Raw genomic sequence first — 101452 nt, 5'->3', positions numbered from 1 at the left:
TCATATATTCCCATACCTAACTTTAAATGAATTGTATGAGAAAATAAATCATAACTTTATTTTTTATGGATAGTAATAAATGAAATGGAAGTCAAAGCACTTTTTAATATGTGAAATATTTCATAGAATGTAAATTAAGTGGTGTTTTGGTTTTTTTTATTAGATCTTCAGTTATTTGGAACATCTCAGATCCAAAAGCCCCATCTCCATCACTATAGACAACTCCACTATCTTCCCTGCCAGTCAGGCTCACAACCTCGTTATAATAGTCTTCACACTCATTTCATATCCAAACTGTGGCCATAGCCTTTCATTGCTTCCTCTATATCCCTACAAATAACCTTCCTCACCACTCAGTCCATGCTACTCTCCTCTATGAATATCTTAATTAGCTTCTTGCCTTCCTCCTCCGTTTCAAACCTCCCACCATCGTCTTTAAGGCTCTGCATAACTCAGTGACAGTCTGCCCTTATTTCCTCCTATCTCCAACCATTTCCATATCACCTATGGTCTTTCTAAATGCCCCTTTTATCTCTTTCTTCCCCTTGTGTCTAAACCACCTTCTGAGCTTTGGGCGCCCTCCCTGTAAAGCCAATTCCTCTGAAAGATACTCCTTACACAATGCTTTTCAACAATGCTGAGTGGCTTTTTTTTTTCTTTAAGCAGCATTTAAAAAAATCTGCAACCTCTGTTATGTTCTTTACTATAATTTGTCTGAATCAGACTGTAAGCTCCATTGGGGCAGGGAGTGTCTTCATCCATACAGGGCTGAAGACACTGTCGGTGCTCAATAAATGCATTCATATTTAAGAAACTCCTACTACAGAATGATACCTTTTAAAATGAAAAATATCTGGGGTAGATAAGGTTATAGTTTCAGGTAACTGAGTATAACACACAACTAATACTTTTTGTCTTCAAAGTGATTTTAAACCCAGCTAATCCTCTCACTAATCCTGGGGAGTTACATATTATCCATGTTTTACAGATGGTGTAATTAAGGTAAAAGTTGGGTGACTTGCCCAAATCCACAGAATTTACAGTATTAACAGGCTACATATTATTTGTATTATTTATTAGATGCTGTTTTGCCTTGTGACATGAGGCAACTCAGTCTTTCCACTTCCATCTCTCTAGTGCCACATTTCTTGCTCCATTTTAGTCTTTTTCCACAACAGCAGTATTTTTCCTCATTGGTTTTGTTATATGTCATCTGTTATCCTCCTCTTTTCCATCTTCCACCAGGTAGTATCCAGTCAAGAATTTGACTAGGAGCACAGTTTTTTGACATCCATACATGTCCAAACCACGTCAGCCTTCTTTCTTCAATCATTGTCTGTACAGTATGCTGTTCAATCCTTCTTAACAGATCAGCGTTGTTTACTTTATCACACCAGCAGACACCAATTACTCTCTGCAAGCATCTCTGATGGAATGCCTTAAGTTTCCCGTTGTGGCTTTCTAGCATTTACGAAGTTTCAGAGGCATATAACAGTGTTGGTATCACAATGGCATTGTCTAAGTTTATCTTGGTTTGTGTGTGAATCTCATATTTTCCAGATATTTGCCGGTCTCAGGCTCCATCTACCTTCCCAATTCTTGCTTCCACCTTGTGGAGTTGGCCATGGGCGCTAATTGTATTTCCAAGAATGACAAACGTGTTAACCGTGATGTATTTATTCATTACTGATCACATACACACCGTCATTCCTGTCTCCTCTTTCAACAATCCTAACTTTTTGGGAGTGAGGGGAGAGAGTTCAGATCTCAAAGGGAAAGGCTTTCAAAAGCATCTAAGGGATTTAGGAACATAAGTCCTGGGCCTCGTGCTCCTATCCCATGTGTGCTTTTGAAAATCTCCCCCAAAGTTTCTAGATGGCAGGCTTATGCTCTATCATGGAACTATATATATTTTTTTCATGCATGGGAGGGACTTGAATGGACAAATATTAAAAACTTAATTTATGCCATAACTGATATATAATTCAGCATTTATTAATGGAAAAAATTAAGTATTAACATTCTGTTCTCAAAAGGGAGAAGCTTTCTGATTCTATCAAACACTTGGTAGGTGAAAGAGAAAAGTAGACAATTGGTTAATGAAAGCTTTTTAAATAAATGTCCGAAGAGCAAGAAACAAGGTAAAAAGAACTGTATTGATAAACATCAGTTAATAGTACACCTTGAATCAATGTCAAAACAATTGATTGTCTTCAACTGTCTGATTATGCAGCTATTTGAGGGTATAAATTTAAACATTAAATGGGAATGGCTGAAGAAGAACAATAGTTTTCTTTAAGAACATAATGTAAGAGCGAGCATATTGCATCAGACCAGTGGTCCATCTAGGCTAGTATCCTGTCTTCTAATAAAGGCTGGTGCCAGATACTTCAGAGGAAGTAAACAGAACAGGAATTTATCGAGTTATCCATCCCCTGTCCTCCAGTCCCAGCTTCTAGCAGACAGAGATTTAGGGAGAACCAGAGCATGAGGCTGTGTCCTAGACTCTCTTGGTTAATAGCCATTGATGGACCTATCCTCCATGAAATTATCTAATTCTTTTTTGAGAATCAGTTATACTTTTTCTTTTTCACAACATCCCGAAGTAACGAGTTCCACAGGTTGACTCTGTGTTGTGTAAAGGACTTCCTTCCTTACGTTTGTTTTAAACCCCGCTGCCTATTATTCTTGCCACTAGGGGGAGGTATTTCCTCAAAGTCTGATGCCACACACTTTAGTCTACTCAAAAAGAAGAGGAGTACTAGTGGCACCTTAGAGACTAACCAATTAATTTTAGTCTACTGTATATGTATTCCCCTAGTTTTTAAACCCCTTATCAGCAGTGGATTTTTTAAAAAGTGCCTCTCTCTCTCATTTTGGTATCTTGAAGCCATCTGCCATTAGCCACTCTAAAGTCTCCCCTTTCTAAACAGAATAAGCCCAGGTCCCTTAGCCCTGTCTTATATTTTCATACTGCCGATCATCTTTGGAGCGTCTGCTGCAGCCTTCCTGAGACAATAACCGCCCGAATATGTACAGCTGACCAACACTGCATAGAATATTCCAGATAAGTGCAACCTTGTTTGCCATTTTATATCCTTGCAGAGTATTGGAAAGGTTCCTATTGGCTTTAGTGACCTTTGGATCAGGCCCTTTTTGCTTTGCCAGTTTTATCACCTTCAGGTAAATAAATAATGATTCAAATACATAGCTCTGATGTAGCACTTGTCATCAGTAGATCTCAAAGTACGTTATAAAGGTTAGAAGGTTTATCCTCATTCATATCACTTATATGTATTATATTATGAGTAACAGAGGTCCTAAGACGGACCCCTGAGGCCCTGTACGCATAAGTCTTTTCTAGTTTGAAACACATCCATCGATGGTGTGTCTCTGTTCTTGCTTTTGAGTGAGGCCTGGTCTATACTACAGAAGTTATGTCAACGTAAGGCAGCCTTACATCGACCTAGCTAAGCATCTACACCAAAATGTAGCTCCCACTGACGTAACTCGCCCACTGCACCGACTTAATAACTCCACCTCCTCGAGAGGCGTAGCACTTAGGGCAACGTAGTTAGGGCAACACAGTGTAGTGTAACATTGCGTTACTTACGTTGAATTTAGTGGCCTCAAGGAGGTGTCCTACAATGCCTCACCATGACCACTCTGGTCAGCGTTTTGAACTCCATTGCCCAACGACTAGGTATGCAGGAACACACCCCCCCCCCTTTTAAAACCCCTTGCATTTTTGAATTTCCATTTCCTGTTTGTTCAGTGTGGAGAGCTCACCTAGCAATTCTTAAGCATACCTAGCAACCACCCAGCTGACCAGGCCGGCTCCAGGTTGTGGACAAGCTCCTGCCTTGAGTACACATGGGGTGGTGGATCTCCTGGGTCTGTGAGAAGAAAAGGATCTGCAGACACAGCTCTGATCCAGCTGTTGAAATGTTGATATTTCTGAGAGGATCGTTTGTGGCACGGCGGAGAAGGGCTACAAGAGGGACATGCAGCGGTGCCGTGTGAAAGCTAAGGAGCTGTGGCAGGCATACCAGAAGGCCAGGGAGACTAACAGTCACTCTGGTGCAGAGCCACAGACATGCCACTTTTATAAACAGCTGCATGCCATCCTTGGCATAGACCCTATGATCACCCCCAAGAGTCCTGGGGATACTTTGGGGGAGCTGGAGTCATAGGCCCCCACAGTGAACAGTGAGGAGTAGGTGTTGGACAAAGAAGAGGGGGAGGAATACGGGGGCCAGGAGACTGAGGCATCCAATGGCACAGCAAGCCAGGACCTGTTCTTGACTCTAGAGCAGTGGAGCCAGTCCCTACAGTCCAGCCCGGGGACAGCCTGATGCAGGGGAAGGAACCTCTGGTAAGTATGCAGTTTGCTTTGACATTGCAGGTGTAATTAAAGACATCTGTTCATTTGCTCTTTTTTAATCATTTAGTCTTTTTAATCATGAAGAGGTAGTGAAATAAACAAGTACAGTTAGGCAGAGGCAGGCACTGTTCAGGTGTGTTGTGCTTGCAATGTTAATCACAATAGTGCAGAACTGTGCAGGACCCATGCTTCTCACAGAGATGGCAGATGTGCGGGTTTGCAGGGCTTTTGAAAAGAGGCATGAAACATTATGGGATGCAGATGAAATTATGGGATGCAGAAAACTGCATCATGGGACATTGAAACCATGTTCCCAGTCACCCCGCGTGACTTGATTGCCCCTATCAGGCATTGAAAACCCTTTCCAAAACACCCTGCTGCTTGATGGTGGTGAGTTGCACAGTGGGATAGCTACTCATGGGACACTGCTCTCTGCATCACTGCAAGCACTGGTAGTGAGATTGTGCACTGCGAACACAAAGAGCGTAGTGTCGACATGCAAAAGTGATTTAATTACTGTGGCAGCTGTATGTTGACGTAACTTAGGTCAACTTATTTTTGTAGTGTAGACTTGCCCTCAGTTTCTTATCTAACATTCATTGGGCTTGTCTACATATAGATGTGCCACTGTAGTGCTTCAGTGTAGATCACTACTTACACCAGTGGCTAGGTGGATGGAATAATTCTACCATCAACCTTGCACTGTTTACACAGGGACTTAGGTCAGTTTAACAATACCACTCAGAGGGGTGGATTTTTCATCCCCCTGAGCAATGTAGTTATGCCAACCTAGTTTTCTAGTGTAGACCAGGCCAACAGTTCCTCTAACTCCAAGATTGTTTGAGACAGATTCTGATTTCAGGCCTGGTCTACACTAGAAAGTTAGGTTGGTTTAACTATGTCGGTCAGGAGTTCGAAAAATCCACACCCCTGAGCGGTGTAGTTAAGTCAACCTAAGTCCCTTTGTAGACAGTGCTACATTGACGGAAGAATTCTTCCATTGATCTAGCTACCGCCTTTCAGGGAAGTGATTACCTACACCGACAGGAGCATCCCTTTCATTGGAGTAGGTAGTGTCTACCCTGAAGGGCCATAGCAGTGCAGCTACAGCAGCACAGCCGTGCCACTGTAGTGTCTTAAGTGTAGACAAGCTTTCAGGTACCTCATTGTAAATCTAGAGTAATTCTGTGCACACATTCTGCCATAAGTATTTCACACACAGTTCCCAACATCACCACTGGATAGTTTTTGTTGAAAAAAGAACCACATACAAACTATAGCAGTGAGCTCACACTAACCATTGCACAGCTCTATTTCTTTATCCTTTGATCTAAATGCTCTGATTTCACTTGAAGATGCTCAGTGGTTTCTTTTCTCTTGCTGTTGATGGGTGTAATTAATAGTTTATTGTGTGTAACTTTGAAAAACTAATTATTTCAAATGTTTTCTGCAATTTGCTGCTACTCATCTTTCTGCTCCTGTTCTCCAATCTTCATAGCATCTTTGCTGCCTTTCTCTACTTCATCAATATCCCTTTCAAAATGAGAAAGAGCAGAAATGAAGTGAAAGAGAAGGACAGTCTTGTGGTTAAGGATCTGGACTGGGATTCAAGGAGATCTTCCTGCGTGACCTCAGGCAAATCATTTAAATTCTTGGTGCCACACCTGCCCCTATGTCAAATGGAGATCATACTATTTCCTCTTCCCCACCCTTTGTCTGTCTCATCTATTTAGATGGTAAGATCTTATATATAGTCCAGCCCTGATTTCTGCACCCTTTATTCAGTGTTTGCAGGGTAGGTGGCACCAGCTTGTTCAGTAAAGAGTCAGGACAGCAGCATCAGTCAGAGTCAGCAGAATCAGCTGCATTAGTGAGAGGGTCATTTCATGATGCTCCTCAATTGTCCATCCCTTGAAGTCCCTCTTCCATCTCAAGAGGGTCAGGAAGTTCCACTCCAGCCTCCTTCCTTCAACCAAGAAGAGATCCCGTATTGTAGTCCATAAGCTGAAGTCTGGGAAGGCATCAGGGATATGTTACATCACTTTTGAGTTGCTGAAGACAGGTGAGAGTATTGCTGTACCATAAGCTCTTCTAGGCCATTTGGCATATTAATATCATCCCTAATGACTGGAAGAAGGGGATTACTCTGTTCAGAAAAAGAGTGATAAGGTAAATGTAGCAACTGTAGTGGTATGACGCTGTTGTCTGTTCCAGGGAAAGTCTTTGCTTCCACGTTAATGTCTCAACTCAACAATATATGCTGTGGCAAAGCCCAAGATACTCAGGGCAGCTTTAGATCTGGTCAGTGCACTGTTAACCAGCTCTTTACCTTGAGACAGCTTTTTGAGAAGATGGCTGAATGTAATAAGCCATGCACAGCACTTTCTGTAGACTTCCATAAGGCCCTTGATTCAGTAGATCAAGCAAGTTTGTGGGATCCAGTGAGGTGACTTGGTGTCCCTGGGACAACAGCATCATTGATAGGAGAGCTCTATAATGGAATGGAAAGATGCATTTGAGTCAATGGCAGAAACACCACACGGTTTCCTGCCTCCATGGGAGTTCGGCAAGGTTGTGTTCTGTCACCATCATTCATCATTCAATATCAGCACTGACTGGATGATGGATAAACTTGAAGAGGCAGCGGTTGGTGGGGTAAAGCTGAATGCCATTCTGCTTTGAGATCTCTAATACGCCAAATGACATTGGCATATTAGCTCAGTCTAGTGAACCACTGCAGCTGATGGCCAGTCAAGTGAGGCAAGAAACAGTGCACGTTGGTCTGGTTATGAATCCAGAAAAAACCAAGTCCCTGGCCATTACCATCAAGCAGCCTCCAGTTCCAGGTTACAATCAGCTCAGTATTAAACTGTCTGGGTGAGGCACCATTAATAGACAGTGCCGGAGTGTGCTCAAAAAATGTGGACACTTGTCTACCAACAGCTGCTGCCATGTTTCAGCTCCTTTAGCGGCCTCCGTGGGGACACTGTGATATCAAGCTTGCTACGAAGTTCCAGATCCATAGAACCCCAGTTATCCCAACTCTATTGTGTACTGATGTGAAATGTGGGCACCGAGGAAGGCTGAAGAACACAGGATTGACGTTTTCAGTTCTCACCATTGTTGCCAGCTGCTCCTTATTAAGTGGCAAGCCAACAATAGAAATCAGGATATTTGATGCCAAATCCAGCAACTGCCTCCATCAGCACTGCCTCATGCACAGAACAGGGTGCTCAGCTCTGTACAAGACACAAAATGAAGACCGTCCCTGGGCTTACAGTCAGACCTAGAGGAGGCAGGATGTCTGGCCCAACCCCAGGTGGGAGTAAATTGAAAAAATGATCAGCTCAAAGTTCTTTAACCGATGATATTTGGTTGCCAGAGTCAGCCCTTCCACTGCAGCTGATGTTGTACAGCACGGCTAACAGGTGGAATAGCCTTGTCTTCCCCAGAGTTTAAAGCCAGAAGGGACCACTAGAACGAACACCTAGTCTGACCTCCTGCGGAATGTGGCCCGAGAGTCCTGTGATTCCTGACCAGCGCTTCCCTGGGCCCGGGGTCAAGGAGAGATGTTCTAAGGATTTGCTGGCCCAACTGGCTGGCTGTTGGGGAGTAACAAGGGGACAGTTAAGTCCCCTAGAAAGAATTAGATAGATATAGATAGATTCTATCTAATCTAATCTATCTAATGCCAATGGTCCCAACTTCCCCTCCCGGCAGAATGAGGGTGCAACAGCTCAGGGGAAGGGAGCTGAGGGATTCCCAAACCCCTGCCCCAGCCGGCTTCCCATGCCCCTCCCCTCCTTGCTGTCCACCCTCCCCGCCCTTCGCATCCTCTTCTGGCACTGCCCTCCATCCATCCTCCCCGGGGCTCCTCCTCTCCCCCGCCCCCTGGGCTCCCTCCTCGCCAGGACCCCGGGGCTGCAGCTGGGGCCGCTCCTGCTGCCCTTGGATTAAAAATAGCATCTTCCCCCCGCTCCTCCCCCGGGCCCGGCTGCGCTCGCTCTGCCTTCCCCTCGCTCGCTGGCGGTGCGGCCGGCCGGCGCGGGAGCATGCAGCGGGCTGCGCTGTTCGGGAGTGGCAGGGATGCGCCGATGGCTGCGGGGGACCTGGGGGAGCTGCTGGTCCCCTACATGCCCACGATCCGCGTGCCCAAGTCAGGGGACCGGGTCTACAAGACGGAATGTGCCTTCTCCTACGAGTCCCCGGTGAGTGCAGCAGCCCCGCCGGCTGCAAACCCGCCCCACTGCATCCCCCCCACCCCAGGCAGGCAGCAGACCTCCCCCCTAGGCAACAAACCTCCCCCCCCCCAACCTTCTCCCCTAGGCTACAAACCTCCCCCCTCCCGCCTTCCTCCCGGGCAGGCAGCAAACCTCCCCCTACCCCAGGCAGGCAACAGACCTCCCGCCTTCCCCCCCCACCCCACCCCCCGTCAGGCAGGCAGCAAACCTCCCCTCTCCCCCCAAGGCAGGCAACAGACCTTCCCCCCGCCCCAGACAGGCAACAAACCTCCCCTATTCCCTTCCTCCAACGCCCTCCCCTTTCACACTCACCCACCCTGCTTCATTTCCCTTCTGCTGCAACCTTCCTACTGCCTCAACCCCACCCGCAAATCTCCCCCTTTTCCCTGCTTCCTCTACCGCCCTCCCCCCCACCCGTAAATCTGTGCCAGCCCCTACTGCACCTTCCCCTAGGCTGGAAACTTGCCCCCTTCCCAGTTGCAACACCCCACCCACCCCCACTCTTTTCCAACTCCAGGCAGCAAACCTCCCACGGTTATATGGCTATCATCCCCCCTCCCCTTCTCCCACTCCACCTGCTGCATTTCCCCCTCTTAGACTGCAAGCCCCTTGGGTAGTCCCCCAGGCCTCCAGTGCTGTAATCCTGGCTCTCAGCCACCCCCTTGGGCTGTTAACTTCCTCCTCATCCCCAAGTGCAAATCTGCTTTCCCAACTGCCTGGAGGGGTGGGGGAAGGGATGGGGTTGTCTGTCTTGGGAGCAGCTGAGCTCACCAAGACCATTTGAATTGTGAGGGTGGGTGGGGAATAGATGGGAAGGTGCCAACTTGGGTCTCCCCACTGTATGATTTCAGAGGCATTGCAAAGTGCAAGGGGCTTTGAGATGCATATATTATTTTAAGTAGAAAATTAGTTTTAACCATCTCTTTTTCCAGACAAGGGTTTCTGGCTACTGAATGTGGGCTTCCTTCTTTGCAATCCAGCTTCCCTTAGTCCTTGTGCTTCCCAGGCTGGGGTTTGTTTTATTTTCCAATCACAGGCCTCTCCTGATTTATAACTGGTCTGTTGCAGCTGAATAGATCCTTCAGCACAAATCAGTAGCAGATTGTGTGTGGTGCTAGAATTTCTTTCCCTTCCACCCAAAGGGAATTTGACGTAATTTATTAGACCCAGATTTTTTTTTTCCTGGGCGATTTTGCTATTTTCTGGACGACCCAGTCTGTGCAGGTCACTTGCAGGGGTTATCTGGGTACATCTCATGTAATCAATTCACTCCTATTGTAGGGGCCGCAGGCTTTATTGTACTTCGGTCCTTCCTATTCATAACCTGTAGCACACAATCATTTAATCTTCTCTGGGCTGAAATACTTTGGTCTAATTTTTGTTGTTGGGCTTAGTGTGTCAGTGCTGGGGGGTGTTGGTGGCCTGTGATATACAGGAAGTCAGACAGATGATCTAGTGTTTCTTTCTGGCCTTAAACTTTGAGGCCCTCAACAATTTCCTAGGGTCTATGTGCTCTTTGCTGAGTTGTTTTAGCTTTCACACAGATAATGAAAGGGGCAACGAATGTTCTCATTCACATATGTTAGTTGGCAAATGCATGTGGATGGCTCTGTTTTCCTGCTGGATCTCTACTTATTCTACTGTTTAGGTCATCTTTAAGATCCCCTCAATGTAAAGGATCCCAGTCAACTTGAAAATCACAGTTTGGCCTGAAACTTGTTTACCGCCAATAGTTGCAATTAATCTAAAATCACTAAAACTGAAAGAAGTTAGTAAAGCGTTCCTCCCGTCCCCAGCTGGTTTCAGTTGGTGTCAAATGAACACTGGGTGTATGGTCACTTTCCCTCTTTACCATGTGTTAGTCAGGCCCTAATCCTGCAGTTGGATCCATGCAGGTGATGACTTGAGCCCTTGGAGAGCACCAGACTCTCAAAGGTGCAATTGTTCAATTGCAGGATGGGATCCTTAATCATTTTGGCCGATATCCCCAAATATATTTAGGGGTCTAACACCCATAGATTTCAATGGGAAATAGGTATCTAAATACCTTTTAAGGATCTGACCTTTCTCCCTTGTTGAAAAATAGCCTATAAACGTTAACAGTGGAGCAGAAAATCCCTTAATTCTCAGTACAGGCTGTATTTGAAATGAAACTTTTTTGAAATTGTCTGATATAAAAATAAATTCAAGTTGACTGTGTCCCTTTAAATGTCATTACCCATAGATGGAGTGAATACTAGATATTGAAATAAAGTTGAAGTCTATGATGAGAGAGAGAGAGAAATCTAAAGGACATATGGAATCTGAACTGCAGGGTTTTCAGTTTGTGCTGCTCTGATTTTTGGATGTTTAATCCTTCTCTCTTTGATATTTCTTTTTAATTTGGAAAATCAAAAGGGGCTTCAAAGGTGACTCAGCTGTCTGGTGTTCATCATGTCTAGTGGGAGGCAGGTTATTTTTACTCACATACTTCAGATCTCAAGTGTCACCCAGCAGCCTTCTCTGTGCTGGGATGTGTACTGCTTAAAGGGCCAAATCAGACTCTACAACAAAGATATTAAATATTATATGGTCATTGGGATGGAGTGAGGGGGAGAGAGACACAAAACCAATATGTTACACTATTCCCCTTAAAATTTACTGCTTGAGCTAGTATCTAACTAATGTTGAACCTCTGGGACATTATTGCTTGTAAGAAGTTTCTGTTAAATGAGAAAACCTGGCAAATATCATTATAAATTCAATGGAAAATTCAAATGCAACCTCATATTGCACAGCAAAAATATTTAATTATCACCTACAGGAGGGATTTACAAAGGTGCTGCACTCCCATTGACAGTGGGAACAGAGTTAGGCCCATGCTTTTGAAAATTTCACCTGATACCATTACAAGACTCCTTGTTTAAACAAGTTTGTTGGTATCCAGTGGGCCAAATTCTGTCATTGTCTGCACGCAGGCAACCCCAGTGATTGAAGAATCAAGCCCAATACCTGTTGTCCAATGTTCCAAAAGTTCTGGAAACCCTTTCAAATCATACCAGTCCTCAGACTTCTTTGGGTAGAAGATTTATTTCAGAATCCTATGCCTTACCTGTAAAATGACTAGCATGATGCTAACTGGGTGTAATTTCTAAGACAACTAATGAAGATACTATGAGAGATAAAGCAACCCAAATAGTCAATTACAAACTCTGAAAATGATAAAACTTCATTCTCCCTGTTTCCTTTTTGAAATAGGAGTGTAGGCGGTAATTGTAGCTCAGTGTACAAACAGGTTATTGTCTTGGTTAATGGAAGACATTTGCCATGGTGTGCTTTGTGTTAGGTTGGTTTGCTAACTTGTTTTTGTGTGTGGGAATGTATAAACTCCAGACGTCCAGCTTTTTGTTGATGTGTATATCTAGCTTAGAAAGAAGAATGTAGGGTTGCTTCTGTAGTATTAAAAAAAGATAAACATTAACAAAATATCCCTATCAGTTGTGTTACCTGCTGGCATTTTTGCTACTGGTTACATTTTCAACCCAAGAGACAACTATTTTCCCCTATGATTTTCAATCCCAGTTAATATTGCCACATGTCCTTGAATTTTTTTCTAACTCCATTTGCTCCATTTGTAACTGTTCAACAATTCACACACGTTCTATATGGAATCAGCTCTTTTGTAAGATTCCTTGTTCTGGCACTTTTCTTCAATACAAGATTTCATTCCCAGGGTTTGTCTCATTGTCACCATAAAACTGTCACTCATAAACTGCACCCTGGATTTTTTCTTTCCCAAGAAAGAAAATTTCCTGGCTATTATGGGACCTTGTCTTGCTGTGAATTTATTCATGGTTTCTGTCACTGGGAATAAGAATGGTCTAATGCAGTAGTTCCCTAACTGGGGTTTGTGAACGTCTGGGGGTTCGTGAAGTATTACAAGGGGTTCTCTGGAAAAAAATTCCCTAATGGCAGACAGAGCTGTCCCTACAGATCCCGGGCAGCACGGGGCCAGCAGCCTGGAGCCTTGGGGAAGTCCAAGAGCTAAGCAGATCAAAGCAAGCATATCTATCACACTGGGGAGATTTCGACTTCAAGACTCCTTATAAGAAATGGAAAGGGAGGTAGATATTTTTTGCTGTTTTTAAAATTAAATAGGCAGCTAGTATTGTTTTAAAAATTATTATGAAGAACAAGTTTAAGCTTTGTTGTAACGTGCGTTGTTTGCCTGGACTGCTCAAGACCTAAATGCTTGTGTAGAAGGAACTCTTTGAGTTGGCTTCTTAAATACCTTCATGCTGTTTCACATTTGATACTCCTTGATGAGACATAGGAGCCTTGTCTTATAATGGGCTTATTCAAAGCGATACAAGCTATGAAAGTGAGATCTTGGAAGATAATGTAATAAAAATACTGTAATGATGAATATTAATAATAAATAGTGTGTAATAAGTGTATCATAAAAACAAATTTTATATTTCCAAGATCACTGCTTTTATAATTTATACTCAGGTAAAGGAGAAAATCCCTGGAAATATTCATTTTTAGGAGGAGGTTCGCGAGACTTGACATTTTCGTGAAAGGGGTTCACAGGTTGTTAAAGTTTGGGAACCACTGGTCTAATGGTTGAAGCTCAGGACTGGGAGCCAGGAAGTAGCAGCTCTGCCACAGACATGCTGTGTGATGTTGGGCAGGTCACATAACTCTCTGACTCTGTTTCCCCATCTGTAAAATTGAAATAATATTGCCATACTTCACAGGGGATGATCTGAGGATTAACCTGCTGAAGTCTGCAAAGCACCATGAGCTCTAGAAGGTAGAAAGTATTATTCTAGTGGAGACAGGACACTGGTTAATTATTGGAAACAGCAGTAAGTTTTGCTAACACTCTCAAGAAATATGGAGCCTCATTCTCTTTTCTAGTTTTTAGTCTGATTTTCTGTGGTGAAAATCTGAGCATAGTTATTTTTTTTATTATTTTACAAAGAGTGCCGTTTCTCTCATGATTTCAGAGCTGCGAGCATATGAAAGATCCAAGGGGACATTTAAGATATTTTCCCATGCAGTATTAGCCCTAATCAAACAATTTGTCATACGGATGACGTTTTCAGGGGGGGTGATCAGATAGGATTCAGTGGTTCTGTTAAACAGCTCTGGGGTCTGAAATCTACAATCAGGGCCGGCTCTAGGTTTTTTGCCGCCCCAAGCTCCGAGGGCGCAACTGCCCAAGCGAAAAAAACAAGAGGGTGGCTGGAATGCCGCCCAAGCAAAAAAAAAAAAGGACGGCCGGAATGCCGCCCCTGGAATTGTGTTGCCCCAAGCACGTGCTTGCTTTGCTGGTGCCTGGAGCCGGTCCTGTCTACAATCTTCTTCCTTAAAGCAGGATCACATTCCAACAAAACCTGCTACGTTAGAACTGAAGAAACATTTCTACATTTTTGACAGCCATGGTGACATTCTCAAGGCACGTTAGCTGCAAAAGAAATCACTGGCTGCTCTCAAGATAACTAAATAGAAAAAGACCCTTGTCATGTCTTATTTTTTAACTAATATTTATCTGCTAACAAACTTCTGCTTTGCCTTGGCAAATCCACCTCTGATGCTTTGCCTTTCATTCTTTTCCCTGGAATTCTTAAGGAAAGGCATGCTATCTACAAAATGCTAGTTGCCTAGTGTGAGTATGTGTGATCATGTCTCCCTTTAGTGGCCAGCCCTGGCAAGTATAATAGCCTACTGCTTTGTCGTAGCCCAAACAGTAGCAGCCTGCAGTTTTCATTCTCAAGGTCTGATGTTGAGTCCACTCTAATGACTGTGGTCTCTGTATGCGTGCAGCTGTGCTGTGTTATGTTAGGTTTCCTACGTCCATCAATTTGTCAGTTGTGACTTCTCTTCCTTTGTTGGGAGCTGAACTTGATACTGCATTATTTAGGGGAGGAGGAAAAGCTATATTTAAATAATCTTTAATTCTCTGCAGCACGTCCAATGAGGCACCAGACCCTGCCATAACCAACGGATGCAAAACCTGCAGTCATATCTCCACTGCTATGATGATCAATATCCCTCACAATACACCTTTCAAGATCTATGAGTCCTTCACATGCCTATCACAACATGTAGTGAACCTCATCCCATGCACTAAATGCCCCAGAAATAACTATGTGGGTGAAATGAGACAATCACTACATGCTCAGGTGAACACTCATAAAAATGATAAAAGACAAAAACACCACATCACCCGTGAGCAAACACTTTTCACGCATAAGGGGGACATGTGGGATCAAGTGACCCCCCTCCCCCAACAGATTTCTGCTTGGCTTGCTGCGGGAGAGGGAGAAGGGCTCTGTCCTTCTCCTGCTGTGCCTGCTGCCCCCCCCGGCATGTTCAGCCCCTGTCCCTGGCAGCCGGGTGGGGAGCGAACGGGGTGGGACCAGTCACTTCTTATGCTGGCTGCTCCAGTCCCTGCTCTGTGCAGTGTGGTGGCTGCCTGCAAGAGCCCAAGTGGGGAGGCGGGGGCTTCCACTCCCCGCCCGGGCCTGGCTGCCAGAGACAGGGACCGAGCGAGCGAGCTGTCCCCTCTCCCCATGGCACGTTTCCGACTCACTCAGCCCCTGAGCCGAGCCAGGTGGGGAGTGGGAGCCAGGAGGGGAGCTCCCCAGCCAAGTTCTCTCAGACAGCCACCTTCAGTTGCATGAGAAGTGGCTCTTTCCTTCTCCCCATCCAGACCTGGCTGCCAGGGGACAGAGTCTGAACATGCTGTGAGGCAAGGTGGAGCAGGAGAAGGACAGAGTCCCCCCCTCCCCACAGGTAGCTGGTGGGGTGGGGAGAGCACAGCAGTCTCTGGCCTGGGCGCAGGGTGGGGAAGAACCCTTCTGGGGAAGGTTCTGGGAACAGGTTCCTTGGCCTCTGTTCAGCCACAGATGGCCCCAGCTGGACCCAGAGGCTCCCTGATCCTGGCTCTCAGCCCCCCCACCCCAAGAGCTGGTGGGATTTTCTGCCCTGACCCAGGGAAGTGGGGCTGGAAGTTCTTCCCAAAGGAGACGCGTGGGGTGGTCACATATCCTCCCCTATACATTGTGCCCCCCCTCGTATCAGGAGTCATGAGTTGTCAATCACTCCGTATCTGACCTCTCGGTGCTCATCCTGAAAGGAAACCTGCACACAACTCCTTCAAAAGGCCTGCCTGGGAGCTTAAATTCATAATTTTGCTAGACACTAAAAATCATGGACTCAATAAAGACACTGGATTTACGGCTCATGACAACAAACCTTCTTTGCCCTATGGCTACAGAAGTATTGCCCACTTAAACTTGAATGGTATCTTGCAACATGTGTTAACTCTTTATGCTTAACAATCTGTTTTACCTTAGCTGTAGCTCACGAAAGCTTATGCTCAAATAAATTGGTTAGTCTCTAAGGTGCCAAAAGTCCTCCTTTTCTAGTTGTAATACTCAGAGTACCTTTCCTAGACCTGAAGAAGAACTCTGTGTAGGCTTGGAAGCTAGTTTCTTTCACCAACAAAAGTTGGTCCAATAAAGATATTACTTTTTCTCTCTACATAAGTATTGTTATAAGCTGGGAGAAGCCTTGCTATGGGTTAGGTTAAAACCTGGTTCAAGCTGATGTGTGAATGAGTTCTCCATTTAAAATAGCTATAAGGGACAGTTATGGGACCACACCAAAACAAAACCCAAGGGCTTGTCTATACTGAAAAGGCTACAGGTGTGCCACCGTTGTGCTTAGGTGAAGGTGATACGTACACCGAGGGGAAGGCTTCTCACATCAGGGTAGGTACTCCACCTTCCCAAGAGGTGGTACCTATGTCAATGGGAAAAGCCCTTCCATTGATATGGTGCTGCCAACACCAGGATTTAGGTTGGTATAACTGTTGCTCAGGGGTGTGGATTTTCCACGCCCTTGAGCGACATAGTTATACCAACATAAGTTGCTAGGGTAGACCAAGCCTAACAGAGTCTGCCCAGAAACTAGCTGTAGGGCCTGCGGGGGTGGAGGGTTCGACTGGCTTTTGTGACCACCTTGGGACTGGGTGTAGATGTGTGAGAGAACACACAGAAAGAAACTGGGAAGAGAGAAGACTGTCTGGGAGTAGGGAAAAAGCAAGAAAGCCAAGCAGTAGCCTCTGCCTGTGAGCACAATTATGACCCTGGAAAAAGCTAGAGAGAGCCTTTGGTTCTGGTGTTGGCTAATAGGGCTTGGGGGTCTGTAAGCAAGAAACTTCTTTTTGTTCTTGGTTTCTTCTGCATTCAGAGGCACAGGACTTTGTACATTCTTTGTAAACAAACAAGATTGCATCAAAGAAGAATCTGGCTGCCACCAATTTCTGTTCCCAACTGGATCACCCACAGAGCGCTGAACTTTGATTAGCCATTCAGGTAAAAAAGGTTAACAGTGTTATTTATATAGAGCAGGGGTTCTCATGCCCCCTCAGGGTCATGCCCCCTCAGGGGGCTGCAAGGTGGTTTCATGGGTGTTGTGAGGTGTCAGCTCTGTGGGGCTGACAGCCCCGAGCTCCCATTAAATTAAATTACCCCCCATTTTTAACTTATAAGGGGGAGGTCACACTGAGATGCTTGCTGTGTGAAAAGAGTCACCAGTACAAAAAGTGTGAAAACCACTGATACAGAGCTATAGGTATGTCCTGTGCACTGCATAAAAGACAGGATCCCTGCCCTGAAGAACTTGCAAACTTGGATAGGCAAAACATGACACAGGGAGAGAGGACATCCAAAAAAGGGGTGGATATTGGAGTGTCAGTGTGTTATGTTCAGATTTTGCATATCTTAGACATATCTGCTCTGAACATTAGATCTTCGCATGTGAAGTATTGTAACTGCAGTGCAAGCTACCCGTCTGACATAGATTGTTAGTTTGGTCCTATAGCTCACTTCCACTGGTTGCAGAAAGGGATTTGTTTTAGCAGCACAAAGCTCAGCCTCATTGCAGCTGGAAAATCTTGCTGCTGATGACAGCTTCTAATGTAGATCTCGCTGACTTGGTTTTGGTAATGGCTATATTAGGAGAATTCCCAAAGGGCTAGACTGCCCTATGCTTTGCTGTTTATCAGACAGTACAATGCAGACTGAAGTCTTTTAGTGAGTGTGTAATTGGCATCAGTGATCCTGTTGCATGTAACTTTCTAGTAGTAACTGTTTTTCTAGTCACTGGCTGTCCCTTAGGTCAAAGTATCTCGACACAGATATGAAAACCATTGTCTGTTTTTAATGTTGGGGGGCAGTAAAGCAGAGCAAAAGGTGACAAGAATTTAATAAATCTGGACATTGCTCCAGACAGATGATTTTGGTTGAGCTGCAAGGTGGCTTCTTTTTCCTGTGCTGGAATTACTGATGTGGTGCATTGCTTGGTTGCATGAGTCAGATTGCAAAGTATGAGCAACGAACCTTGTTTAGGTATGGCTGAAGGTCTTTAGTTAGGTGGTGGGGCACATCAGGGACCACATTTTTATTTTCATTGCGCTCTAGGAAGATATTGTAGCTTACACCTGTCTGATGGATGAGTTCTTTGCTGCCTGGCAGTGCACTTTGATACTAAAGCTAACCAGATGGTCACTGTTACACCAAGTCTCTAAAATAGCCAAGTATGAGTAGAATTTGCAGGGATGACGCACGCAGCAGCTCCCATAAGAGAAACAGCCATGCTGCTTTGGCTATCCACCAGCCTGGGGTTTTCCTTACATAGCTACACAAGGACATTATAAACACAGGCAACGGTGTAAATCTGGGTATTACCAGCCATCAGCACCATCATTATTATTGATTGAACTGCAAGAGAGCTTCATGTACCACGTGGTTATTCAAAGGCCTTCAAATGTCCTTTGGACAGTGGTCCCCAAATTGTGGGGTGTGCCCCCCTAGCAGGGCCCGGCAGGGCCCGGGCCAACCCCACATGGGGGGCGGGGCGGGAGCGCTACCCAACCCTACTCTGCCCCCAGCTCTGCTCCGGCCCTGACCCAGCCTCTGGCTGCAGCTGTGGCCCCAGCTCTGCTCCAGGCCCCCGGCTGCGGCCTCACTCCTGACCACTGGCTTTGGCTCCAGCCCCTGGTTCTACTCCTGGCCCCCAGCCCCGGTTCTGGGCCCAGGGGAGCGTGGACACATTCCATTACTGGTAAGGGGGGGGGTGGGGAAGTGCAAGAGGAAAAGTTTGGGCACCATTGCCTTAGGAGGACTAATATCTGCTGGATCCCATGGCAGAATATAATTTCTGTTCCTGTGTCACAAGTCATGTGTGCTCCATGAGCCTCCTTTGTCTTGCCATCAGAACTACCCAATAATATAGAGGCCTGCTTGTGAACATGCCTAAACAAATTGCCTCAGAATGGTGAGTTCTCTAGTTCCGTGAGAGGAACTGCTTTGACTTACAGAAGCGAGCAATCTTTAGAATGGTGGTTTGGTTTCATTTCAATGTCTCTGTGTAGATGCCCTCTATCAAATGGAACACAGGAATTTCCACGCTGGATCTCACCCACTGTCCATCTAGCCCAGTATCATGTCTCCAATGGTGGCCAGTACCAGGTACATCAGAGGTGGTGCAAGAAACCCTCAATAGGCAGTTATGGGGTAATCTGTCTGAAGGGAAAGTTTCTTCCTAACCCATAATACCTAAAAGTTGATTTAAGCTGGAAACATAAGGGTTTATACCCTTTCCAAACCTCTTGTTTATGTTAGCAATATGTACCATTGTAACTGGATATTCTTATCAATAGAAATGTCTGATCCTTTGTTGAATCCTGCTAAAGTCTTAATCTTAAAGATCTTTCGTGGCAATGAGTTCCCCAGGCTAACTGTATTGTGAGTGGGAATGTATTTCCTTTTAACAGCTTTAAATTTGCCACCTTTCAAAGAGCTGAATGTCTTCTTGCTTCTGTGTTATGAGACCTGATGAACAGAAGTTCCTGATCTCCCTTCTCCCCAACATTTCTTATTTTGTATACACTGATCACAAGATATAATAAAATGTTCTGTGTATATATAAATCTCCTCACTGTATTTTCCACTGAATGCATCCGATGAAGTGAGCTGTAGCTCACAAAAGCTTATGCTCAAATAAATTGGTTTGTCTCTAAGGTGCCACTAGTACTTCTTTTCTTTTTGCGAATACAGACTAACACGGCAGCTACTCTGAAACCTAAAATAAAATAGTGACTCTGTTTAAAAAAAGCAGGTGGGAAGTTCTAGTTTGGACTAGTCCAGTTGCTAGTAGCCTTGCTCTTAGTCTCCTCCTGTCTTTCATCTTCCCCTTCCCCACTCATTTGTTCTTGTGTCCCTCTTGTCCTGCCTTTTATTTTTATCTCTTTTTTCCTGCCCCCCACTCCTGTAGTTTGCTTGTTTTCTTCTCACTCTGCATTTCCGTATGTTTTTCCTTTCATCCCTCATTTGTGTGTCGTGTTCTTTACTACTTCATTTGTTTGTGTCTGCATCTTGATTAATCAAGTGGCAGGCTTGTGTCTGTGTTCTTTCCCAATAGCACTTTGACGAGATTCCAGCACCCAATGCACAGTTTAAATACTGGTAAATTAATGCAAGTTACTGTATCTGGTATACTGGGGGGCTGGGATGCATGTTTTTTTAATTGTGCCAGGGGCAATCTTCATGTGCCGCTGTATTCATTCGCTTTGACATGATTTGCGTCTATTGTTCCACTGTCAGTAGCAATGGAGAATATGAGACACCTGCTTTCTTTTTGTTCCCCATTGTAAGCTATTATGCATTGTTCAGATGATTATTAAATGCTGAAGCTTCTGCTATCTTTTGACCTTTTAAACATTTATGAAATAAGAAGGCTATCACTTCATTAAGCTATTGTCAGGTTCCTACATTCTGGATATTATAGAACTGCTCTTTTAACCCTTCCAAATACAGTAACGGTTGTATTATAGCTGTACTCTTTTACAGCAGGAGATTTTTGGTTGGCCACAACCAGACTTGTAATGGAGATCACAGATGATCTCTCTCTCTCTCTCTCTCTCTCTCTCAGGAGGACCCTAAAATGTTCCACTGGCTTATCATTTCTGTAGGGATAAATCTTAGTTCCATTGAAGACTATGGCAAAACTCCCATTGATTCCATTGGCTTTAGGATTTGTCCCTTAATGCAAGAAATCTCAATTAGAGATTAGTTGTTGGTGGATAATCCCCTGGTAACTACTATTATCTCGTAACATCTGAGGTAATTATTGGGGATCGTGAGTATTAATGTATCCTTTTTCCTCTTTCCTGTGATATGTACTGGTATGTTTTACTATGTGACTGTTCACCATGTTAGCGGCTCTGTAACAGCCACATGTCCTTATACATTATTATCCTAGTCATGTCAGGAAATGAAAATGTTAAACCGTAGATTTCCCAAGGGGACTGGATGGCTCAGGGATTGGTAATAGGATACAGGTCACGGGTTCAAATCCGAAGCAGGTTGGTAGGGACTGAAAGCCATTAGCATCTGATAGCTGTTGGTATCCTGTGTGCTTGAAATGAGATGGTGATCTCATGCTGGTTCCTTGTGGATTAGTGTTTGTGTTCCCCAGCCCTCCCATCACCAGTGTTCTTGCTCCATCTCCCTTCTCTCTCCCCAAGGTTTGAAAGGAGGTGGACCCTATCATGGTTTGACTTTATATCTCCATGGATTCCCTTCCGTGAAAGCCTCTTCCAGCCTTTATTTTAACACAAAGTACTGTCTAAATGATGATATAAGATAATCTTTCTAGACTGTCTGCTTTTTGGAGCAGGGACCCTGCCTTCCTCTGAGTTTGGAAAGCACTTAGCACGCTGTGGTCACTCCTGCAATGTAAATGATGAAGAACAGTAAGCAGTGTTGTAAGGAAAACTTCCATTTACTCCCACTTTGTGGGTGCATGTTGTTAAAATCCTTCCCTGAATCTTTAAGGGAAGATTCTGCTTGTGAGAAGGCTGCACTAGTCTCTTACTAGAAGGTCCTTCTAGGTCAGGATCAAGGCCCATTGTCTGAGCAGTGGGTAGAAGCTTCCACCTTAGCACTGTCTTAGAACCAGGGCTGGCCTTACTGTGAGGCAAACTGAGGCGGCTGCCTCAGGTGCCAGACTGTGGGGGGGCACCACTAGGACCCAGAGTTTCAGAATTTTGGCCCAAGTGAGGGGGCATGGGGGGCATCATTTGAGCTCCCCTCCTCAGGTGCCAAAATGTTGTGGGCCGGCCCTGTTTAGGACTTTGAAAAAGTAAAAGAAAACACTGTCTTCAGATGCTCCATCCCAGAGTTTACACTGATCCCAGTGCATGTTGGGACAGGACTTTGGTTGTTTAGTTCAGGCTGAGAGGATACTACAGTAGCAGGCATGATCAATAAAACTCCTCTTTATGCACCTCACTACTGAACCGTCATGGTTTTGTTTGTAGAGAGCTCCTAGTCTCTGGGAACAGTGTATTGTTCTTGTTTGCAGATAGATAGTGTGCTTGAGTCTCTAGCACCTTTCACCAAAACAAAAATGCACTCACATTAAAAAAAAAAATCAGTGAAAAAGATTTTCCACCATAGCCACTTAGAAATCTAAGATGAATGTTGCCTACCTCCAGGACATATGGTATTCCCTATAGGTGAAATTCACCAGCACAAGGCCAAGGTCCCAGTTAGGCCTTCAGAATAGGGCTTGAATGGGCATTAAGTGGAGCAAGGCCCTGGCTGTCTGCACAGGGGTGAATTTCATATATCCAAGAGCTCTAGTCCTTACCACTAACACTGCTTTACCATGACTGTGTTAGACTTTTGAACACAGTGTCTTCTTCTGTTCAGGTTGTGTGAGAGAACAGCCTGCCTGCTTTTTCTAGGAGAAATAACTCTCCTGTTAGTAACCACCAGCTAACTTACGCAGCTTCCACATTTAGCATATGTCCTGAAAATGTCAAATAGTTGCCATAGCCTTCTTAGCAAAAGAGCTGAGTGCTCTCATGGAGTCGCTCCGGGGAAAAAAGAGAACGAAGTGTCTCAGAGAAAACAGAATTATAAACAAAGTTCCCGAAACACCTGTTAATTGACAATGGGATATATTTTTATTTAGGCTGAGCATCCACAGGCTTCTTTTAACTGGGATGCAGCCTTGACTTTTTGTGAGAATGCTTTAGCTGTGGAGATAATAAAGGATGTAAAAGAAAAAGGACAAGGAATGACTGCATATGTGAGGTGGCTTCCATGTTTCGCATACTAAAGATCTATGTGTGTGTTTGTCTGCAAAACTCTATGCCAGAGGTCAAATGAGGCTGTCATAATGGTCCCTTCTGACCTTAAACTGTGTGAATCTATGAAAACATATACTGGGGATGATTTTAAAATAAATAATTATTACTACTTTATGCATCAGTGATGTCCTGGGTGGTTCATAATGGTAGATGCAGCCCTTGCTTCAAAGGTCTTGATCGTTTAAAGTTCAGGGGGGGTTGATGTTAAATAGAATCAGGGCCGTCCTTTGGCATATGCGGATGTGTAGGGTACGTGAAAATTTGGGGCACCACCGGCACGATAGGCGCCGACATCTCATCTTGCCAGGGGGTGCTTGACCCCCACCACTCCGCTCTAGGCCCTGCCCCTACTCCACTCCTTCCCCCAAGTCCCGCTCCACCTCTTCCCACCCCTGCACCACCCCCGCCCTGCCTCTTCCCCACCTCTTCCCCCAAGTGCGCCCCATCCCCGATCCTCCCTCTCCATTCCGGAGCTTGAACCCCGCGAATCAGCTGTTTGTGGTGCTCTGGAAGTGCTGGGAGTGAGGGGGAGTTGTTGGTAAGTGCATGGCCACCGGCGCTTGAGAGGCGAGGGGGGCAGAGGAGGGGAGCTTGGCATTGGTGGGTGCTCCACACCCACTAAATTTTCCCTGTGAGTGCTCTCGCCCCAGAGCACCCACCCACGGAGTCCGCACCTATGACCGAGACAGCAGGTAAGAGCGGGTCGGCTCTTGCACACCCAGCACGCTCTGCAGTCGTCTACCTAGGCGGAAGGCAGGGGCCATATTCACATAGCCGAATGCACCAGCATAGGGGCACCAATATAGAGGCAGTATAGGGGCACCCCTATTCACAGAGCCGAATGTGCTGGCGTAGGGGTACCAGTTGTGCCGGCATAGGGGCACCAGTTTAATAATACTGCATAGGGCCCCATAAATCCTAAGTTTCAGAGTAGCAGCCGTGTTAGTCTGTATTCGCAAAAAGAAAAGGAGTACTTGTGGCACCTTAGAGACTAACCAATTTATAAATTTATAAATCCTAAGGAAGGCCATCGAGGCTGGAGTTTCTAATGCTTTAATAAACTTTATGGTAGAAATAGATTTCTCTTATCCCCATTTATTGCCAGTTATTTAGTGCCTGATACAGCAGATCTGGTATCAGGCACTAAATAACACAGGCAGGTTTAGCACCATCAGCCCTTCAGAGTGTTCTTCCAGCACCTCAGGTGACTTTGGATAAAACAATAACTCCAAATGTGGGAGAGTACATTTAGTCCTGTTTCCTGTCTATAGTTTTGATGTCTGGGTTTTTCACATACAAGAGATACAAGAACATACTTATCCCTGTAACAATTTATGATCAAGAATTAAGTGCATGTTCCTTATGTGTAACATTTTGAAGCCATTGGTGACTCTTGTTGCTTGATATACTAGCAGTATCTAAGCTAGCTATGGGTGACTTCAGCTAGTGGTGTTTCCAGAGATCAGAAGTGAGATGTTTTGCCATCCTGCAGTTCAGAATGCAAGCAAGATCAAAGTGCTTTTAAAAGACCGCCCTTTGTTCTGCACCACCTACATGGAACACTAGACTACTAGAAAGGGCTTAAAAAATGTGTCTGACGCCTACTAACCAGGTGACCAGACCTGTTAGCAGCACAGTTTGAATGATTTGGGACAGAGCTGGTGGCAGTGGGATTCTGGGGCAATTCCCTGGTCAGCGAGCCGTCCTCAACACCCAGCTACTGGGAAAGGGAAAGGTGCTGGGACTCCTACTGGGTTGCTTTACCTGGACCTCCCTTGGGGTTTAGTCTTTCTAAACAGTTTCAAGAGGGTGTAACTCATGATTCTTCTCTGCTATACTTGCTTTAAGTTTCCTTACTTTATGATTAGGGCCAGTGCCTGTGCCCGCCTCTGTTCATAGATGTCTCAAACAGAAGCAGAGCAAAACTGAGATGATTCTTACCAATTTCACTTTGCCCAGTGGGTTCTAGACAGGTTCTACTTGTGAAACAGACCAGAATCTTGTTAGTGACTCTTTTACAGCTTGGGAAAGCAATGAGCAAGAGAAGAAGCACTGAAGTGGTCAGCCAGTTTTCACCCTTAGGAGGACAGCTGTACACCAGTTCCCATTCAGAAGGTTATCTTTGTAGCCATAGGGCTAGACATGTTATTATTTAAAATGAAAGCTTAGATTCTGCTGGTATTGATGGCTTAGTAGCCTCCCCCATCCCCCAAAGGGCTCACATTCTCCAAGGGATACCTTCCTCTTGCAAAGGATGAATAGTTAAATGGATTTTTCAAGGCCTGCTACTAGACATCAGGTCTTGACACACTTAGGCTATGTCTACACTACCACTTACGTTGGTATAACTTACACCGCTTAGGGGTGTGAATAAGCCATCCCCCCTGAGCAACAAAAGTTACACCAACCTAACTGTTGGTATGGACAGCGCTATATTGGCCGGAGAACTTCTCCCGCTGAGGTGGCTGCTGCTGCTTGTTGGGGGCGGAGTAATTAAGTCAATGGAAGAGCTCTCTCCTGTCGGCTTAGAGTGGCTCCATTAGAGTGTTTACAGCTACATCGGTGCAGTTGCACCGCTGTAAACTCTTTAGTGGTGCAGTCACTGTGGTCCAATCGGCTGCTAGTATACATTGTCACATGGTGTGGAAGATTCTTAAAAGGAAGACAATTCTCTTTGCTCTATAACTTAATATGTAAGCGTGTGATGTGCTAATGTGGTAAGGGGAAGGTGCAAAAGGTTGCGGTTCCTAACTGTCTCTGCTTGCTGGTGTCTTTCTGTCCCATTCAGTTCCTTCTATATAGTAACTTTTTCCTATTATTCCTTTCAGGATTCAGAAGGAGGTCTCTATGTGTGCATGAACACGTTTCTGGGATTTGGAAGGGAACATGTTGAAAGGCACTATCGAAAAACAGGACAGAGTGTATATATGCATCTGAAACGACATGTGATAGAGGTGAGATTTCTAGCTTCCAGACCAGCTATTCAGATGGTTCTTATACCTCATATGCAACTTCAGATAAAGTATCTGAGAGATGGGCCAAACCTGAAATATCAAATCTGACTCCCTTTGAAATTTGGGCTGGGTAGAGGTCAGATTTAGATCCTTGGGTTCAAACTCAACTGTGCAATTTTTATTCAAACCACCAGGGGCCAGATTTTTAAAGGTATTTAGTTACCTAAAGATGCACATTGGTGCCTATGGTGATTTCCCATCATCCCCCCTCCCCACCCCCCCAAAAAAAGAAAAAAAGCACCTAGGTGTCTAATTCCCATTGATTTTACTGGGCACCTATGCTCATCTTTAGGTGCCTAAGTAGCTTTACAAATCTGGACCAAGAGGCCTGTACATTGGTTCTGGTTCAGATATATTTGGAATCTTCTGAGAACGAGGGTTTTCATGAGATTTTGGCTCAAGCTGGCAGAAATTTACTCAGAAGAGTGAACCTTAGTCCTCATTTGCGCTGTAATCCAAACTCTAGCCTGAAATGGACCCTAGATCCAAACACTGCTTCCCAGATCAATCTTTTATAATACAGACAAGCTTCCTATTAGATATACGTCCCTACTGTTACTGGGTTTACTATTGATATAAAATGTTAAGGCCAACTGTGTTTGTGTGCGCACATGCATAGATTTGTTTGGTGTTTGTATTCTAATACAATGGGCTGTTAATGAACTCTGACCCAAACAGAGTAGAAGGTGTGGTTTGGTTTGATGTGCCACTCAGTTTACTTTCCAATGTAGCTTTGAATCCTTGGGTGAATTACTGGGACTGAGATAGTTACTTAGGGTGGGACAAAGAGTGCTTCCTGTTGTTCTACAGCAGTGATCTCTTTGGCTGATCAAGGATCTCCCTTGAACTTGGAAAAAGATCCTGTCCATTCTTACTTTATCAGAAGAGTGGTGGCTGCAAGTTCAGGTGAGTCGGTGTATGCTAAAAATTAGGGAAATCCTCTTGCAGAAGATTCCATGTCCCTGGGCAGTTGGGAAATAGCTACATTTCCATCACACTGTTACTGTAAACTTGTGGTAGACTGGGCAGGTTCTAGCAAATGTTCTTTTGGTGAGTGGATTTAGTGCTTGTGAAAGGTAAATGCACTGACTAGAGCCAGGTGGGCAGAAGTCCTATTCAGGCTTACATATGAGTATCACCCCAAGCCTCCAATGTCCTTGTTATTCTTACAGACATATTGGAACATAAGATTTCATGGGTGACTTCCCACTTTGTCGGATGCATGCTTATGCTCCAATACGTCTGTTAGTCTATAAGGTGCCACAGGGCACTCTGCCGCTTTTACAGATCCAGACTAACACGGCTACCCCTCTGATACTTGTTATTCTTGTCGTGAGAGAGTCTGCTAGTCTTGCCAAAGTATGTGGGAGGTTTCAGTATAAAGCCAAATTGGGGTTAAAATGGGATCTCCAAAATCCCTTTGCCTGTTGTGTTGACAAGGATTTGAACCAAGATCTCTAGAGATGGAAAGCAAGTACACTGATGTTCAGCTCAGTGTCAAAGTAAACATAAGCGGCTAGATCACTGCAAAGACACTCTTCGGCTACTGAGGAATCTTGGGGCTTCTTTGTGGGTTGCATCTTGGTAGGACATTGGGAGAACTCACCTGCCAGGTTCAGCAAGATTGGGGCAGTACTTGGCGAGTGGATGATACAGTGGTAATTGATTAGGCAGTACTCTTCTGTCCACCTAGAGCCTGTTATGTAATGTTAATGGCTGCAGTGTTCCACCCCAGAGGTGGCTGAATATCCATAACTTCCAGAGTTTGTAACCTACATTGGGATTTTTCTGAATGAGAGGGGACCTATAAACTCACAATTCGATAATATTACTATTTCTCTGAGAAACAAGGGATGTCTAGCACAATGCCCCTATGTTAATTGTGTGTGTGTATGTACACGTGTTTAGATATGTCTCCAAAGGTTTAGATACAGTGGGGCGAAAATGAAAACTACTTCTCTGCTTCACTTTTGCTGGACAACATCATAAATTCATACATGTCTTCATGTTACCGTACTAGATGTTCGGCCTTAGGACATTAACATTAATTAAATGAGTTAATTGGAACTATAAAAATATAATTGAATGGGTCTGTGATCCACACAATTTTGCAAATGTGTTATCTCGAAGTCTGAAATGACCCCACATTTTGTCTACGTTCAGGAAGACCAATGTCCATGTTTCCTGATGAGTGCTTGTACCCTGGTGCAGATGGACAGGCATTTGTGTGTTGCTCCTGGAAAGAGTAGTTCAGGTCATTCAGGTACCCAGAGATATCAGCAAAGTTGGCTAAGCCTGCCACCCATACTGGATGATTGAAGGCATCATTAAGGAGAAACTTGCGATCCTTTGTGAGGACCTGAACTTCTCTGCTCTTAAAACAGCTTGTTGGGATATTGCTACCTTGTGGGAGCCACTTCCCTCCTGTGGAGTTGCTAGTGATGGGGCCCCATGTCATAGCAAAACAATGCCAAATGTTGAGAACCCGTTAGACTGCCTCTAATGAGGTTCACTTTCTTGACAGCTTCATGAAGGACCCAGCACAGGTTCTCGGATGCTTACTAAGCACTAGGGCTGTATGAGACCGAGAAGCCATGCGGCACTGTGTGCAGTGACATTGGATGGAGGTGACCAGGTTGCTATTCCTGTCTCTCATTGCCTTGGTATCAGCCCTGCAGAATGTGGAAGTCTTCGTCACTTCCTGAAGTGTCTGGGATAAGTATGTGTGTCCTGGCACAGCTTTACAGAAGAGCAAGGGGCAGGTCCTCCACTTGTGTAAATTGTCTTAGTTCCATTGGTTTCAGTGGAGCTATGGCAGCTTATAATAGTGAAGGATCTGTTCCCAGGTCATCTTTCATAGAATCAATGGGAAACGTATGTCACTGGCACTGCAAGCTGTGCAGCACCCCTATGGTAGCAACATCGGTTGACTCACCACATTGAATTTTTGCATAGTTATTTTTTTTCTGAGCTTTAAAAACCAGTTACTCTTCTGCAGCCTCAATGGCTGTGTTGCCAGTACTGTGCACAGCAGAGATATAACACAGGCAGTGTTCAGTTGGATGCTCTCTCTGCCTTAGCCCCCGTGACTTTTGAAACCATTGCGCTGCATTGGGAAGGGTAATACATGGCAGGTGCTCAGATACTAGATAGCGATGGGCCCTCTTGCGAGAACATAGATAACATGGAGGTTCATTACACAGATCTGCGATTCATAGAGCTGCCAAATAAGGTTCCTGACACTTAGTACAAGTAACATGGGGAGACCGACATAGCACTGCTATTACTACTTCACCCTGACTCTGCCTTTTGTTGGAGGATCTTAAAATGCTTTACAAATATTAATTAATGCTTGTAACAGCCTGTGAGGGAGGAAAGTTATCACCTCCGGCTTACAGATTGGCAAAGCAAGGCACAAACTCCCTGGGCCTGCTTCTTCAGAAGTGCTGAGCGTCCACCACTTCAGTTGAAGCCAGTGGGAGCGGCAGGTGTTTGGCACCTCTGAAAATCAGGCTGAGATATTTAAAGATAGGGAGCCAAAAATGGAGGCACCCAAAGTGAGTGGTCACTCTCGACAATGTTGGTCTTAATGTCTTGCTCCAGGTCTCACATGGAGTGGTGGGAGTTCAATCCCAGCTTTCCAGTGTGGTGGTTGAACCACTGAGATAATTTGGAGTGTGTGGGGTGAGGGGAGGAGGCAACCATCTGTTCTGTATGTTGCTGCTTATGGTAGTAGATCTGGGATATTTTTTAAGAGTGAGAAAATGTGTTTCTTTTCTGTTTGTCACTTACATTGCATTGAGAAAATGAGCTAGTTTTTAATACTAGTGGCCACTCCCTTTGCCTACAGGGTGAATAAATAAAAAATCAGTATGATAAATCTGAACGGTAGGTTTTGTTGTTTTGATAAGTGTAACCGAGAAACATTAGTTGGTGTCTGTTCTTTCTGATAATAGAAAACTTTTCTATGGGGTGTGAAAGCTTGTTGATGATTCTAGCCAATCTCTTTGGCCGAAGCTTTATTTACGTAGCAGAAAGAATCACCCAAAATATGTGAACTCTTCGCCTCCTTGTCAGCAGAGACAAACACATGAACTCTTCCTAGGCTGACAGATTCTGGGCCTGTCTCTTTCCACCTGTTGTATCCTAATTTTACTATTTAAAAAAAATAATAAAAAAGCAACAAACTTAAAGGAGCATGACATTATGTTACATGCTGTAAAACAGTGCATGGTTCTGAATAGCTTAGAAAGAGTTGTGCTTGCATTTGCTTTTATGCTTATGGTGCTGCCGGTATTAGAATCATAGAATCATAGAATATCAGGGTTGGAAGGGACCCCAGAAGGTCATCTAGTCCAACCCCCTGCTCAAAGCAGGACCAATTCCCAGTTAAATCATCCCAGCCAGGGCTTTGTCAAGCCTGACCTTAAAAACCTCTAAGGAAGGAGATTCTACCACCTCCCTAGGTAACGCATTCCAGTGTTTCACCACCCTCTTAGTGAAAAAGTTTTTCCTAATATCCAATCTAAACCTCCCCCACTGCAACTTGAGACCATTACTCCTCGTTCTGTCATCTGCTACCATTGAGAACAGTCTAGAGCCATCCTCTTCGGAACCCCCTTTCAGGTAGTTGAAAACAGCTATCAAATCCCCCCTCATTCTTCTCTTCTGCAGGCTAAACAATCCCAGCTCCCTCAGCCTCTCCTCATAACTCATGTGTTCCAGTCCCCTAATCATTTTTGTTGCCCTTCGCTGGACTCTCTCCAATTTATCCACATCCTTCTTGTAGTGTGGGGCCCAAAACTGGACACAGTACTCCAGATGAGGCCTCACCAATGTCGAATAGAGGGGAACGATCACGTCCCTCGATCTGCTCGCTATGCCCCTACTTATACATCCCAAAATGCCATTGGCCTTCTTGGCAACAAGGGCACACTGCTGACTCATATCCAGCTTCTCGTCCACTGTCACCCCTAGGTCCTTTTCTGCAGAACTGCTGCCTAGCCATTCGGTCCCTAGTCTGTAGCTGTGCATTGGGTTCTTCCGTCCTAAGTGCAGGACCCTGCACTTATCCTTATTGAACCTCATCAGATTCCTTTTGGCCCAATCTTCCAATTGGTCTAGGTCCTTCTGTATCCTATCCCTCCCCTCCAGCGTATCTACCACTCCTCCCAGTTTAGTATCATCCGCAAATTTGCTGAGAGTGCAATCCACACCATCCTCCAGATCATTTATGAAGATATTGAATAAAACCGGCCCCAGGACCGACCCTTGGGGCACTCCACTTGATACCGGCTGCCAACTAGACATGGAGCCATTGATCACTACCCGTTGAGCCCGACAATTTAGCCAGCTTTCTACCCACCTTATAGTGCATTCATCCAGCCCATACTTCCTTAACTTGCTGACAAGAATACTATGGGAGACCGTGTCAAAAGCTTTGCTAAAGTCAAGAAACAATACATCCACTGCTTTCCCTTCATCCACAGAACCAGTAATCTCATCATAAAAGGCGATTAGATTAGTCAGGCATGACCTTCCCTTGGTGAATCCATGCTGGCTGTTCCTGATCACTTTCCTCTCATGCAAGTGCTTCAGGATTGATTCTTTGAGGACCTGCTCCATGATTTTTCCAGGGACTGAGGTGAGGCTGACTGGCCTGTAGTTCCCAGGATCTTCCTTCTTCCCTTTTTTAAAGATTGGCACTACATTAGCCTTTTTCCAGTCATCCGGGACTTCCCCGGTTCGCCACGAGTTTTCAAAGATAATGGCCAGTGGCTCTGCAATCACAGCCGCCAATTCCTTCAGCACTCTCGGATGCAACTCGTCCGGCCCCATGGACTTGTGCACGTCCAGCTTTTCTAAATAGTCCCTAACCGCCTCTATCTCCACAGAGGGCTGGCCATCTCTTCCGCATTTTGTGATGCCCAGCGCAGCAGTCTGGGAGCTGACCTTGTTAGTGAAAACAGAGGCAAAAAAAGCATTGAGTACATTAGCTTTTTCCACATCCTCTGTCACTAGGTTGCCTCCCTCATTCAGTAAGGGGCCCACACATTCCTTGGCTTTCTTCTTGTTGCCAACATACCTGAAGAAACCCTTCTTGTTACTCTTGACATCTCTGGCTAGCTGCAGCTCCAGGTGCGATTTGGCCCTCCTGATAACATTCCTACATGCCCGAGCAATATTTTTATACTCTTCCCTGGTCATATGTCCAACCTTCCACTTCTTGTAAGCTTCTTTTTTATGTTTAAGATCCGCTAGGATTTCACTGTTAAGCCAAGTTGGTCGCCTGCCATATTTACTATTCTTTCGACTCATCGGGATGGTTTGTCCCTGTAACCTCAACAGGGATTCCTTGAAATACAGCCAGCTCTCCTGGACTCCTTTCCCCTTCAAGTTAGTCCCCCAGGGGATCCTGGCCATCCGTTCCCTGAGGGAGTCGAAGTCTGCTTTCCTGAAGTCCAGGGTCCGTATCCTGCTGCTTACCTTTGTTCCCTGCGTCAGGATCCTGAACTCAACCAACTCATGGTCACTGCCTCCCAGATTCCCATCCACTTTTGCTTCCCCCACTAATTCTACCCGGTTTGTGAGCAGCAGGTCAAGAAAAGCACCCCCCCTAGTTGGCTCCTCTAGCACTTGCGCCAGGAAATTGTCCCCTACGCTTTCCAAAAACTTCCTGGATTGTCTATGCACCGCTGTATTGCTCCCCCAGCAGATATCAGGAAAATTAAAGTCACCCATGAGAATCAGGGCATGCGATCTAGTAGCTTCCGTGAGCTGCCGGAAGAAAGCCTCATCCACCTCATCCCCCTGGTCCGGTGGTCTATAGCAGACTCCCACCACTACATCACTCTTGTTGCACACACTTCTAAACTTAATCCAGAGACACTCAGGTTTTTCTGCAGTTTCGTACCGGAGCTCTGAGCAGTCATACTGCTCCCTTACATACAGTGCTACTCCCCCACCTTTTCTGCCCTGCCTGTCCTTCCTGAACAGTTTATAACCATCCATGACAGTACTCCAGTCATATGAGTTATCCCACCAAGTCTCTGTTATTCTGATCACGTCATAGTTACTTGACATCACCAGGACCTCCAGTTCTCCCTGCTTGTTTCCAAGGCTTTGTGCATTTGTGCATATTCTTCCATTGCTTTGTAAAGCACTTTGAATTGGCAAAAGCACTACCTGAAATTGAAATTAGCTCTATCGCTGGAATATCTGTCACACAGCTGTGCTCTGCTCTGCTCTGCTCATAGGTTTTTGCCATCTTAAAACTAAACCAGGCTGCCTAGATAGGTTTTCTGCATAGCACCTAACGCTTACAGACCACTGTGATCACTCTCATTCACTTCAGTGGGAGCAGGCTCAGGCCCTCATTGAGGAGGCATTTATTTTAGATTATTTACTTCAGATAACAGTCTGTTATAACACCCAAGAGGGCCCCGGTGGCCCACCTGGATTGGTAATGGGAGGCAGAGTCTTTCTTCTCCGGCTCATCATGTCCAGTCTGCGTCCAGTCATTAAGCACTCTTGACATCTGATGGTGTGGGAGTAGGTGTGAAATTACGTGATGGTCCCATCCAGTTCTTAGGGTATGTGTGTGTGTCATTACCAGTGCTATCACAATCGGTCTGCTGGCAGAGGGGAGTAAGTGGACATATAGAATAAACTACTCTGACTTCCAAAGGTGGTCCCACTGGATCAGGGTCAAGTCCCATTGGCGAGGGATATGAAGGAAGCGTATGCTTCTGCTGCCCCTGCTGTAGGTGTTCTATGGTTAAATAGAGGACTTTGTTGTTCAGGGATGTCCGTCTGGCACCTTTTACCAGTACTAAATTTGTACCTGTGCATCCCTCCCCCGAAAACACGCCGAACGCACACTGACCCCTCTACCTGTCGGGGGAAGCTCCGGCATGAGGCTGTTGTTTGCTTATTTCAGGTTCACAGGTTAGATTTTTAACTGTATATTTTCTTTTTTTCTTTCCAGAAGGTACCAGGCGCATCTGGTGGAGCTTTACCAAAAAGGAGGAATGCAGTGCTATTTTTAGGTATTGTAGATAGCTGCTCTCACACAGTCCTTGTGTCTAACCCCAGTGCATGTGCATTTGGGTACACCTGCCACTACAGCATGTCCGCCTTATTTTGTTTTGTTTTTAAAACTGTTCAAAGTAGAAAGATTACAAATTTGTAAGTGTCTTCCTTTTAAAATAAATTATTAATGATCATCCCAAAACAGCCTCACAGATATTCTCAAACTGCTTAGGGTTTGTTAGACACCTGTCTGTCTACTTACATGTGCGCCATCACCATAGTATATTGCTTTTATAAAATGTGAATTTGGATTAACTTTTTATATAGGGCCAGTCTGGGGATCCCTGATTCCTGCTTGTGAGCAGTTGCTCTCAGGAGTAGTCCCATTAACTTCTGTGGAACTATTTGTAACTGCTTATGAGTGTGGGTAAGGGGTCCCCATTCTGGTCCAAAGTAAATGTAACTGTACATGTATACTGAACATCTTTTAATAACGCTTACACAATTCTATCTGCCTGACATGTCTCCCTGATATACACAAAGCAAGGAAGTGAGGGAAAGCAAGGGAAACCCCCAATGAGTTTCCTTCATCTGCCTCTAATCATCTTTCTATCAAACCCTAATTTTCCTAGATATCAGTTGATTTATGCATCAGCCAAGAAATCTTAGGACCCCATAAACTCCTTCATTGGGACCCTACAGTATCAGCTCCACTCTACACACTTCTGGGGCTTTTTTGGTGCATTTTCTGTGTATTTTTTTTCCTTTTCATGTCTTTCATGGGGTGGAGAGAGAATAGAAGCCATAGTCACTACTGAAAGTAGCTAAGTAATTCTTCCTGAGGTGAAGGGGTTAAATGTTTTCATAGCAAACGCCAGCTTTCTGATAGTGGAAGGGGGAACAATAGCTTGGCATCCCACTGGAGTTACTTTGGTCTGTGGAATGTGTTGCTGAGAGGATTGTGATGGATTCAATCATTTTTAATGGCAGGAGTAAGTTCTGAAAAAGGCTCCTGGAGAAAAGAAAAGAAAGGGGAAGTTAGTGAGAGGAGAGTAAACAAGTGAAGTTCTCTTCTCTTCCCCTTCCCGCCCCCCCACCCGCCGTAAGAGGAAGGTGCTGTTAATGAGGAGTTGGCAGGCACTGGTTTAAATGCCAGTTGCTAGCATTTCATATTTAGAATAATTTTCAATTATCACTAAACGATTACAGAGTGTCTGCATAAGCTTCCGAAAGAAATCAGACTGCCAAGCAGGGCTGCCTTGCAGTGTTAGTAATGCAAATGTGAATGAGATGCACACAAAAGAGGCTCATAGAAACACAGAACCAAATTTTGTTATTGCTAATTTACTGCATACGCATTTTATATAGCTTAGAGAGGGTCAGTGATGCACCATTGCTCCTCTGCCGTTTGTTGCTAGAAGAGGGGTTTGTTCCTGCTCTTTAAATTGTGCCCTTGCATCTGACTATTCTGCTCCCGTGCTGTTAGAGCTGTTCCAGATGTTCCAACAGCCTTGGTTCCAATTAATCCTTGAAGGCAGGGGAGTTACACCAGTGATGAATTTGGTCCATTGAATTGTCACTGTTTACCCCAGGACCTTATGGATCTGAGACATCTGTGGAGATTCTGCTCTCCTCTGGGCAGTGTGCTCCTTCATAATCCTCTGCACAGCTCTTGCTGCTTGGGGATGAACTGAAACTCTCTTGATACTGTCTCATTTTAATCCTTTAAGTGGTGTTTTTACAGCAGTGGTTAGCACCTGTATAGCCCTTTGTAAAGTTCTTTGAGATCTATGGATGTAAAGGTGAGTAAATAAATATGATTATCCCCATTCACAAATGGGGGAACTAAAGCACTGAGGGGTTAAGTGAATTGCATGAGGTTGCACAAGGAGTCAGTAGCAGAGGCAGAGTAGCAGAGCAGTAACCATGCTGCCTCTAGATGCTTTCTCATAGCTGGTGTTGAGTTGCCAGATGTTCCATCTTTACAGAACTTTAAATACTGCTTTTACTTGCTCATTCCATGATAGAGGCTGACACCAAACTGGCAGTGATTGGTCAGCCAATGCATATTCCTAGCCAGTCTGGGCTCACACAGGTAGTGGGGCTGCAATAGATGATCAAGTGACCTTCTGAGATAGGTTTTGGGTGTCTTGCTCTGAGTGATTCCTAGCAGCCCCAGTGAAGCTGGCTTTCTGTACAGTCAGGCTAGTTTGGGCACCTGTTACTCTGCTAGTTATAATCCTCTTTGATATACGGCTATTAAGGCTATTAAACCCCTTCCAGTCTCCTCTATTAGAAACACATCTTTAAAAATCTCATAGAATGGCTTCCAGAACTGCTGCTATCATGAGAATAGAATGGAAATGAAGAAATCTGAAAAAAGCGTAGGATCAAACCATTGAGATTCTCCTTCCCGAAACACTGAAAAGAGCCATGGTAGGGGGTGTGCTGCCAATTGTGTGAGTTAGAAACAAAAATTAGCCTAAGAAGGGAATAGAGAATCTTTTATTTGTGAGTTTGCAAAAATGTCCTTATGTGAACTTTGTGTGTGAACGTCTCCAACTTTCCCTGATGACATCTGGTTAATTGCTTCGGTAAACTAATTTGGAGCCAACATGGCTAGTCTTCCAGACCATAAGCACCTTGCAGGCAAAATGTGCTTGAGCCCTGTTTTCAGTAAGGATATCTTTAACTTGTCTATTTATTTTGCAATGTTACCGCCTTCTTAAAAGGGTTCAGTCATCTAGCTTGTGGCTCAATATTTAGATTTTGTGTTCATGTAAGTGTGATTGTACAAAATACAGACACTACTCTATGAATAGAAATGGTGATTTGAGGATTTAAACATTCCCCTGTAGCTTTGTGAACTTAAATACAATAGAGGTGTGCCAGCACATGAGAGCCAAAAGCGAAACGGGCTAAGAAGTGAGTGAAATTGTAACTTTCTAGTTTCATTACCCAAACTTAAGTGAAATTCAGAAAGGTGGACAGACAGCATATATAGTGAAAAGAAAATAAGAGATTACAAATATTGCAGTTTTAATAATTTGTTGTTTTAGATAGAGCCATAGGAAGTAGGAGCCCTGACTACAAAACATATTAACAACCATACTTACATAAAATCAGTATAACTAACCCTAACATTATTAGGAATACAACTAGGGATTTTAATTTTGTTGGCTTAGTTTTCTTGGCTACTTAACTTGTAATTTTGAAGAAAATCCATAGTACAGTGGGAGTGGAAATAATGATTATATTAACCGCTATGGTGTTAAACTGAGGTAAATACCTCATAGTAAAAAATAGTACTTAATGCTTTACATCTTCAAAGCACCGTGCAAATATTATCCAGTTTATAGTTAGTGATTTAGTGGATCCTAGTGAGAAGCATTGTAAAATCTCAGTTGTGCTGCAGTTTGGTTTCCTTTCACCAAACAGGATGAAATGGCTGTAGAGTATATTTATTATTTATCTATTTCTTTTATAGCTTTGCTAGTGAGCTTGGTGCTTTACAGACATGTCTGAAGACGAATCCTTGTTCCAAATGGCTCGCTTATCTGAATAGACAGATGCTGCATTCATGATAATTTGGGGGCAGCTGGAAGGAATGATTTGAGGTTCAAGGGCTTGAGCCTCTGCCATTCAAGGCAATGGGATCTGGATTGAGCCCTAAATGAGACTTGATTTTCAAGACCCCTTTGTAGGGCCTCAATATCGGTTGCGAACTCATTGATCTGTGTTATGAGGGAGCTCTCTGTCTCACACACAGGCATCACCACGCACACGGTGGACATCCTGTTTGGGGGTCCTGCCTGGGATCTAATTATGCCACTATTATTAGTGCGTTCAGTTGGTAACTCATCTAAATCTAATCTGGGCATGTCCAGTCAAGTGTTTCTCCCTTCTTTTCCCTCTAATGGCTTAGTTTACGGCACTCTCTGCCACCAACAGCCCACTCAGCTGCTGTTTTCAGTCAGCCAGCGGCAGTGCACTTCTCGCTATCACTAGGGTGATGCTTATGAGCTGGGCAGATGATAGCTGAGTAAATTTACCCTGCTGACTTCTTGCCCAAAATAACAATCCCAGCCTGGCCTCCACTTAGAGCATTGGTTATTTTGCCTTCCCTTTCGTCCTCTCCCTCAGCACGCTCTTTGTGACCCGTGGGTGCTCTGTTTTGATGACTACAATGTTTAATTGTGCCTATGACAGCCTCATAAAGCTCCTGGTCCCTTAGAAGGGAAATACATTGCCCTGTGTGGGTTCAGCATCAATGTAGCAGCCTTTCAGAATTGCTGTACACCAGTTGTCTGGTGCCTGTGTGAGACCTCAGAGCTAAAGTAAGCCCATTACTACACAGGGGTTCCTGGGCTCATGGTATTCAGGCATCTTGAAGTGTTGCCTTCACCTGGGAAGGGATTGTGTGGGAAAGTGGCTTCCCAGCATTCCTTGCTACTCAAGTTACATTGATTTCTAAATAAAATTTGCTCGATTTACAAGTAAAAATAGATTTTTTTCCCCCAATTGCTGGCTCGGCAAACCTAACCTAAGTTTTGAAATTCAAGTGGGTTCTTCCCTGCTCACGCATAATCCCCAGTAACAATTGTGGAAGGCAGATTCTGCCTGCAGTTACTCCAGGGTAGCCCTGTTCTCTCATAATAGAACATAGTTAATGGTTCTGTTGATCAGATACGAACTCACCGTCTCTCAGCTTTTTTGGCTCTGCAGGGTTATTGGAAATAAAAAGGAAGGAGAATTTATTTTTATCACTGAACTAAACATCTCTGAACGTGCACAGGCCAGGGTTTTCCAAAGTGGCTAGTGATTTTGAGATGCTCAAGTGACCCCTTTTAGAAAGGCCTGGCTTAAAGTGCTGAGAACTCACCCTCTGAAAATCAGGTCCCTTTAAGATGTTAGTCACCCAAAGTTAGGCACCCAGAATGGCTAGTCAGTTTTGCAAATCTTGGCCACATGGAGCAGAAGTGTTGAGTGAGATGGTGCTGATTTTGCATAGTCCCTTTTCAAAAAAACACAAATTAAATCTTCATTCTTTCGCTAGCACTGATGGAACAGTGTATGTCTTTTTTTTGTCATGCTGCCTTGAAGTCAGTATGTCAGGCTTCTGAGGTGATTGTGCAGAGAGAATTAATTTCCTGGTCTTGTAGCAATCTGAATGGCATGAAGCCTTAAAAGATAAATTAAACTTCCCCTTTTCCCTTTCTTCACTGTAGCTAAAATGGTGGGATACTCCTAAGTGCGTCATTACCCTCATCATCAAGGGATTGATTGCTAATGGGATACGGAATCTTTCATCTCTAGGTCACCGGTTCAAATCCAGGTCAGGTCAATGTTATTGGGCTTGGTCAAAATGGGCTGCTTGGAGTGATGGTGTCAGTCTGGTTCTTACACCCAGAAGAGCCGTGCCATTGCTATTTGTATATAGCAGATCATTAATGCTAGACCAGCTGATCATCCTTAATGTCTGTAAAGTGAAGAAATAAAAAATATCAAAGGCCTTTACAGATGTCTAAAGGTATTGGCAATGATCAGAGTAAGCCAGTGGCTCTCAACCTTTCCAGACTACTGTATCCCTTTCAGGAGTCTGATTTGTCTTGCGTATCCCAAGTTTCACCTCACTTAAAAACTATTTGCTTACAAAATCAGACAAAAATACAAAAATATCACAGTACACTATTACTTAAAAATTTCCTGACTTTCTCATTTTTATCACATAATTATAAATCAATTGGAATATAACTATTGTACTACATTTCAGTATATAAAGCAGTATAAACAAGTCATTGTATGAAATTTTAATTTGTACTGACTTCGCTAGTGCTTTTTGTGTAGCCTGTTGTAAAACCAGGCAAATATCTAGATGAGTTGATGTACCCCCTGGAAGAACACTGAGTACCCCCAGGAGTACATATACCTCTGATTGAGAACCACTGGAGTAAGCCATCCTCCAGTGCCCTCTGGTGGCTGATTGAAATGCATCGTTACAGGCTCCAAATGGGATGACTTACCTTCTCCACACCTATGTTGATATATGCTGGATATTTTAGCTGCTTTCGGGAACTGGAGCATAACATTTCTGGAGTTACCTAGAGACACTGTGTGTTTAAACTGTTTAGCCTTATGGACGGTGGCCACTTGTCAGTGTCTTGGGCATTACTGAACTTCAGCATGGTTTGGTGTCACACACCTCCGTGGCTTGAGGTTGTTCAGTTTGATTTTTCTTTAAGAACAGATAAGTTATTTTTAGGTGCATTCTGAAAAAGTTTAGCATTGTGTTTGGATCCATAGAATTCCTTCAGAATCAAGGATTGAAATGGGAAATGTTAAAGACGCGCTGGGTTGTAGTGGAGTTATTGGGTGATCCGTAGTAGACTGCTGTGAAAATGATTTTTAAGGAAAAGGATTATTGAGAGAATTGGCTAGCCAGGGAGTTGGTAATGGGTTAGTCTCTCCTCTAGATCATCTGTTTTAATCTAGCCCAGATTGTTAGTGATTAAAGGTTGCTGTTGGCTGTCTTTTCAGACTATGTGCAGTGGGTTGGTGGGGTTGGGCCAGTTGTTATTAGACAAGTGGTCACATTATTAAAACCCCAGTTGGCACTAACTGATCCTGGTTTGGCAGCCTCAGCAGAGAGCCAAGGACTCAATGGAGCCTGGATTATTGTTGTCCCTAGAGGTGATCCCTCCAGGTCCGATTGAGGTGTATTAGTGTGAGAGTTTGGGAGAAGCTCCTAGTCATTCTGTTTATTCTGTGACTGTTCTGTGGATAAGTAGAGGGTGTAATTTAACTCATGCACCTTTCATCTTCACCTTACCCGAGATTTCGTACATTCCACATGTGCAGTGGTTGATGCCAGTGCTTGTTTAACATTTAAGTAGATCAGTAAAAATTATGTATGTACCTTGAGAACAAATGAGGGCCAACCTGAGTCAGCTATCCATCACCTCAGGCCAGATGTTCTCTTCTTCATGTGACAGTAGAAACCTGATGTCTAGATGGATTCTGCTTCCATCATGTTGATGGGAAAATGTCCATTGACTTCCATGAAAACTGCAACACTGTCATGTTTTTACTTCTCACTCTCCTTACGCTGCTCCTTTTTGTGGCTTCATCTTATAAAATCTGCATAGCATAAAGGAAGGGAAATGAAAGATGATAAAAGCACCCAAATCTCATGTAAATATTACTGCTTGTTAACCCAGTTAATCTTGAGCATTTAGTTTCCTATAATAATAATACTTGGGACTTTTCGGCTGTGGATCTCAGTGTATCATCTTCCGTATTCATATGTGTCCAAGAAGGCACCAGGAGAGCAGGCAAATGGTCACTGCAACACCCATCAGCTTCTTTTATTCTACGTTCATGTGTTATTGGTTAGGAAGGGAAGTTAGTTCACCTTACCCAAATTGCTCGGTATCGTTAAGTTGGCCACCCACTGATGGGCAGATCACAGCCAACATTTCCCCAAGAGGCCCTCTGCTTTTGTGCACTTCCATTTTGGGGCATGTGGCATAATGTGAGGCATGTGCGTCTTGATTTTCAGAGCTTCTGAGCAACCACAGCCCCAGGGGCAGAGAATGGGAGGTGCGGGAGTGAATAGTAGGTTCATGTTCTCAACACCTCTGAAAATCTGGGGGGCTCAAGTCGGGGCCCCCAAAAATGAGGCATCAAAATTAAAAACTACTTTTGAAAATGTTGGCCTCTGCTTCTCTGTACTTCACCTTCCTCATTTGTTCGTAATACTTCATGGGGAATGATGTGAGACTTCGATTATTCTTGTCTACAGGGAAAAGTGTTTTTGCTAAAATCGAAGGTGTGAATTTAAATTATATAGCTATACAGGTATAAACCCCAGTGTACACGCTTTTATTACATTACGCGTGCCTTTTTTGGTTTAGTTCATGTTGCATGGGAAGGCGTTTAATCTAAACCAAAGAAAGCCACTCTATATTGGAATAGGTGTGTCCACATGGAGGGTCACACTGGTATGACTATATTGATATAATGGGTAAAACTTTCCAATACAGACAAAGCCTCAGTGTTTGTAAAGTGCTTTGAGACCTAGATGAAAGATGCTACCAGAATGCATTATGTTCTTGTTCTTAATGAGTAACCCAAAAGAATACCAGGATCTTATCTACTTCCCAAAGTGCAATGTCCGTAACAACACAACGATGGCTGCTGTACTCAGCGGCCAGCGCAGCTGTGATTGTGAATGAGTATTAACTCAGGATGGATACTTTGTTCCTCAGCTTTTCCCCCCAGATAAATTGTCAGATTTCAGTCTAAACATTTTTTTAGTTTCCTTAACAGTTTATCATCTCCTTACGTTCTCTCTCTCTCTCTTTTGCAGATCTAGAAACAAATGGCGATTTAAACAATGATGATTTTGAGTATGAAGATGAAGCCAAACTCGTTATATTTCCAGATCACTATGAAATTCCATTACCAAATATAGAGGAGTTGCCAGCACTGGTCAGTGAGTGTGTGCTACTGGTGGCAGAGTAGGAATTGACTCCAAGTTCATTTTTTATGGATACAGGGGTTTGTTTGCTCATGTGTATGTTGGTTATTTTTACTATCAGGGTCTCTCTCATCCCCTGCATGGGGAAATTAGGCAAAGGGGAGGCATTTGAAAAAATGTGACTTACTCCATCTGTGTCATGCTTCTGTTTTACCGTCTTCCTCTTCCTGGTTCACTCCACTTATTCTGTCTTGTTCTATGGCCAATGGTTTATCTCTTAGAATCATAGTAATGTACGACTGAGGCAGGACTAAGTATTTATCTAGACCAGTGGTTCCCAAACTTTAACAACCTGTGAACCCCTTTCACGAAAATGTCAAGTCTCGCGAACCTCCTCCTAAAAATGAATATTTCCAGGGATTTTCTCCTTTACCTGAGTATAAATTATAAAAGCAGTGATCTTGGAAATTTAAAATTTGTTTTTATGCTATGCTTATTACACACTATTTGTTATTATTTATTATTTATCATTACAGTATTTTTATTACATTATGAAAACGGCAACACTCTTCCAAGATCTCACTTTCATAGCTTGTATCACTTTGAATAAGCTTGTTATAAGACAAGGCTCCTATGTTTCATCAAGGAGTATCAGATGTGAAACAGAATGAAGGATTTAAGAAGCTAACTCAAAGAGTTCCTCCTACACAAGCATTCAGGTCTTGAGCAGTCCAGGCAAACAACGCACTTACAACTTACAAAGCTTAAACTTGTTCTTCATAATAATTTTTAAAACAATACTAGCTGCCTATTCAATTTTAAAAACAGCAAAAAATATCTACCTCCCTTTCCATTTCTTATAAGGAGTCTTGAAGTTGAAATCTCCTCAGTGTGATAGATACGCTTGCTTTGATCTGCTTAGCTCTTGGAAGTCCAGGGGCTTCGGGCTGCTGGCCCTGTGCTGCCCAGGGTCCCTAGGGACAGCTCTCTCCGCCATTAGAGAATTTTTTCTGAGAACTCCCAGGGGTTCATGAATCCCAGTTTGGGAACCACTGATTTAGAGTGTCCCTGACAGGTGTTTGTCTAACCTGTTCTTAAAAGTCTCCAATGATGGGGATTCCACAACCTTCCTAGGTAATTTGTTCCAGTGCTTAACCACCCTGACAGTTAGAAAGTTTTTCCTAACATCTAACCTAATTTTCCCTTGCTGCAGTTTAAGCCCATTACACTTGTCCTGTCCTCAGTGATTAAGGATCACAATTTATCACCCTCCTCTTTATAACAACGTTTCATGTACTTGAAGACTGTTATCATGTCTTCATGCTTTGCCTTGATTATCTGTTTTTGACCCCTCTCTTCCTTCTTGGGGCACTTATATAGCCCTCATCACTGTAGTATCTCAGAACCTCACAATTAATATATTTATCCTCCTATCACCCCTATATGGTAGGGAAGTGCCCCATTTTACAGATCGGGACCTGAGGCACCGAGAGACTAACGTGGTAACTTGCCCACAGTCACACAGGAAGTTATGGCAGAGCAAGGAATTGAACTCAGGTCTCCTGTGTCTCAGGCTAGCGCCTTAATTAGCAGGCCATTCTTCTCCTTTTGCTCCCCTACCCTTTCTCTCTATTGTATTCTCTACTTCCTTCCCTGTATGTCCTGTCTCTCCTTTCTTCTCCCCCCAAAGCTGTTCTACTGGAGGGATTTCAGTGGGGAGAGGACAGTGGCCTTATGCATCACCTCTGGGTGGTGGAAGAAAGAGTAAAGACTGTGCTGGGAGAAGTGGACCCATGGTGTGTGGAGACTAGCTTTTTGACAGTGTTGAGGAGGTTAGAGAGGGGTGAAGCAAAAGAGACCAGGGCAGTTAAGAACAGATGGCAGAGTTATGCAGGGTCTTGCACGCAAGAGCGAGAATCTTGAACTTTGAGATGGAGAAGGGGGAGCCGGTGGACGGATTCAGAGGGGTGAGGTTAGATGGTGATGGGCGAGGAAGAGGATCTTAACAGCTGTCTTGTTGGACTGGAGAGGGGCAAAAACCCGGGGAGGCAGAAATGTTGAAAAGGAGTGTATGGGACAGTCCAAAGCAGCAGAGAGGATGAAGCTGATGATGAGACCCTGAGATCTGGCTAGGATGCGGTTGCTAGAGACTTCAGAGAGTGCAGGTTGAGTGGTGTGGAAAGCGGAGGCAGCAGGATGAAGCTGGAGGAGCAACAGAGTCTACATGTGTAGATAAGCATTCAGTGAAGTTGGAGGAGATGGGGGCTGGGGTGGTAGTTAGGGAGGTCAGGGGTCTGATTGCTGAGGCAGGGGAGAGAAGGCCTGCTGGTATTGAGAGAGGAAGTGGGAGGTGAGTGTGTGGGTCAGTGAAGGCAGGTGGTAGTTGGGTAGCTGAAGCAAACTGAGGGATTAGAACATGCTACAGAACTTGGCACCAGTGATGGGGAGAAGGTGGAGGGCGTTTAGGGAGGGAGGAGGGAGAGAGAAAAGAGAGTTTAAGGAAGCTGCAAACAGGTGATGGGGATTGAAGGCTTGGGAATTCCCCTGCAGCAGATGTGAGGGTTGGCAGTGCTTTGTACAGAAGTACTGAGTCATGTTGAGAATTGACTGCTGCATCTGTTTCTGCATTTTTGTTCTGTTATCTGCACTATCAAAAGAAGGCCCATGTTTTCCAAAGGACACTCGGTTTTGGATACACTATTTGAGGCATCAAAGGGCTTAATATTCAGAGACTGAGAAACCCCAATTCCCATTGACTTCAGTTGATGTTGTGGGTGCTCAGCGCTTCTGAAAATCAGGAACAAGATGTCTCAAGATGGGTATCCAAAATCAGAGGCCACTTCAGAAAGTTTGGGCCAAAGAAAAGCCCCAAACCTGCAAACACTTACCCACCTGCTGAACTTTAATCACATGAGTAGTTCTATTGGATTGGGGCCAAAGAATGTAACACATAAATTGGAAGATAATCTGTTTTTATTAGCTTGGCTCAAGGGTTGCCACAGGCAATAAATCAAATATTTATTTACAAAAACCCACATGTTCTTACACATGTTATTAATAATTCCTTAGATAATGTATTAGGTATTCTTTCAGTTATAATAATTTAATTTACACTTTGAAGTTAATGCTGTTGGTTTGTCGTTTGTATGCCTCTGTGCTGGGACAATGAAACCAGACTTGTGAGTTTCACTTTCTGGTTCCTATAAGTTATCACAATGCTGCTGTAATGGTTGGGTTACAAACTCTGCATGGAAATGTTTAAAATCGAAGCAAACTGGTTTCATTAAAATAAAAAAGCAAAATTTAAAAGCATTTCTCTTGATATTCAGGTTTGTGTTTTAAAAGAAAAGGATACGCAATCTACATTTGGGCTCTAAGCTATTTCACAGTGTGTCTTTATGGAGAAACCTGTGGAGTTACGGGTTAAAGGAAAGCATTCTTATGCGATGTGTAAACTCATTAAAAAACCCACACTACACGGGTATGCTGTGTATATAGGGGTAAGAGTTGACAGCTTGCAAGCACCTTAGCTAGTTTAGAGAGTATAAGAAAATGTCCTGTTATCAGCTGTTGCAGAGAAAACACACTGTTTATTTTTAAACCAGCATATTTTATTGTGGTCCCTGATCTGCTATAAAATGAAGAAGAGTACTCGTTGCACCTTAGAGACTAACCAATTTATTTAAGCAATTTATTGATGCAGCCGATGAAGTGAGCTCTAGCTCACGAAAGCTTATGCTCAAATAAATTGGTTAGTCTCTAAGGTGCCACAAGTACTCCTCTTCTTTTTGCAAATACAGACTAATACGGCTGCTACTCTGAAACCTGACCTGCTATAGTAATGATGGTAATGGCTGTCATTCTGCAAAGAACTTGTGTGCATGTTGACGTCATGTTATGCATTTGCTTCAATATCTTGCTGATTCGGGTCCTTAGTTCTAGCCAGATCCTTGAACTGGGCATAAACATTGACTCTGAGTTCCTTTAGGTTTGTTGCTACCAGCTCTAAAACCAAGCTAGCATTAGCCCTCTCCGGACAATGGCCTACTCAGTTCTTTCAGGAGAAACAAAGAACCATCAAGATTTTTTCCCTTGGGAAATAAAGGAGACTTTTGCTTGTTTTTCCAAATATCCTTTTCAACTGGAAACGTATTTGTTATTTTTTGAGCCAGAACATAGAGGTCCTGATTCTGCCTTCAGTCATACCCAGCTGATGGACTTTACTGGGGCTGCACAGATGCAACTGAGGGTAGAATGTGCATTGGTCTATTTAGTGGCTTGGGAACATGAAGAGAGTTTATTTACAAAGGGGGAGACTTTCAAAGGCACAAAAGGCAGCTAGGTGCCTTACTCCCTGTGACTTTCAATGGTAGCTAGCGCCCCTTTGACAGAGGCTTTTCAGTTTTGCCTTCTAAGAACTGTCAGATGGGTTATTTTTTGAGTTTGACCTCCCTGCTTTATTTGGCTTCATTTTACAGGTAACAATAGCTTGTGATGCAGTCCTCAGTTCAAAATCTCCCTACCGAAAGCAGGACCCGGACTCGTGGGAAGAAGAGCTACAAGTATCCAAACACGCCAAAACGCTTGTACAGATAGACAACGGCGTTAGGATTCCCCCCAGGTAGGGCGCCAGGGCGTGTTTGTTTGGCGACCAGCGCGCTTCAGAAAAAGGCTCACTGCAGGAGCTGCCTGTGTTTTGTGACTTTGGAGGTCCATGTGGGCAACGCAAGAAGCTGGTCCTAAGCCAAATGACCCAGCTGTGAGACTCCCTTGTACTCCACGTTGGTAGATGGTGGGCTTTTGTTTATGGACTCAAACGTCAGCGTTTTGGGTTGTAGCACTGATCACTTTCTTTTGCTTTACTTTCAGTGGCTGGAAGTGCTCGAAGTGTGACCTGCGGGAGAACCTCTGGCTGAACCTGACGGACGGCTCAGTGCTGTGCGGGAAATGGTTCTTTGATGGCAGTGGGGGAAACGGACACGCACTGGAACACTACAAAGAGATGGGCTATCCCTTAGCAGTGAAGCTGGGAACCATCACTCCTGATGGTGCAGGTTAGTTGCCAGGTGATTTGTGCGCAGCTGCAAAGAAACCAAAATATACAACATACATCACAGCCTCTTTTATAGCCCAGAATAGCTGTATTTGTTAATAAATCTCTGTACACATCACACATTTTGGAGCAGCTGTGAGAGATGCAGATTTCATGGGGCAGATCCTCAACTGGTGTAAATTCACATTGCTTTATTGGTGCATCACCGATTGACATGAGCTGGAATAGCCAAATCTCGTGTTATGTTGCGCTGATTTCCATGTCTGACAGCTTTTCTGTGCTTATGTTTCTTGACAGAAAGTGTTAGCTCAGCTGTTAGCTTGTGTGAATTGGACCAGAACTAGAATGAGTGGGATATATATGTGGGAACACATATTGTATGTTGATTTGTGGCTTTACATCTTTATGCTCTTTTAGTGCCTGTATATAGCCTAAATGTGGGTAGGAAATATCCTATAAATGTACTATCCATAGTAAATTGAGACACAAATATATGTGTATTGGGAGAGAAGGAAACAGGCTCTTGAAGAATGGAAGGTACACAATGTTTGTGTCACTCTATGTGGTGACTAACATCATTTTTCATATTGGATAGCAGTAGGTTTAAGGAACAGATTTGTTACAGTTTCTTAAAAATTGTATAATTTTTTGTATAATTGTAAATGTTCCCTAGTAAGATGCAGGATTGATTTATAATACATATGATTTAAGTATACTGGAAACTTGGTTTGCTTGAAATGAAAAGGAAAACCTAAGAATCTGTGAACCTTGGAAAAAATTCTGTTTGAAGAGAACTCTAGTTTTGCATCTTTTCTTCTTGCATTTCCTAGATGTGTTTTTACTGCTGGGGAAACATGATGAAAACAGGATCTTTGTTTAGAAGTTTACTAGATTATAAGGTCAGAAGGAACCATTATGATCATCTGGTCTGACCCCTGCCTAGCGCAGGACATAGAATTTCATCCAGTGATTCCTGCATTGATCCCATAACTTTTTATTCATATTAATGAATAATCGTCTAGCCCGCAGACGTGATGTGATGCTTGTTAATTTTTGTAAAGTGCTTCAAGATCCTCCCAGGAAAGGAGCTATATAAGTGGTGGTGGTCAAGTATCCTCTGACATTCCACTGTGTTGCTGTGGAGAGGATTATGGACTGTGGGGATTAGACAGGGGATAGAAGCATGAAGAGCCGAAATTCCTAAGCAAAGAGATTCTGTTTTCATACAGCTGTCAGGAGGAAGTATGAACAAAGAATATGATTATGCACTAGAATTTGGTTTTTAGTGTTCATGGCTGTATGGATGAAAAATGACCTCCAAAAGCCATTTCCTGTAAAAAGCTGATATATTTGCCCCTTGTATTTGTAATCCACATCAGTGAGGATTTGGTTGTAAGACATTTACCTTACATTTAAATGATCAGCTTTTCCTTGATTCCATCAAATGAGGGAAAGAATTTTCCATGCTTGAATACCACTCAGCTGCAGGGAAAGGACACTACAGCCCGCAGGAGTGCCTGGTTGAACCTGCTGTTGTATTAGAATACCTAGCAAAATTCACTCCCCCATTCCCAGATGGAGAATTTGATTCCTTGTGCATGTCTGATCTTGGAAGTTCAGTGTTTTAACGACATGAATGTAGACATTGGTCTTGACCTATCCCCATAGCAGGATTCTACACTGTCTGCAAAAGAGTCTCTAAAGAGAAAGTTTGTCACTGGTTGTCGGTGCTCTTGCAACAATACGAGTTTCCTGTTGCTCTTGTCCTTCCGCCCTCATCCTATCATCCCTCCTCTCTGTGGCCTCTCTGATAACAAAGGGCAGACTGTCATCCTTCCTCTCTGAATGAGGAGCAGCAGCTGTTCTGCATGGGTCTTTGTTCCTGATCTGTCTGAAGTCAGCTCTGGCTTCCCTTCAGAAAAGATTCTCTCCCTCCCCACTTGCTCACTTATTAATAAAACACTTCTCTTTATATACAAATGACAGCGGTAAATGTAATAATTTCTATAGGGCTGGACTGTAACTCTACAATCCAGCCTGAGTAGGGGACAGCATGTAGATGCATTGCCCCACCTTGTTCCAGGGAGGGAGTAATCTATCAGCCCTTTTGCTGGCACAGATTGCTTCCCCTTTGCACCAGCACAGGTGTGCCAAGGCTCCACCCACTCCCTGCCCACCTCCCCAGGATGAGAGTAGTAGCCCTGGGGTGGTCCGTTCCCCTCCTCCTTCCCTGCAGGCTCCAATGATGCAGGTAGCACATGCTCCTTGCATGCTATTATTCTCCCGCTGCATGGATGCACGGGAGGTCTCACAACTGAACCCATAGTGTCTTCTGGGGATTTCAAAGCACTGTACAAATAGCAACGAATTGCATGAGACACCTACAAAGCAGGTGGTATCACCTCACTTTACAGCCCAAGGTCAGATGGCAGATCTGTGGCTGAGCCAGGAATTGAACCCAAGTCTTCTGATTCCCTGCCAAGGGCCTCAAATGCAGTACATTCCCAGATGCCTGTTTGTCTATGCCTTTCAAATTCCTGTACTCTGGGACAGATTCTGCCACCTCTTTCAGCTCTCATAACAATATAGTTGTGTCCCATTTTTTCTCCACATCTTTTAAACTGGCTGCAGGGCTAGAGGTAGTAATGGCTGAAAGCAGCATGCCCTGTTTACCACAGACACAGGTGTTGAATGAGGTGCTTCATGGATCCTTTGCATTGGCTGTCTCTGTCATGCAGTTCTCTAGGGCCTCCCTATGCAGCCAGCTCTCTAGGGTCAAACAGAGAGTCCTGCACCCTGCGCCTGTTACACTTTACCATGGAATGGAGTGCTGCATCTGCAGCTAAATAAATTTTTCTCATCTTCAGACCCACCTCTGTTCTGAATCTACTGTGATCTGCTATACCAATGTGCTTCAGACTTGGCCACAGGGGCCCTCTTTTCCCTGGTCTGGGATTTGCTGCTCTTGATTTTGAATAAATGAATTCCTTCTCTCTCCTCTTCTTCCTCTCTTCTCTAAAAGTCACCGTGATATTTTGTAGTATATTTAGCTGCACAGTTGAAGGTGTTGAACCCATGAAACGAGAGCTGGGATTGAGCAAAGATTAATGGCTCACGTGTCCAGGTTCCATTTGTACTATTCTGCTGAGCTGTGGTTTCAGGTAACAACTCTCTCTCGATCACAAAAAAATTGTCTGAACTAGGGAAAATAAACTCCCCGCTTCCATGTTGATAAAGGCAGTCACCCTAGATGTGTGTGTGTAATTTCACTCTGAGAAGCATTTTGAACTTTACAGTCTGTTTGGCTGCTCATGGCTTAACCATAAGAGTATGGGAATGTCGTGAGCTCCTGTATATGGATGAACACAGACTGTCTTCTGGGACGCTAACACTCTCAAAATGGAATTCCGGCAGAGGGACATGCTAAAGCCACACAAATACCAGCAGGGTCACCCATGACTAACGTTAATGGAGGGAATGCTGGACTAATCAGCCAGCGTAACTTAAGGGCCACTCCCTGGCTCAGGAGGCTTAACAGGCCAGTAACTTGACTAACCTTTTTAAAAGCTGCATTAACTCTTAGGTTAGGTAACTCTTAGGTTACTGGCTGATCCCCAGCACGAAGGAAATAGTTGCAATGAGGTCAACACAGGACCAGGACCCAGGTATCTAAGCTCTTGGGGGGCTGACCAGTTGTTACAGTTTCATTCAAGTTGCTAGCTGACTCTTTGCTGATGAGGGGAGAAGATCTCTAGCTGCTAGGAGATGGGGCACGCTGAGGACTCTTGGGAAGGGGTACACCTGTCCTGAACTGCCTTCCCCTGTGCTGGCATCTCCCCTAACTTGTGCACCTAACAGGACCTCTCTCTCCCTGCAGCTGGTTCCTGCCCCTCCCTCAGGCAGGGATCTGGCAAGCATGAGGCTGTCAGTGGAGGGCAGGGGGTATTCTGCTGGTTGGGAGTAAAGAAGGGCCAGGGAACTGTGCTGGGTCCTGTAAGGTTCTGGGGAGAGCTGGGGAAAGGGCAAATAGGCCTCTTGCTTGGGGCAGGAGAGAGAGATGATGAGGGGGCTGCTGGCTGCAGTGTGTCTCATCAGTGTGCCCTGCAAACATCATTTACTTTTTCAGAAAGACAAAATCTGCACTGTACTGAACTCCTTGACGGGGCTCGCCTGATAAATAGTGAACAGTGGGACCTTCCCTTACTTTCTGTCCTCTCCTCAGATTTATTAAACTCCATTTCCTTGGGAAAATATTGTCACTGGAGAAACAGTGCTTCTCCTGTCAGCTCGAGCTCTGTCCTGAGATAACAAACGAGCACAGTGTTCTCATCCTGCCAGGGCAGACTCAAGCCCACATGACCCACACTAGCATGCCTGGGCCATGGATTTCCCTGCTGCACCTGTTTTTGTGTGGGGGCCAAGGGGTTGGCAAAGGAGATTCCTGTTCAGAGCCCAGGAAGCCCAAACAGTTACAGAAAGACAAAGAAAGACTCTCTGTCTATCTTAGATACTGCAGAGATGGGGTCCATAAAGTACCTGACTGTTAGTGGAAATGAGGCTCATCTTTGTGGGAAAGCTATGAGCAAAGGTGTGAATTTAAACCAATATAGTTACACCAGAATAACCCTTATTCCAGCATAAGTGTCCATGAGGTGAGTGATATCTACAGAAGTACATCGAGTTAACTGGTAAAACTTTCCCATGTAGACATGCCCAAGGCATAGAGAAGTTAAGTGACTCTTGCCCAAGGTCACATCGTCAGTCTGTGGCAGAGCAGGGATTTGAACCTAGGTCTCCCACCTCCCAAGTTTTGTCTGATCAAGGAATCTTGGTCCAATGTTCTTACTAGTTTTTTAGTAGTTATCCTATTCAGTCTCGCTTTAGTTATTGCTGAATGGTTCTTTAGAGGGTTTGATGGAGCTTTATACATTAAAACTAATATTCTTACTATGGGTATTCTCTAAAGTAAAATGAAGATTGCTTGCCATGTGTGTAAAAAGCACATTTTGGCATTTTAAGTGTGAATTTTCTCTGTCACACATTCTTACACTGGTATCCTGCAATCAATTATTTTGAGAACTAATGCAGTCTTGTGATCAGGCTCATGCAATTTTTACCAGTATGGTATATGGGTTTATATAAATCTGGCATTCCGTAATAGCATAGCATACCTTAAGTGTGTCATATCAGTCCCAAGCCTGACATCCAACCATCTTCATCCACCAGGGAACCGATATAACAACCCAGAAATGCAGGTTGAAACGTTTTATTCCTATTATGGGAGATATTTTATAGATCTGTTTATAACAAGTTCTATGAACCAGATGTGGTCTATGCAGTTAAGGATAGGAATTTTGTTGGCAGACGTTTAAGTAATGTAGGTCTCACTAAACCTGGAAGTATCTAAGATATTTCTGTGGCCCCCCATTATCTCACAGTCTTACAGTTTTATAGATTCATAGCCAAAAGGGACCGCTATGATCATCTAGTGTCTGAGCATGTCCCCCAAAATAAATCCTAGAGCATATCTTGTAGAAAAACATCCAGTCTTAAGTTAAAAAATTGTCAGTGATGGAGCCATCATGACCCATAGTAAGTTGTTCTAATATGTAGCCTCATTGACACTCATGTGAGCAAGGGCACTACTATTATCCATAGGGAGAACTGAGGTATAGAGTGATTAAGTGACTTGCACAAGTCCACACAGATAGTCTGTAGCAGAGCTGGAATTTGAACCCAGGTTTCTCACATCCTAGGCTAGTGCCCTAACCACTGGACAGTCCTTCCTTTCTCAAGCATAATGATGATTTTCTGAGGCCCTCCTGGGTTATTATTACTAAAATGTTTACCTTTGTTTGTCATTGGATGGATTTCTCTATGCTCCTTGATCATTCCTGCACCACAACAGGAATAAGGGCAAAGAGGTTCTCCTTGTGCCTTTAGCAGCAATTGCTGACTGATGTAATATCGTTAGTAGTCAATATGTCCACAGTTCTAGTGCCTCTGTCTGTCTGTATCTAATGTCTGCACATGCATATGTACAGGTTCACAGAGTTTCAAATGCTCACACAATTTGAAAAGAATTTCTTATGTTGAAAATGTAAATTTGCTGCATAACCGATGTTTGTGTGTGTTTTTGCTTCTTGCATTTAGTACGCCTCATGTTTGTATTGCTTTACTTTTGAAATCACAGTAAACTCTTTTATTTTTTATGAAACTTTAAATTCTGTGAAAATATAAACTTTGTTTTAAGAGCACTTAATAATGTGATTGTATTGTGGAGGGGAAGAGACCTTCCAACCTGTATAACTCTGTATATACTTTTGCAGGTCACACATAAATGGTGATACTGCCAATAGCCCAGTCTGTACAGGTGGTACCATTCTTAGAATGTTTTGTTGCCTTTCCTAAGTAAAGCCAATAGGTAACATTCTTTGCATCATCACATTTGCTTCTCTCTGTTTTGTAGATGTCTATTCTTTTGATGAAGAGGATGCAGTTTTAGATCCACATATAGCAAAACACTTGGCACACTTTGGAATTGATATGCTCCAGATGCATGTGGTAGGAAACTCATTTTTTATTTAGAGTCTCTCACATTCTTCTAACCAGGAAAAAATAATTTATCAGTGCAAAATAAAATCTGATTCCTAGAGCTAACTGCCTGAGATTGTAATGATTGTATTTAGCTTGGTGAAGAATACTGTCAGCTAGTACATGTTGATTCTCTGGGCTCTAAATCAGTATGTCTACACTGCATTGTTAACTTGGGACTGTGGGACCCAGGCTTGTGGACTGTTCCCAAGCCTGCATTTGAACGTTCACACTGCATTGTAAAGCTGGGTTTACAATTGCTGGACCTGGGTCTCTCAGCCATAGAATCATAGAATCACAGGACTGGAGAGCACCTCGAGAGGTCATCTAGTCCAGTCCCCTGCACTCATGGCAGGACTAAGTATTATCTAGACCATCCCTGACAGGTGTTTGTCTAATCTGCTCTTAAAAATCTCCAATGATGGAGACTCCATAATCTCTCTAGGCAATTTATTTCAGTGCTTAACCACCCTGACAGGAAGTTTTTCCTAATGTCCAACCTAAACCACCCTTGCTGCAATTTAAGTCCAATGTTTCTCATCCTATCCTCAGATGTTAAGAAGAACAATGTTTTCCCCTCCTCCTCGTAACAACCTTTTATGTACTTGAAAACTGTTATCATGCCCCCTCTGTCTTCTCTTCTACAGAATAAACAATCGCAATTTTTTCAGCCTTCCCTCATAGGTCATGTTTTCTAGACCTTTAATAATTGTTTTGCTCTTCTCTGGACTTTCTCCAATTTGTCCACATCTTTCCTGAAATGTGGCGCCCAGAACTTGACACACTACTCCAGTTAGGGTGTAATCAGCGCGAAGTAGAGTGGAAGAATTGCTTCTGGTGTCTTGGTTATAACATTCCTGATAATACATACCAGAATAATGTTTGCTGTTTTTGCAACAGTCTTACACTGTTGAATCATATTTAGCTTGTGATCCACTGTCATCCCGAGATCCCTTTCTGCAGTACTCCTTCATAGGCACTCCTTTCCCTGTTTGTATGTGTTTACAGTTGCTGGAACTGGGTCTCTCAGACATGCTAATGTGGCCATGCTGCATTAAACAGACCTGACTTGGACCTGTAGCTTGAGCTGTGTCCACACTGCAAAATGACTGGGCTTGGACCCAAATCACAGCAGGACTCAGTCTTGGAACCAACCCCCTACCAGGGTTTTAGGACCCCAGTCAGACTGATTTGTGTGTGGACAGAAATGGGGGTTTGAATTCAAACCTGAGTCAGAGCCCAGGCTTAGTGTGCTGTGTAGACATACCCCCTATGGTTTCAGGAGCTGAAAATTACCTTCCAATAGGATTCCTTCCTTGTCTGGAGTTTCCAAGCTTAACTTTCAGAGGTTAGTGTGTCACTACCCTCAAAAATAAGAAAATCCTCTAAATAAAAGAGAGAAGAATATTGAGATTTTTTAATTATGACGAGTAAATTTTTTAATTTCACAAATACATTTAAATGTACAACAGGTTTTTTTTAAGAGTAAAAAGTCAAAAGCTGCCAAAGATAAGTGGAGCAAGTAGCTAACAATCAAATAAAAAAATAATTAAAGGGAAGTTTGGTCAAATTTGGCCCCAAATTTAGGTGTTGTGTATGTGTGTATATATTTACCTTCAGCCTTGGAGGCAATATTGTATAGCCTAAAGGATAGAGCACTGGATTGGGACTTGGGAGAATTACATTCTATTCATGGCTTTGCTACTGACCTGCTGGGTGACCTTGGGCAAGTCACTTCCCCTCTTTGTGCCTCACTTTTGCCACATGTAAAATGGGGATAATGATACCAACCTCATCTGTAAAGCACTTAGAGCTCTATGAATGAAAAGTGCTATATAAGAGGTAGGTGCAGTCTTGTGTCAGTGAATGAGAACCTGAAAATGAAATGGGTCTGAAGCTGACTAGTCAGTTTCACTTTTGTTCACAGTCTGTTTTCATTGTCTGAGCTGAGAGAAAGCAAACAGTAAACTGCAAAAATAACAGTAAAAAGTTAAATTTCACTTTTGAAAAGTTCTCCCAGTTCTAATTATCAAAATATGCTGTTAATATTGGTGTAGAAACTAGTTTATTTTAATCATCACTTTTAGTAATGGAAAATGCCTATTTTACTGAGGACACATGAAAATTTTGACTTCAGTGGGACCTTGATTTCACCCAGTGACAAAACTCCCATTGACTTCAGTGGGTCCAGAATTTTACCCCTTGCCTTCAGAGCTGCCAGTAAAATGCCTAACACGCTGGTGATCTACTGCTAATAATATATAATGGTGTTGTGAATGGTGGCTGCAAATGTAGAGACACCAGAGGTGTGAGCAAGAGAAACCTTCACCATCACCAGCTGAGGTCTCTCACATTTGAGCTAAAGGAGCACTATTTTAGTTGTGACTGAGGAGCAGGCAGTTGTATTCACTGGGACCAGCGTCTGGAGGAAGAGATGTTCACACATACTTAGCCTGTGTATTGCAATAGCAAGAAGCTGTTGGTGTTTTGATTCTGAACGTTCTTCCCTTGGGTTGGAACTTGTTTACTTTCATTTTGAGTTGGTTATTCCATATTATAACATGGACAACTAAGTTGGTTTGTAATTAATGCATCATAGTTGCAGATATATTTAAAAAAACAAACCAAACTCCTTTGCATTCAGACAGAGAACGGCCTAAGAGATAACAACATAAAACCAAGAGTCTCTGAGTGGGAAGTGATTCAGGAATCTGGTGTGAAGCTAAAGCCCATGTATGGCCCAGGATACACTGGCATGAAGAACCTGGGAAATAGCTGCTACCTCAGTGCTGTCATGCAGGCCATTTTCAGCATCCCAGAGTTTCAGCGAGCGTAAGTAATTCTCAGCAGTGCTTTGCGCAGGCTCTGATGTCACAAATCTATTATTTATGTAATCCATATAGTATTTCAGTGTGTAACTCTTCTTGTAAATGGCTGTCTTCCAGCTTTTTCAATGGCTTGACAGAGAGTGTTTACAGACTAGGGAGGAAGAGGTCCAGGACTCCTACTGCTTTTGAAGTCAAAATCGCTTTTGACTTCATTGATGTAGGATTGGTCCCTGGCTCATGAACTTCAGCCTGGTCTGCATACAGTTTCTGTACTGGCATCTATTTATCTGTGGTACTTGAATGGGCTCCCATCCCCCCTAGTATCGAAGTGCTTTACCATCTTTAATGTATTCATTCTCTCAACACCTTTGTGAGGGAAGGAAGTACTGTTATCCCCATTTTACAGATAGGGAACTTAGGCACAGGGTCTTCCCTGAGGCTAAGTGACTTGCTCAGGATCACAGAGGAAGCCTGTGGCAAAGCAGAGAATTGAACCTAGGTCTCTCAAGTCCTATGCTAGTGCCTTAACCACTGGACTGTTCTTCCTTTAGAGGCACAGTAGTATAACTATGTCAGGCATGTGATTTTTGTCCCCCAATATAATTAGATCAGTACAATCCCTAGTATGGAAGCAGTTACATAAAGGTGTAACTTTATGGATGTAACTTATTTCCTTTCCTGCACGGGAGTAAACTATGTCTACACTGCACTTTCGTCAATAAAACTTTTGTTGGGCAGTGGTGTGAAAAATACACACCCCTGACCAACAAAAGTTTTACCAATGAAAAGCGCCAGTCTGGACAGCGCTTTGTCAGTGGAAGACGCTCTCCTGCCAACAAAGCTACTGCCCCTCATTGGAGGTGGTTTTATTTTGTCACCGGGAGAGTTCTCTCCTGCCGACAAAGAGCGGCTACACTACGTGTACACTACGTAGCTACACTACGAGCAGCACAGCTGTGCCTCTGTGAGGTGTGCAGTGTAGACACAGCCTAAGCTATACTAGTGTAGGCACATTTATACCAGTATAACTGTGTCCACACTCAGAATGTTATACCAGTATAACTACATCAGTAGTTAAACCAGTACAACTTTTGTGTGTAGATGGCTTAAAAGGGAGATACATATCTTACCAGCCAAAGCTGTTTCTTGATAAAAATCTCAGCTTTGCAAGTGGGTTGTTTGTTTAGTTACTTTCCTCTGCTGAGTGAGAAACAAATGCTGCTGTTTTCAGTTCATTTAGGAAATTTCTCTTTCTTATTTTATATCTCAGAGTTTTTCTTGACAGTCAAAGTTGAGCACTCAGCATTCCCAGGTGAACAGCCGTTTATAGTTGTTCGTGGAGAATTGCACATAGTTGAAGATAAAACTCAGCATGTTCCTTTATATGCCAACGGAAGTAGTGTATGTCTTGAAAGTGACACGCTCAGATCTTGGACATCTTCCTAGATTTTCATGTAACCCTTGCCTTCTGGAAAAAAAGGCGGGGGGAACATGGAATTCGTTTTTATTTATTTACTTACCCATATGGAGTGGTGTCTGCAGATTCATTAACTCCTTCACTGCAGGACCCTGGTGCCAACTTCCCTGACTCAGTTTTAAATGTAATATCCTGATTGACTTTGCCAAGTGCGGCTGCTTTCAGCAGCATGATTGTTGGACCTGTCTGGAGCGTTTGGCATCACTGACATAGTGAAGATTTTTAATGACGGAAGACATACCAGGCTTAACTTGGACATATTCTTTCAATGTGGCCCTACATCTCTGGCAGATCTTCGTTGTGTTCTGATGAAAACTGCCAAGCTCTGCACACTGTGGGAGCACTGAATGGACTCACATACTCTTCAGTGCCTGTTGAAAAGGCACAAATTAGTCTCTCTCTCTCTCTTTGAAACTGGGCATCAGAAACTTCTTGTCATACTGCAGACCTTACCATTTGTATGATGCATATCCAGAATTCAGTTAAGGAGCCATTGATTAGGAGCCAGGAACTCATTTGTTCTAATCCTGACTTGGTGCACTTGGGCAAATCACTTACTGTCTCATAGAGGTTACTTATCTCAGAGAGATGTTGTGAGACTTAATTAGTGAATGTCCATGCAGTACTCTGATGAGAGTAAGTGCTACGGTTCGTAAGTTTGCTGTCAACCTATCCATGGTGCTTATATGGCTCCCATATCTGTAGTTGAATGCCTCACAATCTTTAATGTATTTATCCTCACAACACCTTGTGATGTAGTGCAATGCTACTATCCCCATTTTACAGATGGAGACCTGAGATACAGAGAGACTAAGGGACTCTCTCAAGGTCACGCAGGAGGTCAGTGGCAGAGCAGGGAATGGACTCCAGATCTCCCAAGGCCCAGCCTAGCACCCTAACCATTGATCTATTTTCCCCCTCCACTTAGGAGCTTCTAAAGCAGAGAGGGATTGTTTGTTTGCATCGTGGTGGTGGCTTAAGCTTGTCACTATAGAACTCTCCCAAGAGATGAAGTTTGCTTAAATATCACTGCAGTACAACCTGCTAGGGCATCCAGGCGTCTTAGCAAAGGACCCAGATAAAGTCACCTATAATCTTTGACCATTTCTCCTTTATTCTTACTGCCCAGGTATGTGGGAAACCTTCCGAGAATATTCGACTACTCCCCTCTAGATCCAACACAGGATTTCAACACGCAGATGTAAGTGCCAGGTTCCTATTATTAAGCATATTGAGCCAAGGATGCTACAGCAAACTAGCTGTAAATAGTAGGAGAGCATCTTGACAGGGGTTGGGGAGAAGGACAGGGGAGGAGGAATGATAGTTATATATTCCAGCCTAGCTAATTGAAGACAGTAAAGAGATTTCAAGGAGTTAAAGTTATTGTCAGTTTCTTTTCTCCAAACCTGCAGGAAAATCTTTGTCTTTCTGTTTGTTTTTCTTCCCCTTCTCCCTACAGGGCTAAATTAGGACACGGCCTCCTTTCGGGCCAGTACTCTAAACCACCAATGAAATCTGAGCTTATTGAACAGGTGATGAAGGAAGAACACAAGGTATTTGACTGAGCATTCGCAGCCTTGTAACTAGGTAAAAGTGATGTCCTGAGAAAAGGGAACAGGTGCTGGCTATTGGAGAGCGTGGGGGTGCAGTTGATCCCATGTGGCATGTTTAGCAAGGTGTAATATGCAAGATTCCCCTCAGGAATCTATTAGTCAGCAGCTATTTGTGCAAAGTTTTAAAGGGACCAGGGTTTTTTTTGCTAATAGGATATTCTACTGCTCCAGCTGTGCCATGAACTCTTGTGCACATTTGTAAAGGGACAACAGAAGGCTATTTTAGAGAGCCCTAAATATTTGGGACTGAACTCCTCAACGTGGCTAAAGCTCAAAATGAAGGATAATGACCCAAAAGACCTGATCCTGTCACCAGTGAAATCCAGGGCAAAACTCCTGTTGATTTCAGTGGCATCGGGATAGGTTCCAGTATGGTGAACAGAAGAATATTTAATGGTACAGGAGACTTTTGTCTCTGTAGGACTGACTTCTTTATGGTAAATAATGCAAATAATGCAATTCTATGGCTTCTGTTTCATAATTCACCACTTCTGATTAGTGATGGGCCAGCCTAGGAGATGGCGTTCAGATTTCTGTCTAATCTGGAGTTAAGATGGGGCATAGTTCATATCTAATGGTGTGGAAAACTTGTCAGATCACAAAATGTCTGCTGTCTTCTACCCTGGAAACACAAGAGTAGAGGTGGCTTTCAGTACCCTCCATCCTGCTGCCACTGGAGTTTCAAGGCAGTACAATTGTGGCCCATATCTATTTTATGACATAAATCATTTACAGTAAGAAGAACTGATAGCTGCTTTGTGTGGAGTGGAGATCAGTTTGGGTCTAAAATAAAGGCAGTCATAGAGAGGCACAGTGCATTACAGTCAAACATCTGTAATATATAAATGACGAAAGGGGAGAGAAGGATTTTTTTCCTAGCCTGTCTCACATAGGATCTCATCCATCCATAATAATGAGCACTCGTAGTGTGGAACTGACCTTTTATAGCAAACAGTGGAGCCACATAGGCAGTAATTTTGCAGTAGCAGAGACATTTTGTTTGTAGTTCCTGAAAGTCCAATATTGTCCTTGTCTCTAATCTCTGGTTTGCTGTTGCATCGTTCCTTTGTGGCATGAAAGTCAGATCTTTTTCTAATACTGCATAAACCATTGCTCCTTTTTCAGTTTGCTTACCAGATATCCAGAGCCAGCCAAGGTTGGTATTGCTGTGTCCACCTACCTCCATATTAACTTATCTGCACACTCTTCTCTTTAAACAGTGGGTACCTTACGCTTTTATTCACACAACAGTCAAGCAGCCTATCAAGCCTCCTGTATATCCTACTATCCATTGATCCTTATCACATCAGTCATTTTTGAACATGACCTATTAGGCTCAGTTCTTGTGTGAGCAAGGTTCATGGGTGCTGTCTGGTCCCTGGTAAATAAGGGGCATCAGCTAATCTCCTCCCTCGTTTTGCACAAGTGCTCAAGGGAAGGTTTACGGGAGCTGGTGAGGTGGAAGAGAGAGAATGACTTGGGGACATCATTTGCTATGGGGCAAGGAGTGCAGTTGCCGCCCCCCAAATCTTGTTACAGTCCCCCCCTTGACTTTGGACAGGGTCTTTATGAAAGCAAACCTTCCTCTTCCTCTTCTCTTCTCCCCTCTCCCCCACTTGAATTTTTCTGAAGTGATGCCTCTGTTTAGGAAAATCAGGGTCCTTGCCCAAAGCTGTGAGGGGGTAGGTTGAACCCCCAAACTGTGGGAATTTGCTTGTTTGCTTTCTGATGGTTACATTATTTTACTTTCTTGTTACAAACTCTAACCCACAGGGATTCATAGAATCATGGATTTTAAGGCCAGAAGCCGACCTCCTGCATAACACAGGCCATAGATTTTTTTATCTAGGGTGGGCCCTGGCTGGCTGTTACGGTTATTTTTTGCTGAATCATTCCACCAGCTTACACTTATTAACAGCCAAGGAGGAATCCAGGATGGGGTTCCATCAGCAGTTATTCCCAGGGCAGCCAAAGGGTGGTGCTTCCAGCAGGAGCGAGGAAGCCCTTTGCGAGTGGTGTGGACTTGCAAAATGGGGCATTGCACACCGTGTTCTAAAGAGGGAGCCCAAGAGGGGAAGTTTGGATTTCGATCTCAGCTTTCCCAGGGCTCAGTTGGGGGCACGAAGTTGTGAGGCTCTTGGTTGGGCCCATTACAACGTAAGGTGTGAGCTCTGAAACGTGTATCCAAATCTGGGGAAAGAGGGTGCTAGGCACATGTTTGGGGCTCCAGTTCCATCCCATGTTAACCGCCATGTTCTCTTGCGTTATGTGGCATCGCTGTTTTTTGGGCCCCTCATTGACCACTGGGCAGAGAAGTTCCCTCTCTTCCCCAGGAGCTTCTCCACAATAGACTGGGGCTAGGATCATCTGGGCATATCTCACCGAATCAGTTCCCTGCCACTACAGGGGCCTCAGGCATTAGAGGCACCTTGATCTCTCTTGTTCTCAGTCTGTGGCTCACAGCCATTTAATCTAACTAGTCATTGGGCTCACTATATGGGGATGTTGGTGAACTTTAATGGCCTGTGTTATACAGGAGGTCAGCTTAGAAGTTCTAGTGCAGGGATTCTCAAACGTCCTTGCACCGCGACCCCCTTCTGACAACAAAAATGATTACATAACCCCAGGAGGTGGGACCAAGAGCCCACCCGAGGCCTGCTGCTCTGAGCAGGGGAGCCAAAGCCTGAGTTCCACCACCCTGGACGGGGGGGGGGCCAAAGCCCAAGGGCTTCATCCCTGGGTGTGGCGGGGCCTGTAACTTGAGCCCTGCTAACCAGGTCTGAAGCCAAAGCCATGGTGGGGCTTGTGTTTGGGCTTGGGCTTAGAGTGGCTGGGGCCAGCCCTGGCTACCCCACTAAAACTTCGGGGTCCCGACCCACAGTTTGAGAACCACTGATCTAGTGGTTCCTTTTGGCATTAAACTTTACGAAACCATGGACCACAGTTCATCTTTCCTCTGTCTGCAGGGGGTATCATTAATTCACGTTTCTCTCCGTGCCTCCCCCCACCCCTCTTTCAATTCAAATCCTAGTGCTTCTAGGCTTCCCCTATTTTCTTCCGGCAATCCCTGTTGGTGGGGTGAGTTTGTAGTATCCTGGAAGCAAGCTCTTAGTTACCATGAAAATACAGTGCTGTCTTGCCAGGCACATGCTATAGAGGTTTAGATCTGTGCAACTGTATAACCTCAGGTTTCAGAGTAACAGCCATGTTAGTCTGTATTCGCAAAAAGAAAAGGAGTATTTGTGGCACCTTAGAGACTAACCAATTTATTTGAGCATAAGCTTTTGTGAGCTCACGAAAGCTTATGCTCAAATAAATTGCATAGTCTCTAAGGTGCCACAAGTACTCCTTTTCTTTTTGTATAACCTCAGTTTATTTTGATGCTGTTTTGGCAGTTAAATTTTGGATCTAGTTTGTATTCGTGTCCCTGCCAACCTTTGTTACCCTGAGCCCAATACAGAACATGAAATTTAACCAGAGGCCAACCCTCCCTCCCACCAAGGTGGGATGTTTGGAAACAAAAGGTCAACTTGTAATAGATACTGAAGATACTGTATCTGGAGGGGAACTTTCTTTCTTGGAAGAAGCATCTATGATAAATTCCAAGATGTATTTTTAGATCTAACAGAAGCTGGACATGCTTTTGTCACAGAAACAGTGACAGTTGCCGTAGTTACCTATATTATACCCCTCACCATCCCCACTTTCTTTCTGATGCTACAGAAATTTCACCCTACCCGATATTCTTATTTAAAAGGGAATTTGTCAGTAGACAGATTTTGAACAAAGGTGGAATCTCTGGTTTGCAACTGTGGTTTGCATAATCTAAAATCATATCTCAATGAATGCTTCTCCTGAATGATTGCTTTGCCAGTGGTTTATTCCTAGGTTTACAGAAGCTTTGGTGAATCTTGCTTGCCTTTCATTTATTAAAAGTTAAGAACTAACGTTAACGGTTCATTAACACTGAGAAATGGAGGACACAATTTTCAAGAAGTACAACACCGCAGTGTTAAGATGTCCACAGCGACTAACTTGTTGCATAACCTATGTATGTTTAACAAAACAAAGGGTAATGTGTTAAGTTTCACATTTAATGGGAGGAGGGGGATTAGAATGAAAACTGCATCTCCACTTTAGCTACAGCATTTGCTACTGTGAATGTTGTAATAAACTATCCAGAGCTTTCTGCAGAGTAACATTCGGGGCTAATCTCTGCCAGTTAATTAAATAGAAAGAGCTCCATCCATGGGCACAAAAGAATATGCATTGTTCATAATTTAGTAGATTCAAATGTCTTCCTGTTTAAGCAGTTTTTAACATGGTGTCAGGAGTGAAACAGTTTTTATTGTTTTAATTCTTTGTTGTACTCTGGCCTTGTTTCGAAAATTGGTGGGGTAGACATTTCCCACTCTCGCTCCCTCTGGTGGAGCTGCACTGGTGGCATTACAATGGTGGGAATTTTGTAGATTAATGCTACTGTAGACCTAGTGCACATTTTGCCCTCCAAGGTGTTTGCTCTGTCATTTGCAATGAATGAGTGTAATTGCATAGGGATTTTTGGCCAAACCTGTAAGACAGTTTCCTTAACTTCTGTTTTTTGTGTGTGTAACATGAATTTCACATCTTTAATCATTAGCATTTTCCACTGAGTGCAAATGGGCTTTTAACATCCTGGGTCTTTGGAATCCAGCCATAAACTGATGTCAGTGGATGCCGCCTGTCACAGCATTTGTGTGAGATTTTGAGCGGTTAAGTCCGCTCTCTATATCTAGCTAAACTGTTTTGCAGCTGTTGATGAGGAAAGTATGCCCAGTAGTCTGTAAATATTCTTGATTCTGTGGGGTTAGAACCTTCTTTCCACTACTGTAAAGCAGTTTAGGAAGAGCAGTGGGTTACTTGGAGCCATGTCAACATAAAAAAGAGGCCCAAAGTCTATAGAGTCCCCAGCAACTGATCTTTCATTTGGGACTTTGCCACTGATCTTGTCTTTTGGCTTAACGTGATCAAGCTTCCCTCTGGTGGAAAGGGCTTGCTGTGTGTGTGAGATTCTCGTCTCGAAAATACAGCACATTTGCACATTTTTCTTCTCGCTACTCAGATGGTCGAATAAAAGTTGCATATAAATGGCAATGGGGCTTAATTCCAAATTCAGTGCACCAAAAATCTGGGCAAGCCTGATTGGGGCCAGGCAGTTTGCTTGTTTCTAAGCCCTTCTGTCGTAGAAGGAAGCAGGGTATATAGTTTCTCCTTTGACGCAGAGCATTTGAGGACACCACTATGATGCACAACCCAGTATTCAGAAATTCCCAGCACTATTAAGTCTCTAGATGTTTACAGAAGCCCTTAAAGAGCCTCTTAGTGTAATGATATTATTGATGTACTGCCAGCAGCTGAGCAAGCATTGTAAACTGAGGGCCTGGTTCAGATCTCCATGGATCTAAAAGGAGTTAGTCCTTGTTTATACTGGTGATGCTGTGATCAGAACTGGGCCTTCGGAGTGAAAGTTTCCTTTAAAAATGTGTCATATTTCATGCTGCTTCTCCCATATTATAATGGGATGGTAGCACCACTGTACTTACTTATTTACTAGCCAATTTTTCCAAGTGCTCTAAAATACACACGCTTGCTTGGATTGTCTTGAAAATTATTGTGCCTCGTGGGGGCCCAATCTAGGATTAGTGGTCAATTGGTAGAGAGGAAGCCTCCTTGTGGAGGAGGAAGCCTCCTTCGCCCCTGCCCACAGGTGGTCCCTACTCATGCACTATTCTTTACCGTAATTTCCTCAAAATACCACCATTTCCTCAAAAAACAAGGGAAATTCACTGTCCAAAAACTTTAACACAGAATTAGGGTTGACGGGCAGTGCCTCATTCCCTTCCAGAATGCCGAATGCACCTGTGCTCAAACCTCTGTAAACCAGGAATTACAGAGTTAAGGTTCACACTAATCCCAGTCTGCATCCTCTACTCTGCCCAATTTGAGTGAGGCCCCAACTTGCCCTTGTCAGACATCCTAGCACTCTTCCCTTCCGGAGGATATGGGGGACTGCAGGGACAGAGCACACGGGCTGCAGGCAGGGCCGGCTCTACTGTTTTTGCCGCCCCAAGCTGCGTTGAATTGCCGCCGCCGCGACGGCTGGACATAGAGGCTGCTGCCGATTTGCTGCCGCAGGCAGCTGAAGGTAGAAGCTGCCGCTGATTTGCCGCCGCCGCGGAAACACCCTAACGGCACACGGACTGTCACCCCTTGCAGATTGCCACCACGAGCACCTGCTTGGAACGCTGGTGCCTGGAGCCGGCCCTGGCTGCAGGTGAAGCTGTCAGACCATGTTCTCACTAAGGTGAAGTCACATTTCGGGCAGGGTTAATGAACACCAGCTAGCTGCATCTGGCCTAGATTTGGCCTACTCTGCACAAACCACCCCTGAGTTGCCAGTTGTTACCACCTCTGGACCCTTGTCCTCAGGATTCCCTCTGGAACAACACCTGCACTTGCTTCTGTCATGTAGCGTGCTGTCTCATGTAAGTACTGTTGTAAGCTGTGCTGAGTGCAGTGAAGGGCACTTGGAGTGTGCAGATAAATGAGAGAGTTCTGTTGGTCACAGCACATAATTTAGTTATTCCTCATGTCTTCTTATTATAAGGCGGCCTTGGCTGAAGCATAATTACAGTGGCTCCACAGGAGCTCTGGCCAGCTTTAGGGGACATAGAGGTGGGGTGCGGCTGATGTGCACCCTAGTTCTTTGTTTCCTGGTTTTCAGAGATGTAAGTATAGGTGCATTTGCTGTTCTGGTCAATCGGAATGCTGCATTTACAAAGCTTTTAGGCAGTGGTTTAAGAATCAGATTCAGTGGCATGGCTTTATTTCCTGTGGCACTTTGATTATGAAATCTAACTTTTAAGATTTGAGCCAGTGTGTAATTCTGACCAATGTGCACAGAAGTGCTTTTCAAAAATATTTCTCTCTTCATTTGTTTTTAGCCTCAACACAATGGAATTTCTCCTCGAATGTTTAAGGCCTTTGTAAGCAAAGGGCACCCAGAATTCTCCTCCAATAGACAGCAAGATGCACAGGAGTTTTTCCTGCACCTTATAAACCTAGCAGAGGTGAGAAAGTGTTCACTACTTCTTCTTTTTATCTCTGCTTGACATGTTAGGGGATCAGATTTCAGAGAAACAGGACAGTATGTGATCTCGTCTTTTTTTTACAAACCCTTTAAGGCCTTGGCTAGATGAGAATTGCACTGATCTAACTAAACCAGTTTCTAAACCAGTGTAAAAAGAAAAGGAGGACTTGTGGCACCTTAGAGACTAACAAATTTATTTGAGCATAAGCTTTTGTGAGCTACAGCTTGCTTAGTTCAGTTGATACCATTTGAGCATCATTAAGAAAGCTATGAGTGCTATAAGCAAATATGACTGTCGCTTTCAACAGCTACCCAGTATACAGTACAAGTTGTCAATATATTTATAATTATGAAGACTGTGAATGTTAAATGGAGCAGATATTATTATTATTCCACATATTTATATCCTCTTCTGGAGCAAATATATCACCCTGTCTAGCTCCCTGACAAATATCAGTTGTATGTTATTGAATCGTTATGGGGAAGATGGATTCCCATACTGAAAGCAAAGTGTCTGTTGTATGAAATGTTACTCCCATTAAGCTGCAGCTCAGTTGTGCAATGCAAAAGAGTCAGCACTAATGCTAATACTTTCTTCAAAAAGAAAAGGAGTACTTGTGGCACCTTAGAGACTAACCAGGAAATTGACAAAGGAGACAACCAATTACAATTTAAAGCATAACCTCCCCCCAGGATGAAGGGTGTTTGTTCATGTGTTACGCTCTGTGTGAAGTTATTCAGATCTGTGTGCATACTGTTCAATGTCCCAAACCGTGTACACTGATTATGGGGGTGGTGAGTAGATCTTTTCCTGTGAGTGCCTGAGAACAGACATTCACTTGCATAACAAAGAGAAGGTGTATTATTTGAGTGGCATTCCAGCTGGATAATTAACTAAAATTGGCTTGTGCTGTTTCAATGCAGTTCTCAGAACATAAGAATAATAATCTGGTTGCTGAAAGGATTCTGTAAGGCACATTCTACCTAACATATTTATTGTAAACTGCCTTCTTCATGCTCCCTACCTTTCCTTTCACTCCATGCAGCACACCTATATTCACGCCCCCATTCTGCAAGTTACACTGTGTGGGCAGACATCTGTGTCTCCTCACAGATGTCAGTGGCAACTTCCAGGCTCATGCAGGGGTCTCCCAGCATGGACTAACATGTGGCCCTTAGGGGGTGAGCTCCTTGGGGCAAGGGTGGTGTCTTTTGATGTCTGTAAAGCACTTTGCATACCCTGGGCTCTGTGATGCTACTCAAGTGATCAGGTCTGATCTTCCCTGCAGAGAAACCGCATTGGCTCAGAAAACCCCAGCGATGTTTTCCGGTTCCTGGTGGAAGAACGCATACAGTGCTGCCAGTCTAGGAAAGTCCGATACACAGAAAGGGTAGACTATCTCATGCAGTTACCTCTGGCCATGGAGGCAGCAACGAACAAAGGTAAAGTCAAAAGGGCGCTGGTAGGCTTGCTTGTTGGCGCTGTCTGTCTAAAATCAATAAAGGAAGGCTGATAGGGGATGGGCTAGGGTTAATATAATACTGTGTCCCTGGGTTGGTTGGCAGCAACCGGGATCTATCCTGGGAGCTCTGAATCTTAGAACATGATCATCTACTACTTGGGCTAAAAGACCCAGTTCTGTTAGCTAGGGCTGTAGCAGGCGCATTCATCTTCATAAGTGGCCCATCCACCCTGAGTTGGTGGTGGGCTACATAGAAACTGATCAAGAATACAACATTCCAAATGGTCTTGCATGCCTACAGGGTGTGCATATGTGCAGACTCAGGGCCCCAGGTCTGCCTGAGTATTTCCAGAGCATGGGGAAAGTGCTGCAAAATGAAGACGACTCCTCTTTCAGAAAGCCTTTGACAAAGTCCCACAGCAAAAGCTTTTAAACAAAGTAAGCCGCCGGGAGATAAGAGGGAAGGTCCTCTCATGGATCAGTAACTGGTTAAAAGATAGGAAACAATGGATAGGAATAAATGCTCAGTTTCCACAGTGGAGACGGGTAAATAGCATGGTCACCCAAGGATCTGTACTGAGACCAGTGCAGTTCAACATATTCATAAATGATCTGGAAAAGGGGTAAACAGGGAAGAGGCAAAATTTGCAGACAATACAAAATTATGCAAGATAGTGAAATCCAAAGATGACTGCAAAAAATTACAAAGGGATCTCATAAAACTGGGTGAATGGGCAACAAAATGTCAAATGAAATTCACTGTTCATAAATGCAGAGTAATGCACATTGGAAAACATAATCCCAACTCTACGTACAAAATGATGGGGTCTAAATTAGCTGTTACCACTCAAGAGAGAGATCATGGAATCATCATGGATGGTTCTCTGAAAACTTCCACTCAGTGTGCAGCGGCAGTCAAAAAACCTAACAATATGCTGGGAACTATTATGAAAGGGATAGAAAATAAGACAGGAAATAGCATAATGCCACTATATAGATCCATGGTATGCCCAAAGCTTTAATACTGCATGCAGTTCTGGTCACCTGATCTCAAAAAAGATATATTTGAATTGGAAAAGGTACAGAGAAAGGCAATGAAAATGATCAAGGGGTATGGAATGGTTTCCATATGAGGAGAGAGTAAAAATATTAGGTTGTTTGGTTTAGAAAGGGATGATCAAGGGGAGATATGATCATGGTCTATAAAATCAGGAATGGTGTGGAAAAAGTGAATACAGAAGTATTATTTACGCTTTCACACAATACAAAAAACCAAAGATCACCTGATGAAATTAATAGGCAGCAAGTTTATTGTAAAGAAGAGGAAGTACTGTTTCATATAATGCACAACTAACATTTGAAACTCACTGCCATGGGATGTTGTGATGGCCAGAAGTATAACTGGGTTCAAAAAAGGACTGGATAAGTTTATGGAGGATAGATTCATCAATGGCTATTAGCCATGATGGTCAGGGATGCACCCCATGCCGGGAGTGGAAGATGGAGTGGATCGCTCCATAATTTCCCTGTTTTGTTCACTCCTTGAAGCTCTGGTATGGGCCACTGTCAGAGACAGGACAGGACCACTGGTCTGACTTGGTATGTCCTCTCTTTTATTCTTATGTTCTCTGGCATGCTTGGTTCAGTTTGCTGTGTTCAGTCCTGCTTTAATCTGCCACCTAGGTAGATAAAATGCAAATTTTTTAACAATGAGAGTAATTAACTATTGGAATTAGTATGCAAACTAGATACCATTAACTTGGGTTTGAATAGAGACTGGGAGTAGCTGGGACATTACACATATTGAATCTATTTCCCCATGTTAAGTATCCTCACACCTTCTTGTCAACTGTCTAAATAGGCCATCTTGATTATCACTACAAAAGTTTTTTTTCTCCTGCTGATAATAGCGTATCTTAATTAATTAGCCTCTTACTCCACCTTTTCATGTTCTCTGTATGAATATATATATATTCTTACTATACGTTCCATTCTATGCATCCGATGAAGTGGGCTGTAGCCCACGGAAGCTTATGCTCAAATAAATTTGTTAGTCTCTAAGGTGCCACAAGTACTCCTGTTCTTTTTGCAGATACAGACTAACACAGCTGCTACTCTGATAACTATTGGAACAGATTACCACAGGAGGTGCTAAATTCTTTGTCACATGGAGCTTGGCTATCTCCTAACAGACCTGCTCTTGTTGAGCCATAGTGTGATGCAGAAATGATGCAGTGTGATTCTCAGGTCTGTGTTATGCAGGAGGTCAGACTAGATGATCATTTTGATCCCTTTGGGCCTTAAAATCCATGAATCTACAACCACTTTTGTTCTTTTCTGGAATAAGAAACTGATGAACATTAGGAGACAAAATTGAACTTTTGTGACACTGTAGGCCTGGGGGTCTGGATTTCCTAATTGCAACCCATAAGACAGATTTCAAATGCCATGGTGACTTCTTGTGAGAAATATCCCATGTCTTGGCACCATAAAGGGTTGAGTCGCCTTTCAAGAGGAGGGGGCTTTCCATTAAGGGAGGCTGATGTGAGCCTAATCTTTGAAAAATATTGCAGACTTAGTGACCGTGGCTGCATAGATCTACTTCTCAATATTTTAAATATTCCTACAACAGCTCAGTATTCAGAGAAAATCTTCTCTTCTACCTGGGCCTTTCTTGGGTCAGATGCTGCAGTTAGGTGGGAAAGCTCTTCACCTGGGTTTGTTACAGTTCCTTCAGGGTCATCTAGTCCAAGCATTTTGCTTAAATTTATTAGGAAACAGAGGAATGCAGTTGACTGTTATAGAAAAGTGTCATCACTTTCTTTTCAATTGCAGAACAACAGAAATTGCTTATAAAGAAACAGCAAAACTTACATTTTTAAACACTTGTGTGGCACTTTTGTGACAAAGCTGCATCGAAAACGTGAACACAGATTTTCCTCTTGCAATGTAACTTATGTGTATGGGTTATCTGCACAGTCACACTGATGGTTCTTCATAGTCAATATTTATTTATGGTAGTGTCTCAGTTGGCTGTCCGGGCCCAGTTGTGCTGGACAGTGTGCAGATATAGAAAACAGAAAATCCTTGCTCTGAAGGGCTTACAATCTAAAGACACGAACAGCAAAAGGGCAGAGCATATGTAACGCCGACAGACCCCAGAGGCAGGATCGAACTTGGGACCTCTGGAGCTTAGTGTATGAGTCTCTACTGCATGAGCTAAAAGCCAACTGGCGGTTAGCTAGAGCTGTAGAACAGGCTCATTAATTGCTCGCTAAGTGGTCTCGGTGCCACTAGATGGTACAGAACACCACACCCAGAAGGTATGTGGGTTACACATAGGCTACAACATACAAGCAAATGAATGTGGGGAAGAATTAGCCCAACTTTTTTAGTTACATGTATTCTAGGGGTTCTTTTTTTGTTTTCTGGATTTTAATGAGCTGGAGAGTGAGGGAGTAGGGAAAAGAAAAGAAAAAAAAGAGGAATAGCTGCAGCTTGTCTCCTGTCAAGCTAGACCAGCAGGCTGGGTTTTGTTGGCATCATGGTAGAGGCGAGTCTGAAGGAGGGAGTATGAGGTGGTGGCTGTTTGTATTTTATCGGGGTGTTTTCCCCATGAATGAGGAGCAATGGGAGAGAAAGTGCAGTGGTAGGTAAGGGAGAGGGTGGTTAGGAATGGCGGGGAGCATTGGTAGAGTGAGGATGGGGGTTCATATAATGATAGGCTGTGGTGAAGTTGTGCAGGGCCCTAAAGGTAAAGACAAGAAGTGTGTGTTTGATGTAGAGGTGAAGAGGGGAACCAGTAAAGAGACGCAAAGAGGGGCCCTGTTGTGGTTGGTAAATTTACCTTGGTTTTGCTGTTCTCCACTGTTTCTTTCAAGATTTAATAGATTTTAAGGTCGTAAGAGGCTATTTGAAAACCTAGTCTGTCCTCCTGCATAACAGGCTGTAAAATTTCAGCCAGTGGTTCCTGCATGGGGCCCGTAACTTGTGGTTGAATTAGAACATGCGTTTTAGAAAGACATCCAGTCTTGATTTGAAGACTCCAAGGGAGGCATTCCTTGGTAATCTGTTCCAACAGTAAATATGTTCTGTTGAAAATTTGCATCTTATTTCCAGGAGTTTATAGCTCAGGAGCTTTTAGTTTTGACAATTTCTGGTATGACTGGCCATCACTGGCAACATAAGCACTATAGTCCTGCCCAGTATATAACCCTGACCAGTCAAGAAAGCACAATGGATGGCTAGACCAGCAATGGTTTTCAGAGTCGGATTGAGCTGAGGAAGTTGGCAGAGAGGCATAGCCATTTGTACAGAAATAAAAATCCTGCCACAAAGAATTTAATCACTTGTTTTCAAGGGTTCACACTGCCCTGTCCTCTGTGTGATCAGAACCCTGCTAACCAGAAATGTGTTTAAAACATGGCTGTGATCCTGATGCAGACAGGATCTTGGTGTCTCCTGGACATATTTAGACCCATATAAAAGCCCCCCCCCAATTTTTTTTTAAATGATAGTTTTGTATTTCAAAAGCTGGTGAGAAGTAAGACTGCAGTGAAAGATACTGTGGCGGATAATTGTTCATGTAGCCTTCAGCGTCATGTCTGCTTCTGATCAGATGAATTAATTGCCTACGAACTGAAGAGGAGAGAAGCAGAAGCTGCTAGGAGACCTCCACCAGAGCTCGTCCGTGCCAAGATCCCGTTTAGTGCGTGTCTGCAGGCCTTTTCTGAACCAGAAAATGTAGAAGACTTCTGGAGCAGTGCCCTTCAAGCAAAATCTGCAGGAGTTAAGTAAGTGTGTGGTTCCATATTAAAAGCACAATATGTTCATAATATAGTTTAGTTTACCACTTGGCTATGATACAGCAAGAAATAGACAGTGATGCAGAGTCAGTTATGGATCAGGATTGGTGATGAGGCTCATGAATGTCAAAGGTGCAGATTAGTACAGTTCTGCCCCAGTAAGAAGTGTAGTTTCCCTTTCAGAAGCTTGTAATGACCCTCAGAGCAACAAATAAATAAATCATCTTTGTTGAACTTCAGGAATCATCTTAATTTGGATGTTTGTAGCAAAGCTTGTTGTTATTGTTCGTTATTTATTGGTATTACAATAGCACTGAAGAGCCCTAGTTATGGAGCAGGACACCATTTGCTTGGTGCTGTACAAACAACAAAAGCCACTCCTTGTCCCAACTTGCTTACAATCTAAGTATAGACAGCAGATGGATACAGACAGACTGATGGGGGAGTACAAGGAAATAAGGAGATAATATTGGTGATAGGCAGGGGTCTCCGCCTGCCAGCAGCCTAACTGCTGTCAAGTTTCTGTAGGCATCATGAGAAGGGAGAGTTTTAAGGAGGGATTTGAAGTTGGATAATGAGGTAGCTTTGTGGATGCTTATTGGGAGTGTAAAACTTAGTGACTTGATAAGTTTCTGCCCGCCTTTAACCTGGGTCCCATGCAGTAGCTAGTGGTAGAGATCTGTTTCCAAACAAGAGACCAAGTATGGATCTCTGTCCCTTGTCTCTTGTTGTCCAGCTTTGTCTGAAGATGCTCTAAAGCACCACATGCAGCCCCTAGGCAGAATAGGGTGGAGCAAATGGAGGTAGAAGTTCTTCCTTGATCAGGCTGTAGGGTTGAAGATTTCAAATTGCAGAAAGGGCAGGACTAAAAATTTGGTTTCTGATATATATGTCTGAATTTCAGCCAAAATACCCCAGCATGCCTATCAGTGCTGTAGAGTTAGGATACGTTTGTAATACTTAATTATTGTTACTTATATGGTGCCACTTTTCATGGTGCTTTACAGGCAAATATAAAGAGGAGGAACCTGCCTCCATGCGGTTTACAATCTAAAGTCAGACCAAAAATGTAATAAAAAGGGCTTGGACACAGAAAATATTGGGTGGTCAAAGGAAAATAGAAGGAAGGGTACAGCCATAGGGGGATAGCTTTATGCCAAGAAGAAGGGTTAAACAGTTGGGGTATTACAGAAGCTTCAGTTTGTCTTCAATAGGCCCGGCAACTGGTCTGTTTTGGTAGACTGCCTTCTATTTTTAGCAATGCCAGCAATTGGTGCACAGTTTCACCAACTGCACCATATAGAAAACAGGCAGACAAACACACTTTGAGGGAAAGAATGAAGGAAAAACCAAAGTGTTTCATACATTAACTGTGAGCATGTCCAAAGGTAGTAAAGAATATTCTGCTATTCTAAACAGAGGTAGGATTAGGTTGTATTTAAAAACAAAACAAAACAGGTCTTCAAATACATTTGTACAAAAATAAAGAAAAATGCACTTGTTTTCCTTAATTTAACAATTTGCAAAAATAGTTAGCATTCATATAGTCCTTGTCATCCGTAGATCTCATTTAGAAACAGCATTGGGGTCTTTGGGTGCTTGTAGGTAGATTACCTAATAGCCAATGTTCCTATTTGTAAAAAGATAAAAGTCATATATATATATATATATATATAATAAAAATTACAGTGTGAACACATAGCACTGAAAATTTATCCCCCCAACAGGGAGGTTCCCAGAGTTTGGGTTCCGGTCCAAGAGCTCAGGCTGTAGCCTGAGCCTTAATGTCTACACCACAATAAAACGGCCCCTTAGCCTGAGTCCCATGAGCTTGAGTCATCTGATATGGGCCAGCCATGGGTGTTTAATTGCAGTGTAGACATACCCACAGGTGTAAAACTTTTCATGTTAATGTGGCTGAGACCGTGGTCTGAGGCATCGCAATCTGTGTTCCGTAATCTTGTTGCTCTGTTTTATTAACATAACTTTCTTGTGTTTCCCAGAACATCTCGTTTTGCTTCATTTCCTGAGTACTTGGTAGTGCAGATAAAGAAGTTCACCTTTGGCCTTGACTGGATACCCCAAAAGCTGGGTATGTATCTTGCATGCTTTCCTCTCCCTCATTTGGTCCAGGTTCTCTTGGAAGCCTTATGTGCATTGGCGAGTCTTGAGTTTGTAACAAAATCCAGTGGGCTCCTCTTTTCATAAAGGGCCAGACCAGAACCCCAGATCTGTGGCATAAGAAGCCAATTTTACGTTGTCACTTTTCATTGTAAAAGTGTCTTTTAAAAAGTGTCCTGAACTTCTCATTGGTGACTCCGACTAACAGTTTAAGGAAAGAGAATCGTGGCTGTGTTTGTAGTGTGGGTATTGAGTTCCCCTCACTGTAGCATGTAAATTGCAATACAATGTACATGTGCTGGAATGCATCAATAATCTTTTCCTGTCTGGGTTTGCAGATGTTTCCGTAGACATGCCAGACCTACTAGACATCAATCACCTCCGTGCCACAGGACTACAACCAGGAGAAGAGGAACTTCCCGACATTACTCCACCCATTATCATTCCTGACGACCCCAAAGGTACTGTCCTCTACCTCCAGGATCTCTCCTTCCATCCCGCCTTCCTCTGCCTGGATAGTTAGTCTCTTTTTCTTCACCTCTTTGCTGGTTCATGTGAAGCCTCTTTTTGGATGCCATGCTCCAACTGTGCAGGCACAGAAGCATGGCTCTGTGAATGAATATAGGGTGTAGATAGGATCAGGACAGACCAATAATAATGCACTGCTGGCCTGACTTTTTTTTAGAGGTGCTGAGCACCCACAGCTCCTATTGGTTGAAAATCAGTACATGGATGCTGCTGTCGTACCTCTTCAGAAGCCCTGAATTAACTTAATCCTGTTGATAGTATAAGGAATTCACACTGTTTTCTGCAAGAGGGTAACTGAATATTTTAATTCCCTTTTTCACCCTCTCCACCCTGTCCCCAGCTTGTGTTCTCAGTCTCTCTAGAATCTTGACAGGTGTCTAGTACGTACATCTAGGAGAGTCTGTAGGGCTTGACTCTAGGACTTTCAGTGGCATCACTCAGAGAGCACTTACTTCCTAGTACCCCTCTTAGTAGTATTGGTGTTATTTGTGTTATAGTAGCACCTCAGAAGTACCCGAGGATTAGGCCCCATTGTACACATGCATAATGAAAAAACAAGGCCTGCTCTGAAGAGCTCGCACTCACTGGGGTGTAGTAGATATAGAGGGGCCAGATTCAGCCTTTGAGTACAGGCTCATGGTTCCCATTTAGCCTCATAGAATCGTCATGCTTACTTATTCTAGCCCACAGGGAATGTAACTTCAGCTCGGATGCCTACTGTGGAATCAGTGGTGGGTGCCAAAAGTGGAGTGGAAATTCAACCCAGTCATTTCTTGCTTTTGGGGGCATGTACATCTGAACCTACTTACCAGGGTTTTTGTGCTAACTGCCATATAAAAACCAGTGATAAATTAACCTTGGCATGACTGTGCCTGAATAATAATCATCTGATGTGTGCTCACTGGTTTACAAGGCATGGTCCTTGCCCTCAGGAGCCCTAAATCAGGTAATAAGGTTCTCGTCTTATCCAGTCCCAGCACCATCTATTAGCATGTATCAGACCAAAGATTGCTTGTTGGTGGTGTACTTGAAGGGGAACAGTGCACTTCTTCAAACCAGATTCCTTAATCTGCAGCACAACTATGCTTAACACACAAGGGGTTATGTAGATTAATAGATTCCAAGACCAGAAGGGACTATTGTGATCATCTAATCTGACTTCCTTTATAACACAGGCCATAGAACTTCTCCAGAATAAAACTTTGAAAGACATTAAATGTCCTTCCATAGGTTAAGTCTGAAAGTCTGCCACTTCTTCATTGTAAAGAGCAAGAATCACTATTTATTATTCATATTGCAGTACACTGAGGAGCCCCAGTCATGAGCCAGGACCCCTTTGTGCTAGACACTACTACAGATGTTTAACACAATGTGACATCTTCTTGAAATAATCCATTTCTAGATCAAGCCTGTCCAGTAAAAACAATATTAGAGCTTGCTTCCTCCCCACTTCGCCCTGACAGTGAAATGTTTTGTAGCTAGTAAATTCACTTTATTATCTTATGACCTTAGACACAGATTATTGAAATTTGCTTTATGATGACTCGGGTTTTGGTGTTTAAATATTTAATGTGATACTAGAAGGAATGATGCTACTCACATTACAGGATTGGCTCATTTATTTACTTGGGTATTAATAGTGCTGTTACTGCAGTGAGCTTTCCAAACATGGAAGAATGCCAATCTCTAAAATGTATTTTGGTGTCAGAGTAGAGGAATACACAGACTTATAGTGATTTCAATCTTGTTTCCCCTCTCCAGACTACTCCCCGTGGTTTACCATGGCTTTCTGGGCATCTGGGCCTCATTGAAACTTGCATTTTCACTTGTAAAGGCTAAAAAAATTGGAGCTTTACCTTTTATAAATGAAAATAAAACTTAAGACAGCTTTTGCTGCCTCACTTCATCCATTTTGGTCTCCCTACATCATGGCTTCTTGCTATGAGGTTTACTTACAGATGGAGTTACCAGAGACATTGCATTCTCAGGTTCAAGTAAAACTTCTCAATGTGTCCACTACCCCATTTTGTTAGTCTTGTGCCCTCTCAATCCCAGCTTCTTGCTTTACATAAAGAATCAGCTAAGCATGCCCATCCTGTAATGTCTGGGTGTGCAGATTACATTTTGGGGAAAGAAACAGTTCAGTTTGATGGTACAATATTCACAACATCATGGCCTTCCTGGTTTAAATGGGGTTAGGCCATTAATTATCCCTTTTATTATTGGATTACAACACCAGTGATGCTCTACTTTAAGCATAAGTTTATCTTTGTGACCTTCCATCAGTACAGTGCACGCTGCCCTTAAGACACCAGACATTTTTATTACCTACAAAATTGGCCCTCTTTCTTTCCAATGTAGAGTGTAGCTGACTGTCATGCAAACTCACTTCTTCTCCTTATTTTTCTTTCTCAATTTCCAGATCGCATGATGAACCATTGGATGGAGCGTATGTATCTCATTTTTCTCCCCAGCACGTTGTGCTGAGATTTTGGCTGTTCAAACACATCCACATGCTATAATCAATGAATGGTAGTTCTGTCTACACAGATATGCGTGCCACTTTTCTCTGTGTGCATTTACATAACACTTGTTCCAGTGTTGACTTGCACGCATTTGGGTATCTGAAGGACCCATCATAGCAGTGTGGTGCCCAACAATGAGCAGGCACAATTTCTGGTGTGAAGTCCGATTTTTATAACTTGGGGTAAATTCACTTTGGACAAAATCTTGGCGTAAAAGATTTGAGCCAGATGCACTTTGTTGTCATTGTTTAACTTAAAACACAGTTAATTGGAGTGGAAGAAGTGCTCTGAAATTACATGTGTGATTTTTTTTTGGAGTTTTATTAGTAGCAATTTAGGATAGTTTTAGATTAAAAAGCTCAATTTTCAAAATGTATGTGGGCCATGATCCAAAGTGCATTGAAGTTAATGCTAACGTCAATAAGTGTTCGATGAGGCTCCAGTTTAAGAGGTTGTGAGTATGTTTTTCAGAGAGATACCACTTAGTATTCTTTAAACATTGTTATTGCCCACGCAGGACTCATCTAAACTGCAGATGGGGAAGGGAATTGCTGGGGGCGGAGGGGGCTGGTTATAAAATTGTTGTCCCTGATCCTGCTACATCACAGTTGTAATTTGTATGCCATGATCTCACCTTAAAAATGATCTATAACTGGCCCAACACCTTGGATCTTTGCTATAAAGGATACACCTATATTTGAGTGGGAGGTCTGAGTCCCAGCTCATATAGACATATCCACGCTAGCTCTGCTCGAGCTAAAAGCAGCAGTATAACTTGAGTGGCAACTCGGGCTTGCTGCCAGAGTACATACCCAGGTGCTAGCTTCATGTGAGATACTGAACAATAGCGATGCTTAGTTGGAACATTTGGGGGGGGATTATATTTTTTTTATCTTCATATCACAGTGTTGTTCTGTGCTCTGCTGTTAAAATGCAACACCACCACCAAAAAGAAATACATTATATTTATATTTGAAAAGTAGCTACAGAGCAGAAGCAGTGGCTGCTTTTCAGATAGGGTGAAATTCACACCAGTACAGAGGGTTTACATAAAACTGTCCCTATGACTTATGCCCCAGGTCTTAAGTGATATGGGAGGCCTTAAAGAAACTCTGAACAAGGTGAGGAGCAGTCCTCCTCCTATTGACATCGATGAGAGTTTTGCCACAGTCCTCAAAGGGGCTAGATTGATCCTATCATGTGTCTTTTATAATTTGCTGGTCTGGAGGATTTTAGCCAATGTCTCAGCAGGCAGACAACATGACCAAAAAATGAGAATTATTTCCAAACAGAATGTCAGAGTTGCTGCTTGTAAAAGCCGTTATAGTCAGAGAGAGCTACAATACTCAGAGAACTGAGGCGTCTTCACCAAGTGTCACTGCTGCAGATAAGCTACTTGTGCTCTATCTACTACATCAGAAGTGGTGTCATTACAGAACTGACTGTCCATGTACCGACAGTGACAGATCTAGTACTCTTAGAAACTGCAAATCTCTGCCAGGCCTGCACTTCAGTGGTGGGTGACTTGTTTCTTATAAATGCTTTCTGTAAAGCACTTCGGGAGTTACTCAGGGTGAAAGACGCTCTGTGTAAATCGTTAAGATAAAAAGCTATAAATAAATCACTAATTGCCACTATAGCGATTTGCATAAAGCTGCTTTTTTTTTTAAATGGGTGTTTGTTCCCTGCAGTGTTAAAACTACCCCAGTGATGCAATATATAGGAAGCAGCACCGTATACAATAACAAATATTACAAGAATGGACTGATTTTGACTTTACGTATTAGAGTATCCTCTCTTGTAGCTCCAGATATTGATGAATCTTCAGTGATGCAGCTAGCAGAGATGGGTTTCCCCTTGGAAGCATGTCGGAAAGCTGTATACTATACAGGAAACATGGGTGCTGAAGTGGCTTTCAACTGGATCATTGCACACATGGAAGAACCAGGTCAGTAGTCTCAAGGGTTTGAATGAGACCTCGCTCTGCTGTGCATCTTACTTGGGTCAATATAAAGTGTAACGCCATGCATGGCAAACAAATCCTATCGTATCCCTTTGAAAACTAGAGAACACAAACTTGTCATTCTCTTAATGTGCCATAATGTTGGTAGGAGTAGTACTCATTACTATAAACCTGATACAGAATCCAATCCTCTGAACACACACCAGGCACCCATTGCCCGGAGAAGGCACAGCACACCCATGTTGCACCAGAAGTGGTATCCTGTCCCCAGTGATAAAGTAGCTGGTGCTGAAAAGCAATGGTGGGTCTACAGCCCCTTGCTGCTGGTCTTGGGATCGGAGTTGGGTATGCAGCTGTATGCCTAACAAGTATGGGTTGTCTGGCAGTTGGATTCCATGTTGGGCCCTGGTCTGATAAACCTGGCTTCTTTATTCCCTGGATGTACCACCATGTAGCCTTGCTGTAGCACACTGAGCTGTTCCAGGCAGCACAGTGTAGAAGAATCCACATACATGCCTTTCCCATGTGCATATTCATCTTCCTACTTTTTTGAGCCTTCTATGCGCCTGCTGTCCAGATTTAGAAATGAACTTTACACAGGTGTTGTTGCTATTCTTGAGCTTCCATTCATTGTTTGGTTATGTATTGATGGAGTAAAAAAGTGAACTGTTTGTCTTTTCCAGATTTTGCAGAGCCATTAGCTATACCTGGCTATGCGGGAGTTGCTTCTGCCGGAGCAGCTGGTCTAGGGGCTATTGGGCTAGATAACCAGCCTCCAGAAGAGATGGTAGCTCTCATCACCTCCATGGGATTCCAGAGGAATGTAGCTATTCTAGCACTCAAAGCAGCAGTGAGTCTCCAGGGTGGTCAAGAGAAATTTTGGTTTATTTTTTTTAAGGATGAAAAGACACATATGCAAGGAAACTCATGAGATGTGCTCATGAAGGAATTCAGAATTTTCTGGTGGATGTGGGGATGCAAGGAGAATGGAGTCTTGAGGCAAGGTTGGCCCCCAAGATAGGTTGTGACAGGGGTGAGGAGCAAGGGTATATGAATTTCAGGTGAGTATTAATTTGGATGTGACAAGAAGGGGAAGATAAGAAGCACTAGACTCTCCTTCCTAGCTGTTCTGAAGCATTCTGGGTGCATGAGAGCAGTGTGTCCTGAGGATGGGGAGCTCCCCAGTTCCTTTCTTTGGGGTGTTTGTTGAAGAGTTGCAATCCCATCTCACATGATTGTGTTCTGACTCACCACCCACAGTTATCCAGGTACAGCGATCTTGTGGCCCCTAAGAGACCCACCGTGAGAGAGGAAAGATCTCTTTCCGGGTGCTGGAGAGATGGGAGACTTCACCTTTGTTTCTCTTTATATCTGTTCCATGCCTCTCCACCTCCATGTGGGATGTTAATCAGGGAGGAGGGGGAGTTAACACTGGGCTCTTCTGCCTTCTTTTCTATGCTGTAATTTCCCATTTTCCATTAATACTAATACTTCCTCAGACAGCAACTCCTGGGCTGCACTGACTCTTCCTAGCCCAGTTGCTGGGCTCCCATCCAGTGTGATGTGCAGGAGTGCTCCAAGCAGCGTAATCACTCACAGATGACAGTTTCCCTTTCACGTGTAGTTCTGTGGCTTGCATAATATTTGTGATCTGAATTCAGAACCATAGGATTAGGTCAGGGGTGGCCAACCCTAGCCTGAGAAGGAGCCAGAATTTACCAATGTGCATTGCCTAAGAGCCTCAGTAATACGTCAGCAGCCCCCGATCAGCTTCTCCCCCTCCCCTCCCCCACCCCTAGCACCTCCTGCCCACCGGCAGCCCTGCTAATCAGCGCCTCCCCTGCCTGCCGCAATCAGCTGTTTCACAGTGTACAGGAGGCTCTGGGATGGAGGGGGGAGGAGCAAGGATGCAGTAAGCTCAGGGGAGGGGGCGGGAAGGGGCGGGGGCCTTGGGGTAAGGGGTGGAGTGGAGGCAGGGCCTGGGTTTGAGCAGTGGAAAGTTGGTGCCTGTAGCTCCAGCCCCGGAGTCAGCACCTGTGCAAGGAGCCGCCTATTAACTTCTGAAAAGCCACATGCGGCTCCAGAGCCACAGGCTGGGCGCCCCTGGACAAGGCCATTGGCTTTCCCTCTTATTCCTGAGCCGCTGAGTAGGCTGTATGCTTGCTGGGGTGCTACCTTCAGTGCCATAGCATGGGTGGCTGGCACTGTCTGTTGAAGAACAGTGCAATTCAGGCCTTTCCTAGGCAGATCACTTACTCTTTCCTGTGACTTCCCAGGACCTATTGGTTGCATTGGCATGGTACCTAGGAGTCCCAGTCGTAGACTAGGACCCCATTGTGCTAGGTGCTGTACAAACACAGCACAAAAAGACTGCCCCTGTCCCAAAGACCTTACAACCTAAGTAGTGGTAAGCAAACCTTCTGTTCCAACAAGGGAATATGCCTATCAAATTAGGTAGAGGGCAATTACAAATGTCACCATTCCTGCATTTTGTGTGTCTTGTAAACTACTATTTTGATTTAACAGGGATTGAAAGATCTAAACTGGCTTCACTTTAAATCATTTATTAGAACCAAAATCCCAATCCCAGCCATTTTTTATCCAGCATGGTGGGGGAGGGAAGGTACTTTGGAAATTACAGCTTTGGAAACCAAATACTTAATGCTGGCTCCAGCTAAATCATTGTGATTATTTATAGGACTGATACAGCCACTTTTCACATCAAATATAACTTTAAAAGCCTGTGTGCTTAAATTAATACTGTTATCCTGTGTAATCCAGCACCCTATCATTATTGGCAACCGTGTGGTGCTGAAAATGCTGCAGGGAATCATTTAGTACTAAACGAATCCAAGGTCAGGAGACTTGCACAGTGGGTGCTGAATGCTCATTTTCATAGAGGCAGTGTGTATAGCTCAAATGTACTGAATGCTGTTGATCTCAGTCCTTGTTCTACTTATTTAAAGATCAGTGTTTGTATGGTAGCTACAATGTTGGTGAACGCACTAATGGCTGGTGTTTTGCTCATTTGACTTCCAGAATAATAATTTGGAGCATGCACTGGACTGGATCTTCAGCCACCCTGAGCCCGAGGAGGAAAGCGAGTCTGCTTCAGATGTGATGGATATGGAAAATAATGCTAATGCCAACATCCTTGCAGAGGCAGGTTCAGAGGGGCCCAGGATCAAAGATGGGTCTGGAAGTAAGTTCCCCTCAAGCAGTGGCTTTAGCTATCATGCTGCAATGTTGCACCCTCATCTCCATCTTATATATTATACCTAGAGCTCTTCTCTCTCTTGCAAAAAATTAGCTTCACTGAGTGTTTGGAGTGATGTCCAAACAATCTGTTTTTATTCCTGTCTGTGCCACTGTGTGTGTGAGAGAGAAAAACCTTGGGCAAGTCATGTGACTTATTTGGGCCACAGCTTCCCCATATGTAAAATGAGGATGACTCCAGCTTCTCAAGGCTGTTGAGAGGCTTAAGGTTTGCAAAGTGCTTTGGTGTTCTTGGATGAAATGTGCTATAGAACTGCACAGTATTAGGATTCCCATTCTTATCTCCAGACCATTTGATGAGTCACTTCTTTCTTCACTACTGCTTCTGTGAGAGGAGAATCTGTGCCCCACTTACAATAGCTGAAAATTGCTCTCAGGCCTCGTCTACACTAAAGAAGTGTAATGGATTTACCTCGGCTATCTAGTCACTCTAGGGCACGTCCCTAACATGGGCACATGACACCAGTGCACAGCAGAATTTATGTTGGCATAAAATACTTTGGTAAATTACCAGATTAAACTGGGCTGGTGCAGCCAGCCTGGGGTTGCATTGATGTAACTCCATTGATACTTGGTTCATATTTCCTTAATGTAGGCAGAGCCTTGGAGAAGGTTGATTTTTGCCTGCAAAAGGGGCAGGCAAATTCAGACAAAACCTCCCAGAATCCTGTTGCCCTCATGTCTACATCTTGGCAGGGGGTTAGACTAGATGACCCATGTGGTGGTCCCTTCTAACCCTGTGATTCTATGTCGCAGTGCAATAAACCTCATATTCTTGTGTTGGCATTAATACATCTGCTTTCATGGTGCATCGCCGCCTGGAAATCTTGCTGTCCCCAGGGTCATTGGATATCCTTTACTCACCTATTCTGCATAAAATATAATTTCCGTCTTTCATTATGAGGGGGAAAAATACAAAAATTCCATGCCTAGAGGGAGGAGGTCCCTAAAAACTAATCAACCTAAGGATTCTGCTGTTATTACAAGCCACTTGAAGTCTAGGTCTTTTTGTTGATATGTAATCTGATGATTCATTTAATAGGAATCATTATCCTACATATCCATGCATGACTTCATTGATTTCTCTTCTGGTTTTCCTCTGAGAATCTCATTGTCAGAAGTAATAGAGCTAAGTAAACCACAAGATGGGGCTATTGTACAGCAGCCAAGGAATGTAAAGAAGGCAAAGAATGATAATAAATTCAAATGCACTGGGTTACTATAGCACAATGAAAAGGAGGACTTGTGGCACCTTAGAGACGAACCAATTTATTTGAGCATGAGCTTTCGTGAGCTACAGCTCACTTCATCGGATGCATACCGTGGAAACTGCAGCAGACATTATATACACACAGAGATCATGAACCAATACCTCCTCCCACCCCACTCTCCTGCTGGTAATAGCTTATCTAAAGTGATCATCAAATTGGGCCATTTCCAGCACAAATCCAGGTTTTCTTTGTGTGTGCGGGGGGCGGAGGGTGAGAAAACATGGTCTCTGTGTGTATATAAAGTCTGCTGCAGTTTCCACGGTATTCGAATTAGATATGTGTAATCAGACTTCGGAGGATGTGACCCTGTTTTGACTGTCTGGGGTTCCAATAATATACTTTGAGGCAGTAAAAGGGCCTCAGAACTCCCTCTCTGGGTCAAAACCCAAGTCATTCCCATTATTCAGTTGTTTGAAGGAGTGTAATCTGTTTAATTTTGGTCATGGCTGTATTTAGGCTTGGCAGAATTCAGTTTTTTTAACAATTTCACTGGATAATTAATACTGATGGATATTGTTAAGATCCTCACCCCTCAATTTTTGTCAATTTAAATTTTCACAGTTTTTGGAAATTTTGGGGGATGGAGTCGGGAGGGGGATTTTAGACAATTATTGAATGACGTTAGATGTTGAGATTCAAAAAGTTAAATGAAATAGTTAAAATACAAATTGTCAACATCACATGTCAAAATATATGAAGTAAATATCCTTACATTGACAAATCATACCTGTTTTTACTGTTGATTTGCTAGTCCACTCCTAACAAGCCTAATTCAAAAGTCTAAATCTGTGGATTTTGACTCTAATATGTTCTCAAACAGCATTTTTCTTCCTTTTGCCTATTTGTAAATTTAGATTATGTAAATATAAATATATGTTCATCAATTTGTGTGCATATGGTGAAATCAATATTTACCAATAAAAATTTAATCATTCCAAGTCTAGGTATACTGTGCGGCATAGACAAATACAGAATAAGATCTCCATCCCTGCTGTGCACAAAAAGCCTTTTCTTCAGTTGTCCTAACAATGAACTCTTTATGGTTTTCTTCCTGTTGAGAAGCCATGCCTGCATAATATGCTGAAGCTGTTAAAATTATTATCCAAGGGCTTCCCCCAAATTTTAAGAATTATGTATGTTTGTGCGGATGATGGGGTTAAAAGCCATACGGAGGACTCAGACCAAAGGCTACTGTAGGATATAGTCCGTCTTTTTCATTTAATTTAGAGGAGCTCAAACATTCATATCCATGAACTTATCTAATTCGTGTGCAGAGCCAATTTTCACCACCCTTTGACCAGGCTGTATCTAAATAGCATATCTTACATTTCAGTGATGTCTTGTGTGCATCAAGATTGAAATCCATACCCTTGCCCTGTCCGTTTTGTCTTTCATAGATTTGGTCATATGTTCATAGGTATAAGCTGATTCAGACAGTGTTGTGTGTGCACAGACATGTGTTGGTTTGTGCTGCATTCATGTTTGGTGAAGGTAAGTGCTACACGTGAAAGGGGACAACTACTGCTGGGTTAATAGAAAGTGTTTTTTGGGATGTGAGGTCTGAATCAAAGGTGCTTATATATTTGAAAATGCTTTTCTGTTTAAAAATATTGTCTCTTGGCTTTGTGCTGTGGTGTCAGCAATGGAGGAGTGATATTCATCATCTCTGATATTTCTTACGCAGGGTATGAGCTCTTTGGGTTCATCAGCCACATGGGAACATCCACAATGAGTGGCCACTATGTTTGCCATCTCAAAAAGGAGGGAAGGTGAGTGGCTTTGGGAAAGGAAGGAAAGATTTGGTTTCTGGATGGCAAGCAGGTCCTGCATAGCATGTCCTCATACAAAAATATACGAGTGTTTGTTGTCACACAATACATTTCTGTTATCTCATTCAATCAGTGGAATGAAGGCTACAAATGTTATATAGAACTGCACTTGCTTTTCCTTGTAAGTGTGTGTGCATGCATGCTGAGGCTACTGTAATCTATACCAGGGACTGGGCTGATATAGTACCCGGTTGTCTTTGTAGAGAGGTCTGTGTGCACACTGGGGCTATTCTAATCTGTACCAGGGACCTGGCTGATGCAGAACTTGGATTCTGTTGTGCTTGCCATCCACCCCCTCCTCCTTAGCTGTGAATTGAGCACCCTAATTTCTAGCAACTGGAAACCATCTCTGGTTTGCCTTCATGCCCTTCTCCTTTCTTAATTACTTAATTCATAAGAAGCCTGCTTCACCAATCACTTTGATTTTCATTGTGCCTCTTGTTTGTACGTTGTCTGATTAGATTTTAAGCTTTTTAGGGTAGAGATCTGGGAAGTCCTTAGTGTCTTGTTGGTGCTCTATTAAAGGAATTAATTACAGCACTTTAGTCCTCTGGATACTCATCTTCCTATTTTCATTTCAGATGGGTGATCTACAATGACCTTAAAGTCTGTGCCTCAGAACGACCTCCCAGAGACCTGGGCTATATTTACTTCTACCGTAGGATACCAAGTTAGGCCTCAAATACGTTATTTGGCCTTAAGAAGCCATAAGCCTTTTTAATCCGCCAAAAAAAAAAAGTATAAAAAATTAAAAAAACAAACAAACCTTGGACTGCCAAAAAGCAAAGGAAAATATGGGATATTTATAGTTTATTTAAAAACACAGTCATTTGATGCCTTCTTAAGTGTTAGCAGGGAAATTTCTATTAGGTGGTGATGTACTATAGGATATTTTAAATTGATAACCATTAAAGGATACCTTAAAACCATGCAGATTACTAATGGAGTTTGCAACTAGCTCATGGAGAATATGCATTTGTTTCATAACTACACTACAACCCAATTACTGCCCTGTGGTTCAGCTATGTTCTCAGAAGACCTTTGGGGAATGTACATTTCTACGATAGTAGCTGCCCACTGCTTCCAACTGGAGAGTCCACACTGGTTCTGGATGTCACAGATTTGCCTTTGCTTCATGTATAGTTGGAGGGGGAGAAACTGTTTTCCATCACAGAACATGCCTCAGTCACGATATTATTTTCAGTACAATAAGGAATGACTTATATAGCTATGTATATTAGAATGTAATGATACAGAACGTTTTGTTTTGCCTCCTTGATGCTTGAAATCAAAACACACCAATGCAAAATTTGGAAGCTGTTAATCCCTTGTCAGTGCCCGCTGCATTATGCCAAATAGAAATGGTGGGTTTTATTTTATGTATTGAATGTGGGTTTTTTTAAACTCTTCTTGAAATCCTGTTATGTTTTTTAAATTATCCCAAGAGATTCAGGATTGCAAGTGGCTGAAGGAAACCAATATGCTGATTTGATAAGTAATGCTACCACTCAGGAGTAACAACCACCATTTTCCTCCAAAGGCATTAAAAAAGAGGAGCAATGTCCCTTTAATTGTTGCAAAGAATTTTGTGCTCATACCAGCTGAAACCGGCTCCGTGACAAAGTGCTTGCAGTACAATTCTGCTTTTTGCCAAAGGTTGTTTAATTATTTAAGTTTCTTCCATGGATGGAGGAAATTGCTTGGTAAAATTGCTGATTTATTGATTTTTTTTTTAATTTATAACATATCAACTTTCTAGAAACTTGCAAACACATTGATAATTTGATCTGCACAATGCTCCCCTTATACATGGGCTTCTGGGGTTTTTTGGCCACTTTTTGTCCCATTTCCTCCCCTCCCCCGTATTGTTTCCTTATTTCAATTTGAGTCATAAACAAGAAGGGGCCTGTGTGTGAGGGCGGGGTGTTAAATTGTTGTTGCTGAATAGTTCTGTTTTAGAAAAAATTACAATGGTGAATGTGTAATCTTTTATGTTTCCAAAAAAACAAAGTTCACAATATGTTGGCTTCTGCTGAGAGACCGTTGGTAAAATTGCCTCTTATAATATTACTGATCCCTCAGAATAAGTTGGAACAGTCAAAAGAATCCATGCAGAGTGCAGGAGAGGCAGGGAGTTGTAATTATGTCTTCTCTGCATTTAATGTCTGCAAGTTTAATAGCAAAATGCAGGCAATTGTACAACCAAAGGGAACCTGAATTTAAAGATTCTGGTTACAACTAGGGCCTCTTTTTAAAGTCTGACTAAAAACTGTTCCCGTAATGTAACAAAGCCTGGTATAGATCACTAAGCATGGTAATATAGGCCTAGTTTTCCTTATCAGTATTTGATCTGAAAAGTGGTACTAGATGTAGAGAGAAATTCTAGTTCAATAATTCTGTAGTAGTGTATTTGATGCCTAATCACTGGGAAAGCTTCCTCTATTTAACACCCTTCCAGGCACACTAGAATGGTGGTGTACCACATTAGAAGTGGCTCCCATAAGATTAGTCTGCCTTGTCATTCTTAAGTAGTTCATTGTAGACAAAATAAAAATTGCCAGCAAATCTACTTGTTCCTACAGTATTTTAGCTATTTGTGTCTTTCACTAGCAGTTGCCTATTCTGAAAATTGAATCAGGAAAGTATGCAGTGGCACATCCTATATTTAAAGTGAAGAAGCTGAACTTTCAGATAGTTTTTATTTTTTTATTTTTGCTTTTGGCAGTAAAAAAGGAAAAGATCACTTTCATACCCAGTTATATTTCAAAGAAGTGCAACAACAGCTTTCTCCTCTGCTTCATGAACTTAAAGGGCTATTTATAAACTGGAAAGGTCTGGTATGCATAACCTTTTTATTTAGAGACCTTGGCTAAGTTACAGATCATGGGGTCTTTACCATGCTCATTGTTAAACTGGAAACATGGCAAAGCTCCTAGGAATAAGGATGGAGCATGAACTCTCACAAACCATTTACTTGTATATAGAGATATCTAAAACTGGAACAACCGTGTGTGTGATATTAATAAAATATCAGACACACTTAAAAATCTAGCAGGTGAGAAGCTGGAAAGTGATAGTTAAAAGAAAAAAATTAGCTGGCTGTAATAGGTGTATTTTTAGTGTCTGCATTTCTGAAATCCTTTTAGTGCAAGTATTGTTCAGCCCTTTGTGCTGCGTACACTACAAGTGGGCAAAAGTGCAGGGTGCAATAAAGGGGAAAGGCTGAATGACCTGTCATGAAAATACAGCATTTGAAAATACCTTGAAGTTCTCCAGCTGTTTGTGCATTTTGTCCCCTCATCAGTTTTCTCCTTCAAATTTTCAATTTACTGTAAATTCTTTTTTTCTTCTCTTTTTTCTTCAAAGATATGACTAAAGGTGAACAGTGACATTGGTACCTTAGGATGCAATCATCTGACTCTGGAACCTAGAGTGAGAGGTACAGCTGTTTGATCCATTTAAGCCCTGATCTAGAAAAGCACTTAAGCGTATGATAAGTTTCAAGAAGGTGGGTAGTCCTATTGATGTCAATATGGCTACTCCCTATGCTTAAGTACCTTGCTGGATCAGGGCAATAGTGAGTGACTTGACCAATGGGTGATGGGAGGACTTGTGGTTCAGCTGGATTCCAGTAACTGTTTCAAGTTGTTGGTTTTTTTTATTTGTGTTGTGAGCTTCTTGGGAGTAAAGGTTGAGAAAAAGAATCACTTTGGCCCAGATCCTTAAAGGTGTTTGAATTCCTAACTCCCGTTGATATCAATGGGATTAAGGTCACTAAATGCCTTTGAACTAAAAATGGCAGTTATTGAATCAGCTGAATACCATGAATCAAGAGGCACAAAGTAAACAGCTGTTTTATTGTTAGAGCTAATCATAAATTTCTGAATTATGAAACTTTTGGGAGGAAGGGGAAGTGTTTGACAATTCCCCCCCTCTTTTTTAAATCCTGCTTTATTTCTAATGGAGTCTAGAACCCACTGTGATTCATGGTGTCCTCTCTCCAAAGCAGAAGTAGAATGTGGTTCTTAAAATCCTTTTATCTTGCTGGTTAAAATGTAATTAGGATATAATCTTAATTAAAAAATAATAAAGCCTTCAGCCAGTCTGGGAGTCTTTGGACCTGATTCTCCTTTCCCTTCTACCAGTTCCACACTGGAGTACCTCTGCTGAGTTATTCCTGATTTACACTAGTGTAAATGAAATCTGAATCAGGCCCTGTTTCGTAGGAACTTTCAACTTCATGGAGGTGCAGTAAAACTTGTGACATGGATGCATTAGGTCTTCATTGTAGCTTTTAGAAACAGACATCCAGCTAATATCTTTGTTTTCCATCCCTGTGGCAGTCATCTCTGTTTTCTTTGCTATCTGACTTCAGATGCATTGAACGACTATGCAAAACATGTTGTAACTGGAAATGCCTTTTTATTCCCCTCCCATTCCCAGCCCCCCCTCATTAATGGATCAGATCAATTTCTGATTCCTGCCACATCTTTTGAGGTTTTCTGTTGTGTACTGGAAGTGTTTGTAATAGTTTATTTTGCACCATTCAGCATTGTTTGCTTGAAGCACTGGTAACATTTTGGAGAGTATTTGTTTGAGATAAGAAGGGATATGAATGAAATATTGTTGCAATTGTTTTAAATTAAAAAATATTCTCACATCTTGGGGATCATGTTGTCTTTTTTGCCTCTTTCTTTTCTTTGAAATCTCAAGTTAACTGAGCAGCTTTTGGTGGTGCGAGTTCGCACAGTTGTGAACCTTGTGATATTTGGTGTTTTCCTTAAAGCCCCAACAACTAGAGCAGAGGAGGTACATGAGAATTTCCACTCTCAACTAAAAAAAGAAAAGAAGGAAAAAGGTAATTTCTAGCCTTGATAGTTGCAGAGAAAAGATTGAAAACCTGAACCTAGGGCTCCCTAAAGATTCAAAAAGCAAACAAGTAGAACCTAAAATGTATTATTTTTAAAAAAACTGACTATTTTTAAGCCACTCTTATGATTTTTAGAGACCTGACCTGATTTTTGAATGCTTGGGGCTGGCAATACTGATCTGTGCAAGCTCCCTCCATTCATACATAGGTTTCTACTGTGTTCTTCTAGGTTAGGCCTTTGTAAATGTTTGTCTGTAACCTCTCAAATCCCATCTTTAGATATTAGACCTGCTTTTCATCAAATTACACATGCTTTTTGGGGGGCTTCTGATGCTCAATATGGGGCTAGGCCATAAAAAGACGCACTGCAGGAGGAAATAGCATTCCAAAGATGACTCTGACATGGCTTTCTCTACAGAAGCATAGGGGTTGAGGGCAAATTAGGGCACGGACATGGCCAGTGGGTCTATAATTCTGTGGACAGATTGGCCATAGCCCCTTAAGTATGTGAGGAGTGCAGGATGGCTGCCATTACTATAAAAAGAAGGATGGTTCAGGGGTTAGGGTGCTAGTCTGGTAATTTGAAGACCTGGGCTCAGTTCTCTGCTCTATCACAGATTTCTTGTGTTACCCTGGACAAATCCCACTGGCCATGTCTATGCTACTTCCAATGTGGACAGAGGGATTTTTTTTCTGTCAGTGTGGTTAATCTATCTCTCTGGGATGGTAGCTAGAGCTAGATGGACAGAATAATTATTTTGTCAGTCCAGCTGTCTATATGCTGGGGGTTAGGTTGACCTAACTACAGTCCTCAGGGTGCAAACTTTTTCACAGCCTTGAGCAACATAGCTATTTGATTTAATTTTTTAAGTGTAGACCCAGACCAGAGTCACTCTGTGCCTCAGTTCCCCATCTGTAAAATGGGATCATAGCACTTTGCCTTTCACAAGGATGTTGTGAGGATAAATACGTTAATGCCTCCTGCAGCGATTAGAATCCGAAATCTGAGTAGCTGAGAAAGGATGTAACAAGACCTTGATCCGTGCTTTTAAAGTATTAGAGGGGGTAAGGACACATCCTGAGCATTTCATAAAAGTGATACAGCGGTTGCTGTGGTGATGGCACAAGGTATTTTAACCTCTAGAAATAAACCACTGATTCCTTTGTTATGGTCGGGTTTTGGTGTTGGGAGGAGACAACTGGGACACAAACAGAGATCTTGTTTTTTGACAGCCTGGCTAACAAAGAGCAAAAGGTTTGACATACTTAACTATGGTCCACACAGGGCCTTACTGAGTATACCTTATACAGCATTGGAATTTGGGCGTGTGATGAGGTGTGTAAACTCCAGCCTGGCAGTGACAGGGTTAAGGGGAGCCGGAGAACCCTATTAGCCTATTATGTGGCACCTAGAGGGGAGAAAGATTAGACCCACGTGGAGAGAACCAAACCTGGTAGTTCATGTAAAGGAAGGACTGCAAGGCCAATACGGGGCTGAGAGAAGAGAGCATCAAGGGGCTTATCCCTGGGTCTGCCCTGAAGGGAGAATCAGCAACAGGGATGGATTCCAGGCAGCTGCCAGAGAGGCTAGGAGCCACCCCGAGAAAGCTCCTCAGCAACAGACTGGGAAAAGCCGCAGGGAGAGACGAAACTTCAGGGAGGGAGGACTGGAGAGCACAGCTCCGTGACAGACTCCTGCAAACAGGCAAAGGTAGGAAGCAGCCCAGGAAATCAGCGAGGGATCATAAGAAACAGGCCCTAACAGTTTATCAGAGGGGCCTTGGGCTGGAACCCAGAGGAGTGGGCAGGCTGGGGTTCCCCTACTGGAGGGGAGCTGTAGGCCCTGGGGGTAAAGGGGCCACGCCTAGAGGTGCCAGATATCTAGTTTTCGACCAGAACACCCTGTCAAAAATGGACCCTGGCGGTTCCGGTCAGTACCACTGACGGAGCCATTAAAAGTCCAGTCAGCAGTGCAGCAGGGCTAAGGCAGGCTCCTTGCCTGCCCTGGCTCCGTGCGGCTCCTGGAAGCGGCCAGCACAGGGGGAAATCAGGGAGGCTCCGCAGTCCCCCCCCCTCAAGTGTCGGCTCCGCAGCTCCCATTGGCTGGGAACTGCAGCCAATGGGAGCTGTGGGGGTGGTGCCTACAGGTGCAGGCAGCTTGCAGAGACCCCTGGCCCCTTCGCCTGGGACAGTGATTCTCAAATTTTTGTACTGGTGACCCCTTTTACATGGCAAGCCTCTAAGAGTGACCCCCCCCCTTATAAATTAAAAACACTTTTTATATTTAACACTGTTATAAATGGTGGAGGTGAAGCAGCATTTGGGATGGAGGCTGACAGCTCGCGACCCCCCTATGTAATAAACTCATGACCCCTGAGGGGTCCCGACCCCCAGTTTGAGAACCCCGGCCTAGGAGCTGGACATGCCAGCCGCCTCCGGGAGCCACCTGAGGCAAGTGCCACCTGGAGCCCGCACCCCAAACCCCCTCTCACACCCTAACTCCCATCCATATCCCACACCCCCTCCTGCACCCCAACCCTTTACCTCAACCCGGAGCCCCCACCTGCACCCAAACTCCCTCCCGGAGCCCGCACCCCACGCTCCCTCCTGCACCCCAAACACCTCATCTCTGGCCCCATCCCAGAGCCTGCACCCCCACCTGGAGCGTCAACCCCTCCTGCACCCCAACATTCTGCCCCAGCTCAGAGCTCCTGCACCCTGAACCCCTCATTTCTGGCCCCACCCTGGGGCCCGCACTGCCAGCTGGAGCCCTCACTCCCTCCTGCACCTTAACACCCTGCCCCAGCCTGGTGAAAGTGAGTGAGGGTGGGGGAGAGCAAGCGACGGAGGGAGGGTGGGGATGGAGGGAGGCTGGGCGGGGCCTTGGAGAAGGGGCAGGAGTGGCGCTTCGGGGCATGGGTGGAGCAAGGGTGTTCGGTTTTGTGTGATTAGAAAGTTGGCCCCCTAACTGAACCCAGACCAGGGATGAAGGCCTGGTACATTATCACTAAGATGCTGGAGTTTTAGTCTGGACTTTTTTACCCTGAAAGGGGTGAGGCTCTAAGCCAGAGGGCTGAGTTGCAAGAAGGAACAGACCACCAAGTTTTCCGAGCAACTGGCGATGGGGCATTAGACAGAATTCCATCTAGACTGAAGTCCTGACTTTGACAGTGTCTGGTATACGATGCTTCAGACCAAGGTGCAAGAAACTAGTAGCAGGCAATTGTGAAATAACCTTTCCTTAAGGATAGTTTCTTTTTAACACCCAGTCACTTAGGGCCGGATTTTTACAAGAGCTCAGCATGTCAGGAGCTGAGCATTTCTGAAAATCTGGTTCCAAATGTGGGTTGCTGGGGGCTTGAAAATCTGACTCTTATTGGGTGATTTATGCCCCAAACTATGAATGGTTTTTATATTCTTTAATTATAACAGTTATGTTAGCCTGTCTAATATAACTGCAAATGGAATTGCAACAAGAGAAAATTATTTAAATTCCTAGATGCAGGTTTCTTTGATAAATAGCAAAGTAAAAAAGTAATAGAGAATGCTGTGGCTGCTGAGATTAAATGATGGCACTGCTGAAGTAACTGGTCAGTTAAATAAAAAACAGGCCATAGCTTCCTATTGGAGCAAAAAGGCTAAAAGAAAAGAATCAATTTGTTATTCAAACCGTAACGTATTTCAGTATTGGTTGGGCATATGTTGGAGGAGAAGTTGGTGCTGTGTGGAAGGAAATATGGTTTAGGTGCCTTATGGCATAACATTTTATTTAGTGGCCTTAACTCATGAAAAAGAGATTTGTTAGAGAAGTTAACACGGCTCCAGTGAAGCAATGTTAGTTAAATGACGACAATGCCCCTCACTTCTGTTGTGGAACCTGTAACATGGAGTGGCTAAAGGAAGCTACAGCCTGTGACTTGGTTCACTTGGCTTCCTGTAAATGCACTTTGTTAGAGGGCTCTGTAACCATAAACACAGTGTGGCTTCAATTTTTACATTTTAGGGCTAAACCTGTAAGTCTACTGGGATTTCTGCCTGAATAAGGACTGTAGAATCCAGCCCTTAGTTCCTTCATGACAAGTGTCTTTAACATGTGACTCATCCAAACTTTGGCTGAAATAGGTGGGTGGCTGTATTAAGGTCAGTTCTAATTCTCACCCCATTGCAGATCATGTTTTGTTCCTGTTTACATTGTTACAAACATATATTCCATCCCTTATCTAATTTTAGTGTTCACAGTGCCATGTAGTGGTTGTGCTGTGAGGATGCATCACTGTGATCTTTATTCAGTGTCAAATGTATTCTCCAACAACCGTTTGCTCGGTTCACATCAAGGCTAAATCCTGAGGTCACTAGTCTGGCAAACTCCCATTGGAGTCTATGACAGTTTGCTTGAGTGAAAACATAGGAAAAACTGATTATCTCCAGAATGAGGTTCATGTTCTTTATGGCTTTTCCCTTCAGATCATAGGCTTCTCAGTGCTACCATGCACTGAGCAATTTACAGTGTACAAGGAAAAAGGAAAAGCCTTCCCAAAGCTTTCTCTGCATATTATGATGATGACAATCAGTTGTTAATTTCACAAACAGGGACATTTTGAAGAACAGAATTCTGAAATCTGAATTCCCCGCATCTGTATTCTACAGTTTGTTTGACAAGTTTATTCTAAATATATAGGCATCTTCCTTGTGGAAGACTTTTAATCACTAAAACCCCTACCGATTTCTTTTCCAAAGATCCTGTGACATAATATTCTTAATTCTTTAGAGTTTCCTGAAGATACAATTTCCATGATTCCAATAAAAACTCAGAGAATATTTCAATACACCTGCAATTCTGAGGGGACAGAAAATGCCTCACAGCAGATGCTCGGCTGGTGTAAATGTCATTGTTCTATTAACTTCAGAGGAGCTAATAACAGTTTACATGAGCTGAGGATCTGCCCCCTAAGCAGATGTGGCCCAATTCCCCTGTTACTTAAAATGGCCCTGCACTAGTTAGTTCCATGGACTTTAACGGAGTTACTCCTGATTTACAGCAAGGAAAATGGGGAGGAGAATCAGGCCCTTTATCTTTATTTTAATTATATTTACAGTTGCATTGTAAGTATTAAGGGTTTCCTGTTTTAAAGCATTGTTCATTTGTGTTTCGTTTTGTTTTTCTAACCTTATGGGAGCTGGTCGAAAGGCTACTGAATCAGTTGGAGAAACTCCCATTGACTTCAATGGACTTTGGATCAGATCTGTGATGAACAAAACAACCTTGTCTTGTCTGAACTTTAAGCACAGAAACACATCTCTGCTTTCAAATAGCTAGGAATGAAAACCTCAGATTTAAAAGAAAAAAAAAGTCATTTATGAATCTGCTCTGAGAAGTAAGTTCCCCATTTAATTTTAAGCAGTAACAACCAAAGCCCATCTTCAACTGCACAAGAAATCTGTCAAGTATTTGAAGCCACAGACAAAGTTTATTTTAAAACATATTTAAAAATTGCACAATTATAAATACAATTTAATATGTGGAAAAGAATCACAGGAAGGCATGCTTCCAACACAGTACAAAAATACTACATTAACTGTGGTGCTCTGCAAATTGAAATCTATAAGCTTAATAAATTAAACACATCAATATACATACAGTTCATTTTTAAGGAAGCAGTTTATTTTAAAGAGCAGTGCAAGAGAACATCAAACTGAAGCATCAGTAAACTACAGCTCTGTGTTTTAATATTTATTCATGGCTAGTAATGCACTGAGTATACAGAGGCAAAGTTACCTATTGTGAGAGACTAACCTGTCACCCCATAGTTATATATAGACACAGATTGCTCAGTCTAGGTCGATTTGAAACAGAATGTAAATATTCAAATATAGGGTTAAATTCGGCCTTAGTTCACACCTTTGCATCCTTAGGCCCCAATCCTTCTAAGGCTTACATGTGTACTTAACCATGGGTCTACAATGTAGAAAGTTGAGTATGCATATAAGTCTTTGCTGGATCATGGCATTTGTGAAGTCATTGTGGTTGCCCAGGTGTAACTATGAACAGACCTTATAATCTCTTCTTTCCTGTCTGCCGTAAATTGGCTTAAAAATAAAGCCAAAACCTGGTGCAAGATGTAAGGACTTTTAAAAAACAGTATGCAGCATATGGCAGAAGCAGCATAGAATGTCTTTCAGAACAATATATTTTTAGTTTAGTCTAGATATGTTGTACTCAGATATATAAAATATATATATATATAAACATTTTGATTTTTCTAAATTTACAATAGAGTACTGATATTAAAAAGGCTGCTAACTTAAGGATATTCTTCTGCCAATGTAAATGACAAATTCTGCAAAAGAGGTGGGGAGCGGGGGCAGGGGAGATCAAAGCATATGAAGGTCTTCACCTGGCAAGCTCGCTCAGTGGGACTGCTTGCATGTGAGAGCTTTTGGAGGATCAGGGCCTACTTTAGTAAACTTCAGATTCCTTCTGATTCTTCCTCCATCCCCTCTCCCCCAGCAGTTATTGCTATTCTGTGTTCAGACCCTGTAATCTTCCTCCTTTTTAATGTTGTCACATGTTCTTTTTTCATATTGTCCATATGTGATCAGCTAACTAAGAAGGTAACTAACTTGCATTTCTTCTAGAATGTTTTCTCTGAGAGCATGCAGCTCTCTGTCCCCAATATATTTTCTCTTTTCAATGAAAAAGAGAGTAGAAGAGGGCTATAATAAGATATTTTATTTCCAGCCTAGATGTTATTTGAAGAGTAGTTAATACTGTACGGTGTATCCATGTGACTCGTTTATATCTTATAAACATTTCTTAAATGGACCTGGAGTGAGATTGCTCCAGGACTACTTTATGGTCCAATCTAGTTCTCATTGGCTCCAATGGGGATTGGACTGGGACCTTAGTTCTCGACATCTCTATTGTGGCTGCCAGTCAGGCAGTCAGTCAGTGCCAGTTGTATTGTGGTATGGATATCCGTGTACTATGAATGGTAGTAAGATCACCTATCTAATCAGTCAGTGTTAGTCACTGTCTTTCTGTGTGACATATAGGCCCAGTTTTTCCAAAGGGGCCATTATTTCTGAGTGCCCAGCCTTGAGGTTTGAGTTTTCAGTAATGCTGAGTGCCCACAACTTTGGTTGAAGTCAATGGCAGCTGCAGAAACTCTGTACCTCTGAAATTCAGGGCCTATGTCTCTCAAACTGGGTGCCTGAAAATTAACTTCCACGGATTTAAGTGGCTACATTTGAAAATTATGGCCACAATAGCAGTAAGCCATGATGGTTTGAGATGGTTCTGGGAATCAGATGCTCTGGTTTAGTGGCATCTGTTCTAAGTCTGTCAAGAAAAGCTTAAAATCTGAATCTGAAAATCCAAACTGCCAGTTTTCGAGAGGGGTAGGCCATCCCCCAGTCTCACGGTTCTTTAACACTTGTAAAGATCAATATCTCAAAGACGCGGCTGCAAAAACCTTATTCCAAGGATTTCTACAATTAATATAATAAATATTAAAAGCAAATGTGAAATCTACAGTGCAAAGTAAGCTATAAGGATGGGATTTTCAAAAATGGTCAGCATTGGTCTAATTCTGCCCCCACTTATGTCAACAGTAAATCTCCCACTTTAGAGCTGGACTAATACTTTTTAAAATCCCATTTAAAATAGCCCATTACATAAATTAATAGTTAAAAATCACCTGTGTTTGAGCTTTAATCATGCAGTCTGTAAATTTACATTCAAATTATGTATCTTGCATGCTTTGGGTTAATATTTTGGTATGTTCATATGTGAATACTGTTCCATGCAATATTTTTGTACCTGAGGCTACGCATTTCTTTAAAAGAAAATAAATTCACATTTTTACAAACCTTTTATCTAACAGCATCGTAAGAAAACACTATTAATTAAGACACAGAGAGATCTGTTTGAAACCTCAATTTAATTTTTAAGTGGACATAAAAATAGTTTCTTGACGGGGAGAGAGGATAAAAGAAACAGGAAAAAATGGGGTTGGATCAGAAACAAGTGTTAATAACTTTTTACATAAAATACTATGTTTGCATTTCTACTGGGAAAGGGCATCCACTGAAGATAACTGCACATCAACTTGAGTACACAAGAGACCCTGTTCAAATTGTTTTGGAGTCATTGCAATGTATAGACATAACTAGAAAGGAGCCCCTTACTCTCACTGAGTAATTGTACTCCACAATATTCCTATTGACTCCAATGGGGCTACTCATGGCGTAACATAGGATGAGCAAGGGTATCACAATCCAGCCCTGGATCAGTACCTGAATACATGCACTAGATCTGATCCTGCAAAATAGTGTGCACCCTTGACTCCCACTGAAGACAACAGGATTTGAGGGTGTTCAGCACCTTGTCAGAGCAGATCTGGCGTAAGGTCACCAATACCCTAAAGCAGGGGTTCTCAACCTTTTCTATCCGAGGACCCCCAACATGCTATAAAAACTCCATGGGCACCTGTGCCACAACAACTGTTTTTCTGCATCTAAAAGCTAGGGCCAGCATTAGGGGGTAGGAAGCTGGGCAATTGCCCAGTGCCCCATTCCACAGGGGGCCCTAGAAAGCTAAGTTGCTCGGGCTTCAGCTTCAGCCCTGGGAGGCAGGACTTGGAGCCCCAGGCTTCAGCCCCAGGTGGTGGGGGCTTTGGATTTCTGCCCTGGGCCCCAGCAGGTCTAATGCCAGTCCTGCTTTGCAGACCCCCTGAAACCTGCTCACGGCCCCCCAGTGGACCCCAGACTCTGTTTGAGAACCACTGCCCCAAGGGCTCTGCAACCGGGAATGTGGTTTAAATGACATGAAATACACATTATATAATACTCCAAACCTTAGAATAAATTAATTACCTAGCTAGGTAACAAATCTCTTTTGGAGAAACAGGAGAGTAATGAGAATGGAAAGCAGGAAAGTGAGATTAAGAAAAACCAAAGAAGCAGTGCCATTTTGTCTCAGATGCCAGTTTCTTGACCCTGTCCCTAAGGTGTCTTAGGTTGCCTTTTCCATCCTGCTGAGAGAGGCAATGGTCACAGTGTGAAATTGCTATTTTGTGTTGCAGCTGAGCTCACTGCACACTCAACAATTATTTTTAGCTTTCTCAGAATTGACCCAACTGTTGAACTGCCCCACAACAGACCAAATAGGCAGCATGATAACAGAATACTCTGCACTCCTAGTGCTTTTTTTCTGGAGAGAGCACAAAGGTGGATGAGAATTATGTCCCCCTTTTCACAGCAGGGGGTAAATGAGGGACCCAAGGAGGCTGTGATTTGCCTAAACTCTGTGGATATTTCTGCATATCTTTTCCCCCCATTCCCTTTCTTACTCTTTATTTGATCTCTCATATGTTTTCTGTGGAGCTTCCCTTTGTTTTCTGGTAGTTCCAGTTTCCCCCTCTATTTTCCTACTCACCATGTTCTGTGGTATTAAGGCCCAAATACAAAATCTGAGTAAACAGCCTGAATTTTCTTTGTGTCCCTTCCCCCAAACACTCTATTGGCAGGGCATGGGGCGCCAATTCTACTGCTCTGTGGCTACTACTACAATCCATGTGCTGTGACAGCATTTATTCCTGCTTCAATTTACCCCCAACACCTACACAGTTTTGGACAGTGGATCTATGCAGTTGGTCATCCACTGGCCATACGCAACTGGAGACCATTCATGGGGTTGAGCCTCTTAGAAGCAGCTCAGTGGGCCATTCAGTTCCCTTAGCTGG

General features: G+C 43.3%; 1 protein-coding gene across 2 annotated transcripts; it reads left to right on the top strand.

Annotated features, from left to right (window-relative positions):
- Positions 1-8305: 8305 nt before the first annotated feature.
- Positions 8306-91464, top strand: USP13 (ubiquitin specific peptidase 13). 2 transcript variants are annotated; one of them, XM_084638983.1, is made up of 21 exons: positions 8306-8592; positions 25669-25794; positions 33842-33902; positions 42254-42375; positions 46843-46985; positions 47234-47418; positions 53887-53981; positions 56656-56843; positions 59446-59517; positions 59776-59869; positions 66913-67038; positions 68348-68501; positions 73140-73314; positions 75330-75418; positions 75786-75908; positions 78398-78424; positions 80305-80448; positions 81147-81313; positions 83503-83665; positions 86695-86779; positions 90206-91464. In XM_084638983.1, the coding sequence occupies exons 1-21, from the start codon at positions 8437-8439 to the stop codon at positions 90213-90215; spliced, it is 2505 nt and encodes an 834-aa protein (XP_084495109.1). In that variant the 5' UTR covers positions 8306-8436; the 3' UTR covers positions 90216-91464. The 2 variants fall into 2 exon arrangements, with proteins under 2 accessions (XP_084495109.1, XP_084495108.1); XM_084638982.1 differs by lacking the exon at positions 90206-91464 and adding an exon at positions 87421-89408.
- Positions 91465-101452: the final 9988 nt, after the last annotated feature.

Source organism: Lepidochelys olivacea (genome assembly GCF_965140295.1).
Source record: "Lepidochelys olivacea isolate rLepOli2 genome assembly, chromosome: 9".
NCBI classification, from domain to species: domain Eukaryota; kingdom Metazoa; phylum Chordata; order Testudines; family Cheloniidae; genus Lepidochelys; species Lepidochelys olivacea.
The sequence above is the reverse complement of the archived record's forward strand: the minus strand, read 5'-3'. Positions and strand labels throughout refer to the sequence as shown.

What these genes read in the sequence shown, in the direction of transcription:
- USP13 (XM_084638982.1), top strand. Translation starts at nt 8,437, where the DNA reads ATGCAGCGGGCTGCGCTGTTCGGGAGTGGCAGGGATGCGCCGATGGCT. An exon ending in GGCGTTAGGATTCCCCCCAG is followed by an intron (nt 46,986 to 47,233) that starts GTAGGGCGCCAG and finishes CTTTACTTTCAG; the next exon opens with TGGCTGGAAGTGCTCGAAGT. An exon ending in TGATGAAGGAAGAACACAAG is followed by an intron (nt 59,870 to 66,912) that starts GTATTTGACTGA and finishes ATTTGTTTTTAG; the next exon opens with CCTCAACACAATGGAATTTC.